The sequence below is a fragment of the Musca autumnalis genome, unplaced genomic scaffold (assembly GCF_047663935.1).
Source record: "Musca autumnalis isolate F117 unplaced genomic scaffold, ASM4766393v1 scaffold_3, whole genome shotgun sequence".
Classification (NCBI taxonomy): domain Eukaryota; kingdom Metazoa; phylum Arthropoda; class Insecta; order Diptera; family Muscidae; genus Musca; species Musca autumnalis.
Window position 1 is genome coordinate 57,293,450 of NW_027411866.1, and position 144,179 is coordinate 57,437,628.

The 144,179-nt window shown below is 35.2% G+C and overlaps 1 protein-coding gene and 5 long non-coding RNA genes across 12 annotated transcripts; 3 read left to right on the forward strand and 3 right to left on the reverse strand.

The window, feature by feature from the left end:
• Window positions 1–7,742: 7,742 nt before the first annotated feature.
• Window positions 7,743–84,330, forward strand: RhoGAPp190 (Rho GTPase-activating protein 190). Of its 7 annotated transcripts, XM_073978750.1 has the most exons (20): window positions 34,360–34,484; window positions 34,547–34,633; window positions 35,244–35,400; window positions 35,477–36,609; window positions 36,668–36,961; window positions 37,028–37,419; window positions 37,488–38,070; window positions 38,139–38,317; window positions 38,393–38,632; window positions 38,701–38,769; window positions 39,534–39,659; window positions 39,768–39,812; window positions 58,147–58,304; window positions 58,376–58,583; window positions 58,894–59,118; window positions 59,178–59,236; window positions 59,289–59,673; window positions 59,746–59,877; window positions 83,389–83,533; window positions 83,590–84,330. In XM_073978750.1, exons 3-20 carry the CDS (start codon window positions 35,251–35,253, stop codon window positions 83,786–83,788), a joined length of 4,722 nt encoding a protein of 1,573 aa, XP_073834851.1. In that variant the 5' UTR covers window positions 34,360–34,484; window positions 34,547–34,633; window positions 35,244–35,250; the 3' UTR covers window positions 83,789–84,330. The 7 variants fall into 7 exon arrangements, with proteins under 7 accessions (XP_073834850.1, XP_073834853.1, XP_073834854.1 ...); XM_073978749.1 differs by lacking the exons at window positions 34,360–34,484; window positions 34,547–34,633 and adding an exon at window positions 7,743–7,909; XM_073978751.1 differs by lacking the exons at window positions 34,360–34,484; window positions 34,547–34,633 and adding an exon at window positions 7,971–8,187.
• A 10,412-nt stretch (window positions 84,331–94,742) lies between these two features.
• LOC141399633 (uncharacterized) lies at window positions 94,743–99,939 on the reverse strand. Its single transcript, XR_012411885.1, has 3 exons — window positions 99,156–99,939; window positions 95,318–95,462; window positions 94,743–95,254 (listed from the first exon to the last, which is right to left on the reverse strand). It is a non-coding gene; the product is annotated as an uncharacterized lncRNA (long non-coding RNA).
• A 606-nt stretch (window positions 99,940–100,545) lies between these two features.
• Window positions 100,546–102,451, reverse strand: LOC141399634 (uncharacterized). The gene is made up of 2 exons (XR_012411886.1): window positions 102,380–102,451; window positions 100,546–101,916 (listed from the first exon to the last, which is right to left on the reverse strand). It is a non-coding gene; the product is annotated as an uncharacterized lncRNA (long non-coding RNA).
• A 449-nt stretch (window positions 102,452–102,900) lies between these two features.
• Window positions 102,901–103,656, forward strand: LOC141400119 (uncharacterized). The gene is made up of 3 exons (XR_012412084.1): window positions 102,901–103,062; window positions 103,141–103,228; window positions 103,301–103,656. It is a non-coding gene; the product is annotated as an uncharacterized lncRNA (long non-coding RNA).
• A 613-nt stretch (window positions 103,657–104,269) lies between these two features.
• Window positions 104,270–111,425, reverse strand: LOC141399635 (uncharacterized). The gene is made up of 3 exons (XR_012411887.1): window positions 110,491–111,425; window positions 104,994–105,323; window positions 104,270–104,840 (listed from the first exon to the last, which is right to left on the reverse strand). It is a non-coding gene; the product is annotated as an uncharacterized lncRNA (long non-coding RNA).
• A 1,653-nt stretch (window positions 111,426–113,078) lies between these two features.
• On the forward strand, window positions 113,079–114,365 carry LOC141398985 (uncharacterized). The gene is made up of 3 exons (XR_012411743.1): window positions 113,079–113,241; window positions 113,320–113,407; window positions 113,480–114,365. It is a non-coding gene; the product is annotated as an uncharacterized lncRNA (long non-coding RNA).
• Window positions 114,366–144,179: the final 29,814 nt, after the last annotated feature.

Genomic DNA, 144,179 nt, shown 5'->3' on the forward strand with positions numbered 1-144,179 from the left:
ATAAAAAAAATGTGTGAGGAAACAGTTATTACTTATACCATGATCAGATTTACATTAGGCAATTTTCCTTGACGGATTTTTTCGTCCCCTTTTAGGGCAAAACCTATACATGTATTTGTTGTTGTTTTCAATTTGAAATACATGTATTTTATTTTGAACGCAGACGCAACACGCAGAGCTATAGGTTTCGCCCTAATACAAACAATTCTGTTCGAACATTTTTTTATTTCAAAACATTTAAATAATCTCAATTACGAAAACTATAAAAGTCCCGGGCCACACTACAGTAATTTCACTGAAATTTTGATATGAAATTATGCGTCTCTAGATCGACGTCCATAGTAGAGTAAAATCATAAAATTGCTGTAGTGGGGAATTCGATTTAAGAACACCTAATTTCATGAAATTTTTTAATGGAATTCACGCTAGTGTGGACCGGGACAAAGAAATTAATTAGTCCCGGGCCACACTACAGTAATTTCACTGAAATTTTAATATGAAATTATGCGTCTCTAGATCGACGTCCATAGTAGAGTAAAATCATAAAATTGCTTTAGTGGGGAATTCGATTTAGGAACACCTAATTTCATGAAATTTTTTTATGAAATTCACGCTAGTGTGGACCGGGACTTAAAAAATCATAACATAAATAAATAAAAAATATTTCACGAACGAATTTAGCAAAAAAGTACTTTATGTACGTTTTCGTTCACTTACTTCCACATTTTGTCCCAATTTACATTAGGCGAGATTACTTGCGGCAATTGTCAGTTTGTGGGTGAGAGAGGGTGTTGAGAGGCAAAGGGATACCATATACCTCACCTCTCTCTCCATCAAACTGACAATTGCCGCAAGTAAACTCGCCTAATGTAAATTGGGACTTTGTTTCAACACTGACACAATTTACGAATGACAATCAAAACGGACAACACGTTTTTGAGCAGTCAAAATCTATCGTCTGAAAACGCTCTAACACATTCATAAATACCTTTCTTGAAAAATTTACGCCGGTAACGCAGGTATCATCTTGTTTTTAAAATTATTAAGGTCTGGGTACATAAGCTGCCTCGCCTGGTTTCCTACTTCATTTCTGACCTAATAAAAATAAAAGAATAAAGAAGGCCGGCCGAGCAAATTTCGGACACGGTTGCCCTTTTCTTTTATATTCTTTTATCAGAAGCAAGGTAAGCAGGCAAGGCAGCTTATGTACTCAGTCCTTTACGGTATTCTCTATTAACAATTTTAACCCATTCGTTTTACAAGAATTATGCTTTGTTTACATTTACGAAATCCACTCGATTTCAACTGTCAATTCCATCCCAGCAAAAAAATGTGGAGGTAGTGCGATGTAGTGTTATGATTTCAATACATCTTTCGATGCAGTCCACACGGAGTTATGAAAAACGCACTCGCTTAAAGATCCCTAGCCAAGCAAGCCAATTTTTTAATCCCTAGTCTTTTTTTCTGAACACAAGAAAGAGTGTCTAAATTTATAAGAATTTGTTTTAAAAAAAATAAAGAAATATAAACTAAAGTTACGAACATTGCTGCAATTCACGAGAAGCAAGCTATTTTTGAAGTGGAGTTGGAGTTTTTTTGAAAATCTGGGGCTCAATTCTCGTTCTATGAAAATTTTAAATGAAAAGTTTTATAAAGGAAATAAATGTCAAATGAAAAATTTTATAAGGCAAATATTTTTCATTTAAAATTTTCATAGAACAAGAATCCAGCCCCTGAACTGGAGTAGGAGGAAAAATAAAAAAAAAACCATTTGGATGATGAAGCAATATCAATTGCGGTGTCATAAAAATCAGAGCAGAGGAAGTAAACTCAGTTACGATCAAATTTAATGACGAGTTTTTTATAATTTGTGTTAATGTAATAAAAGCTGTGTTCCTTTACATACCTGAGATTATCATTTTAACCATGTGTTACCATTTTTAACCTGCAAAGCGTTCCTTAACCCCGAAAAGTGGCAAAACTGGAAGCAATTTTTAAGAGAGTGAGAGGGGAGAGAGCGAACATGGCTTTCTTTTCTACCACAGGCTACCAGCAAAATTTCTGCAGGTAGAAAACGGCAGAACTGATTTTTCAACTTTTGTTTGACGATTATTTCACAAAATGGACGAAAAACCGAAGAAAAAGTCGAACCCTGACAACACTAAATTAAAAACTGTGAAATAAAAGACGAAAATTGATTTTTTATGTTTTTTTCTGACATTGCTGCCGGATCTACCATTTTTCCGTTCCTTTACTTTTCTGGTAAAAATTTTCATGAGAGAGCAAATTTGACACTTTTCTCTTTTACCACTCTTACCATTAAAAAAGTAAAGGAACAAGCTGCGCGCTCTCTTGTAAAATTCATAGGTGAATTCATAGGAAAAGATGTACTCCAGCGGCAATTGTTCTAGTGATTTAACTGCATCCGCGGATGCAAACTTTTTGCTGGGATTGCTCAAACGTCAAATGAAATCCAATCGATTTCAGATGACTTTTCATTTGACGTATACGCAAAGGAATTGACAGTTGAAATCGAGTGGATTTCGTAAATGTAAACAAAGTATTACTCTATTTTATAATAGCTGCGTTCCCGTACTTTTTAATGGTAAAACTAGTAAAAGAGAGAACTGCAAAAAATTTGTTCTCACACACAAGTTTTTTGAAATAGTTCGGGAACGGAAAAATGGAAAATACGTCAAAAAACTGGAACAAATGTCAAAGTCGGCGTATCAGCCAATCAGACGCCGGTAACCATGTTACTATTTTTTAACTTGCCCAAATTTGTCGTGTAAAAAGTTTTTAAAGAGAGTGTCATTCAGCGCCATTTTTGTTTAAAGAGAAGTGAACATTTTACCACTTTTTTGTGTACGGGAACGTTTTTTCGAGTAAAATGTGTAAAAGTCGTAAAAATTGTAAAAACTTTTTAGTTCTGGAACACAGCTAATGTTTAAATACAATACGCACATGGTGGAATAAGAAGGTGTTACATCAAATCATACCAAACGTCAAATTTGATCACAATAATGCAGTGCTGTGAATTGATTGTTTACATTATGTATGAGATTTTATTCACAATAACGCATTTTGACAACTAGTCTGAAAATCAGCTGTTTATTGTACCTTCTTATTGTGCCATGAATACGCACATGAAAAGTTTAGGTACCTTTATGTAAAACCGTACTTCTTTTTGTACAAAAAGTACGCTTGTATAAAATGAATTCAAAAACGCAACACTGGATGTGAAAATTACGAATGACAATCAAAACGGGCAACGCGTTTTTGAGCAGTCAAAACCTATCGTCTGAAAACGCTCTTACAAATATGTCGATGCCACTACCTGGTAGTTCTGCCATGGGTTTACGACAATTATGCTTATGCTTGGTTTACATTTACGAAATCCACTCGATTTCAACTGTCAATTCCATAGGTTAAACGTCAAATGAAATCCAGATGAGATTTCATTTGACGTTTGAGCTATGGAATTGACAGTTGAAATCGAGTGGAGTTCGTAAATGTAAACTTATGTTTGGTTTACATTCGGCGTCGTTTCGTGATTTCGAGGGCGTTTCGTGATTTCGCGCGAAATCAAGCAAAATTTATCATGATTTTTCATACAAAAATGAAATCATCTCATTTCGTGATTTCAGCGAAATCAACATCGAAATCACAGTACACACGATATACAACCATGTTTTTGCCTAAAAAAGTACCAAAAGTTGCAACACTTTTCACGTATAAGAATAAACAAGGTAGATGGTCAATTGGTCTGTTCCTTTACTTTAAAAAATGGTAAGTGGCAAAAAATGGTAAAAGTGGTGAACTGGTCTCATATAAATGGTATGTTTGTTAAAGTAAAGGAACGCTTTGCAGGTTAAAAATAGTAAGAAATGGTAACCTCAGGCAGGTAAAGGAACAGAGCTAATTTTTGTGAAAAAATGTGAAAAAATATTAAATTACTTAGTTACAATGCTATTTTACATTGTGTTCCCGTATTTTTTTTTAATGGAAATGTTAGAAAAAAAGAGCGAATTGTCCAGCAGAAATATCAAAATTAACGTATCAGCTATCGTATTTAGATGCCAATGAACATGCTGCAAGTTTCTACTAGGCCAAAATTGTATGGCAGAAAACAGGAGCTATTTTTGTTTAAAGAAAAGTGCAAGCCCTCCTAGATTTCGGAGTACTGGAACGTATTTTTAGCACTAAACGGGAAAACTGCTGCACGTAGTAATATTTTACAAGTTCTGAACACAACTTTTATCTATCAAAATTTATTATTATGATGTCTCAACGATAAAATCATTTTTTATTTTTGCATTTGTTAGTACTATACACAATTAATACTACCCAGCAAAAAAAAAATGGAAGTGGTGCAAGTTGGAGTGAGGATTTCATTACATGCATGGATGCGCTTCCAGTGGACTAATGAAAAAGGCAATCCTTTTCCTCACATTTGGATTACATCCAACAAGCACTTTTATGTATAAACGATAAAAAATTCAATTTTCATTCAACAAATGAAATTAAAGTAATACGGCGTTTATATTATAGTTTTTTGCAGGGTTAACCTTCTTTATGAGGATTTGTTTGAAGTATATACAATGGAAATGACATTTGAAACCCAGACCCACTGGGTTAACCTTGTTATATATAAACGGCATATAAGAATAAAATTAAAATGTCTTATTAATGGCCTTTTCCCGTACTTTACAAAGTGGTAAAAGTCGTAAACGATTTTCATACAAATTTTGTGTACGGGAACGCAAAACTCGTAAAAGTGGTAAAAATTTTAAAAATGGAGTGCTTCCTAGCTGCGTGCTGCGGAAGCAAAATGGTGTGCTTCCTAACTGCGTGCTGCGGAAGCAAAATGAAGTGCTTCCTTTCTGCGCGCTCCCTTGTAAAATTCACTGAGGAATTCATAGAAAAAGAAGCACTTCGTGACACTTGCACCAGTGATTTAACTGCTTCCGTGGATGCAAACTTTTTGCTGGGTATATATACATAGATAATTTTACGATAATTTTCGAAATAAAGTTGTAAAGTTCTATATTGTCGTATATTTTTGATGACCAATTTACAACAACTTGTTTTGAAAATTCATGTTTGATCAGCTGCGCATATGCATCTACCGTGATTATTGTGATTTGTTTGAAATCAACAAAAAATAAGTGTAAACACCGGGGTGTATTTCAGGATTTCGTCAAATCCAGTTGATTTTACAGCGCAAGTGTAAACTTGGCATTAGCATTACTTTACATTCGGCGTCGTTTCGTGATTTCAAGCGGATTCAAGCAAAGTTTATCATGATTTCGCATACAAAAATGAAATCATCTCATTTCGTGATTTCAGCGAAATCAACATCGAAATCACAGTACACATGATATACAACCCTGTTTTTGCCTAAAAAGTACCAAAAGTTGCAACACTTTTCACGTATCACAATAATCAAGGTAGATGGTCAATTGCTGCAACAAAAAATTTTAGTAGCAAAATTTGTAAACAATGTGAAAAAAAAATATTAAATTCCTTTGTTACAATGCTATTTTTCATTGTGTTCCCATACTTTTTTAATGGTAATGTTAGAAAAAATACCGAATTGTCAAAAATTGCTTCCCCATACAAATTTCTTAAGAAATACGGGAACGGAAAAATGACGGAAAATGCAGAAACTCCTACATAAATGTCAAAATCAACGTATCAGCCATGGTAGAATAAAGTAAAGGTAGGCCACAGCTAACAGCTGATTACAATTTTTTTCTTTTTATGGCCTAATCTGTCAAAAGCCGTGTTGACATTTTGTACTGTTTTTGACATTATGCAATCATAAAGGTAGATGCATCGCTGAATTGTTTCAACAAAAAACTTCTGCTGTAACACTATATCTTAAGATTGAAAGCAAGGACAAAAAATGTGTATTCGCGTGGCAAAATAAAATTGTTGATTTTTTCAGCAAAACTTACGAATGAACGATGTATCAAATATTGATATTAATTTAAATTTGTTACAATTTGTACGGGAATGTAAAAATTAAAATTTTTGTATAAATTCTGCTGACATTTATCTGCAAATCGGATGCCAGCAATCACGATGTCAGATTAGCCAAACTTGTCAAGTAGAAAATAAGTGAATGTCATATATTTGGTGAGAACTTTTCCTATTTTTGAACACTTTTCCAACAAGAATATTCTGGAGCCCAGCTAAAGAATTTTTTTTACTCTATTTGGCACTTTTAACATATGAAAGTGAAGCTCTAAGTTCCATATGTTTTTCTAAAACGGGATAGCTATGCGGATACATCTACCATTATTATTGTACCATTCCATTTGACGTTTTAAGCCATGACTGCAGGGTAGCATCTTTCAGTGAATTTCATACCTGGCCTACCTCTACTTTATTGTATCATGGTATCAGCTATCATATAAAAGTAAGTTTACATTTACGAAATCCACTCGACTTCAACTGTCAATTTTTGCTTAAACGTCAAATGAAATCCAGTCGATTTCAGACGAGTTTTCATTTGACGTATACACAAAGGAATTGACAGATGAAATCGAGTGGATTTCGTAATGTAAACCAAGCATTAGATGCCAATGAAAATACTTGCTGCTAGTTTCTACTAGGCCAAAATTGTATGGCAGAAAAGAGGAGAAGAAGGTGTTATTCGGCGCTATTTTTGTTTGAAGAGAAGTGCAAGTCTTGCTAGATTTCGGAGTACGGGAGCGCATTTTTAGCACTAATCGGGAAAACTACTGCAAGTACTAATATTATGCAGGTTCTGAGCACAACTTTTATCTATTAAAATTTATTATTATGATGTCTCAACGATAAAATCATTTTTTTTAACCCTTTCGGCCCCGAACTTTTTTCCTCGCATTAGTAGTTACTTTAAGAACATAGAATTAAAGTATGAGTCAAAACTAATACATAACATAAATTAGTGGGCGTTACCCCACCTATTTTGGAAGATACAGTACATTTTATCTAAAATTTATTTGCTTGTAATTATAATTTATTTTGTGCAATTATGTAAATATAAATGTTATAATCGTATAGAAGTATACCTCTGACCTTATTTTTGAAGAATCAAAACTAAAGTTTAACATAAAGCTCATATATTTTAATTTAGAAACGATTTAAATAATTTGGACTGTACACATCGATTTTTGACATGGAGTGATTTTCCAGACTTCACACTGAATAATGCATCGTAGTTCTGTTGATCGGGATACAACTGGCACTTTTTATAATTTTTGCATTCTTAGGACTACAATTAGCCAAAGCAATGTGTTCTTTGAGGAAAAAATTCTGTTAGTTTTAAATAAAACGACGTTTAAATCGAAGTTGCTTATAATCAACGTTGGGGCCGAAAGGGTTAATTTGTTAGTACTATACACAATTAAAACGATATATAGAAAATTTTACGATAATTTTCCAAATAAAGTTGTTAAGTTCTATATTTTTATATTTTTGATGATTAATTCAATTTACAACAACTTGTGAAAATTCATGTTCGATCAGCTGCGCATATGCATCTACCTTGATCATTGTGATATGTTTGAAATCAACAAAAAATAAGTGTAAACACCAGGGTGTATTTCAGGATTCCGTGAAATCCAGTGGATTTTGGAGCGCTAGTGTAAACTTGGCATTACTGGATTAATCGATTCTTTCTCTTCATTTTCGCAGCTGGTTCTTTTGATTTCCTCAAGTTCTCTTTTCGTAGTAAGTACTCTTGATTCTCTGGGATTCTCACAATTTTCGTAGTGTTTTCGACTTATTTATCCCTAGTATTTGTTTTCTTTGGGCAGTAATGTCGAGCTCAATTATAAATTAACAAGTATTTTACGTATTTTAATAATAATAATAGTTAGAAAAGTGAAATAAACATTTCAGTGCTGTTTATAGCCTAGTAAGTGTTTTCTTAGCCGATAATATTTTCATAGTCAGAAATATGAATAAAATGCAAAAATAAAGATGAATTGAAGTTCTGTAATTTGTGTTTTGTCTAATCGTGGTTTGAGAGTCGAGTCGAGAGTAAAGTGGTTTTAGTTTGTCTGGTGCCCTCTGTTTTCCAAGTAAATTCATACACATCGCATACAAACAAACGAAATTAATAAAAGTGTCTGAAATTTCTCGGATTAATCATTAATCATTAATGAATTACTTAATTATTCGCAGTTGAAAAAGGTGATTTTTGTTCCTATTCTCAGACATAAATAAAAAACAACAATCAACCTTTCATGGTGTATGCATCTTTGTGTTAGTTAGTGCGCAAGCCAGGAGAAATGCTAGTAATTTCAATTTAAACTACGCCATTATCCATTCCGGATGAAGGAATGTTACAAGATCTGCATTTGTTTTAATGAGTAATGTAATGATTATGTGCTGTGTATTGGAATAGTAGTTTTTTGACTGAGCCTAAGTTGAAACCCGGATAATTTGTACATTCAGTTTTGTAAAAATAATAATGCTTTTAATATTTAATACACCCCAAGTAACCCAAGTTGAGTTGAGCAACAACAAACTATTTGTGTGAAGATACGAAGATACACATCTTTGAACTAAGGAGAAACCTTTTGCTCTCATTTGTGATTTGGTTGTCTCTTCTTCCGAATAATGAGGAACTGACTACAGGTTTGGGTTTTCAATGAAATAAAACAAAATACTTTCACGAACTATAATTGGTTTTCTGATGGAAGTATTAATTATATACCTTCCTGTACCTATATAGCATAGGTGGACAATAATTCCCTCATATAAAGAAGCTTTTCAGCTGTATTATATTTTCGAATGTGTACATAAAATAATTTATATGTAGGAGTTTTAATTGAATATTATTGGTAGTTTGCATTGTGAAGTTCCAAGGGTCGTATTACTTATGTACATAAATAGGTTGGATATCTAAAATTATGCGAAGTCTTACTTTTACTAAGCAAAAATTAATTTGTGCAAATTTCATCTTCAAGTAATTATATGAAAAGAAAGAAGCTGTTTCAAACTTTTGTTTTTGAAATCAAAAAAGCATACAGTGAGCGTCACAATAAAGTTTCCAACTCTTAACATTTTTTTGATTGCATTATTACACCGACATAGAGATATTATACGTATAACATATGTATAAATGTAACTTTTATAAGTATTTAGTTGTGAATTAAAATCCAGAAAATATTAGGCCCTTCCAACGTTTCATTAGGGAATAAATGAAAATAATAACCCAAAATTTGACGCGTCAAAATAAAAGTTACACTTTTGCCAAACTCAAGATTATTTTTTATTTTTCAACAAAATGAAGGGATATTTTGACTTTTGAATTTCTTTTTATTACATTCGAGCCTCCAAACAATAAATCCGGTGATATTTCCCCCTTTCATATTTCATATTTTCGGCAAGTACTCTATGGATTTGTAGTCTAGAGACTTCAATGAGTGATACGATATACATAGGAGTCAAATATAGTAGCATGTTATTCATAAATATGGGCGAATGTGAATAGTCGGCACTTTTAACGATTTGTCCAACTTCAATCATTCACCATTCCGAGTACATTTTTTCAATTGCTATGAACTAAAGCTTATTTGCTTCGAAATGTTGTTTACTTTTCGATGAAATAAAAAAAAATTTGAATTATTTCTTATAGTACCTTTTTGCTAGTAGTCGGCACCATTTCCCAATAGTCGGCATGAAATGTTCCAGTAGTCGGCATACCTATCGTATTTTAGTAAAGAAATGTTATAAGTTTATCATTTCTTTTATTTTAAACAACAAAAACACAAATAAGTCTTATTTTAATCCATATTGATTTTAAAAATTAAATAGTTTTAAGATTTTGTTAACATTTGGAAATCAGTAAAATTTTCTTTTTTAGGTGTTTAGAACATCAACAATAATTATTTGAAAGGCAATAGTTTTTTTTTTTGCATTTTTTGTTAACATTCCAATTTATTTTGCATAAAAAAGTAAGAAAATTTAAAAATGTTGCTTAAATAAATTAGTTATTGTCTATAGTCGGTAACTGTAACCTAATTGTGGAACAAATTGAATACTCTACCAGCTGACGGAAAAAATCTGATTTTTTTTTTAAATTGTAAGTTTTTTCTAAGTATCCGGCCTTCGGTCGGGGATTTAAGGCTTTCTCCTATGGACAGGAGCCAATTTAGGGCACGAAAACAACATTTTTTTAATTTAAGGGAATTTTCGGAACTTCAGGGGCCCATATCTCCGGAAGTATGGACTTCCCCCCGGAAAAGTTTATATATTTGTGATCAGGACAACAAGATCTACTCCCCAGGTGGGAGAGTATTCTATGTATGCCCTAGTTGTCTGTATGCCACAAACGGACGCACTTCAAACTAGGCCTAATATGAGCTAAAATCGGATAAATACTAATTTTTATTGAAGTTATTTTTATTAATTAGACCTTAAAGTATTTATTTAAGATATTTTTGCAATTTCGAGCTAAAAAATAATTGACAACGCACAATTTTTTCAACCCATGCCGACTTCTGGCAAACTTTACATTTTATTGTTCCTAAAGTCGGCATTAGCTAAAATGGCAGAATTTAAACAATTTTTTAATAATTTCTTTTTCTAATGTGTTCTTTTGAATACTATCTACCATCACAACAAAATTTTATTGACAATTTGCTCATTTTAATACAATTACAGACATTTTTATTTTGACGTCTCCACTATTTTTTTCTTAAGAGACATGCATTTTCGGTTGTGAAAAACGCTCACTAACAAAAAGTTAAATTCCGATATTAAAATTTTACACAAAGTTAGCTGAGAGTATTGTTGAAGCTTTTCTATTATTATTTTCACATTTTGTTACAGTAATTTTGAGTTATTTGAGTTCAAATACGATAGATGCCGACTACTGGTACATGCCAGAGTTAGGAGCATTTATCCTATGCTACGTAAACCTTTGTTATTAGCCCCATTCCTCTAAACTAGGGTCTGTAATACCCTAGACAGACGGCAGCGTTAATTTGCATTAACTGCCTTAATTCAAATTAATTCGTTCATTATCCACATTCTTAATGCACAAAATCAAAGGAAATTTAAACTGAATTTAGCAATTTCAATATGGCAATGCTGTTGAAAATCAATTGTCTTTTGTCAAATTTCCATGTTTAAGAAAATAAAAATGGAAAGCAAATCAGCAATTTTCGCATTTCTTCAAAATAAGTAGTGGTCTCTCGCGAGTAGAATAGCAGCTAATCGTGTTCCACGCCTTCTAACAAGTCTCTTTTTGAAATTTTTATTTTCACAAAAAATGTCATTACCCACCATACCAATTCTATCGAAAATTATATCTTCCTCAAATGTTTTTTAAAGTTTTGCAATATTTTTATAATATTAAAGACTCAAAAATATCGCGAATAAATTACATTTATTTTTGCTTCATCGTAGAAAGTGTATTTGTTTCGCATATTTTGGCGAACTTTTGTAAAGCTTTATGAAATGGTCTGCTGGGTACAAACAAACAACACAAACAGCTGTTTCAGAAATGCAGATACTATCGTCTGTCAGGGTGAAAAATTAATTCAAATTAGGACATTTTTAATGCAAATTAACTCTGCCGTCTGTCTAGGGTATAATATTGTTCTTATGTCCCTGAACTCATAAAAGCCATTTAACCGGAGCCCGTTACTGTCATGCACACCCTGAACATTTAGAAGACTTCATAATGTTTAAGTACAGTTAGACAAAAAATGTATTGCAAAGACCAACATTGTAAAAAATTTCATAATAATTGTTCGTTTATGCAAAAAATTATGTAAAAACTATACGTTTATTTGTGTAAATGTCTTGCTATTGGTGCTCAAAACAATATTCCGTCAAAATATACAAAGTTTTTTTTGCAATTTATAATAAATATGGCTAAACATTAGAATTACCTACTACTTTGAAGTGACAATAAATGTATTGCAAAAATTACCAAATCTATGGTTTCTTGGAGAATTACAAAAGTTGTGTTCCTTAATTATTTGTTTATCCACTTTGGACATTCATTGGAGCTTTAATGAGCTTAGTTAACCGAAAACTAAGGCTCGGCATGTTCCACTCTGAGGGTACTGTTTCCCCAATTTTTAGTAAATCTTGATCCTTCGTTGGAGGATCTTTTTCGAGTTTTTTTTCTTAAAACGGACCCAACAATTTTATAAGGGTTGATATCATGATTTTGGCCCGAGGTATTTATTAGTTTAGTTCTGTTTTATTACAACCGCAATTTACAAATATAAGACTAATATGTCAGGATCTAGCCTTTGGAATGCACTATGGTTTCAAGTAGAAATTTTTTGGCCAAAACAATTTTTTTGAAGTTTAAAAATTTTAAATTGTTTTTACGCAGAATAATAAAAAACACCTCAAGATTCCGAGGATTTGCGCAGTACCAAATTTGACACTTTTTATTGTAAAAATAAAACAGACTTTGTGATGTAAAATGTGTTGCCAATTCTATCGTGTTGGCATCCACGGACAACGAAAATACCTTTGATTCGTTTGGGTCACTTCATTTATTATTTTATTACGGTAAAAGTAGTGAAAATCTGGAAAATCTGAAAATCAAATTTAAACGGACATATCTTCTTTTTTCACTGCGGATTTCTATTGATCCTTTCTCCTCTTAAATGGGTGAATAATATCGTTCGAATAAGCTATAAGCTTTAAATCGGTTGATAAATGGCTAATTTATAATTTATATTTATAGTGATTCATACCAAAACAATTACTTTGTACTTTAACTGTTTTTTGTTTCGTTCAATATTAATTTTGAAAATTATGAGAAATTCAGTTTAAGATGGGCGTGAAGATAAAATCGATTTTAACTATCGGAGACAAAAACCGCATTGGTGGTATAACAGTATAACAGTTGTAAAAACGATTTTGAAAAACGATTTTCATGGATATATGGTAATATTCAAAAATGTTTTACAATCGTTATAGTTGAAGTTCACCATTTAATAAGTCGCGAACTGTCAATATATTTTATATATGTGAATATATTTATATTAATTGAAGAGTTTTAGCCGGGGTCTCATAATATAGACCATAATAAATAAATTACGTGGAAGCTGTGTTGGTGGTAATATAAAAAAAATGGGTAAAAATGTGTTGAAGTTAGCAAGTTTTTTTTGTGTTTTTTTTCTTGATTTCTGGTCAAACCAAGGAAAATTCAGACCTGAGCTCAAAGAAAGAATTGAAGAATTTCCCTTGGGCAACATGGTTCTAATGTATGACTTCTCGATATATACAGTTCACCCCCCTTAAATTGATGCTGACATTTTGAAGTTTTGAAATCTGGGTTTTTTGAATTTTTCTTATAATTGGAGGGCGCAACCAGATAATGACCTAAACTATTAATTGGATTGTAGAACTCGTGATTCCACGTCGTTTGATGTATATCTCATGAGAGTGCTCCGTACAGCTCCCTAGTAATAGGAGTCCAAAATCGAATTTTTGGTGCGTAAATTTTGTTTAAAAACCTATTTTTTTGGCTTCAAAATTTACAACTGTGACTCAGGTACCCTTGAACCCCGCGTGATTTTATTTTTTTTCCACGCCGGATTTAATGAGCCCTACCCCGATCGAATCCATCCACTAAAACCGCTGATATAGATACCCTGAAAATAGCACAATAAGCAAAATTTTATTTTGACTAATCCGCATACTAAACCGCGATTCCCTTAAAATTTTTTACATAAATGGAATCCTTTATACGCGATTATAATATTTGTCAAAAAGGTGTGTCATAAATTACAGAGATTCGGGAGTATTATTCGTATTTAACCAAACATGGAATCAGGTAGCACATCCGCGGTTCTTAACGAATCTGTATAAAATTTGTCTTATTTACGTATTTTTAACAGGGGGTCACTGGAATCGGATGCGCCTTATAATCATATGAACATCGTGTTATTTTTACCCACATGAAGCATTTTGGTGTAGTAAGATACAACTGATGGCACACTTTGGTCGCTGAATGAAACATGGAAAAATGCAAACATATTGATAGAGCTTCACTCGCTCTATGCGAAAAGCACATGCGCCTCAACTGATTTTAACTATTTCGCGCGTTATACGGTTTTTAACTTTTATGTTTTTTCTTTGATTGTAATATCAATATCACTCTTTATTTCCTAATTCTATTGCTTATCACACTAAGCAAATATACTTTCACGATGGTAAACTATTTTCCTTGAAGAGGTTTTAGCAAAATAATTTAGGTTTTGTTTGGACATTTAGCGAAATAGTAGAATAACTCCCAAAATATGTTCTCAAATTTTTCGTATTAAACCAAAAAATATATTCTTGAAATAATGTTCCAACAATAAACTTTTGTCTTTTGTTGTAGCTGCAATATGCAATTTAAAATCCTAATCTATAAAATTTTGGTCTCACATTTTTCTGGACATTGTCTAGATTCTGTACGTATTTTTAATTTATTTTTTTAGTGATTTTTATGGACTCTGAGTTAGAATAAGGGGTCGATCATCGATAACAATTATCGTTGAGTGGCGTTGCCAGTTGTCAAAATTGATCCACGTATGGCAACTCTCAACTGATGTTGCGAATCTCAGTTGACGAAGCGGCTGTTTTTCAGCAACCACCGATTTTCAGTTGCAGTGAACATTTTCGAAGAAACAAGAAGTAAAATAGAAGGAAAAATAAACATTTTGTTACCAATTATTGATTCTTTGCACCATTAATTAATTTTGTGTATCAATATGGTGAAAATGACGACAAAGCAGCAGTTCGAAATATTAATTGATAAACTGAGTGAAAATCCAAACTTAGCCCGAGAGTTCGGGAGTTTTGGTTAAACCAAAGCCACAGCGGATGAAGCGTGGAGGTCCATTTCGGACAGTTTAAACAGCCATGAACCTCCAATACGAACACCTGAAGAGTGACAGAGTCTGGATTCAATTTAAAGCAAAGTTGAAAAAGAAAATGCCTCAAAATAAAATAAACTTCAACGACACTGGTGATGGTCCATCACAATAAGTGAATTTATCGCCTTTGGAGCGGACAGCAGCAAATCTTTTGCAAATGAATTTGGTGACAAATACAGTAGGTTCAGTTTAAGTACAAATGACGAACATCCTCCATCTATATAGCCAACTTCACCAGGGAATTTCGTTTTTGAATAAAAATGGTTTTTATTTTGCCTTTTTTCCTCCTCTGTCAACTTCGAAACGATCCAATTTTGGCACAATTTGTCCTCTATCAAGTGGACAACTTCCTTCAATACTCTCGACAATGTAGATTGAGCCATGCAATTGTTGAAATCATTGCCATGGGACTTTTGGAAACTTCCGTCCTCCAAGAATCGCAACGCTGCGCACACTTTTAAAAGTGGGGGTATTGCTGTTGATCTGTAACTTACTTTGAAGTCATCCTTTAACGTTTCCACAACGTAAACTACGGCATCCTTTGGCAATCGGAAATACGCCTTAAACCTGAAATAATTTACTGATTATACAGATCTTTCCACATGATCATCATCTTACAGTGCAGATGGCAATTCCAATGGATTCGACTTGTCCCTCAAATTTCTTCTAATAGATGCAATGTCCTGTACATTTTCTTCATCATCAAAAAATAATTCCACCGAACTTATCATTTTTTGGGACAGCAAATAAAACTTGACGATCCGAAGATTCGATGGGCGGGTTATATTCCAATCTTGGGTTGTTTTCCAAATTTGCTCGAAAACTCAGCCAAAATGTTAAAATATTGTCCAGAATACACAAAAGAGTTATCCAAAGAGCAATTATTTTTAAAATGTTTTTTTTTTCGAATAGAGGTCACAAGTTTGAAAAAACACTGATCGATAACATGTTTATCGACCACCCAGTTGAGTTGACATTAATGGTACAACATTTCGTCTCAGTCGCGCAGACAACTGACAACGCAACTCAAGTTTAGTGGCAATACAAGATAGACCCATAAATAAAATTTACTCCAAGATTCCTTCATTATTTATCATCATGTATTGAAATAAATATAGTCTGAAAGTGCTCTCAATACCCTATTTAACGGTGCCCTTCATATATCCGCAGTGTTCATAAATTTTTCCTAGAGGGCCCCTCAATAGGTCCACCCCCAAATATAGTGTTTTGATAAACGGCCAATATTTCAAAATTTCTACAATCATCATGTATTGAAATAAATATGGTCTGAAAGTGCTCTCAATACCCTATTTAACGGTGCCCTTCATATATCCGCAGGGTTCATAAATTTTTCCTAGAGGGCCCCTCATTAGGTCCACCCCCAAATATAGAGTGTTTTCATAAATGGTAAATATTTCAAAATTTCTACAATCATCATGTATTGAAATAAATATAGTCTGAAAGTGCTCTCAATACCCTATTTAACGGTGCCCTTCATATATCCGCAGGGTTCATAAATTTTTCCTAGAGGGCCCCTCATTAGGTCCACCCCCAAATATAGAGTGTTTTCATAAACGGCCAATATTTCAAAATTTCTACAATCATCATGTATTGAAATATAGTCTGAAAGTGCTCTCAATACCCTATTTAACGGTGCCCTCCATATATCCGAGGGTTCATACATTTTTCCTAGAGGGCCCCTCAATAGGTCCACCCACAAATATAGAGTGTTTTCATAAATGGTCAATATATCAAAATTTCTACAATCATCATGTATTGAAATAAATATAGTCTGAAAGTGCTCTCAATACCCTATTTAACGGTGCCCTTCAAATATCCGCAGGGTTCATAAATTTTTCCTAGAGGGCCCCTCAATAGGTCCACCCCCAAATATAGAGTGTTTTCATAAACGGTCAATATTTCAAAATTTCTACAATCATCATGTATTGAAATAAATATAGTCTGAAAGTGCTCTCAATACCCTATTTAACGGTGCCCTCCATATATCCGCAGGGTTCATAAATTTTTCCTAGAGGGCCCCTCAATAGGTCCATCCCATACATGAAGGCATTTAATCATCGGTCCATTTAGTTTAATCTTCTCGTGTAATAATATTTTTTTTCAAAAATTTCCAATTTTCTCAAAATATCCACAATAAAATACTTAGTGCTATGCATGTGCTTATTTTTTGTATTCTGAGTAATCTTCTAAAACATACATATATCCATGAAAATCGTTTTTACAACTGTTATACTGTTATACCACCAATGTGGTTTTTGTCTCCGCTAGTAAAAATCGATTTTATCTTCACGCCCATAATTTCTCCTTAAATTACTAATTAACCAGTTTGGATGAGTCAGTCATTAGGCTTAATGTCCTATTTGAAGGATGAGTTATGAGGCATTTTTAAGGCAACAAAATATGGTTATCTGGTCGTTATGGCGACATAATGTAAAAAATATTTTGCCTCTACCTTTAAAATTGAGCAAAATTTAGATGAGGGATCATTTACACAATTTTTAAAAATGCTGAAAACACCCAACATTGATGGAAGTCCCAGGGATCCTTGTGTTAGCTTTTATATGGAACAAAGTACATTTTCACATCGAAACTAATCGATACTGCTCATTTTTGAGGGAAAAGAAGTATATATTGCTGGAAAAAATTTCCGGTGCATATAAACAAATAGTTGGTTTAATTGTATAGTTTTAAAATGGCACACACAAATTTTCCTCCATGCCGAAAAACTTCAGTTGTTGAAATAAGTGCAAAATATTTTTAACACATTATGTCAGCATGCTAATGATCAGATTACCATATATATTTTTTTATTTAAAAGATCGTCATATCTCACCCTTAAAATAGGATTTTCACCTTAGTAACTCATCCAAACTGGTTAATAAGTAATTTTAATAATTGGCAAAAATACAAACCTTTTTCACAAATACATTTATAATTTTTAAAATACCCCCCACACATACCAAGTGCGGAAATCGAAACTCCGCCAAAAATGGAAAATGGAATCGAATCGAAGGTTTTTCTGCCACAAACTGAGCGACGGATGAATCGTTTTTAATTCGTTCTAGAGTGTCGTTTTCGAACAAAATGTCCGCAAAACTATCGAAAAACATTCGAAAACGGATCGTTTGCGATAGCAATGGTATGGGGGGTATGTATAGAGAAAATTATGAATGTATTGGTGGAAATGGTTTGTAACTTTGCTATTGTCCTGCAATACTGTTTGTGTGTAAACGCCTAGTTAAGGATAAATTTATACCCAGTATGAATGATGTCTGGGGTTACAAGAAATATCATTTTTGTTTAAAGAGCCAAATAAATCTGCACATTCGTGGTGCATTAATGGAAAATAAGACCAAAAGCACATTATTATGGATTATAATAATACTTCGGTCCTTTAAAGGACTTACGATGGGGGTAAAGAATGAAATCAACTGAATACGCTATTAACTAAATAAATACAAACAATTTTGGTATAGAAGTGTGTTTCAATTAACGTTAAGTTGATTTTACTATTAATGTCTCTAATTAGCTGGCAAGGCTAATATGGACGATTTTTAGAAAAGTGGAATGTCCTTCCCCCACATATCGGGAATCTCAGAATGTTTTGGCGTCAATCGATAGTGCTTATACCAATACCTTATATATAAAATTTATTTCACAAAAATCTTCACATTTTTGAATGAAGTCGAGTATCTATTGAATTTATTGTTCCTAATTAGCTGGCTGCCACTGTATGTATAACATCGACATATGCATACAGCGCACACCAACCACTCAGTTCAGGAAAAAGGTCATTCATAAAAATGATGAAAACTAGTGGACCCAGGACAGAGCATTGGGGGACTCCATTCGAAACTGGCAACATGCTGCTGTGTCTGCAACCAACGCAAACAAAGCACTATCAGAGAAGTTATGGATGAAACCAATTTTACTTAACGACAATGCATGGTCTACTCTATGAATCGCCTAGAAGTAATGAGGTCATACTCCTATTTTTCCGAAAACCACATTGAGCATCACCCAACAACTTATTAGAATCCAAATGCAACAGATTCTGCATTTTTAACACATGCTCTACCACTTAAGATAGGATTGGAAGCATTGAAATAGGTCGGAAATCATTAGAGCAGGATCCTTTTATTGATTGGAACAATTCTCGATATCTTCCAATCATTTGGATAAACTGAAGTTATCAAAATTGTATTCACAATATGCAAAAATGGCTAGAGAGAAACGGGTAAACTTTTCTAAGAAATTTCAAAGAACACCCATCTAAACATTGGATTTAACCATAAAAAACGCTTTATCTAATTCCTCAATATCGATGCAACGAAACGAAAACCCTGTAGCTGATTACGAAAAAAAAACATTTGATTCAAATCATCGGCATTAAGGTCACAATGATGAGAATCAGTGCCCAACAATCCCTTAGATTTGACAATACCCCAAAAATCTCGAGAATTAGAAATATTTTTAAATATGTTAGAGTGGCCCTCTCTTACCTTTCTAATCATCGACTTTGCCCTATTTGTCGCCTTACAATAGTTTCTCCAGTTCAAGGCAGTCTTGTCCAGTAAATACGCTTTAAAAGCTAAATCTCCGAGGATCACTAAACCAGTCATCATTCTGATACCTCACCCTTCTCCTATTAATAGGAAAAATGGAATGCAAAGACGCGAGGCATTCTACAAAAAATCCCACTGAACATTTACATTTTTTGTTGAATATAACATTGAAAAATCACACGAAAGATCGGCATTACGTATATCCTCAGAACTCACAGATAAAATCCGTAAACTATAAATATTGGCCAACCGTATGTTGTTTTAAACTCAATGAAATAAAAATAACCGCATGGTCAGATATGCCAGGACAAAAAATTGCTTAGATAACTGTACATCACACATGTTAGAAACCAAAAAAATAGTCCAATAATGACGTTGAGCTGAAATGACCCATGATGATATCAGAATATTTAACTAGTAAATCAGAAATGTCGGCTTCGTAAGCAGATAAGTCTACGTGATGAAGGTAAACGATACCGACAAAGACATTACGAGAACCAAGTGGCAATTCCACGAAAAGACATTCTGCTGTGCTACACTCACCACTTTACACGACTTTAAAGCAATTGGTATAATTAACAAATCACAACGCAAAAAAATGCAAAAAAAACATGACTATACTACACACACTCCTGCGCAATCAAAACCTTAGATGGAGCATCTAACACGGCCTTGCTGGCGAAGTTTCCGATACCAATACACCATGTTAAATGTGTTAAATGATCATTCAGGTACAGGCGAGAATTAGTTTCACTGTTGAAGACTTCATGCAGAAATACGGAATTACGACGGGAATATTTTGCTATTAGCATGTCTCTAACATGTACAGAATTAAATTTAGCAAGGACAGATTTCCCATTGTTAATATAACAACAGTGGTGAACGTCCTTAAAATCAATGTTAACTCCACACACTCTGGCAATTTTAACGATTGGCTCTCGCAGGTTTTTTATAGCTCGAGGAAAGCCTTTAATAAGAATATCACTCGTATTAATCAACCTTGACCAAAACTCATGAAATTTTAAAATGTTGGGTAGGGTTACGTAACGCTGTTTTAAAGCTTATCAGTTGAGTTTTTATTCATTATTGAGACAAATTATATAAAATCAATAGAGAAAGAGTTCACAATATTTAAGAAACAATTTTGAAATTCGGTACAGAGTAATATATATGCATTACTTCTTGGATATTTTGAATTGAAAATGAAACATAAAAGACCACATTTGTTTTCGCTATATGAAGATTTTCAATAACCGAAGATCTTACCTTAATTTCTAAGAATATCGGCTGTTATGCGGATTTTGGGATTCCTTTGGTTGGAGAACCTCCATGCTGAAAGTGATTAAAATAGATCCACGTTTTAATGCTTATCGAGATACCGACCTTTAATTTCAGTCCCAGTTTCAAAAAATTTTTAGTTGGATAAATCTTTGACCTCCATAAATTACATCTTATAAACCTTTTAATTGGAATTTGGTATACTGTAATATAGCAAGGTATTTTATTATCTCTTTTAAATCATTTATCAGAAAACACACTAAACGACTTCTATGAATTAAATATCTTCAAAAAGAACAATAACTCGCATCGGCGAGTGCATATTGGAATTTTATCGAATAATTCCAATCGAATTCCAACCTGCTTCGATAATCTAAGAAAATATTTTGTATGTCAGAAAACGCAATAACTTTCCTTCTTTAACCGAAGTGATTAAGTCCGTGAAATCCAAAAACATTAAAAAAGTTGTTTGCAATTTTGGCCATTAAGAACCGTTTCTACAGAGTTCGTATATTGTAGGAAGTTGGTTATTGAGATCTAAGGTAAAATTTTGTAGTTAATTGTTTGCTTCAATTTTGATTGGTTTGATATCCAAAATCCGAGTAAAAATTATAACGGAAATTTGACCTTGACAATTTTGACCTTGAAGATGAGTTTGATGGATTTAATGTGTTCACAATTATTATTCTTTACTACGAGAGCTAAAACTTTGCTTCCACGAGTGAATCCAAATTCTTATCGGTTTAGTGGATATAGTCTTTGGAGGCCTATAACCGCGAAAGTTGATAAAATAGGGAAAACGGCGAGACACGTCAGAATATGGTTAATAAATTTCCTGTCGCATAGTGTTATATTTTGGAAAGGCAGTAAACCCTATCAGTCGGCTTTGCCGCCTCTGTGGATTTAGACGTTTATATATCGACAGATCGAAATTCGGCTTCACAGAAAATATATTTTTCCCCAAAATTTGTATTCTGGGAGTTTTCAGAAGTTTGTGGCCCTTTTTAACGATTGTGGACGTAATAAATAAATGCTTACGTTTTTCTAATAAAATTAATTTGGATTAAATCACAAAAGGGTTTAACTTTTGCGGAGAATGTTACTAAAGGAAAATGCCCAGTTAGTCCATTAAACAAGTAGATTTCATTATGAGAGTCATTCCTTCCAATTAATTCCGCCCACCAGTCATATTAGTTGGTCAACGTAGAAGATGGTCGTCTTTTACGTTTGATATTTGCGCATAATTTTAGCGAAAAATGTTTAGCTTTTGTGGTGGATGTACCCGATGGGGTGGACCAATATGGCTTATCCTAAGTTTGGAAAAATATTATGTCGTCAATTTGGACCAAATTGGTTAATCCGTTTGAGAGATGTCATGCACTCCAGCCAGAGAGGCAGACTGGGCTAAATGACTGCAGATTGTCTGACCCGGATTTCGTCCAAACATATGTGGACTCTAAAACCATTATTTCGATTAGGGACATTTGAGGGTAAAATTATACAAATACAATAGGAAAACGAGTGATCCAATGCTATAGTCGGGTCGGGGCCGACTATGTGATACCCTACAGCACTTCCCCTGTGTATAAGCTTTTGACTGGTAAAATAAAAATATTAAAATTGGGATAGCTTAGCGCCTTTGCTCTGAATGTCTTCATTAATACAGATCAATTTTATTGAAACGCATTTCAGTGCATCGTCAGAATAACTCAAATAAAAAAATGGAAAAGTGGGATGTACGCCAACCATCACATTCCGACCCCTGAATAATATCCGATCATTACCAAAATCAATAGGTTCTTTCCTCTGTGGGACCCATATTAACACCCAAAATTTCGTGACGATCTAATCAAAATTACGACGTGTAGCGTGATTACAACAAATTAAAAAATAGGATGTATTACCAACTCTTGCGATATATCCGTTATTTGGCCACATACGCCAACATGCTTTACATCATTGTAAAGATGGGATTTTCTACCTTCATAGTCGGACTTTGCTTTTGGAAGGTCCCCAACCAATGCTGTGCTGTTCGTCATTATTATTAAAATCGCAAAAATGAAAAGTTGTGTTTTATTAACGGCTATTGCGATATCTTCATTGTTTGACAACCTACGACAACCTGCTTTACATCCTAGCAAAGGTGATATTTTCTACTTTCATTAGCAGGTTTTGTTGTTGATATACCCCTTATAGAAGCGGAGATATTCGCTTTGAAATATAACGTTGACTTTTTCCCCAAATAAGTTTTTTGGCCATCCCGACCCCTGAATATTATCCGACCATCACCAAAATCAATAGGCTTCTTCCCCTCTGGGACCCTCAACACCCAAAATTTGGTGACGATCCGATCAAAATTGCGACCTGTAGCGTGATTACAAGGTTTAGATGGACAGACGGACGGACTGACGGACGGACACGCATAGCCAGATCGACTCAGCTCGTCGAGACATTCATTTTGGTATATATAAGTATGGGTCTACGACCATTATTTCGATGCGTTACAAACTTTTTGGCCAAAACCAACTTATAATACCCTCCCCACATAGTGGTGTAGGGTATAAAAATCAAGTGGGTATGCTACATATAGCAGATTTTAGAAGTTTTTGAAGCACATCAATTACTTTTTCTTCATAATTTTCAATCTGAGTTATTAAAGGGGCTTATAATAACGCATACAAGTAATTAAATCCATAACGATTTTTTTACGAAAAGTGAAAAATATGAGTCAATTAACAAATCAAATAGTGAGAAATTGCCAATGTCGACAGAAATAGAAAAGATACGTATTTTTTACGGAAGTTCATTGAAATAATTCATTAATCTGTTTTTGAAAGTCTGCTGAGAAACTGAATACGTTTTTATATTAGGCAACGAGTTCCACAATCTAGCAATTCGGTTGGAAAAGAATTTCTAGCAAATACTCGTGGTAGAGAGATTTATTTCTAGAAGACGATAAAAACTGGAATCAAATTAAAAAAGGAACAGAGGCATCGGATTTCAAGAAACCGATCAAATGAAAACCCTAAAAACTGAAGGGAAAACTGTGAATAATTATTTCTGCAACGTCTGCCATACAGAATTTTAATATTTTGGAAAGCAGGACATAGCTTTGTTTATATTATTCCCAATATCCTCAATACCGTAAATAATGTGAACATATATTCATTTCATATTTTGTTGATACAGGTTCCATAAACCTCGAAAATGACCTGTCAAATATGGTGTGTATTAATTACGGAAATCCGAGTTAGTTTTTTTTTCATACTGGAAAGATATGACATAGAGAAGTAATTCAGAAAAATTTAAAAATTTCAAACAAAAAAATTTAAACTATTTCTTACAAAACATGTAAATGAAGTACGTTTTTAGTACATAAATTTCAAAACTACATTTCATTTAATATCTACAAAAAATATTTATATTTACAAAAATGTAATAATTTGTTATATTAGCTCAGCAAATTTTGTTCGACCAAACCATTTCGCGGGGGGCCGGGTCCCCTGGGTCCCTCCTGCGTACGTCCCTGGCCTTAACCATATCCCCCAAAAAACATTTAAAAATCCGCCATAAAATTTTGCATATGTTCATCCACTAACTTTCTCATGGAAGCAGCAAGGTCATCAAACATCTTCGTATTCAACTCCTCAATAGACGAAGTAACCTTGGCAAAAAAAAACATCCAGAAAGAGGCACTGTAGTATCTTTTGTATTCACGTGCACCTCAGACGTTCTTAAAACAGGCGATGCTCTAGCCATTGCATATTGCAGCAAACCATTCCCACCAAAAACTGTGGTACTTGCAGACTTGTTGATACCCTCACTATTGGCCACTAACGAACTGGCACCGCTATCCAATGCATTTACACAAGAATTCACCACACTGCCACATTTACCATTAAAATCAGAGGAGGATCCGCTTATAGTAGACGGCAAAACACCATTATTCAAAACGACGTTCCCAACAGGTGTGTTGATAAGACTATGGCTTGGAACGACTTTAACACTGGAGCTCTTACGACTGTTAGTGGGCTTAGAAACAATTTGCTGATGATAAACTCCACACTACTCGGGTCCAAATTAATAATTTTAATTACTAAAAGTTCATGTTTTAATTTAATTTTTCGAGGAGCACAGTAAAATCTCAGATGCTCATCACGACGTTGCCAGATCCAAAATTCAAATCGAAAAATATGTCTACCAAGCCCAAGAATACACCCACAAAAAATTGCTACCAAGCCCACAGTGCAAAATTGTTTTATATTTTTTATTAGGTAGCTGATATAAAAAAGCAAAAAAAACGGGTTGGGCCAATATTAAATAAGTTATAGGTGTATCTTTGCACATAGCTTTGAGATGTATGTACTGAAATATTTTCCCTTGGTTTTTGATTGAGAAAATACTCCTGCTACATTCCTAACAAATCAAAGAATTTATATGAAAAATAATTTTCTAGTTTTAAGTGCATTTATAAATTAAACACTGTAACTTAATTGCTTTAATTATTTTTTATTTAAAAAATCGATCGATGAAAGACTAAACCTTTATGTTCTTATTTATTTTATATATGAATGATCTGCCATCTTACATCGATTCACCTGCGTGTTCCACGTTATTGTTTGCAGACGATATATTTCTGCTTTTTAATGGTAGCCGTGATGACCCATGTTTGCTTGAAACGGTTATAAACTCTAAATTACATTCATTTATTAATTGGGCCTCTAGGAATTCATTACATGTCAATCCATCAAAGACTAAGGCACTAATGTTTAATAGTGGCAACCGAACTTTGCCAACTTTTGACATATTCTTGGGCCAAGATAAAATTGATTTTGTGTCACAACACAAATGCTTAGGCTTAATTATTGACAATGAACTTTCTTTTAAAAGTCACATCGATGTTTTGACAGGCAAAGTCTGGGGTACTTTGCGAAGAATCTATGGGTCTAATTTATACTTTCCTCAACGTGTTAAACTAATTTTAGCTAATTCACTCTTATTGTCAAATGTATTATATGGTCTTGAGGTGTATTCGGGTACAATTGGCATTCATTTTGACAGACTTAAGAGAGTTGTCAATACCATTACGCGCTTCGTTTTCAATATCCCTCGAGTTAATCACATTTCTTCTCACGTTATTCGCTTTCTTGGATGTTCTTTCGAGATGTTTGTTAAATTTCGCTGTATTCTTCTTTTCTATAACTTGATTAGGAGTAACAGACCTCCTGCTTTGAGACAAATGTTTGTTTTTTCACACTTCTCCAGAAATCCTCAGATTTTTATTCCTATGATTCGGAAAGAAATATACGCGAGGTCATTTTTAGTGCGTGTGGCGAGGTGTTGGAATTTCTTGCCATTTGAATTGCGTATCTTTTCACATAGTAATAATGTATTTCGCTTGAAAGCTAAGAGCTATTTTCTTAATATTTCTTGAACATTTCCTGTACTTTGATTTTGATTTTGATTGGGGTACTATTCACAGGACATTTGTATATAGTTTAATATGTATTTTAAATGTCTATTTTGACGGCTGGGGAGCCAACAACAGATTTGATTTTCATAAATATTTCAAATATTGTAACATTTTTCATGTTTTTTTATTAATTTTTTTTTTATTTTAGTTTTAATTTTTTACGAATTTTAAAGAATATATATATTTATATATATTATATCTCTCAGGTATATCATAGTCGAAAAATACTTTCAATGGCCGTATTGGCTTTGTATTATAAATGGAATTTGAAATAAATAAATAAATAAATAAATAAATAAATAAATAAATAAATAAATAAATAAATAAATAAATAAATAAATAAATAAATAAATAAATAAATAAATAAATAAACATATTGTTACGAATGTAACTGATAGGTTTAAGTTAATTTAGTTTAATTTCCGTTAATTTAATAATTTGAATTGTAACGTAAAGTTTTTATTACGCAGTTACTTTGTTTAAGCAACAACAACTACCATGTAGAATTCTCTTCATCATTCTAGTTCTTACTTTTCCTTTCATTAATGTGCTTTTGTTTGTTTTGCCATAATCATGTAATTATCGTTTAGTTTGCTACTTCTTTATTTCTTTCATTTGTTTGTTGTTGTAATTACGTCATTAGTGTGCTTGTCCACTTGTATTGATCTTCGCCCATGTATGTGAGTCTGGTTGTTCGCTTAGTGCGAATGTGCGTCTGTGTGTTCGTTGCACAGATTCGAGGTGTTGCCAGACGTGTTTTAGAGGATTCTTGAACGAGGGAATTTTTAGAAAATACAGGTGGAACCAGCAACGACGAGTTAGTTGTGTTTTAAGTGTTGAACTGAACAGATCGGTTAAAGAATAGCGGCGTGCTAACTAGAGACAAGCTGTGTGCTTAGTAATTATAAGTCGGTTCGAATAAGTGTAATAAAGTAAATAAAGCATTGTAGAAACGTAATCTGAAACGAACCCTGTTTTATTTGGTACAAATCGTACTGAGGAATAAAACAACGTCTACACGGAGATTAGTTAAATCTAATTCCGTAACAATATAAAAATATGTTAAGATCGGTTTATTAGTTTTCGAGCTAGAGTTGGCACCGCGAAACCAGTCAATTGCCAGAAAACTACTTAATATTTTTCAACAAGAAAAATTCAGGAAGTAAACTAGGATGTGCTTTTCAGATGAAAAAAAAAATCTACTAAAAAACTACATACAAACTTCATTAAAAATGGCTTGAATTTGGCTTACAAGTGGGGTCTATGTTAAGCGTCGTGATCATATTTCTCCCTATGTTAAAGAATTCCTTGGTTGTACGTTTGATAACACTGGTAAACACGACTTTTGTTTTGAAATTTTTGTTGTTTCTAAATGAATTCGACGAGTTATTTTCAAATCCGGTCACGGATTTTCTCCATCAGCACTTGTTCTTGAGATATAGCTCGAAATCTGTTTTTACGAGTTTTACCCAGAATTTCGTTATTTCCGGATACAAACAAATATTTTTTTGTGGGGTTTTCGACACTAATATGTTAAGCAGATGTTGTAAGTTCGATACAAAAAGTTTTTGAAATAATTACATTGAATATACATATAACGAAAAATATAGAAAACATATTTTGCGCACTTTAAGATGTAATTACGTCATCGGGGGAAGTCATAGGATCTTTATATGGCAATGCGGATATGCTTAGGGTGTCTACTATATAGTCCAGTATTCAAATATATAATATAAAGTTCATATCACCCATGATTTGGCCATAACCTAAAAATCGCCATGAACAAACATTTTGGTTGAAACATTCAACTTTTTCAATTTTGTTGAGCAGTGTAATTGATTGAGTTTAATGTCAATGTTGTTTTTTATAAGGTGCTTAAGTTGCAGACCCCTTCCTCTGTGCTGGGTCTATTTACGTTTTCTCTATCTGTGAGGAGCACACAGATACTTGTTCCGCAAATTACTCCTTTGTTGGAAAAGTTGTTCTATGTAAGAATTTCCCGCATTTATAACAATTTGCCGCCATGTCTTAAGATATTTAATTCCTCCCTAAAAGGTTACAAGCGTAATTTATATGCTCATTCAATCTTAATAGAGTACCTATAACATTTACTATTTTTGTCATCATTTGTAAAGATTCAATAAATTATTATGAAGTTATTTCGTTTTTATGCTATTCATTTAATTGTCAGTTCGTGTTAATTTCATATCTTTTATTTTTATTTAAGGTAAGCAAAGAAATATTGTTAGATACTGAGATTAGTTAATATATGGATGTTTTTGGAACCGCTCATGGCTCTATGGGCTAGGTTACTGTTATAAATAAATTGAAATGAAATTAAAAATGCAATACGGTTAAAAAATTTCAAAAATATTTATTTTTTAGTACAGATTTTCCACGTTAAATATTGTATTGAATAAGTCGAGTTGGAAACTAGAGTTTTTGTACGGGAATTCCCATATTTCCCGCTCATTTTTTAATCTCGCAATTAAAAATTTATCAGAAATCAGGTTTTGTATAGCCCATAGTGTCAGTAAACTTTAAAGTAGTACAATTCTACTCAATGAATTTTCAAGAATTTCAACTTCGAAGTATCTGAAGTTATTACAAGTTTGAAATTATTGAAACATTCATACTTTAATCTAAGGTCTACACTAGGTAGGTCAGTTAGACTACTTTGGGAATAAACATGATAGATTTTACATTATAAATAATATAATGTTCCGGTGGGGTTACTGTCCGACTATATATAGACATTGCTTTCAACATTACTAGGGCATTTCGAAACCGGAGTAGATGCAACCCAGACACATACAATTTTTTCTTCTTTTTTACATTAGTCCTTACTAGAGGTTTCTTTGAACACTTTTGACGCGAACACTTTTGACATTTTGTGTATAAATTAATAATTAATATCCATCAAAAAATGAAAGTGGAAGACAAATATACAGTTTGAAGCAGGGCTTTGGAGTCGAGGTAAAAATTGACCGACTCTGACTCCAGGCCACGTTTTTTCACGACTCCGACTCAGACTCCGGAGTCGACTCCGAAAAAGACAATAATTGCAGTAAAAGGATTTCTGAATATGGGATCCCTCTCGATCTGTTAAAGGATTATTTATAGGCAAATAAATGTTTTTACTCTGTGGTTCGTAAACCCATAATGTGTGTTTTGTATTTGTTTAGATTTCTCTACTTGTCTCCTTCAGTACATGTAAACTGTTTACAGAGAGATATGTATGTATGCCAATATAAGGCAGGGCCTCCCTTGTGCTCTTTATTCACGCTCACAACCTATACATTGATGTATGCACTTAACTAGAAGAGTTACCACTGATCTATCAAATAAAAAGGTAAATTTTGCCCAACATTTTGTTCTGCATCAACATATCAAAAAAAAAAAAAAAGATTAGAGATAATTATCTCAAAAATAGGCAATGCATTCGGAGTCGAGCTTTTTTTACGACTCCGACTCCAACTCCGACTCCAGCAAAATTTGCTAGACTCCGACTCCAAAGCCCTGCTCATAAACGACTGCCTTTATTGCTTAAGTTTTTTTTTGGTGAAAGACTAAAAGACAGAAATGACTTAAGTAAGAATGTCATGCCCTTATGTACCGACTACTTTAGTTCAAAACAAATAACAAATTTTAAAACACAAAGGGGTTAAGTATGGCTGACTTCCTTATCGTCAGATGCTTGGCAAAGGCCTGTAAATATCTGAGGTATTGTGTTTCATAACGCCGTAATACTTAACAAATGCGATGCTATGTGTTTCAAAACGTCACAATTGCGCATTTTTAACGGAGGTAAAAAGCAAACATGTATCATTTTTTATTTCTGATGCATTAGATGCATTTTCGAGGAACAATGCATGAGTGTGCCACAGAAATATTTTAACGAAGTTTAAACTACAAAGAACCTGACGATACGGAAGTCAGCTTATTTTTCCTTTGTTTTTATTATCTTCTCGACATTGTGATATTCGACGGACCGATGGTTTAAAATGTATTTAAATGAATTGCCTATTTGCTCAGGAGTTCCACAATAGTTGTTATTATTTGTAAAAACTCGAAAAATTATTAGAAAGGAATCCATTTTTTAATTTGATAGAAGTGAGTTGTAGTATACCCATGGCTCAAATACCTTACCTTAAAAGAATAATAAAATAAACAAAAAGTAAAGAAGGCGATTTTTGACTAGTTCCAAACATGCTGAAGATAATGTGTTTATAAAACACAAGGTTCATTTTGAAAGGATACCCAGAAGGAGAATTCTGTGCTATGCTTCGCCAAGCATAAATAAGGATGTTGTACACGTGAATTCATAACTTTTTTCAAGGAAACTATTCATATTTTTAAGTAGACCTTTTTTTATCTAAAAGAGCGCATCTTAAACTATTTCTCGAAATTGTTGTTGAAATATGTATATTGCATGGTTTTGTGGTAAGTGACTGCCTGTTCAACCTTTTTTTTAAATCGGGTGAATTTTGTAAAAAAAAAATCGAGGAAAAAGTTAAAATGTCTCGTTTAAAGACAAGATGTATTTTGTGCATTTAATAAGCTCTCCAAAATACATATGTACATATATGAAAATCGGTCCATTCGTTTTCGAGCTATCATTGGCAACGACATCCAAGGTAGTGTTATCGTAAAATTTTGAATATGTAATGTCAAAATTTTCTTTATGTTGTTAGGGAAATTACAACATTAATAATTTTTTTAGTCTTATGCCAGACTATGAAAATTTTCATTAAAAATTCTTTGTTATTCTCTATTAAATTTTCATTGACGTCCACACACATACACTGCACCCCGCTTATTTACCTCTCTGCTTAACTCCCTTTCCCGTTTAATTGCCTCACAATCTGAATCCCCAAAGGTTTTTCATATAAATGAGTTCAAACTATCCCGCTTAACTACTTTTCTATAAGTACCCAATTCGGATATTTGCCCGTCAAATATTTCCCCAAAAAGAATAATGTTTTTCTCGGATTATTACCCGCACTGGTGTATTTATGAGAAAATCAATTGCGACGACTGCGTGAATTGTGATGAAGATGTCCAGTGTTATGTTATGGTGTTATGCTCACTGATGACTAAATTTCTTATTGATTAAATAATATAACTTATATATTTTTAGACTTTTTTTACTATAGACCGTTTTGTTTTTTGGCGATTATGTTCTAATTGATGTCATTTTTTGTAAGGCTGAGATGAGATTTTTGTATGCGGGAAAGGCAGTTACGAAAATCCCGCATAACTACCTCAATTTTTTAGGAATTTTATGAAAGGTGGTTAACAGGGGTGCAGTGCATGGTAGAACAAATACAAGGTAAAGTTAATACTACAACAAATACAACTCGAACAACAACCACAAAGGAATTTGTTTTTGTTTGTAAACCTTAGTGTCAACGTAAATGTAAACAAAACAAGGAAATGTCTATAAATTATTGGAATTTAAAAAACTAATAATTTTTCACATTTGATTGAATATTTTGGAAAACATGAATGAAAACTCGTTAGATTTTCAATTTGAATGTTTCCATATCATTCCACTAAATGCATAATTTCTCGCAGAAAGTAGAATACTTGCAAAAATGTTTCGGGTCGCTGGTAATTCATTGAAAAAAGAGAAGATGTTTCAATCATTTGCTTTTGAAAACAAAAAAGCACATGTTTATTAGGGCTTTATTCTTTTCAAGTTTAAGAAAATACCACACATATTAACAAATATTGTACCGCCTCTATAAGCGGTGTTTTAGTGTGCGGCATGTCGTTCGGACCTGGAGGAGGTTACATGTCAATGATATGAAGCCGTCTTTATGGGAAATAGTTTTTTTTTCTGATGAATAAATTTGTTCTTCAAAAATATATATCCCTAATATACATCGAACATAGAAATAAATACATAAAATGTCGAATGGAATTTGACACTAACACTACAACCCAGTTCAGTCAGCTGGGTATTGCTGCTACCTTTTCTTGTTCTACCATGGGTGCAGTGTATATGAAATCATATGAAAATTTTGATATTTTCATTGCTTTGAGAGTTACGAATTTAAACACAAAGAATAATTTTAGACTACAGAACCTTGTGTACATAGTTTCACCCCCTTCACACCTCTTGCCTATAAACTCTTTTTCACGTACATGAAAATTTTCATAGTCTGGCATACTTGACCAAAAATCAACTTGACCAAAAATCATGAACATATAAAATGTTGGGTAGCGTTATTTAAAGCTACTTTAAGGTGTAGTTAATTGATTTTATATGAATTATTGATACAACATATAAATTCAATAGAGACAAAGTTCACAATATTTAAGATAAAATTTTGAAACTCCCCATACAAAAAGTTCCGCCCGTTTTTCGGTATTTTGAAATCTTTAACCATATATGTTCTCGGCTAGGTACATACATATATCCAAACATTTTTTAACCAAATTCGCTCTTAATAGGCATTTTATGTTCTAATTCCCGCAGATAATTGTCATTGTTTTCGCTATAACAAGATTTTGAGAATTTCGAAGATCTTAAGATATTTTTAAGAACATCGACTATATTATGGATTTTGGGATTCCATTCGGTTTGCAGAGTATAAATGCAATCCCGATATAACGAACATGTCGAATAGAGTTACAAAGGGGATTAATGTCATAGAGGTTATATAAATTTGGGGTTTTCTTCTTTAAAGTTCATATCCAGGTATCACACTCTAACTTCAGTCCCTTATTTCAAAAAGTTTTTAATTAAACAAATCTTCAACATATCAACATTATTACAATCTTATAAACCGTTTATAGGTATTTGGTATACAGTAATCCGACATGGTATTTTATTAACTCAGTATTTTTCTCTCTATAAACTACTTTTATAATATTTATCTGAATTGTTAATTCATGCATGCGTACAACCTAAATGACTCCCTTGAATTAGGTACCTCCAAAAATATGAATAATTCGAATCCGCGAATACAGATTGGACTTGTATCGAAAATTTCCAATTCGGCTATTGTGTTGATAACATAAGAAAATAATACTCTTTTACGTCATCAAAACTCCAAGACATTGCCATTTTACCAGAATTGAAAAGAGTCCGTGCAAGCCAACTAAAAAAAATCAGAAATTTACATTGTAAAATGGGAAAGTGTTTATGCAAGGAGTCGGGAGATACAGACTGCGGTTCATAGACTCCGAATTCTACTCGCAGCACTGTTTGAGACTACGAAACTCGTGTTTGACTTTTGCCAAAAATATTGCTATGTCCTGACAAAATGCTACAACATACAAAACTCCATGATTTTATTCAGACAGCATTCTCTACTTTTGATATTATGTTACAGAAAAAGAGTTATTAATTTCGTAATTGTACGACTTTTTGGAATCGGTGACATTAAGAACGTTACCGCTTTTCTGGTATTTTGACTTTTAAGCTACATTTTCTGGCCAAATTATCTATAATTTGGAATTTGGGAGTTCCCGGGGTGCCGGGTCCCCTGGTCAAAAGTTGAATCACAAAAATATCTATTCAAAATTCAGGACACATTTGTCTCCTATTACCTATTTGAAATAAAATATTTAGAAACATATGGTGGGACAAATGAAAATTGTCCATTGTATGAATAGTATTTAATGACCGGCATTCCCCGGTAAAACTCTCAATCTATGTGTTGTACAAACACTCATTGTAACACATGCTCCTCGACCTAAAAACAACAAAAATTGTCAAGATGAATACAATATTGGAGCGGAGACATATTGTGATAGACATCAAGTAAATCAGAATTGGTGTGCTTTTGTGTGTCGGTGGTATTGTTCAGACAAAGTCCGTCGTCGTCGGTAAATAATATTGCTGCTTTACAATTTCCTTTTTGCCAACAAACACCATGTAACATCGACGTGTCTATCTATCTAATGTAGGTTTAAGGTAACATCTTCTCAGTCCGGGGTCTCCGGGTGGGTGGGTTGTGTGTATGTGTGACGTACAAAATAATAAGTGAATTGGCATAGCATTTAACAACCAATTTCCTCGCGTATCCTTTTGCCGTTTTTACATGGCATGTCACACACAAACATCTCAATACTCATCCGTTCTCTTTATCCTATCGCTCTATTGCTCTCCAAGCTGCTCTCTCTCTCTCTCTGCACTCTTTCACCCAACAACCAACTTACTGCCTGCTGCTGTCAGTCATGCTCAAAGGAAGTATTTTTTTGTCGTTGCAAGTGGACTGTTCGAGGACAGAAGGCAAGGCAAGGAACAACTTTTTCTGTATGTGTATAATATTTTTATCAAAAAATTATGTTTCATTCAGTTTTTCCAAAGAAAAATGTCCAGAACTGTTGAATGTTAAAAACGAGAAGAAAACATTTAAACAAATGAAATTAATAATAACAGCAAAGTAAGTTTTAATATGGCTTCGTTGCATTTAATTGTGTGTCGTGTACGGTGTGTGAAATTGTTCGTTTTGTGAGTGTTCTTCACTATATCAAGGGTGCAAACTCGTCTGGATGGCTACAAATGTCACATTCGCATATTACATGCAAAAATCAAATTGTTTTTTCCTCGGTTAATATATCCCACACAATATTGTGTGGTACATACATATTTTAGTGTTTTTTCGATATTTACTTGAGAATTACTTGAAGCAAAGTGTTTATGTTTATGATTTAAATGCAGCTGGTGGGCCAGTCAGCCCTTTTCAGAGCATAAAATGAAAATCGACTAGATTTTACCACGGTGGTACATTGTTAACACACCCGCCAGTGTTTTTTCTTTTTGATTCCCACAATGAATCTCTCACACATAAACATATAGCGAACCGGCCTTTGGTCTTCCATGTAGAAAAATTATAGTTTTATTGAATCTGTCCAATGTGTCGTTATGGACAATTGCACTCTTTGTCATTTGTACTGTTACCTATGTAGTCGCATCACATCGACCACAATAATTATCCGTAATTATGTCAATGTAAATTAATTATGAGTGTTGTGTTCTTGTTATGATTGCAGATAAAATATGAAAACGTTTAATATATCGGTCATCGGTCTCTCGGGGACTGAGAAGGACCGTGGACAAGTTGGTGTTGGCAAATCATGCTTATGTAACAGATTTATAAGGCCTATGGCCGATGATTACTTCATAGATCACATATCAGTTTTAAGTCAGGTAAGCATGTCAAAATACCAAAAATTGAAAAGTGTTCCAAATACTGGTGATCACAATTATTTGTTTTTTATTACAGAGTGACTTCAGTGGGCGAGTTGTTAACAATGATCACTTTCTGTATTGGGGAGATGTGCTTAAGACGACCGATGATGGTTCCGAATACTCTTTTCACATAATCGAACAGACGGAATTTATGGATGATTCCACATTCCAGCCCTTCAAGGTGGGAAAGATGGAGACCTACTTGAAGAGATGCACCAGCACAAAAGTATTTTCGGCCGAGAAACTTATGTACATTTGCAAGAATCAATTGGGCATAGAAAAGGAATACGAACAGAAAATTTTGCCTGATGGAAGACTAGCAATAGATGGGTTTATTGTAGTATTTGATGTGAGCCCAGTGCCAAACCGAAATATCGAAAAACAGGTGGAATTTGTACAAAATGCAATTACTTTAATACTCAAAAATAAGAAGCCTTTAGTGCTGGTGACCACCAAAAATGATGATTCCTGTGATTTGTATGTACGAGAAGCGGAGAAAATATGCCAACGCAAGGAGTACAAGGGCATGATACAAATGGTTGAGACGTCGGCGCATGAATCCATAAATACTGACCTGCCATTCCTGATGCTTGCTCAAATGATTGACAAAGTAAAAAACCGCATAAAAATCATACCATATCAAGAGGCAGCTAGGTCTCGTAAGGAATTGTTGGAAAGCCGCTCGGAAGCAGTTACACGTCTCATACGCAATCAGATAACCGATTATCATGTGCTATGGACACATGGCTCAAAAATGCTTGCTCAATTCCGCGAGTGGACAGAGTTTTTGAATATATTTGGTCATGATGCTGGACAGAAGCTGTTCCGGAGGCACATGAAGAAATTGCGCGATGATTATATGAATCAGCGTTTACATCAATATTTAGATAAGTTTGCCCGCACACTAGAGTATATGTTACCGGACATTAATGCTCTTTCCACGAGTGATGACGACATTTGGGAATGTGCCAAGAGCTACATGAGAAGTCATTTAGAATTTGATCAATACTTTTTTGAATGCCCTCAGGCGTCTTGGCAAGAATTGGTTGACATGGATGAGACAGAGGATGAAGCACGCATACCTTTTGATGTTTTAGAAACATCGGAGGCCGAGACAGTATTTCGCAACTTTTTGAATTCTGTTCAACAGGATAAGAAGAAAATTGGGTATGTATATTTAGGAGAGAATATTGCTCATTTTGCTCAACAATTGTGTCGATTGCAGGTGGAAACAACAATTTAAAATGCTGTTGGAAGAATCAGGCTTTGTTACTCCAGGCAAACAGTTATCGGAAGTTAGGGTTCTATTTATGGGCCGGGAGTGTTTTGAAGCACTTTCCGAACATGACTGTCAGCAAATCTATGATATACACCAGGACGAGATAATTGAGAAGAGTAAACAGAATTTCATTGAATTGCTCTTGGAACATGCTCAGTTTTTTCAACAATTCAAAAATGTTGATATCATAACCCAAGAGGATGTACGCCAAATTACCGATATACTGCAGGATGACTCCAGGTAGTGTAGCTAAAACAATACCCCTAACATCTTTATTCTACTCTAATAACTGTTGAATTTTATCAGGTACAAAATAATGGATCGACTGGATCAGGAGAGACGCGTTATTCTATTTCAGCATTTAGGTTTTATGCATTGCCCCATACGTGATCATTGTCCATTTTATCATAATTGCATTGACAATTTCATTGAAGAGATTTTGGCAGATAAGTCCGGTGGTAGTCACAAAACACTGGGTAGTGGTGGGAGCGGTAGTTGGAAATCTCAGGGATCTGATAAAACTCTGAATTTACTTATTGTGGGATCCGAACACTTGGCAAGCGATTTACTCAACGATATACGCATGTGCACCGGATCAAAAGGCGAATATATTTACGAAAATCAAACATACTACCTTAATTATCGTATAGCGAATGGTGATATGGAAGCATTCAAGGCCATTGATGTTTACTCCAGTGGTAAGCGGAAAGAAATTTGTTGGTCAAGTACAACTAACAAAAAATATATGTTAATTTTTTTACAATAGGTTTGATTTGTGTGTACTCAAATCTACAGTCCTTTGAAACTTTAAAAGACAATCTAGAACGTACGTTACTTTGTAATTTAGAGCTTGAGGACAAATTTGAAAATCTTCCAATTGTGCTGGTGTATCAGCCACATGATTTAAAAGAAAACGAGGTTGAATACTTACGCAATGAGGGTTTGCGCTTGGCCGAAATGCTTCACTGTGATTTTATTGATCACCAGCAAAGTCATCAAAAGTATGTCTATGAAATTCTAAATATTGTCATAGATTCGTTGAGAGTAGCCGAAATGAAAACCCTTGAAACATTTCCACCGAATCAAACTGATCTACGTATATTGGTCTGCATGTTTTGCGGTGATCAGTATGACATTGAAAACATCATTAACCCATTAATAGATGAATCGACATTTTGTAAAGCACTTGAACATTCCGTTGTGGTGGACGTTTTTATCGGAGACTCTAAGAAGAGAGTAGAATTTATACTATCATCGTACCATGGAATAAATCAATATCGCGATGAATTGATACATGGATTTATATTTGTATATTCCACCAAGCGACGTTCTTCGTTGGCTAATCTAAGGTAGGGTTCAAGGACAATTTAAATTTGACTAGTTACTTCATTGTCTTTGTATTGTTATTGTTTTACAGCGTCTTGGTTTCGCAAAACGCTAACATACCTTTGCAGATTATAGCTATAACGGAAAGCGGCGGTGCAAATGCATTTTTCAGTAGTGAACTATGTCAATTTCTTATTACAGAAGGGAATTCTTTAGCTGATCGTTATAAAGCCAGCTTCATGACATTTTCAGCAGATCAATATGTAAAATGTAAGAATTGAAGAATACTATTTATATCTAAAGCAACGATTAAATGCGAATTTTTATTTGTTTTGGCACTTTCAGTTGCTTTTTATAGTCCATTTTTAAAGAATGCTTGGGATAACAAGTACGATGTAGAAAATCTACACGTTGAAGAGTCAATTACTTTGGATTCAGGAGAAGGAACTCTTGAAAATTCAGTCAAATTGCCAAGACCTCCACCGCGTCACGAAAGCTATATGCTATCAAGTACCCTAGGTACTGATGGCTCTGGCAGTGAAAATTACGAAATGCTTCCTACTCGTTCTCTAAACTCATTAAATGGTAAGTCTGATTTTATCGACAATACATATGTTGTTTAATTATTGTTTTTATTATTATTATCTTTTCAGAAGAAAGAGACATATCTTTAGATGAAATCTACGAAGAAAGCAACGAAAAACCAAAAATGATCCATCAGAGTAAGTGTACTAAGTCTGACCATTTCATAAGAAATTCGATGAAACTAAAATTTTAAATTGTTTTTCTTAAATTTTAACAAATTGTTGTTTAAGGGCTATTTGTACCAATTCATAGAGTTCTATTTCATGTTATTACATTCCTAATTAATATAGCTAGTCCGAGTACATTGAATTTTGTAAAAACTTTTAATGAGGGTATAAAATTGAAATTGGTTTTTAATATAAACTGGGTAGGTCACTTTTATTTCGTAACTGCTGCTACTTTTTATAGAGGTTTGATGTCTTTCAAATAGTATATTATTGGTCAGAGGTTTTACGGGAATTGTCCAAGTTCATATACAAAATTCTGTATGATTAAATTCAATGAAAACAGATGGACTTACATTTAAATAACTGTTTTTTTTTAATTATATGTATTTCTTAAATGGGTTATAAAATTGATTTAAATGGTTTGTTTATAGGTGTTTAAAGCTAATTTTTATATATTCTTATGAAATGGTTATATATGTATATTTAATAGTTGTTGTAAGTATTTTGTAAAAATCTCTTAAAAATATTAGTTATTTCCTAATCCCTTCATCCAGAATGTTGGGTTTTTGTTTAATTTGACCATGTTTTCTTATTTTTTTGTTTTTATTAAAATATTTATTAGTTTCTATACGCTCACTATCTCACATGTAGCTAGCCAAATACTAATAGATGATCTTTAGGCAATAATATATGTATAACCATCTACGTAACTAATTTGTATAATTATCATAAAGGATTCCAGATCTTTCCACCTCCAACAACTCCTCCAGAGCCAGCTCCTCCAGATCATCAGCTCATTACATGCTCATATAAGAGTCAATTTGTGTCAGCTTCCGAGTCTAGTTTGGAAGAAATTACATGTAATATTTTGTTTAATTAAATGATTTTTAGCAAAATTTGTCACATTATATAATTTGTTCATTTCTTTGTTCATTTCTATTTTTCAAACGAATAATTTTCATAAGCAGCGGATGTAAGCGGGTCAAAGGATTCATTGGCTACCCATGATGCAGGTTACTAATTGTCATTTTTAGAATATTTTCAATGCCATTCAATTTGTTCATTTGATTTTGTGTTCATATTTTCTTGAGTTGAATCCCTTATCGCACGTTTCATAAATCTTCCCATATCCCCAATGAAAAAAGTATACATTTTTGGTTTTTATGTTATGCACTTTATTTTAAATAGCACTAGATCCTCAAAATTTGCAAAATTACTGCTTTAAATAATAGTTATTACGCAACAGACGAAATACATTGAGATTTTTCTAAAAAAGTAATACTGAATATTATAAGCTAGTTAGCTATATTGTTAGTAAAATAATATCCTATGATATAAATATTTAGAATCGAAATTAATTTCACTTCATTTCTTCTGCTTAAAATTCTATAATTCCTGAAAATCTAATAGAAGATGTGTATCTCCTCTGTTTATGTTTTAATTTTAACTTATAATTTGTATTTTTTCTATGTCTATCAGACTGATTCCGATTTGCATCGCTCATATTGACTATTTGAAATGAAAATGAATGAATGAAGTCATTGATTTCAGGGTATATGTGAAGATGAAAAGTATAGACCCCACAAGTAAATTAAAACAAGAAAGGGCTATAGGCGAACGGAACCGACCATGTGATACCCTAAACCACCATCCCTGGTTTCTACCTTTGGGCGGAATTTCTGTATACATTACTTCTGATCGTAACCAAAAAGTTCTCTATCATGAAAGAGACATTTTGTAGTGAAAGGAAAATGTTGTTCTTTAAGCACAAACAGAAAATAATAAAACCCATTTATATATTACACAGAACTTCCGTTAACTGCATTTTTGTAATGTGCATCAAGAAAAAACCAAGCATTTTTTATCCATATACATAAAATTTACTTTGGCGACATATGTCCTTCCAGAATTGGAAATGTCAAGTGTTCCTCAAATACAACAGAACAAACTGAAAATAATAAAACCTATTTATATATTACACAGAACTTCCGTTAACTGCATTTTTGTAATGTGCATCAAGAAAAAACCAAGCATTTTTTATCCAAATACATAAAATTTACTTTGGCGACATATGTCCTTCCAGAATTGGAAATGTCAAGTGTCCCTCAAATATAACCTACGTGGGTGGAACATGTCTTCCAAAAATAAAGGTATAAGATGTATATTTAAAATTTTACCAATTTTCACACAAAAGTTTTGGTCTATTTCACCCCCTAAGTATTATCAGATCATCTTCTTGTCGAAACCTCAACCTTTATTTAAAATTTCCTACAGATCAGCTACCCTAAATATTTCACGATCATCAACAAAAAATCACCAAATCATTTATATTCTCGTCGTATCCTGATCTCCATACAAAATTTCGTGACGATTGGTCCATAATTGATTCCTGTAGTTTGATTATAATTATTAATGGACTGACATACGTAAACACATCGCTTAATCTCGAGATATGAAAAATGGTATATCACACGAAATATTTCGCGGTGTTACATGAATTTTGGGCAAACAAACTTGGACAATTTTATTTGCAGGTATTAAGGGATAGGAATTATTGCTAGATTTGCACTAATCTGAAATAACAGAAATTAACTGAATTATAAAAAAATAATACAACTTACATAGAAATTCCTATTATTGGTGCTAAATAATTGCTCTGTTCCTTTACGTACCTGAGGTTACCATTTTTAACCTGCAAAGCGTTCCTTTACTTTAAAAAGCACACAATTTATATGGGAGCAGTTCACCACTTTTACCATTTTTTGCCACTGTTACCATTTTTAAAAGTAAAGGAACAGACCAAATATTAAATTGTCGAACTTTAAACCCAGATGACTAAACATTTGCGTTGACTAGTTTACAACGGATGTGACTTTGTATGTCATTATGCTTCTTAACACATTTCATGATATCTTCTGGTGCTATATTCGGATTTTATTGGGAGTAACACCTAATTCGTTAACAGAATTGTTCCTAAAACAATATATATATATATATATATATATATATATATATATATATATATATATATATATATATATATATATATAATATATATAAAAGGCAATGTGTGTATGTTAGTATGTTTGTATGTTCCGAATAGACTCAAAAACGGCTGAATAGATTTTCTTGAAAATTTCAGATAATGTACTGGGAACACCGGTGATGAAAATAGGCTATATATTTTTTTGAATGGTCGTTGCGGAAGTGAAATATCGCGGTCATCCCAAAGTATTCAAAAATGTATTATTTCAGATAACATTCCTAATTTTAGTAAGCGTGACTACAAAACCGCTACAACACTGGCTTCAATATGTGGGATAACGCGGTCAACGCCATAGTTTGGAATACAGTAAAATCCCGATAACATGAGATATCACTATATAGAAATTCTGAAAAATCAATTGGGAAATCTTATGAAATTTTGTATGTGGAGTTTTTAGGTCTGAGAATAGGTCGTAATCAATTTTTTTATCCCGCTAAGTGTAGTGACCGGTGGTCCTCCCCACAAATTGTTTAAGAAAACCGCGAAATTCAAGATACTTTTTAATATATTGTTTACAAATTGTTTGCATTGCTATGGTGATTACTGTCTTGACCCTGAATGGTCGTTGCGGAAGTGAAATATCGCGTTCATCCCAAAAATTTCAAAAATGTTTTATTTCAGTTAATTAGAACTGTCGTAAGCTGTTTTACTGCTAAGAATAGTGACCGGTGGTCCTCCCTACAATGTTTTTAAGAAAATCAGAAATCTTTACATTTTTGTTTACAGATTTTACGTATTGATCTTTACGTATTGTTTACAGATTGTTTTCCCTGAATGATCGCGGTCATCACAAAGTTTTCAAAAATGTATTATTTCAATTAATATACATAATTTTAGTAAGCGTGACACAAAAATTATGTGCGCGGTCGTGAGCTATTTTAATATGGCTAAGTGTAGTGACCGGAGGTTCTCCTTCAATTTTTTTTTAAAGTCCATGATATTTTTGAACGTAGTATTTACAGATTGTTTGCTATACTTCTGTAATTACCGTCTTGACCCTGAATGGTCTTCGCGGAAGTGAAATATCGCGGTCATCACAAAATGTTCAAACATTTATTATTTCAGATAATATACATAATTTTGCGTGCCTAAAAAATGCTATAAACGCTGAACACTAAACAATAATTGGGATAGCGCGATCAACTCCACATTTTGGAATACAGTAAAATCCCGATAACTTGAGATGTCACTATCCAGAGGTTAAATCCACCAAAAATAGCGAAAATCAGGCGCCACCCTTCTATGGGAACTATATCAAAACGAGGACGTATACTGAAAATTCTCTCCAAGACTGTTTACGACTCCCAAAAGTGACTATATCTCCAAACTATCGAAAATCGGGAGGTACTGCTTTATGGGAGCTATATCAAAACGTGAACCTATAACTGTTGCATACCGAGCGCAAATAAAAAGGCGTGTCTTTCGGTCGATACGAATATTTATGCTCTCCTCTTTAAATTACATTAAAACCAAATTTTAGCCATTTCGGTGTGATAATGATGTTAAATCCTCAAAAATAGGGAAAAATCAGCCGGTACCGTTCTATGGGAGCTATATCAAAACGTGGACCTATACTGACAATTCTCTGCAGTAATAATCCAATATATAGCAATGTTAACTGACGTGCACCGATCATTATATGTGGGTCACGAAGTGCTTTAAACTGTCAATTTATGGTGAAGGGTATAATAAAAGAGATTTTATATCTTAAATTTGGGGGATACCATTACATGGAATTTATGTCAAAACATTGATTTATATTATGAAGTTTCTAGAGGGATGCCTAATTATGGCTGTATCAATGCTGGATAGATAACTAAAGTTTACACGGAGAACCCAAACAACGGGCCAGCAACGCGGACCGGGTCAGCTAGTATATATATATATATATATATATATATATATATATATATATATATACGTTTACGCCCCTTTTCTTTTATAAGAGCAATGCTAAACAAGAGTAATAGTTTAGCATTGCTCTTACCTATTTCTTGTCATTATAATGATCAAATCCCAGACAACTCGATTTATTAGGAAACTATTATTTAAGAAGAACCTATCGGAATGTTACCCACCTTAAGTATTTATACACAATTCCAATTTTTAATATTTCAAAAGCATATGCAAGTGAAGTTTATTTATTTTTCCCTTTTATAGTATGTCATGGAACAGAACTTAATAAAAAGTCTTTAAGCGATTAAACATACATATTAATAGAGTAATGATATACAATAATATTGTAAATTCTACTAGTTCAAGCAGTGATATCCACACATTATAGAGATCAAAATCATTGATTCAAAATATGACATAACTCAAGAAACGCAATGTTCGAGTTAACTATATAAATTTTTATTCATATATTTAGTTTGAGTTTACAAACCACTATGGAGCATACAACTTGTATGCTGTATCTTCCATCCATTCCATTATTACTGATATTGGCCAGCTCTTGAGCAAAGTAAGGAGTATACAATTACTTTATTTTTTGTACAATAAACTATTTAAATTTGGAAGACGAAAAGGGTGCATTTTTTGAGTTATTAGACTTCTTTACTAAATGAATATAAAAAACGAATTTATGTTTTTATTTATGCCTAAATACGTACGTATTCCCAAAGCGTTTGTGGTGAAAAAAATAGAATACATGTATTCTAAAGCATAGTACACACGGTCCAACAAAACTGACAGTCAACGTACTTTTACGGCAATTTTCTGGCAAATAAAAACTTTTTGTTAGCTAAAAATGATTGAAATACAACATTTAAGGTATAATTTAGTGATTAGGAAAGTAATTATTCAGCTAGACTTTGATATTAACGAAATAGACCTCGATGACTGTCAGTTTTGTTGGACCGTGTGTACTATGCTTTATGAATACTATCGAAATACATGGTAGAACAATATAAGGTAACAGCAATACCCAGCTGATTGAACTGGGCTGTAATGTTAGTGTCAAATTCCGTACGACATTTTATATATTTATTTCAATTTTCGATGTACATTAGGAATATAATTTTTTGAGAAAAAAAATATATCATTCCGAAAAAAAAACTATTTCCCATGAAGGCTTCTTCGTATCAACGACATGTAACCTCCTCCAAATCCGAACCACGTGCCGCACACTAAAACACCGCTTATAGAGGCAGTACAACATTTGTAAATATGTGTGGTATTTTGTTACATAAAAAATAAAGCCCTAATAAACATGTGCTTTTTCGATTTCAAAAGCAAAAGGTTAAAACAGCTTCACCTTTTTCAATGAATTTTCAGCGACTCTAAACATTTTTGCATGAATTGTACATTCTGCAAAAAATTACGCATTTAGTGGAATGACATGGAAACATTCAAATTGAAAATTTAATGACTTTTCATTCATGTTTTTTCCAAATATTCAAACAAAAGCGAAAAATATTAGTTTTATAAATTCCAATAATTTATAGACATTTCCTTGTTTTGTTTACATTTTCCGGTGACACTAACAACAAACAAAAACAAATTTCTACGTGGTTGTTGTTGAGTTGTATTTGTTGTAGTATTTACTTTACCTTCTTTGTTCTACCATGACCGAAATACGTCGAGCGTATTTTATTTAAAGTTGAAAAAATTCAACTCTGACTGAACGTATAATATGTTTTGTATATACAGTGACACAGAAAAGTATACATACACCCTACAAAAATGCAGTTTTGGCTAAATCGTTGGGTTTTTTACAGCAACAACTGCACTGTGTGGCTCCTTGGTGACAAAATAACCATAATTACACAAATTTATTTTAATCTAATACGTATATTAATTACAGTTAAAGAAATTCAATTTTCACAACACAGAAAAGTATACATACACCCCAAGGAAATACGAATATTATCGTAAAATTTATGGAATTATTAGCAAAATTTATACATTTTTTAGTTTTGGCGAATGTCTCTGGTATCTGAGATATATTTTAGAGAAAAGAAAATAATTTTTGGGGTCAAATTCCGTTATTTAGGGTCAAATTTCTAATATACCACGTTAAAGCTGATTCTTGCTTAATTTTTTGCGTTTTTAGGTATTGTACTTTATAAAAAGCACAATATTAGTTTCAGATTGGAAATCTTGAGACCCAAGAAAGCTTTGGAGTTGTTATTGAGCAAAATATTCCTTCCTGGACGTCGATTAATGCACGTTTTTCCTCAAATTTCTCAGGAAGTTAATATATTCTGCGGAATTCTTGGCGCAAATTACATACAAAATGCATTGAATTGCCTTGTAATATGGTCTGATAGAATCCTTGGGCCTTAATTGAATCAGAAATGTGAAATATTTTGTTACAAACCTGTTCCCAAAGCTTCTAAAGCAACAAAATATAATTACTACCAAAAAAGCATGAAATTTGTACTGTGAACAACGTTGTAACGAACCACCTCACGCGGGCCCTACTTCCTCCGGAAGTGGCTACCTCCTTGCCCCGGCCGTGCTCAGTCTTGGGGCAGTTCTTTTCCTTCAGAAGTAGGCTCGGTTTCGTTATCATAAAAGTAAAATAAGGTAGCTCTTATAGAAGAAGGAATAGATATGGAAATGATAGTGGAAACTGGGAAAAGTTAAGTGGGAATAAAAGAAAACGATGATGATGCTACTTTAGATGCAGTGACAGTTGTTATTCCACCGCTTCAGCATACCCACCCTACCGTGCTGAAATATATGTTCTCAGCCCTAAAATACCTCTTTACTTAAACACCTTTACCTTTCGCAAATGAAGAATGACCACTTAACAGTTCATAGTGTTTATATTTAAAACTCGAGTAAACTATAGCGAATATTAAAAGTAGATTTCATATAAAATTGAGAAATTATGTGATAAAAGTACAAAAGTGTATCCTTGCAAAGGATCAATGTATTGGTTATTATCTCTATATATATGAAATATGTGATTGATGTATGATAATTAATGTCAAGAGAAAATTGTATTATTTAAATTTAAGTGATGAGAGCTAAGTCAAACATAAAGTAAAATAGTTAAAACTCACCAATAAAACTCGCGTTGTCATCAGGCCTGTTGACTTAGTTGATTCATGCTGAATCTGCGGCTGTTTTTTTTTTATACAAAAGATTTACGTTTGCTTAGCTCACAATTTAATGGAAACTGAAATGTGTGAAAACTAATTTAAGTACTAAATTCACAACAGGAATTCCAAGGTCCTGCAGATCAATTTGATAGGATACATGGTATAAGTAAAGAGGTAGATTTAAATGAAAAAAATCTATAGAACCCTTGTTTTTCTTGAATTCCTAAAACTTCAAAATAAAAGCAACAAGTGGGTTTGTTTACAATGCATTTTTTGAGCATTTTATAAAAAACGCGAAAAATGAATGAAGAGATAAGTTTTCTCCACATAATCGAGTTGTGAATATGATAAACTGATTTTTTCAATGCAAATCTCACCAATTTCTTCCATACAAATGGTCTAAAAACAATTTTAAAAATCATTGAATTCGATTGTTTTTAAAATTGTTTGGCATATTATTCAAACACCACACACACATACACAGTTTGTTTATATTGTTTTGAAGTTTTAGGCATACTCGAATGAAAAAATTTAAATTGACATAAAGCTTTGGCTAACCTTTCTTATTAAACCATGATAGGATATTGAGTTTTGGAGCCTTTGATTTCATAATAAATCTTGGTAATGGTTAGTTATATGGGGAGAACATTCGAATTTCAATATGGTTTCAAAGAATGTTCTCCATCTTGAGTCACTATTTGGGAAAGTTTGGTTCCCGCTTCAGCGGGAATCGCCTTAATAGATTAATTCCTCTTGTTGCCTCTGGTTCTATTCACTAATTATAAATCTTGATTCACTAATTATATCGTTAAATCCGTATTTTATATTTGATATTTGATGTTATATCTTCCAAATTTTTGTAGACTTAAAATTGGCGTAAATCAGGGCGTCAAGGATACTTTCGTAGCAGAACAGAACTTGGAGGATTTGATATATTTGTTGGTCCTTTTATACGCCGATTCCCCCAAGAATCGGCAGTCTAATAATAACAAATATTTAGGTATATGAAATGCGCGAATATATTTCATACCAGCAAAAGTCCTTACCCAAACTGTGAATATAAGTCCTTATTCCACGAAATAATTAAATATCCTTGGATATCCTTCGTATTCAAAAGGAAAGGATATAATAGTTTTTTTTTAATCCCTTTTTCAAATATTCTGGCACGTCTTGACTGTGTAACTTTTCGAATTGAAATGATTTTCAATATTTTCTGTACAATATCGTTTGAATAAAAGTATTGAAATTTTCTAGTTTAAATTTCAAAGCCTACAATTTTATATTTTTTACAGTAAATTTTTTTTGTTTAACCTTCGGTTACAAACTATACCACGCTTACAAAAAAAAAAAAAATCAAAAAAAAAATGTTTTACTACGTCCAAATGTCTTTCAAGTGGTAAACCGCAATCTTACCACTTTCACAATCTTGTAACTCGTAATTTACTTTCCCTATTTTTCGCAGAACTTTAGCTTTAATGCCAATGGGTGCTAATTTTGCACTAAAATAATTCAAATGTGAACTTTGTACGAAATTGCGTCGTATGACCTCTTGTCCAACTTTTACTTCTCTATTCCTTGCTCTGGCATTATATATTTTCATATTCTTTTCGTATGCAACCTTCATCTTCTCCTGTATCTTATCCCGCAATACAGTAAATTTATCTTCTCGTTGAAGTTCTATGTCGTTTTCTTCCAGCGCTTGTAGTTTCCTCAATAGTTTAAAGTCTTGGCCATGTGTAATCATTTGCTGTCCAAACACAATTTGATATGGCGTTTTTCCCGTTGCCTGGTGTATGGTGTTCCTAAGGGCACAATTAATACTTGGAAGATATATATCCCATTGTCTGTGGTCCTCCTTTACGTATGATCGAAGAGCAGCGTTCACACTTCTATTCACACGTTCGCTTGCGTTAGCCTGAGGACTGTGAACGGCCGTATACATATGCTGCACACCAAATTCGGACAGAAATTTGTCGAATTCCTTACTTTTAAATTTAGTGCCGTTGTCGGAAACGAGAACCTCTGGTACCCCATAGCATGTGAATATTTCCTCTTTTAAATATGTAATAATGGGCTTTGCTACCAACTTCTTCAAAGGTTTCAGAAACGTAAATTTTGAGAAATGGTCTAGAATGATCAAAATACCTATATAACCACCTCGTGTACGAGGGAATGGACCAATAATGTCGACATAGAGTCTTTGGAATGGTCTCTGCGTTATTACCATGTTACCCATTGGAGGTCGTAATGTCATAGCAGGAGCTTTTGATGTTTTGCATACATCACATTTATTTATATATTTCTTTACATCGGTCACTAGCTTAGGCCAATAGAAATACCTCCTAATTACCTCAATTGTCTTGGTAATACCACAATGCGAAGAGTTTGGCATATCATGAGCAGAATAAATAATATCAGCCCGTAATTTTGATGGCACCACCAACTTCCAAGGGCTCTGATCATCTTCATCCGTACTAGAAAACTTCGTCCTTCTATAAATCAATTTGCCTTCAACCCTAAAATCAGGATGACCAGAATTCTCCACATCTACCCTCAATTTGGAATATTCTTCTTCATTGAAAGCATCTGAATCTAGATTTATTTTAGATTTAACTTCGATTTCGGAAACATGGCCTTCTACTTCAAAGCTTCGAGACAAAGCGTCGGGTACCACGTTGTCCTTTCCCCGTCTGTGTTCGATTGTGAAATTGAAACTTTGTAATTTCAACGCCCATCTGGCTAATCTACCCGATAAATCACTTTGCTTCATAAGCCATTTGAGACTGGCATGGTCTGTGACTACCTTAAATTCATGGCCCTCTATATAAGCTCTGAACTTTTTAATTGCTAGAACTACGGCTAAACACTCTAGCTCTGTTGTTGTGTAGTTCCTTTGCGCTTTATTGAGTTTTTGCGACATATAAGCTATAGGCCTTTCGTTACCATAGCAGTCCTCCTGAGCCAACACTGCTCCAACGCCAACGGTACTTGCGTCACATTGCAATATGAACGGCTTACTAAAGTTGGGATGGATCAAGACTGGAGCCTGGCACAGCTTGGATTTTAGATCATCGAACGATTTCTGCGCATTATCGCTCCACTGGAAAGGTCTCTTCTTTGACAGCAACTCCGTTAAGGGAAATGTTAGCGTTGAAAAGTCGGCAATGAAACGCCGGTACCAACCGATCATTCCTAAAAATTGACGTAATACACGAACTGAAGTTGGAGTTGGAAAGTCAACAATCGCTTTCACCTTATCCGAATCTACACTCAAAGAGCCTTCTCCTACAATGTATCCTAAATACTTTACATGTTTCAAAGCGAAACTACTTTTCTTCACATTAATAGTGAGTCCCGCCTTTCGGAACTGCTTAGCTACTTCTTGAAGGTGCTGTAAATGCTCGTCAAAACTTTCCGACATTATCAGTAAATCGTCAAGATAAACGAAGATGTGTGTTTTCATGTTATATGGAATTACTTGATCCATAAGCCGACACAATGTTTGTGGTGCATTGCACAACCCGAATGGCATTCTTGTAAATTGATATAGTGGCCTGTTGGGAATAGTGAATGCTGTTTTTGGTTTGTATGACTCATCTAATTTGATTTGCCAAAATGCATCTTTAAGATCCACTTTGGAAATAAATTTCACAGATGGCAATCTTGACAAAATACCCTCTATATTTGGGATTGGATATGAGTCCTTAATGCTGACCGCGTTGAGTTTCCGGCTATCTACACAGAATCGAACTTTGTCGGGTTTAACTATTAAAACTCCCGGTGACGACCATGGTGACTGGGGACACTCTTCAATCACTCCGAGAGACAACATCCTGTCGATCTCTTCACATAGGATCTTTTCCTTTGCAGGAGAAATCGGGTAATATCTCTGCTTAATCGGCTTTGAATCCCCTGTATCGATTGAATGTTCAACCAAGTAGGTACACCCCAAGCCTTCACGCTCTGAACTTGGGAACAATTCGACAACCATGTCCAATTTCCGTTTCTGTTCTGGGGACAACTCTATAAATTCCTCACTAGAACTAGTCTTAACCACCTCGCCAATTTCACCATACATGGATATCGAAATATTAAATTTCTTCCAAAAATCGATTCCACGTATTATGTCTTGTTTTATAGACGGGATAACTAAGAATTCAAAATTATACTCTCGATCGTGATATGCAAATTTAATCTTAGCTATGCCCGATATTTTCTGTGTCTGACCATCGGCCGTCCTAACGTTTCCATAACATTTCCTAAACTCTGGTAACTGTTGAATTTTATTACTTAGTTCTCCTCCGATAACGCTTTTGTTAGCCCCACTATCTAGTAAAGCAAAATATAATTTGTCATATACGGTAATCGGGATATATGGTCTAGTATCGTTATTCTTTGTAATTATGGAGGCTATCGTGTATTTTCTAAACAATTTCAATCTTTTCTAAAAATTTTGTATTCGCAAAGAACTACGTCTTTGTTTCGAATTTTTAAATGAATGAGTAAGACCGTTTGTTGTACTACTTGATGAGATGTTTATAATCCGATCTGAATTTTGAGTTAGTAATTTATCGGATTGACTAGGTAATAATATTACTTCATCGAGTGTGTCTTTGGATGTCCACTCTTCTTTTGAGGGACACCCCTTTTTACGTTTCCCGGATTTTTGCATTTTGGGCAAGTAGGCCGATAAGTATTAGCCTGCCCACAACCATAACAGAATATAGTTCGGTCTTTTAAACAATTCTTATACGTGTGTCCATTCTCACGACAATTCCAACATAAAACATCTAAGTGAATCTCCATCACATCTGTGTCTTCTGGTTCGCTATTAATTTCATTATCATCTACTTCGGCCACTTGAACCTTGTCTCGATTTTATTTTATGCGTAGTTTGCAGCTCCTTAACAAACTTTTCGTGTCTCCTCACAGTTTTCCGAAGTTGTGCAACGCTTGTTATTTCTAAATGTAACAACTCGTGCCTTATTTCCGTTCTGAGATTGCGAATCATGGTTTCGCATAATTCCTCATCTGTCATAGGCACTCGAAGCCGATCAGCTAATGTCATTATGGAATCATGAAATTCGTCGAAAGTCTCCCCATTTCGCTGCTTCCTACGACGAATATCATCCTTTAAGTCATAATCATTGAAACATTCTTTATACTGGATCTTTAATGAAGCACATAGTCCGGCCCATTCTACCGCCTCATTTTGACGATGGTATCTCCAATTTCATTCAAGTGCTTTGCCTTCAAACAGTATATGTATATATCTGCATAACAATTCAAAATTGCCAGCAAGGGTATTGGTGGTCATAATATTCACTCTGTAAATAAATTCCTCTACTGGAATGTCCTTATTATAACCCGAGAAAGACAATTTCCAATTACGAATTGTATTCATTACTTTATCGGGATTATTTTGTAAAATATCCGCATTTCGGTCCGATCCAGAACTATTTACTGGAGTTATAATTTCTCTTTGTTCGGAAGCATTACTATTCACATGGATCCCCTGTACTAATCTCCCTACTTCATTTGCAATTGTGGATGTTATTTCGTTTCGCATTTCAGAAACAGATTCTGAGACTATCAACCGAATTCTTCGTTCATCCACCCTATTTGTACTTTCAATACTGGTAGAAAGGTTCCTAGACCGATCTAATTCTAAATTTCTCCTCCTAGACCTATTTCTGTGTGACATCCCAGGTGAACTAGTATCATCTTCTAATACAAAAGATGCATTTGCTGGCACATCATTATTTGCATTTCTGTTGGCACTACGAGTAACCGGCATTATGTATATGTATGTATATACGTGACTATATAAAATTCGGATTCAATATACAATTATAATCAAACTAAACAACACCAGGGCAAAAACAGAAATTATATAGAAAGTTGATATAATACTCAATAATGTTCAGTTGCTACTCGGATAAAAGTATTTTAGTAGAGGTGTTATTCTTCAGTAACATCATCAAGTCAAGAATTGAATTGTGCTTCAGATCATAGGGTATATCCCAGGATCAGACCCCAAGAACATAAATCCACTATAATCTAGAGCACACTGATACTGCAATGGTAATGAAACAACATACAGTATGCAAAATTCATATTCGTACACCCCTAAAAAATGAATAAAATCGTTATTAATTCCATATTTTATGTGCAAATATGAAATAATTGATGGGAATTACCATAACGAAGAAAGATTTAAGAATAACAAAACAAATTTTTAATTTATTCCGTCATTTAGGTGTAGATGGCGTCTGTGTGGGTGGCAAAGTTCGTATTCGTACACCTATAAGCAATATATATTTGGAGTTTTTAAGGAGTTTAAAAGCAAAATCCCGCAGATTTTTGTTCTTTTCTTCTTTTGGAATGCCTCTGCTATAGAAATATGTACAAATAACGGTAATTTTATTAAAAAATTTTGCATAAATAAAAAGTCGGACGAATATTTGAAATAATTAAGAAAAATGTGCTAGATATGATTAACTATTGCAATTTATTCCCAAATTTTGGACGAAAATAGCTAATAGCAGTCCTTCTGTACCAATATTCGAAGTCTAATATGAAAATAAATGTTGTCAGCGTTTGGAAATGCAAAGAAACATAATGCGGGCTTAGGTAAAGTAAACGTGAAAATCACATGTTTAGTTTTATATTTGACATTAAATGTATTGAAGTTTTAGAATACGGTTTCGAACATCATTTTATGTCAAGACATATCGGAAATTACGAGGAATAATAAGATTTTAAGGGTGAACATTTCCACGAAAATAATGCATTTCTTCAAAAGGTTACCCCACGTTCTTTCCTAGACAATTTACTTAATTGTTTTGACATTTTTGTACTCATTTTGAATTCTTGGGTAAAGAAATATAATTTTCAAGAAGTAAAAACCATTATTTTCCCAATTTTGGCAGCCATAACCCTCGTTCATAGTAAGCGTAGAATTTCAGTCGTACGCGGACAGCGTGAAAACTTGTACAGTTTAATTTTCCTTCATAATTTCTCACAGTTTGTGACATAAAATGATTTTCGAGACCGTATTCTAAAACTTCAATACATTTAATGTCAAATATAAAACGAAACTTGCGATTTTCCCCAAGTAAAAACCAAAAATGTGTTTACTTTACCTAAGCCCGGGTTACGTTTCTTTGCATTTCCAAACGCTGACAACATTTATTTTAATATTAGACCTCGAATATTGTTACAGAAGGACTGCTATTAGCTATTTTCGTCCAAAATTCGGGAATAAATTGCAATAGTTAATTATATCTAGCAAATTGTTCTTAATTATTTCAAATATTCGTCCGACTTTTTATTCATGCAAAATTTTTAATAAAATTACCGTTATTTTTACATATTTCTATAGCAGAGGCATTCCAAAAGAAGGAAAGAACAAAAATCTGCGGTATTTTGTTTTGAAAATCCTTAAAAACTCCAAATATATACTGTTTATAGGTGTACGAATACGAACTTTGCCACCCACACAGACGCCATCTACACCTAAATAGCGGAATAAATTAAAAATTAGTTTTGTTATTCTTAAATCTTTCTTCGTTATGGTAATTCCTATCAATTATTTCATATTTGCACATAAAATATGGAATTAATAACGATTTTATTAATTTTTTAGGGGTGTACGAATATGAACTTTGCATACTGTATAATCATTTCGAAAAGTCCTATTTGCGATAGTTCAAAGATGGAAAAACAGAAAAGAGGGAGAAAGAAAGAAAGAGACAAAGAGAGAGAGAGAGAGAAGGAAATGACCCCTCAAACTATTGCAGCGGTAATTAAACGATTTAAACCAAATAATTAAATCCTTTCTACACTAGTTTAAAGAAGTTAAAAAAAAAGTAGAAAATCTTCCAAAAGGAATTTGGTACGAAATTCGCAATGGCTAAGATCGTAAGTCCGAAACTCGTTTAAAAGATTTTTTAACTGTTAATATGGGACCAGCATTAAGGTGTTAAATTACTGTTCAATTAATTTCGCCGGATAACGGCTAGTTGCTGGCCCCACGTTGGGCGCCATTTAATTTATGTAACGAACCACCTCACGCGGGCCCTACTTCCTCCGGAAGTGGCTACCTCCTTGCCCCGGCCGTGCTCAGTCTTGGGGCAGTTCTTTTCCTTCAGAAGTAGGCTCGGTTTCGTTATCATAAAAGTAAAATAAGGTAGCTCTTATAGAAGAAGGAATAGATATGGAAATGATAGTGGAAACTGGGAAAAGTTAAGTGGGAATAAAAGAAAACGATGATGATGCTACTTTAGATGCAGTGACAGTTGTTATTCCACCGCTTCAGCATACCCACCCTACCGTGCTGAAATATATGTTCTCAGCCCTAAAATACCTCTTTACTTAAACACCTTTACCTTTCGCAAATGAAGAATGACCACTTAACAGTTCATAGTGTTTATATTTAAAACTCGAGTAAACTATAGCGAATATTAAAAGTAGATTTCATATAAAATTGAGAAATTATGTGATAAAAGTACAAAAGTGTATCCTTGCAAAGGATCAATGTATTGGTTATTATCTCTATATATATGAAATATGTGATTGATGTATGATAATTAATGTCAAGAGAAAATTGTATTATTTAAATTTAAGTGATGAGAGCTAAGTCAAACATAAAGTAAAATAGTTAAAACTCACCAATAAAACTCGCGTTGTCATCAGGCCTGTTGACTTAGTTGATTCATGCTGAATCTGCGGCTGTTTTTTTTTATACAAAAGATTTACGTTTGCTTAGCTCACAATTAAATGGAAACTGAAATGTGTGAAAACTAATTTAAGTACTAAATTCACAACAGGAATTCCAAGGTCCTGCAGATCAATTTGATAGGATATTGAGTTTTGGAGCCTTTGATTTCATAATAAATCTTGGTAATGGTTAGTTATATGGGGAGAACATTCGAATTTCAATATGGTTTCAAAGAATGTTCTCCATCTTGAGTCACTATTTGGGAAAGTTTGGTTCCCGCTTCAGCGGGAATCGCCTTAATAGATTAATTCCTCTTGTTGCCTCTGGTTCTATTCACTAATTATAAATCTTGATTCACTAATTATATCGTTAATCCGTATTTTATATTTGATATTTGATGTTATATCTTCCAAATTTTTGTAGACTTAAAATTGGCGTAAATCAGGGCGTCAAGGATACTTTCGTAGCAGAACAGAACTTGGAGGATTTGATATATTTGTTGGTCCTTTTATACGCCGATTCCCCCAAGAATCGGCAGTCTAATAATAACAAATATTTAGGTATATGAAATGCGCGAATATATTTCATACCAGCAAAAGTCCTTACCCAAACTGTGAATATAAGTCCTTATTCCACGAAATAATTAAATATCCTTGGATATCCTTCGTATTCAAAAGGAAAGGATATAATAGTTTTTTTTTTTAATCCCTTTTTCAAATATTCTGGCACGTCTTGACTGTGTAACTTTTCGAATTGAAATGATTTTCAATATTTTCTGTACAATATCGTTTGAATAAAAGTATTGAAATTTTCTAGTTTAAATTTCAAAGCCTACAATTTTATATTTTTTACAGTAAATTTTTTTTTGTTTAACCTTCGGTTACAACGTCGTTTTCGTATTATGATCATTACCGATACTATAGGCGCGAAACGTTTCGTATAATTGTACATTTCTGAGTCAATTGATGCCCAAGGATTGTATCCGACAATATTACAAGGCAATTCAAGGCCATCTATATGTAATTTGCACCAAGAATTCCGCGGAATCTATTCACTTCCTGAGAAATCTGAGGGAAAACGTGCATTTATCGACGTTCAGTGAGGTATATTATGCACAAAAACAACTTCAAAGCTTTCTAGGGTCTCAAGATTTGCCATCTGATACGAATTTTGTGCTTTTTATAAAGTACAATACCTAAAAACGCAAAAAATTAAGCAAGGGTCAGCTTCAACGAGGTATATAAGAAATTTTACCCTAAATAACGGCATTTGACCCCCAAAAATGATTTTCTTTTCTCTAAAATATATCTCAGACACCCAGAGACATTCGCCAAACCTAAAAAATTTATAAATTTTGCTACTAATTCCATAAATTTTACGATAATACTCGTATTTCCTTGGGGTGTATGTATACTTTTCTGTGTTGTGAAAATTGAATTTCTTTAATTGTATTAAATATACGTATTAGATTAAAATAAATTTGTGTAATCATGGTTATTTTGTCACCAAGGAGCCACACAGTGCAGTTGTTGCTGTAAAAAACTCAACGATTTAGCCAAAACTGCATTTTTGTAGGGTGTATGTATACTTTTCTGTGTCACTGTATGTATGTGTGTGTTTTGTATTTTGAAAACAAAAGCAAAACAAATCATGAAAATCAATTTATTGTAAAGGAAAATTATTTGTGTCTACGAATGAGAAAAGGTTTAATATGTTTTAATCGCGGTTTTGTAATCGGTCATAACGTATTTGGGTAATACGGGCGCCCCAAGACCGCTTTTGTTGTAGGATGGTGAATTATTATAGTACGTCGCGTTTAATATTAGGTATGGGCGTAAGAATTAGGACTTAAAATTTTTTTACATCACCATGCCCAAACTGTTCACAGACCATATTTATATTAGGCAATTGTCCTTGCGGCAGTTGTCAGTTTGTAGGAGAGAAAGTGGGGCATATGGTAACCCTTTGCCTCTCAACACCCTTTCTCACCGACAAACTGACAATTGCCGCAAGGAAAATTGCCTAATGTAAATAAGAACATACAACCATTTTACAGCAATTCTAATTTCAGTTGGAATAAAAAACATATTACTAAGATTTGTTCAAACAGTACTAAATTAATACTTAGGGTGATTTTTCATTGCTTTGCTCATCAATTCATTCCATTTGCTAGCAAATTTTAAATGCATTTTCTTAATAGATTTTTTATTTATATTTTTTCTATGTATATTTTTTGCTATATATTTGTTTGTACAAAAATTTTGCTAAAAAATGAAACTATAGTTTATAGATGAGCGAGAGTTCTGCATGCAATGTGTATGGCATCAGCGAAACTTCAAGTCAAACCTATTATTTATTTACTAGTAAAAAAAAAACAAAAATGTGTTTTGTACATAACATGTTCGTTCTGGATGTAGGGTAGCGTTACATTGTAATGAGAATAACGATTGTTTTTTATCTCAATTTTTTGTGTGTATTTATTTTGTAAGGAAATTGAATTAAATTAAAATTTTTGTTTGCATTTTTAGAATGGTTAGATGATAAGACAGATGCGCGGCGTAATGCCAATAAAAATTCAATTTGGAATAATTTTGGTGGCTCAACCCACGCCTACACAACTGGTCGTAGACATATAGATTCTAATTTGAATAAAATTCGTCCAAAAGGTCCAAGTCAGACCCTAAAGGTAATACCAGTTTTCACAGTATTGAGTATGAAATGCAGCACATTGAAACTTGTATTTTTATTTCCATTTAGCAACCAGGAAAATTAAATATGAAAAATTTTCAATTAGTTAGTGATGCAGTAGCAAAAATGAATTTTGGAGGCGACTCTTATCTGCCAATTTGTGAGAGTGGCGATAAGGACTCTAAACGTTATACCCAATTTGATCATTCTCAGCTGGATGGTGATGAAGATGACTCTGAAGAGTTAGCTGAGTATGAACAAATCTATGAAAATGAAGGTAGGTAAATTAGTAGTGCGATTTTCTAACTCATTTTTTGAGTTACCGACAAAAATCGGTAGAATTAAAACGCAATGTTATGAATGAAAAGTTCAAATAAAAGTTGACGACACTCTTGTTATCGGTAGAACTTTACTATTGCATTTAATTCGTCGCTAACTTACCGAAAAACATCGGTAACTACCGAAATTATAAGCATTTTAATTTTACCGACAATTGTCGGTATCTTAAAAAATGAGAAAATTCGCACTACAGAGACATGAAAACCCATTATATTCAAAATATTTATTTTTCTTGTACTACTATTTAGACTGTACTGAATCCGATAGTTGTGCTAGTTCTATAGAGCGAAAAAACCGTCAGCAAAATGCCTACTATAAACAAATAAATAAGAAACCACCCGTCAATAAAAAGACAAAAAAGAAGAAAGTTGCTATTCCGGTACAAACTCCAAGAGTACCCACCATGTTTGGCTCATACGTAAGCCCACCAGAAATACCATTACATTATCAAAGAATGGTTACTGCCGAAAAAAGTACGTTTTTGTATTCTAATTTTGGAACTAAAACTTTAATGAAAAATGTTTTTTTTTAGAAAAAATTAGTGATCCTTCTTTAATAAATGACATGATAAAACCCGATAAATCTCCTGAGGTGAGTGTTTGTCATTTAAAAAAGAAACCTAATTAACAAATATTTTTTTCAGTACACCATGGTACCAGACAATCCCGGCCTCTTTGGAGCTCCAGAAAATCTCAATGAATACAATATGAATGCTAAATGTTTAAAGGAATTTGAAAAATCCGAGAAGCGTCGCCTAAAGGAGGAAAGTACAAGATTGCGAAAACTACAGGAGAAGGAAAAGGAGCAAGAAAAGAAACTTAAACGTAAATTAAAACAAAATTCCAAGGGTTTCCCCGATACCGAATCTCAATTTGAAAAACTAATGATCTCCGACAAGGTGGAAATTCCTATATTTTTAATAAAGTGCATAGAGTATATCGAAAAAGAAGGTTTAGATTCGGAGGGCATTTACAGAGTACCGGGGAGTCGAGCTCATGTAGATTTATTGTTCCAGAAGTTTGAAGAAGGTAAGACAAACATACAAAATTAATAAAAAAAAGTATGTAATCATTTTCTTTTGAAATATTTTATTTACATAGACTCGAATACTGTAATTGAACTTTTGGATATTCCCGTAAATGCTGTAGCAACTGCTTTAAAGGATTTTTTCTCAAAACGCTTACCACCATTATTTAGTAAGGATATAATAAATGAGCTGGAAGAAGTCGCAGGTATGTAAAATATTTTAAATAAACATTTTTATCTCAGTTTACATACTGGATCTAGTTCACTCTGTAGTTCCAACTGGTTGTTGTTGTTGTTGTTGTAGCAGCATGCATATAATGCTGGGTTGGCTGGCAGCCGCTGGCCGAAACACTTTTGGTTTCGGGTCAATCCGGTACGTAAGAACCAAACCAAAATTGAGTAAGAGAATCGCACAACAGTAACTAGATTGCCCAACTCTAGAAATAATTGAATTAACGATTAGAATGGCTCATCTAAACCAGGCATGACCAAAAGGTTAGGTCAGGGGATGTGCAGCCACTAACTTGTGACTGTGTCACTGGGAGACCTTCCGGTCCATTGCGATCATCCAGTAGAAATAAGGGGAAAATGCTGCAAAGAAAAGAGTTGATGGAAAAGAGAGGATAGGGGGAAGAAATAAAAGGAGGAAGTTGTTAAAAAAGTAAAGAACGAATAAATTACAAGAAATTTAAGAGGGGAGGAATAGTGTTAGAGAAGAAAAAAAGTTTTATTTTTAATGGTAGGCAGAATATTTGAAACATAATTTACGCGTTCAGGTTGCGCTGTCCCAGCCACTTCAGATGTTGTAGATCACAGCAGGTTCTACAGTTGAATAGAAAGTTAGAAACGGTGGAAAGTGAACACCTACTAACCTATGTATGCCGTCTACGAGCCAGGGCTGGACAACAACACAGGATGTGCTTGATCGTCTCTAACTCCTCCTCATCCTCACAGAGTCTGCAGTAGTCAGTAACATCCTCATCCCATTTCCGGTAATGACTCCCGTCGTTACTCTAACTTCAGCTTTACTCCGGTTCAACAGAGAGTTCGTTTCTTTGACTGACAGAGACGGCCATATGGATCTTGCCACAATGCATCTAGGTTCATTATGCCACAATTCACTGCCTCTTTCGTCAGAGAACGTTTCAATTTTTTGGAAGAAATGACAAATGGGTGGTTTGATAGAGTCAGCGATAGCTAGATCTGTAGACTGCGATCCTCGTCTAGCTAATTCATCTGCTCTTTCATTACCCAGATTGTCGCGGTGTCCTGGTACCCAGCATAGCCGGAAGCCGTTAGTTAGCGTTCCCAAGGCTGATCTACACTTAAGGACGACATCGGATTTGATGTTGCAGGATTTGATGGCTTTAAGTGTCGCTTGACTATCCACAAAGATAGTCACCGGTTCAAAGATTTCTGCTTCCAAACTTTTTATCAATTCCGCTGCCTTCCAAATCGCGAAGATTTCAGCCTGGAAGACACTAGCCCCGGTACCTTCCTCCATCTTGGAACCGTCTGTATAAAAAGCCAGACCGTCCAGAGGGGGGTTACTGCGGTTCCAGTCGTCTCTACTAGGTATAACAACGTGTATATCGTCAAATCTCAGGACTGGTGATATATAGTCGCTCAGTTTTCCGCGTTGGTTCACATTTATACCTGATGCGTTCAGGATATATCCATGCCTATTAGGGTTAGTCATTTTTTCATTTTTTTTCGAATATCAAAAATCTGTGGAAATGGCATGTAGGGCAGGCAAAAATAATAAGAATTGCGTTTTTACTTTTTCGAAATTGTAAAAAAACCTTCCGCACAAAATGCAATTACTTTAGCTAAAAACAAACTTTTATAGTTTACTTTTTTTAAATTTTTAAATTTGAGAAATTTTTTTCTGCAATAGTTGTTCTTGGAAATAATTTTTTTAGTTGGTTTTAGTGCATCAATTTCAAATATGCAATTTGATCAAAAATCTGTCATTTAGTTTTTAAGCTACATCGATTTTAAAATTTGCAACTCGGTTTCATTTCCCAGTTTTAAAAATTGTAAACGAGTTGCTCTAATAAAAGTTTGACAGTACAGAAGTAATGTCATAATACATAATTTATATAGTTTTTAGTTTTAAATTATATTTTCATAGTTTGTGTTCACATCGTTTAAAAAAGTTGCAAAAATGTCCAAAAAACAGTGATAACTGGGTCAAAAATTTTAAAGCAAAAAGACCCAATGAAATAAAAAAAAGCTGTTTTGCCGTTTTGTTTTGATCAAATTGCATATTTGAAATCGACGCACTAAGACCAACTAAAAAAAATTATTTCCAAGAACAACTATTGCAGAAAAAAATTTCTCAAATTTAAAAATTTAAAAAAAAGTAAACTAAAAAAGTTGGTTTTGAGCTAAAGTAATTGCATTTTGTGCGGAACGTTTTTTTACAATTTTAAAAAAGTAAAAACGCAATTCTGCTTGTTTTTGCCTGCCCTATATGCTATTTCCACAGATTTTGAATCTAAAAAAAAATGACTAACCCTAATGCCCATAGGCACAACCGCGTCGAAGATCCTGTTCATGCAGCCGTAGGGCACTGCGAGTTGCCTGACACTTAATGCTGAGACTCAGTGGTTTTAAGTTCAGCATTGCGTTCAGGCTGCGGTGTGCTCCTGGTGGCTCCAGTTATGAGAATCGCGGCAGCTCTTTGTACCTTGTCAAGCCTACCGGATGTCGATTTTTGGCGCAGTGAGTGCCACCAAACAAGAGAACCATAGGATAAGATGGGTCTAACCACGGTGTTATACAAGCACTGTATAATCGATGGGTTTAGACCCCAACTTTTCCCAATAGAATTCTTACATGAATAAAGTGCAATCAATCCTCTCTTCGCCCTTTCCTCTGCATTCCTGTTCCATCGCAATTGACAGTCCAGGATTGTGCCAAGGTACTTTGCCTCGGGCGAGAGCTGAAGCTGCACTCCATCCTGTTTTGGTGGTACAAATACGCCGAGCTTACGCTTTCTCGTGAACATTACCAGTTCTGTCTTGGTTGGGTTTACTCCAAGGCCATTGGCCTTAGCCCAGCGCGACAGCGTCGATAATGCTCCTTGCATAAGCTCCGAAATGGTTGACGGAAACTTACCGGAAATCAGTAGTACAACGTCGTCCGCATAGGCAACAACTTTTATATCTTGATTGTCCAGATCAGTCAAAATATTGTTTATAACAAGTAGCCACAGTAACGGTGAGAGCACCCCTCCTTGGGGGGTGCCTCTAGTTACTGTTTTCCTAATTTTTGTCTCCCCAATGCTGCAGTTTATAATTCTGCTTTCTAGCATATTATTTATCCAGCAAGTTAGAGTTTCAGGTGTGTTAACTTTCTTAAGTGAGAGTTTTATGGACTCAAGTTCTACGTTGTTAAAAGCTCCTTCTATGTCCAGAAAGGCAGCCAAGGTAAAGTTTGAGTTTTCCATATTCCTCTCAATGAAGCCAACCACCTCATGCAAGGCAGACTCCACAGATTTTCCTTTGATATAGGCGTGTTGTGAGTTGCTTATAGAGGCGGTGTCTACATGGCTCCTTATCTCCAGATCGATCAGTCTTTCGAGAGTCTTAAGGAGAAAGGATGATAAACTGATGGGTCCTTTGGTGCAGAGTGACTAGGTTTTCCCGCTTTGGGAATGTATGTAACTCTTACTTCTTTCCACAGACCCGGTACATATGAGAGAGTCAAACACGCCCTATAGATCTCCTCCAGGATTTGATATAAACGTGGCGATGCAAATCGAAGCATCGCCGGCGTTATACCATCCGGTCCAGGTGACATATATGGCTTAAAAGTGTTGACAGCCCATTTAATCTTATTTCTGTTAACCACCTTATCAATGAGATCCGAATCCATAGGCTCTTGAATTTGGAAGTCGTCACATTCATTATTGACGGTGTCCGCATCCTTACAGCCTGGGGTTAAGAGTCTCAGTAGCAGAGTCTGTCCACGCACCATCTTGCTTCTTGATACTTCCGATGGATTTAGGGTCCTTGGAAAGTAATCTTCGAAACTTAGCTGCGTCGTTGTTGTTGTTGTAACAGTGTTTTAGTTATGCTTATTTGTTCGTTCCTATGTTCAATCTGGCTCTGGGTCTTTCTCCAGTTCCAGAAAAGTGGCTGCTTCGATGGGATGTAGCCACGGATCCACTGGAGTTAGATGGGTAGGTTTGGCGGGGCAGTTAAAAAGGTGTTGTGTGTCGTGCGGGCCCATGCCGCATACTGGGCAGATGTCTTGCACGGCGCGATCGATTTCCGCCCAATAAGAATTTAGGCGACTGCAATATCCCGAGCGTAGTTGAGCCAAAACTACTCTAGTTTGTCGTGGCAGCTGACGCTCCTCAGCTGCGATAGATGGAGGATGTACTCCGAGTACTTTATTCACACTATAATTGCTTAAGGCCTTGGCGACTGCGTCCGTGTGAATGCTATTCAATCCTGCTTGATATGCTTGTTGATCTAGGGGTTCTCTCCTGTATCGTTGGACCTCTCCCTCTAGAGCATGGATATCCTTCCTGATCTCCCTGAATGGGCCGGGCCTACCCACAAGATGGTGATTGGGATGGCTCACACGATCACATCCAAGCAGGTACTGCAACGAAAGCATCTCATTGTGTTGCTTTACAGGAAGAATTTTTGCCTCCTCATGTAGATGGCCCACTGAAGATTTGAGGAGGCACCCTGTCGCTGTTCTCAGGGCGGCATTCTGGCAAGTTTGAATCTTTTTCCAGTTCGAATCACACAATCTCGGGGACCAGACTGGAGCCGCATAGCTTACCACAGACCGACCTATCGCGTTATATGTGGTCAACAAGGTTTCTTTATCTACACTCCAAGTGCTGCCGGCCAGGGACTTGAGGACCTTGTTCCTACTTTTCAACTTGTCGCAGATAGCTGTGGCGTGTGCGCACGACGTGAATGTGACCCCTAAAATTTTAGGGCAGTTTGTGGTCGGAATTCTGCTACCGTCGACCACGACATTCAACTCACGTCCAAACTGCGCTGTCCATGTGGTGAACAGAGTGGCTGTAGATTTTGTGGGGGAAATCTGCATATTCCTCGAATGGAAAAAGGTGGTAAGATCAGTTAAATAGTTGTTCAGTCTCTCACAGATGTCATCAGGATAGGTACCCGACGCCAAGATCGTGCAATCATCCGCTTACGTCACGATCTCAATGCCGTCTGGAGGGGGTGGAATACGGGAGAGGTAGAGGTTAAACAGTTCCGGAGATATCACCCCACCTTGGGGAACTCCCTGTTTCACTCTACGGGGTTTGGACTTCTTATTCCTGAATTCCACGTACGACTGGCGTCCACACATATAGTTGACTATCCAACGTTTCAAGCTTGGCCGGAGGGTTGTCTGCTCAATGTCCTCAAACAGCATGGAGTGCCTGACTGTATCAAAGGCTTTTGATAAGTCAAGAGCCAGCATCACTGTTCTATCGCACGGCCGTCTCTGGTTGAGTCCTTTACAGATATATGTGGTAATGGCGTGCAGCGCTGTTGTCGTGCTGTGCTGCTTACGGAATCCATGTTGATGATCGGCAACTTGATAGCTATTTCTGATACTGGGGAGGATCAAGGCCTCAAGTGTCTTTGCTACGGGCGACAAAAGCGAAATCGGTCTGTACGATTCACTTTTGCTGGCATCCTTGCCTAGCTTCCGTAGTGGGACCACCCTGCCCATTTTCCAGACTTCGAGAACAACGAGGGTGGCTAGCGACAAGTTGAAGACTTTGGTGAGATACTCGACTCCCGGTTCATCCAGCTGCTTCAACATTACCATGTAGATTCCATCAGGGCCCAACGCTTTGGATGATTTAGCTTTCCTGATGGCATTGGCAATATCATCCATTGTAAATTGTGGTGGTTCATCCTCGGCAGGAAGAGATCTGATGCGACGTAATACTCTTCTCTTCGCCCTGTCACTCTCGGGATGCTCGACAAACTGTCGATTGAAATTACTTGCGCACCTCTTCGGGTCAGTCAACGTAACGTCGCCAAACGTGACTGAGGTCCTATCTTCCCTTCTTCCAGGGTTCGAGAGTGACTTAACCGTTGCCCACAATTCACCTATACCGGCTCCAATGTTGCAGCTCTTCAGATGATTTAACCATTTGTTCCGCTTATGCTCGCCGACCAGCCTGTTAACTTCCAGTGTCAGCTCCCTGACTCTGGGGTCATTGGGGTTGATACGACGAAGCTGCGTCGTTGGCTCCTTCTACTGACTTACAGAAAATAACCCAAGATTTTTTCTTAGCTGGCTTGATCTCACTCTTGTATTTATTGAAACTCACCTTGTAGGAGTCCCAATCAATGTCGAGTTTAGTCTCATGCGCCTGTTATACAGTCGCCTGGTGGTTTTTCTAAGCTCGCCAAGTTCCTTGTTCCACCGCATGGGCTGAGATTTCTTCCCAGGATAGGTTAGTGGACAGGATTCCTTATGGCAACGGAGAAGAACGTCTGTAAGATTTTTTACGGTCCCATTAAGATGCTCAACTGTTTCTAAATTAATATTAAGAGTCAGTTGAGGACTCGTTACTTCCGTGTACTTATCCCAGTTTGTTCTTCGCGGGTTCCTATAAGGAATTTGGCGACCTCCGCCCAAAAAGACATCAAAGAATATCTTCATATGATCCGAGAAGGAACATTCTTTAGATACCCTCCAATTCCTTAGGACGGAGTCATCTAGATTGGTGTCCTTGCTGCCCCATTGGAAATGGTGAGCGTTTGCGTCGCATCCCAGGTTCACGTTGCAGGTACCCATCATATCGCCGAGCAACCGTCGGACATCCAGGTTTGGTGAGTCTGGGGCCTCAAAAGTCATGTATACGGATGACAGCAGCGTGGCCATCCCCGTACCATGCTCCAGTCTAACCGTGCACATGTCACCGTTGCTGTAATTAGATAGAAAGATTCGATTTAAGTTCTTTTTACCTACTATACAAGTCCTCACCTTGTCCCCCTCGGACGCGGCGAAGATGTCGAAATTGGCATTGCTTAGTCCAGAAACCTTATTCTTATAGATATAAGGCTCCTGGACTAAGACAATGTCCACTTCAGAGGTCGTGAGGGACAAGAGTAGTTCAGCGGCGGCGGCTTTGCAATGATGCAGATTAATCTGCAAGATGCGCAGCCTTTGCCGCTTCCCTACCCTTACTGAGTTTCGTGGAGTGGACTCATCCTGAACCGAAATTCAGTTTTCCCTCACGTTCTCTAAGATATAACTCCCCAGGGGGGGTCAACCGCCACTCTTGCAACCAAACCACCATCCTCGTTACAGGGTGCTAGACTTATTACAGTCCAGCCCGATGTAGTGAGGTTGGGATTTTGCAATCTCAGCATTTTCAGTAGGAGCTCATTGTCCACAGTAGGTGGGCGAATCCACGCTGAAAGAATCTTCCTGGACGGAATATCGGATAGGGAGACCGCCGCAAGATCAGCTCTTTCCCCCAGGCGCCTGGTAGGAGAATGGCAAACTCCCCCAGGAGGCATGACCAAAAAGAGAACGGAGAAAATGTGAATGTATTTAAAATATTGGCAACTTAAAACAGTGTGTTAGTAAGTTTGTATTCACGCAAGCTATAAAACAGTAAAAAAACAAAACATTTGTTCTCTTTTGTACGCTCTTTCTGTGGATTCGGGTCGTGTGCGTGTAAATTGCCGAAAATCATCGGCACCACCGTGCCAAATGTGACCATGCTTGCTCTAAACGAATTGGCATGGCATCAGCCTGCACTTCCAAACTATCCTTATATTAATTGACGGTAATTTTAAGGATTGTACATGAGGGAACGATCCCAATATTTGGAGGGTAGAAAACGATGTGACAAAAATCAATACAAATAAATAAAATTTGACATCATATTTTTTGGACAGTAATCGAACTTCCACTATCAGAAGAATGGTGATCCTTCGGATTCTAATGCAGTAGGTCACGTTGGTTAATCGGATACCAGCTTCCCATAACAGAAAACACGGAAACAGAAAACAATTAGACATGTATTCAGAACATGTAAACAAATAGACATTAACAATGTTAAAACAATCGGGCATGTTCTGGAATTCACCGTGCATCCATTTCACATCACACTTGCACTTCACCTGTGAAAGCAATTGCGTTTCTGTATTTCACGTGGAAAGAGCTTTCATATTTCACGAAAGAACTTTGGAAAGCTTTATTAGAGCTTTCAAATTTTATCATTAACAATGAAAAAATATCGGTCTGTGTTGGCGCATCAAGGAATACACATGCGTGTGGGGGTATGTACGCTTTGTTCGTTTAATTGTTTACGAAACAGACGTACACAAAGAAACGAACTTCTACATGTTGAATTTGGTACTTTAAGAACAAATACATTTTTAAATCATATTTTGTTAAGAAAATAAATTTTTAAATGCTCATAGATAACACATTAAATTTTATTCCTATGCAGGTTTTTGTAGAAATATTCAATTAGTTTCTTTAAAAAATAAGGATACACTCAGCTCTCGCTATCAAAATTACAGTGTGAGGAATACACCCCAACTATGTGTAATGTGTGTTGCAGAACAGCTTTAGGTGTGTTCGATACACGTGAGGTGCAAAGGTGAATGCCAGAACATGCTCGAATATCATATAACTCACGACACCTGGTTGAGGCTTTTAACTGAAACGCATAATAATATGAGTGATTTATCGTCGAACTGCACCAAATTATGAATGACCGCCATTTGTACGGAGCACAATGTCATCCATTAGAATAGCTAGTTAAAATGAAGAGAGAAAAAGGTAAAGGGCCAAATTGGGGAAGGGAATTGGAGAATATAAATGAATACTCATGTTCTTTTTTGTAAAATTAAATATTCTAATATCACAGATTAAATATATCACAGAATGGTTTGCACATAAGATTGCAATTTTATGTTCGCCTCATTAATAAACCTAAGGAGAAGACCATACATATTCACATCTCTGTGTTGGAGGAGGGTTGTCAATTCATGGTGCCGTGAAAAAAGTTTGATATAGTTGGCTCTAATGTGCCCAAATCTCAGACAGACAAAAATACTGTTTTGAGCACTATCTGGTACTCCGCACTCATCGCATAAATTCGATTCGCAGGCGCTAATGCGGTGTAAAACACTTTGTCATAAGGCTGACCAAACATGAGCCGGTTAATAAGTTTCGTGTATAATGGGGATAAACTTGTCCGTGTAAACCACGGTTTGTCACGTACATTATTCTTAATTTCAAAGAAATGTTTGCCTTTGGATAATGACAATTCTCTGAATTCTTCATTCCACCTCTCACATCATAAATTGGGTTGTTATATATAATACGTCAGGCATTCTGCACCAGTACACGACGGGGCCAATGACATGTTTTTGAGGCAAAAAGTCATTTTTTCAAGTCAGTGATTGAAATCAAATAAGAACGGAATTATATTCTTAACACTTTCAAACCTCCAAAACCAAAAAATTACACTCTGGCAACGGCCCACGGCGACATGCCAATCTGTCATAATTATATCCTCCACCACCTTGTGGTAAGGGGCATTATATCTTTGTGCATTAGTTTGTAACATGCAAAAGGAAACGAGATAGACCCATAGTTCCTTTTACTTTTACTCACTTTCTGAGTCGATTTACGCATGTCCGTCTGTCCATGTATTTTTGTAAACAAAGTACAGGTCGCATTTATTGTCCGATTCGCATGAAAATTGGGGAAGATAGTTTTTTTTTTGGCGAAAGGACGAACGCTTTTTTTTTTGGTAAAAATCGTTTCAAATTATATCGAAATCGGTTCAGATTTGGATATAGCTCTCATATATATTATAGGCAGAATACACGTATTTGATGCACGAAACACGCTATATTTGTCCGATTTCAATGAAATTTGGAATGTGTGACGGTGGTTAGTCTAGAAATAACTGTGCCAAATCATATCGAAATCGGTTCAGATTTGGATATAGCTCCTGATGAGACCGACTCCTAATCTCATCACTAAATTTAACCTAGGGAACCGAACAAAAGAAAACGCGCGCGAACCATTTTGTTCGCTTCGTTGTTTAAGAGAGACTCATTCTTTTATTACAAGATATTTAACTCTAGACACATTAGAAATGCACGCTGTACCGAGAAATGCATTATGCACACAGAAGGCATAATGCTTCGTGGGTAATAAAACTACACAATTTATTGCTGCCAGTCTTATCTTTAAATAGACGTAGACCCTAATCACAAAATGACCTCATGCGTCGCTGAATAGAAAACTACCAAGACGACAGATATATGTCCAATTTTGATGAAATTTTGACTATGTGACGGAATTTGGTCTACAAATAAATTTAAAAAAATATATCGAAATCTGTTCTGATTTGGATTTAGCTCCCATATATATTTTACATATTCACGTTGGTGTAGGGTATTATATAGTCGGCCCCGCCCCGCCCTTTCCTTACTGGTTTTTATTCCGTTTATTTCTAGCTTTCAGTCGTAATTAAATAATTTAGGTATTTTGGCGCCAAAACCTGATCTGTTGATATTATGTAATTTTAAAAAACTGGAAAATACGGGTAATGCTATGTAAATTAAGATTACTATTAAAAATGTAAATCTAATATTAGATCTGGTCAATAATTTATTGTGTCAGTAAGTGATGTTTTTTGATGTAGTCTGCGGTATCATCCATGTGTTCTTTGGAGTAGAACTTTCGGTATCGGGGCGTATTCTCGTAAATATATACAGTTGAACCTCGATTATCCGTGAATCGATTATCCGGGAACCTCCATTATCCGTGATAGAAAAGAAATGGTGGACTTTTTTGCATTTCTTCTATTTTTCGTTATAAACTTCATTACCACGGAGTTAAAACACACTTTCCAATTAATTTGACTAAGCAAATAAAAGGTAAACAAACGAAAACTGGAAATTCTCCCGTATTACACAATTTGTGTATTTATGGTATCACAAAAACCATAGGACAAAGTCAATTCAGATGAATCTGATGATGATGATATTATGTATCCTTCAAAAGTTTTGGTGGATTACCGTAACAAATTTGATAAACATTGCATTGCATTTTCATATTATTGTACAATATTATGCCATTTTTACCTAAAAATATGTTCAAAAACTGCATAAAAGCATTGCCTCCATTATCCGGGAAAATCGATTATCCGTAAAGCCTCCGGTCCCGACCATCGCGGATAATCGAGGTCCGACTGTATTTGGTGGAAGGTAACGATATCAGCTAACGGATTTTGAAAAGAAATTTTGCGTATACTTGCGAATTAAAAAGAAATCAGTTTCCAGATTTCATAAAACTTTAAAATTTGGATATTTTTAATTTTTGGTTGGAAAGCCTAAACATGTTATAGACTGGATTTCTGTGAAATTTAACAGATGTGTCAAAGACAACTAAATGACGGGAGTTAAACAACAAATTAATAACATCTGTGCAAGCCTTAACCAAATAAAAAAAACTTCTGTTAACTCTGAACTGAATATAACAAAAATTGGCCGACCAACTTTACTCTTGGCTGATTTCGGCCGGAAGTACCGAATTTAATCCCGATCGGACTTACTTTACGAATTTAGTGTACAATAAACCTCGAATCGGATGAAAAATGTACAATATGGGAGATATATTCGCATCTGAACCGATTTAGATATAACTTGGCAAACTTATTTATTGTCCGAATTCCGCGACATTTTCCAATTTGCATCAAATTAGACAGAATTTGCGTATTTGGTGCACCGAATACCTCAAATCGGGCGAATATATATATATATATATATATATATATATATATATATATATATATGGGAGCAATATTCAAATCTAAACCGATTTCATTATAATTTGGCAAACTTTTTTCTAGTGCAAATTCCGTCATACATTCCAAATTTCATCAAAATTGAACCGACATAGCGTGATTGGTGCACCAAATACCTAAAAGCAAACATATATATGGGACCTGTATCCAATTCTGAACAGATTTTAATATAACTTGGTATATATAGTCAGAATTCGGTAGCATTTTCCAGATTTCATCAGAATTGGACAGAATTTGCGTGTTTGGTCGTTGAATTATTTGAAATCGGGCGAACATATATGTATATGAGAGCTATATCTAGATATGAACCGATTATAAATATCTGCACGAAATTTTGAAGGCCTCTGACTTTTTGCCTCAAAACCCGAACTTTCGCCCCACAGTGCAGTATAGGAATTCTGTAACTTTTATGGATTCAAAAGTTGTTGAAATTTCTTTTTTTATTGTAACAACTACAAAATAAATGAAATTGTTGTAATATAAACAATGAGTAAGTAAGGTTGTAAAAAACTGTTGGTGGTGCACATGTAAGCGTTCGTTAGCGTAGCACAGTGTGTAGTACGTTCCGCAACAAATCAGAAATTCGCATGATTAAATCCAGCAGAGAGGAAAATAAAATAATAAAATAAAAAAATATGTTTGTTAAATTGAAAGCAAATTCCATCTCAACTGTTCTAAAAATATAACTATTTTTTACTATAGATATTTTCTTTCTATTCTTTTTTTGGCACTGTTTTGGCCATCTATGACTGACTTCGTACATATTATTTATATCTTCCTTCTGATTCGGATCGTCCTCACAAATTTGATTGAGATGTCGATATGTGCACGTTAGATATGCAAAAATGGAAAACTCTATGAACTCTCTATGAACGGATTTGTTCGCTAAACGTTTTTCGCTGGTACATCTAAAAGTTTTTGCAGGTTTTTGGCGTTCTTCCGATTGCCAATAAAATCCACCACCACATTATACGTACATTGATGTAATTTCATGTACATTGATGCAATTCCGCTTCAAACTATTAGCCATATTATTAGCTGATTATATGTTCAAATCAGTTCTATTCAGTAAACGACCAGGTATTGGCGAATTCCTCAGATCCATATAATTCCTAATTTTTCAATGTACCTCTTAGGTCATAGCAGCTCAACTCGAAAGAGATTTATTTAAAATTTGTATTACGTAAAGCGATCGAAAATAATCGCCGATGTCGTGTTATGTAGCGGAGCGTTTTTTTGTTTTTTTTTTTATTTAAATAAATTAGAAAAAATATCAGAACAAATTGTAAACAAGTGAGGCGTGGGAACGTTCGAACAAAAAAAGGAACTATTTTTTGATGACAGATGAGATATACTTAACGTAGCATCTATAAGAAGACATTTAAGAGAAAAATCGAATCCTTAAGAACTGTATCAATATTGTGGGTAGATGTTTTGTTTTCAACATTCATCAGAATAATTGCTTATTTATTAGGTTTAAATCCTATTTTCGGCTTCCAGAAGAAGTTGTTCTTTATATAGAAGAGACATTAAAAATGTCTTTAAAAAGTCCGTAGGTCAACAGCCACTCATTAAAGTGTGTGCTGCTTTACGTGTTTTTTTTTTTTTTTTTTGTTTGTTGAAGGAATTTTTCAAAGTTCCCATGGCAATGAATTTTACCTCGGTATGGCTCAATCCACATTGTCAGTGGTATTGAGTGAAGTGTTGCACTTAATAGAGGAAAATTGTGTAAAAGTTGGTGTAGTTGTGGTGTTCTTATTATTAGCTAATTTTCTCTTTATTTTGGCTTTAAAATGAATCCACACTCTGTGCCACACTCTGATGTACGGTATGGTGGACCACAACTATTTAATTACTCTGCAACATCCTTCCATACCTATTTAAAAGTGGCCTTAGTTTCGCCAAAAAGTCTGACTCCACGAGCTACGTTTGGGCTTCCATTTTTTCAACCAGCATTTAAAATTGCTGTTTCGTACTAATTTTTGCCATTATAAGTACTCAAACGCCAAAAACGTATATACAGTGTTGTGCATATCAAAAGCAACAAATCCAGTATTCTGAATTAAACCAATTTTTGGATCCGTTACAATTTTTTAAATTGTAATATTTTGTGTCCAGCTGTTTTTTGTTACGTGCAGAGAGGGTGCCACCGTGGTGCAATGGTATGCACGCCCGGCTTGCACGCAGAAGGACAGGGATTCGATTCCCCGGCCAGGCAACATCAAACATTTTTCAACGGTGGCAAAATACCCCTCAGTAATGTTGGCGACATTTCCTGACTCGGACTCGGCGATAAACAGTAGGTCCCATATCATTGAGCTAAATATGAATCGGGGTGCACTCATTGATATGAGAGAAGTCTCCCTTGTCCCGTATGGGATGTTGTGGAACAATGTTTGTTATGTTTTGTTACAGAGAGCATTCAACAAGTTGTTACTGTACTTTGTAGCTGGATGGGATAACAACAACAACAATATTGACTGATCCTCGAGAATGGGGATTGCAAAACAAAAGCAACAATAGAATATTATTAAAAACGATTATGCTATTTGTTTCTATAAGATGTACTTTTGACTTAAATTTATCTTTTGGGGCATAGTAGTGTCATTTTAGCCCTTTCGGCCCCGAACTTTTTTCCTCGCATTAGTAGTTACTTTAAAAACATAGAATTAAAGTATAAGTCATTACTAAGACATAACATAAATTGGTGGGCGTTACCCCGCCTATTTCGGAAGATACAGTACATTTTATCTAAAATTTATTTGCTCATTATTTTGTGCAATTATGTAAATATAAATGTTATAATCGTATAGAAGTATACCTCTGACCTTACTTTTAAAGAATCAAAACTAAAGTTCAACATAAAGCTCATACATTTTGATTTAGAAACGATTTAAATAATTTGGACTGTACACATCGATTTTTGACATGCCGTGATTTTCCAGACTTCACACTGAATAATGCATCGTAGTTCTGTTGATCGGGATACAACTGGCAATTTTTTTTATAATTTTTGCATTCTTAGGACTACAATTAGCCAAAGCAATGTGTTCTTTGAGGAAAAAATTCCGTTAGTTTTAAATAAAACGACGTTAAAGTCGAAGTTGCTTATAAGCAACGTTGGGGCCGAAAGGGTTAGAAAGAATTTGCATTTGTTATCCTAACAGGGTTGCCACTTACTACCACTTTTCCCATGGTCTGGAGAAAATATCATAATACCCTCAAATCACAATTTTTCCCCTCATATAACAATTTAAATTTTAAAATATTCATTCGGAAAGTGGATTAATATCAACCGTTCTTTTGTTTGCCGTATAATAAAAAAGTTAAACAACCGAATATTGGCAAACACATACATCCTGGTGTAAACCCCTTGAGGCCATCGGCACATTATGGCTAAAAACGTCGAGGAAACTTTAAAATTAGTGCGAATACGAACTTCCAAGAATTAGTTGGGACCTCTTATTTCCAATATATGGCCTGTAGTACTTCGCAGAAGAAGCTTTGAAAACAATTGGACACAAAATATTACATTTTAAAAAATTGAAACGGATCCAAAAATTGATTTAATGCAGAATGCTTGATTTATTGCTTTTGATATGCACAGCACAGTAATATTAGACAAATTCATTTAAAATAAATAAAAATGTTAGTTATGTTTCAATTTCTCGTTTTTATACACTTGTAAATATGCACGGCGACAGCTAATTTGAAAGTTTACTCTATGGCGACAGAATTTGACGGCATCAGGCGATTGTTGCCATCCGTAACGCTTGTCGCAATACGGAATAGACCCATTAATTCAAATATCACTATAAAACGACCTTGCGGAATATGAATTGTCGCGGAATTCTTGCGGAATGCAGTTCTCGCGGAATAGATTTTTCTCGAGAGAACATTCCTCCTATCATGAATAATGTGAGAAAAATAGTCATTGAATTTGGCAGCACTGAAGGGGCTTTTTATAACTTGTGTACCCTAAAAGCTGTTCTACACGGTATGTTTTTTTTGTACACATGGTGTGAACCATACAGAAATTTCAATGCATGAAAGTGTTATGTGCATACATATGTATATTTTTCGAATAGAACACGCTCTATTCTCGTCTGTACAACCAAAGATAAACAGCTGTTTTGTTTGTACGCGGAATAAATAAATAAAACTACAGAAAAGGAATGAAAAATAAAATTTTGCCGTGCAGAAGGAATCACATATGGGCGAAAAAAAGTGACAGTTGCTATGCATGAATATGTAAAAAACATACCGTGTAGAAACCCCATAATTGTTGTGAAAACAAAGAGGAAGTGTTAAGTGTTTGTGTTTTTAGACAAAATAAACAAATTTAATCAAACAAATTACACTTTTACACATCAAAGATATTCAGAATATGTTACTTATTACGAAAATCATCAAATAAGATTGGAAAATTCCAAGGAAACAGTGCATTGTGCTATGGAACTGCCACTATCACGAATGTATTAAAAACTACTGTTTTTAATAAAAAGATGGCAAAATTTTAAAAAATATGAATTTTGGAATAAAAACAATAACGAATCGGTATTTTGTATGTGCAAAATTCTGAGTTTGTAAACTAATGTTGTGTTCAGTTTTTAATAAATTTCCAACGGCGAATTGAAGATTTTAGTATAAAAACCCAACAAAACTATTTATTTTGCATTTTTGTACAAAATTTTTGGGAAATACCAACTTTTTTTGTAATCTCCCTTCAGTTTTGCAAGGGAGATTTTTTGGAAGATACCTACTTTTTCCCCATCGGAATTTTTTCCTTGCGGATTTTTTGTTTGTGATAGGAGAGAAGAGAAAAGAGAGAAATTCCGCACGGAATTTTCATTCGTGATTGGGATGATACAAATTAATTTTTGTTCCAAAACTCTTCAATGTCCTCTTTTGTCTACATAAGTTAAACCTGTAGTTTTCCATAATTATGTTAGGTATTTGATTGAAATGCTCACTCAGAAATTTTTTATTTCCTCTGCACACTAAAAATATTTAGTGCTGTCTCAAAACATCGTACTCACATTTACTTGGCTTAAAGTTAGATCCCAACATCTGAATTTTTGTTTCAATCTCTCTTGACATAATTGATTTATTTTTGCAAAATGCTGTAAATGATCTAATCTGAGTTAAATTAGCTCTTACTCGTCACCAAATGTTCGATTAAAACTCGGGATCTTCTTTAAAATTACTCCCTATTGTAATGAGTATGTGAAATTGTAGTTTATACGTTACATTTAATGATAAGTAGTATGTTATCGATAACAATATGACATACCCAGCGAAACTTACCCATCTATACATTATTTTGTAATGACATGTCCGGGGCATCCACAGCGGTTGACTGTGACCAAGTGAGACATTTATAATTATTAAAGAAGTTTGAAGTCCGAAACTTCAGTTGCTTTGCAAATGTCTTAAGTATTGTATTTCACAACGTCGTAAAAGTCAACAACTGCGAAGCTATGTACTTCCAAACGTCACAGTTGCGCATTTTTAAAACAGTTAAAAAGCAAACATGTAGCATTTTTATTTCTTATTCATTCGCAGTTGCAACATTGCTTTAGTGTGCAACTAAAATATTTTTACGAAATCTAAAAATTGCAATGTGTTGTTGGAAATCAGGCAGTTTGCATAAAGAAGATTTTCCTTGAAATTTCCATTTGCATATTAATTTACTCAAGTTGAAAGAATAAATAAAAAACAAGTAAAAAAGTATCAGTCGGCATTGCCGACAGAGATATACCCTCAGCCTGCGTGGATTGAAATACTTTTTCCCAAAAAAAAAAAACAACATGTATTTAGGGGGCGTATGAACCGACAAAAGTATGGATAGGATTAAACCTAAAAAAATTGCGGTGATAACGATAGATAGTGCTTATTTATCACACTAGCCTACGAAAAACATAATATCGCTGTAAACAGGGCTACTAGGAAAACCTTCGGTAAAAATGTCCAAAGGTTCCTCGAACAGACCCTTAACCAAATATGAACATAAACTAAGTTTCGACAATATTTAGAGATCCAAAGTTTGGACCAAATCAGTTGCTAGGTCTATGAGAAATCGCGCGTACCGTTTTAGCGAATATTTTCGAACGTTTGTGGTGGAGGTACCGGAAGGAGTGGACCTATAAGCACCACCTTTGAATTTCATCTAATATTCGAAGAAATATTATACGGGCATGTTCTGGCATTCACCTCTGCACCTAGCGTATATCGAACACACCTAAAGCTGTTGTGCTACACACATTACACCTAGTTGGGGTGTATTCCTCACACTGTAATTTTGATGGCGAGAGCCGAGTAAATCCTTATTTTTTAAAGAAACTAATTGAAAATTTCCGCAAAAAACTGCATAATACTAAAATTTAATCGGACATGTTCTGGCATTCACCTCTGCACCTCACGTGTATCGAACACACCTTAAGCTGTTCTGCAACACACTTTACACCGGATATCGGCAGCTACTTTATTCGCGAGCAAGCAAAGAGAGTTTCTCTTTCCACTCACACAATTTAACTCATTGAAAAATCATGCACTCACACAATGACAACTGTGTTTGCTCAAATTTTTGTTGTTGTATGCCGATTGCTGCTTTACACCCAATTTTGGTGAGTTCGACACACTGTTATTTTCTTGGTGAGAGGCGTGTGTATTCTTGATTTTTAAGTATAGTACACATTGACAAGCAAAACTGACAGTCATCGAAGTCTATTTCGTGAATATCAAAGCCTAACTGAAAAATTTCTTTTGTAATCTCTAAATAATACCGTATATATTGTATTTCAAAAGTTGTTAGCTAAATAAAAGTTGTTATTTGCCGGAAAATTGTCCTAAAAGTACGTTGACTGTCAATTTTGAATGATAATGTGTACTCCCCTTTATACAAAAGAAAATTCAATCCACAAAAATAACAAATTCGCGTAAAATAATCAATTTTTCTTGAAAAGTTACAATCCAACTTTAAATTTGTAGACACAAGTTTTGTTTACGTTTGTATACACACAAAACAAACACAAAGAAATTTGATAGTTTTACACACGTGAAAGTCACTTGGAAAATAAACAAAATTCATCGGATTGAAAGGGGTTCATTTACAAAATCAAAACTATTTTGATTTCAATCCTGCTTAAAATACTCACACATACATTGACAAAAACTTCCCAGTTGTTCGGGTAACTAGGGAATAACTAGTAATTTTGCTGGCTACTGGTAAACACCCCTAGTGACCCAATGATTACACATGCAAGTAACTTGCAGACAGTTGTTTATACATATTATAGTCGAAACTTCAATTTTTTCGAACTGACACTTGCATGTGTAAACGTTCGGAAAAAATTGAAGTTACTTTCAAAGCACTTACATTGATTACTGACAAGGAAATTTTATCGGCAGTGAGGTTGTTAGTTGGTGTGGCAGTGAATATGTATGAGTGTATTGGTATTTTTCGAACTGTCATTTGCATGTGTAAACGGGGGGTTACAACCCAATCAACTCGCAATGTTATTGACTGGTGAATTTAACATGGGGATGTCATAGGAAGGGGTCTATTGTCCCCTCACTGCATTACCAGTAACCACCCAATTCGACAGTCATGTGAAAGGCAATTGTCCCCTCACTGCATTACCAGTAACCACCCAATTCGATAGTCGTGTGAAAGGCAATTGTCTCCTCAGTGCATTACGAGTAACCAGTCAATTCGGTAGTCAGAAATGATAGCCAAAAATACTAGTAACTTGAAGTCAGATAAATGGGTTAATGCATATATGCCTTAGCCACACTTTATTTTAATACATGGAGTGCAAATATCTTACAAAGGACAATATAATATTGTATACATATAGACCTTGATCCTTGATACTGGAACTAATGTATGACTACTTAATACAGCGACTGATGTTTATTTGGTCCTTGGAACGTTTTTCTCGTCGGTCATTCAGATCATTCGAAAGTTCCTGAAATAAAATGTATAGAAGTTTTATGAAATGTCGCGATAATGAATTGTGACAAGATATGTATCAATACTTACCACATACATATATATATTATAAATATTCTTCTTAAATTGTTCATCCTTCTTATGATTCAGCTGGTAAAACGTTTTTTTTTTGCATCTTAAATTTTTTCCCAACAAACGCGTCAACAAGTTTTTTAATTATGAATAAACAAACAAAATGACAGAATATTTGTTCTATTTTGTTAAAAAAAAAGAAATAATGTTGAAAAGAGATTACAAGAGAGAAACATTGTCTATTACACTATCCATTGGTAGTCTATAAAATAGTCAATATATTACACGCCGCATTACCTGTAACTAGTGAATTGACATGATAGGCAAGGAAGCCCATTTCCAGTGACAAAAGTGGCCTATAGGCTATTTTGTGTGCCATTTTTTGGGTGTAAAGTAACTAGGATCAATGAGTAACTAGTTACATGCCTATGTCAAAGTAGACAATTGCTATTTCTTCAACAACTGGGTTCAAAATTTACCAATACTATTACAAATGCTGTCGTGCATGCCCACAGTGTATGGGATACTGAAGACTGATGAAAATCAAAATAATTTTGATTTCAAAATAAACCCCCATCAGTCTGGGTGAATTGTGTTTATTTTCAAATTGTCAATACACAATTTTCAAAAACAAAAAATAATGTTTGCGAAGGAACAAAGAAAAAATTAAAATTAATTCATTTTTTAAAGATTTCGAGAATTGACTGAAGGCTCGGCTACATGTCATGCACACACGTACAAAAAGGGTTCATCGGACCGACATGATGACTGATAGGTGAGTGCCCAGCTTTAAAGCAAACCCGTTCGTGGGTATTGATTTGGTTACGAAGTTTTTCAGCAAATCACACACACGCGACCCGAACGCAAAGTAAGAGAGCAAATGTTTTGATTTTTTTACTTCAGTCTTGTACTGAATTTCATGCAAGCAGGTTGATGCCGCTTTATTTGTTTATTTTTGGGTACACAGAAAAGATTTTGCAGTTGTACAGCAAATATGTGGAGGGAAGAATTTGAAAATGATTTTTGTTTTGTATTAATATTTTTAATGACGCAGAATGCCTCGTCTGCAATGCAACAATAAAAAATGTATGTATGCTTAGAAAGTCTTAAAAAATCATTTTTATATACAATTTGTTTTTTCTCTCAAAAAAATAACATATGAAGAAAAATACTTTTCAAATTATGAAGTTATTTATATTATTTTTAATTTAAGTCATACAAAGCGAACGCGCCAACAATATATTTTTCATTTCACACTCTATATGAAAATCATCACCCTGTTCTGTCAGTGTAATTTTACCCACACATAAACAATTTAAGCGCTCGCTCTTCTTGGTCGGCTATGCTTTAAAGCAGTGTTCACCAGCGAGCTGCTACTGAGAGCAAATTATCGTAACTTTCAATGCAAAACACACGGTAATGTATGTTCAGTTGCTCTCAGTACGGGCTCGCTGGTGAACACTGCTTTAAAGCAGAGTGAGGCAGAGAACATTTTTGGGTCTCTCTTGTGCTCTCAATGAGCGTAAATTTGTTGTTGTTCACAACGTGTTAGCATCTACACAGGCTGTGAGCGATAACAAATTTACGCTCACTTAGAGCAAATGGGCTCTCTTGTGAGTCACAATGCCTCCTCCTGCTTTAAAGTACCATATTCAACATGTGCGCTCTTCGTTCGAAGTTCGTTTGTTTCTATACGTCTGTTTCGTATTCAATCAAACGAATAAAGCGTACATACCCACACACGCATGTGTATTCGTTGATGCGCCAACGCAGACTGATATGTTTTCATTGTAAATGATAAAGTTTGAAAGCTCCAATAAAGCTTTCGAAAGTTATTTCGTGAGATATGAAAGCTCTTTTCACGTAAAATACAGAAACGCAATTGCTTTCACATGTGAAGTGCATGTGTGATGTGAAATGGTACACGGTGAATTTCAGAACATGCTCGATAATAATTAAAGTGTGGACGAAAGCAGTATTGGGTTCGAGCTCTCCAGCCACTTCATATGGTGCGATAGGGGTTTTTTTTTACAACTTTCGGGCTGTTTTCTCAAGAAGTATGGACTTGCCCTTGAAAAAAACTTTTACTGTCGTAATTGAGGCAGCGAATGCAAGTTGCTTCAACAAAAATCAAAGTGATTCGAGAGCAGGTCTTAAAGTGATTTTATCCAAAATTGTGGGAGGTACCCGCAGGAGTATCTGGTGATCAATATCTGGTAGATACAGTGGTGGCCAATACATTTTCAACAAAATTGCACGTTTAAGAAAAATGTCTCTAAAATATCATTTCATATGTTGAAATATTGTCTTTTATTGGGAAGCGTCTGCTTTTCCCGGAAGTGTCTATATACTAAATGTGTGTGGCAAATTATCATCTGATGAACATTCTAAATCTATTCAAGTTTATAGATTCCCGAATTTCCAATGATACCGCCCGTTTTAACGTCAATAGATTAGTATTACTCACCCTGACAAGGGTCCAACAATCCCTACGCTCCTATGTTTTTCGAGACCCAGATTTCGGACTTTTACTAATTAATGATATAACTGCAATCTAGAGTCTGAATTTTATTAAGTCGAAAACTGAAATGTGAAGAAATTTCCATTATTTCCGAAGTTCCTGACTCTTGCACCCATGTTTAGGCTTCTCCCCTAGTAACCGCCACACCACCGGTGAAGTACGTATGACTGATATCAGTTTAAAAATGTTATTCACTTTTAGAGTTCCCAAAAACAAAAGGAAATGATTTAAATCATATACAAAATGATATTTTACAAAATATTGAAGATTTTTGCATGCGATTTGGTTCAGTTGCATATGTTTTGACCATTAAATTTTAAGGCGTGTTGTCTATTTTCTTTTTATTTTCTTATTTTTGAAGCATTAAACTATAAATTATTGCAAAAAATACTTAATTTCACTTTCAAAAAATATATTTTAGAGACATTAATCTAAAACGTGCAATTTTGTTGCAAATGTATTGACCACCACTGTATACTAGGATGTGTAAAGTATGGATCAAATCGTCCACCCCCTTCAAGAGTTATCGTGCGAACAATTTTTCCGAACATTTTTGAACTTTGGTGGGGAGGTACCTGGAGGAGTGGAACGATATGGCTTATCTTCGAACTTGAATTTTGTTTCGACAAATTATTACGAAGGCCACATTTTGGACCGAATCGGCAGATCCGTTCGAGAGTTATCTTGCGCTCCAACCACTACACACGGTGTCATAGGGTTTTGTTGTACCTTTCAGGCTATTTTCTCAGGAAGTATGTACTTGCCCCTCATGAAACTTAAAGCGTCGTATGGGGGACAGTGAATACAAGTTGCTACTTCAAAAATCAAAGCGATTCGAGAGCAGGTCCTAAACTGAACTTTTCCGAAATTTTGTGTGGGAGGTACCCGAAGGAGTGGACCTATTGAGTCCATATTGGAACCTTATCTAAGTCCGGTAAAAATTTCACGATGTGCAAAGTATGGACCAAATCGGTTACTGCCTTTAAGAGTTATCGTGCGCACAAATTTTCCGAACATTTCCGAACTTTTGTGGGGGAGGTAGCGGAAGGAGTGGGCCGATATAACCCATCTTCTAACTTAAACTAAGTTTGGACAAAATATTACGAAAGCCAAATTTTAGACCGAATCGGTTGATCAGTTCAACTCCAAATTCTCTGAAACACATTTCGTCCAAACAAACTTGGGGTCTAAAACCATTATTTCAATGAGGCACATTTTGCTCGTATAAAAGTGTATATACCCTCGTTAGCATAAATGCTGAGGGTATAAACATTAAAATTGTAGTTAAAATTATATTAATAATTGTATTGTTTTGGTAATTTCAGGTTCCCGCACTGTATGTGGTTCCAAAGTGAATGTTGAAGTTAAAACTGATAGAAGTTGTCGTCTAATGGCTTTAAAAACACTGCTGGAAAAATTGCCACCTGTTAACTTTGCTATTTTGAAATACATATTCCAACATTTTGTACAGTAAGTATACCGCTTTGTGACAAAAATATCCTTATAATAAATGTCTTCATCTACAGTGTATCCGATAACTCAAAACTCAATAGCATGGACAGTAAGAATTTGGCCATATGTTGGTGGCCAACATTGATTCCTATTGACTTTACGGATATGGGTCACTTTGAGCAGTTGCGTCCCTATTTAGAAGATATTGTACAAACGATGATAGATCAATATCCATATCTATTTTGTGGTGAAGATGCATTTGTCATGGTATAAACATCAGTATTTCGATTTATTTTTTTGTTTTCCGTAAATATTTATATGTGCGTGTGTTTATGTGTTATTAAGTTGTATAACAACAACAGCAAAATTAAGAAAAAAATCTCGTAAAGAAGAAAATACTTTTTATAGTATAAATAATTTGGAAATAAGAAAAGAACCGCAAATTATGCTCACCTTAAGAATGAACATGTGTATTCAGTTTTTGAGTGCGTGTAAATCATTGTTTTAGTTGATAGTTGATTTTTAAATTATTATACAAATATATATTTCATTAGTTAATTGTATGTATATTAATGTCTTTGTGTGTATGTGAGTGCAAATTTAGTTTTAGTAAACAGAAGTGAGATTAAAAGGATCATTCGCAGTCCAAGAAAGAAAATAAAAAGTAAACGAACAAATGATTATACAAAACTATGCTTAACAATTTCATTGGCAAACCAAAAGATAAGCGAATAAACAAACATTATGATAGCAGCAGACAGTAAACATAGATAGAAATAAACGAAGCCAATATCAACAATATATAAAAAAGCCAATTAATTTTTATCTTATGTGTGTTATTTACCAACTGCCTAAGTTCCCTTAGCTATGTGCCAGTCTCTCCAAGTCCCCGTAAAACCCGATGTTTGTGCTTAAATACGGAATAGCTTGTTGTGTATAACATTGTCAATTTGTATATTTCGTTTGTCCCCATCCATACTCAGAGTTAATTTCAAGTTATATCTAACTCAAACATATTCTCAGAGTTTGTATAAATTCTTAATTTAAAGAAAATCCTTTTTACGAGTATAAAATATAAACGAACATATCTTCTTTAACAAATCCACATTATCCATAATACGATAAAAAAAAAACTAAAATATTTCACATAAAGGTTGAACTATTTATTCCATTCTTCAAATTACAAATTCTGTTTGATTCCTTCAATACTCTAATCTTCACTATACTACTCTCCCTCTCTACATCTTTCACAACAACTCTATACTCATTCCTATCTCACTCTCCTAGTGCATATTTCTCACAATGGAAATAAGGAAATACTTATTGAATTTTATGTTGTTGTAATTTACAAAGAAAAGAAATGTTATGATTTTGGTTTTGTGTAAAAGACTATTGTGTTATTAATACAAATGTTTCTATTCTAAAACTAATAAAATATTGTAATAATTTTTTTTGCTAAAAATTTAAACAATACATCGGTGATTATGAATTGCTAATTATGACGAACAGTATTAAATGACTTTAGCATTTGCATTTATCAAGATTTTTCAAAGAATACAGGGTGTGATGTGGCAAATGTAAATAAATCCAATATATTGCAATATCTCTTAATGTCGCGTTGCTATATTTTATCAAAAATTCCAGAAAATCAGTCACAGATGGTCCCTCAGAAGTAACGCCATAAATTCAAAAAGTATTTTCACTTTTTCCCCTCAAATGTATTATTTTTTAAGCAATTTAAAGAATAGTAAATCGAGTTTTACAAACTGCTATAGTTTTAAGCGTGTAACAAATATAAAGCGAACAAGTAAGACAAACACAAAACAACCATATAATTGTAATGGGTGTTATTACTAACAAGCAAACAAAAACAAAAAAAAACCTAAAACATTAATAAATGTATTAACAACTGATTGCATTATTTATATAAACTTCTCTATGTGTGTAATATGTCTAAAACGCACCGTAATCTTCCTGATTTAATATATAATAATAATTATATTAATTAATAATGATAGTAAGTAAAAGAAACAAGAAAAAAGAACAAGAAAAACAAGTGAAATAGGTATTACAAAATAATGAGATATTTTATAAAATGATAAAACCAACAACAAAACTTTAGTGTAATTTGTATGTATAATGTCTGTGTCTATGTGTCTATTGCATAAACAACCAATTATTAAATAACTAATACTAATTAAAAAATATATATATTTACTACTGATTAACGTGATGTGGTGTATTGATATTTTTAAAACCGAAAAAAGTAACAACAGAAAACGAAATAAAACATGAAAAACAAACAAATTGATATTAACGGTCATTTCAGCTATATAAATAAACCAACACATACGCTTGCAAGCGTACTTTTATATATACATACATAATACATTGTACGTTTGCAGTGGTGTATGTGTTTGTGTGCAAAAGACGAAATAGGCAGTCATACTTAATGAGAAAAAATCAAGGAAAGTAATGAAATAAAATAATTTTGAAATAACTGTGCAAAACAACGTCTTTTAGTCCTAACCTAAAATAAAACGGGGAAATTACCTGTATATTTTTAGTTATTTCTTGTATATGCAACAAAAATAAACAGCTTTTGATGGAATAATCGAAAAATACTTGAAATTATTTAATAATCCTATCTGAAGAACCATTGTACAAAAGAACGCGTGAAATCGATTTTAAATAGGTATAGAATAAAGATGATACATACCTATAAAACATGGTGAGAATTAGGGGATTTATCACGTTTTGTGGAGTAAATTATAATACTGATGACAGCTAGCTGTCAACTGAGTCTTTTTTGTTAAATGTTTGTTGCTAAATTGTTGTAAACCTCGCTTAAAATCGCAAAAACTATAATTAAAACGTCTAAGAGAATATTTCATTTTTTTTATAATTTAGCATTTTTGAAGAACTCGAAGCTAATGGGTCTACGGCGTATTGCGACAATCGTCGAGTTGATTTGCCAGTTGCAATTGTTACATTACGGATGGCAACGGTTGCCTGACGCTGTCAAATTCTGTTGCCATAACGTTCATTTTTGGACAACCACAAATTAGCAGTCGCCGTGTAGTGCATTTTTTCAAGTGAATAAAAACAAGAATTTTTTTGTGCTCTAAAACGATCCTCTCTTCATCGAGAGAGATAACTGTGGCGATCCTCAGAACATCTGTTAAATAATAAACAACGAGAAATTGAAACGTAACACTTTCATTTATTTTAAGTTACTTTGTGTAATATTGTATACGTTTTTTGGTGTTTCAGTATAGTATAATGGTAAAAATGTAATGTACAAGGCTATTTCAATTCGTGGTGTGTCGCCCACGAAAGGCGTGTTAACCATACTCAAACACTTAAGTAGAGGAGAGGAACCTGATGTTAAGTTTATAGCCTCTGTTGAGTACGAAGTAAGAGAAGGGAGCCTTCTGAGTCCTACTTCGTTTCCTCAATCTACCAATGGGACATAAATTGACATATAACAGACTCCCTATTTGTATATATCTGACAAAGTGAAATTTATATAATATCAAAACAAATAATTTACAATCGACCCCAATTATTAGGTTAAGTGTGAAAGAAACAAAACAATATGTATAAAAGCTTAGATCTTCCATATGATAGTGGATTTACAGATGTTATGGAAACCTTCACCTATTAACCCAGATCCCACGGTTTTAGTGGCGAGTATGTTGGCTAAAATCCCTCAACACCTACTTTACCTTCAAGTCACCTCGTAAGAAAAACAATATCGATTTAGCATTTCATTTCCATAAGTTTAGATATATTTTAAGATTAATTCAGATCATACTAACTATAAAAAAATGTAAGTAGTCTCACAAAGAGTTTTAGTGCAACGATATGTTGTCAGCTATACATAAGTTTAAATAGTAGAATTAACCGGGAAAAGCAAAATTTACAGATCTAAAGATTTTCTTAGTAAAGAGGTCTAGAAAAATTAGATTTTACAGATTCTGATAATTTTTTTTTTCGAACGTTCCCAACGCCACACTTTCCCACCCCTTCCGAACCGTGGGGGCGACCTCCCCATTACGTAGGGATCGCGTACACGTCATGATCCGGAGCATGACGGGATAAAAAGTTGGCATTGAATACCAGCTACAGAATATTCTTTAACAGCTAGTATATTTTATAATGTTAGGTATATTCTAAGTATTAAGATATGAAATTATTCTAGACTTGATAATATCTACAATAAAATATAAAGAATTAAATTCATCACACATTCTGCAGACAGGTTCGCTTAGTGCATAATTAGTGCGATGAGAATCAATGTTACAGAAACGATAATATCTACTGAATCTGATAGGAACATTTATTTTGATTGAAGAAATAATTTTATAGCCTAATTTATAGGATCTTTTTTTACTTCTTCTCTAGATTAAACATCCTGTTGGACCGATTATTTTAAATGACTTTTTTCAGATCTAATTCTTCTTTGATAAATATGCACAATTCTATTTACCTTTGTCCACACACATTATTTAGTATATACTCACTCACTTACTTACGAATCCTTGAAGATGCGGAGGAGGATGATGACTGATGGTGTTTCCGAGGCCTCAGGATTGATCATTCATAATCCCCCCTTTCGTAGGGACTTGTGCAAGGATTTGGAAGTCTGTTGACGGTGAGGGTGGTGGTAGTAGATGACGTAGGTTGATGATGATTAATTTTGCTAAGGACGATTAATTTAGTAGAAAGGTTGATTTAGAAATTTTGCATATTTTTAGGAGGAAGAAGAATTACAATTTTTCCCTGTTATACGTAATTATTTGTTTTAACTAATTTTACTTATCTATTTGTCCTGGTTGGTTGGTTTACAATATTGTAGCTTTTATACTCCTCGCTCTGTTCTTTAACAATTTCCGGTGGCAGTTTATGGTCTGGTAAATTTACTTTGCAATAAAGTGTTAAAATTCCCTGTTTCAAAGAATGAACTGCTGCTGCTGGCAGACGGAGTTGAACCTTCCCTATAATCAGTAGCGCTTAGCCAACTGAGCTACCGTTGATGTTGAATAATTTTGGATTAAAGGTGAATGATATCGATGGATCTCGCTGGTAAATGCTGGTTGATGAACAAGAATAGGAGATATGTGAAGTGTGTCTATAAATAGCTCTGTACTCCAGTTGGTCGACACAATTAAGGGGAAACTAAACTTCCTATTATTCTGCTTCTATACTGAACAGTTTTTGCATAAGATAATTCCGTACCGATGGCATCAGATGTGATCGCCAGTGAGACAAAATTTGGAAAGAACGAACATAATTTCATAAAGGTATACTATTCCCAGAAGCATTGGTTGAATTGTTGTGGTGGAGCTTTTAGTGAGAGGTAACATTTGACATTTTGGTGGAGGAGAGTGATTCTGGTTGGCCACTGGCATTCAGCCCTGTAATGTATAACAGTCGCAGATTGTATGTGTGTAGGATGTAAGACGACAGCGTCTTACATCCAATCGAATGCATGGATTTGTTCAAATGTTCATTTCAAAAAAGGGTAATAATTCCAAATGTTAGATGGAATGTTCAAAACAAAGATTTCGAAGTAATGGGTACTTTACACCATATGTTTTTTACATATGGGTTCTCACTTTTTATATACAAAATGTATATGCAAAGTGACAGCACATATGTAAAATAACATATCGTGTAAAGTACCCATAAGTTGGGAACAGTGTATCCCAGTGAACATCCTGGCAGTTTTGTTTGCAGAACAAAGTTCACCACAAAAATTACTGCAAAACAGCAATTTAAAATGCTGAAATTGAAATACATGTATTTTGTTTTGCGCACGCACGCTGTAATTTATTTTTATTTAGGAGGGTTGGCGTTTTTTTGTTTGGGATGACGACTTCTATTTTGTTTTTCAAAATAGTCAGGCTTAATCCCATAGTCGTTGTTTTAATATTTTTTTAAAACAACTTTAATTTATTAGTGGGAAAAAATTGGCGATGTTTACCAAGGGGTAAGGCAGGGAATACTATAGTTTCAGATCTCGCCACAGATCTTCATCAGTTCCCTTATTTCTTGTTTTTTAACAAGAAACTTTTTATACCCAAGTGTCAATTGCTAGCTCAAATAGATACGTGCGCAAAGAAACACTCTGATCGAGAATTTCTTTGGCACTACCTAAACTCTAGCAACTTCACTTGCAAACAAATCCAAATTTTTATTTTTATTTATTTTGTTATAATATTAACACTGTTAATAACAAAGGAAATAGCATTGGCTACAATGACCATCAGCTAAAATTGGTAACAACATTTAAAACTTAAATTTATGTTATTAAGTCATTTTGGCTTGCTTTATGTAGTTATATATTTTATTGATGTTTGCTGCTGTGGGGTATTTAAGGGTATTCAGTCCATCGTTGTTGAGGTAGGCGAACTGTATGTTGAACTGTGCAGATATTACAATTTGGACATTTGTTGTCTACATTTTTGTTTAATGTGTGTTGATGTGTAGCTATACTATGTCCAATCTGAAGACGTGAAAATATGCGTATGTAATTTTTATACACTCCACCATAGGATGGGGGTATATTAAGTTTGTCACTACGTTTGTAACTACTCGAAATAATCATTGTAGACCCCACAAACTATATATGTATATTCTTGATCAGCGTGCAATTATACATCGATATAGCTATGTCCGTCCGTCTGTCCGTCTGTGGAAATCACTCTAGCGTCCGAACGGATTGACGTAGGTTGATGAAATTTTGGGAAAATTGGGACTTTTGGTATTGAAAGCGGGCTATGTAGGTCCATGCTTTCGTATAGCCCCCATACAAAATGACGCGTGACGCGTCGTCGTTTTAAGGAATTTTTAAGATATTTGTCCCATTTTACCACCGAATTGCTTGTAATTTGGTATTTTGTGTCTCCAGAAGCCAAAAAACATTCCTACCAAAGTTGGTTTATATAGGTCCATGTTTTGGTATAGCCCTCATATAAAGTACGCGTCATTTTAATATATTTTGAATGTATTAGTCCCATTTGACAACAGAATCGGTTGTAACTTAGTATTTTGTGTTTCCGGAGACTAAGAAATATTTCTTCCATAAAATGTTTATATGGGTCCACGTTTTGATATAGCCCCCATAGGACGATATCTCCCGATTTTCGGTATTTTGAAGGTTTTGGCCTCATTATCACACCTAGATGGCTGAAATTTGTTATTTAGTCTTCGTTGGGGGTATAAAACTTTCCCCAGAAATTTGTAGGTATAGGTCCAAGCCATCATATAGAACGGTACCTTCCGATTTTCGGTATTTTGAAGGTTGTGGCCACATTAATCCACCGATATGGCTGAAATTTGTGGTGGAGGGTATAAAAAGTTAGGCCCGACCTTAACCCGAACTTAACGCTTTTCCTACTTGTTATGAACGTTGGAAGGGTACATGGTTTAATAAGAAAGGTTAGCTAAAGCTTCCTGTCAATTTAATTGTTTTCTTTCGACTGTTCCTAAAACGTCAACACAATATACACAATCTTTGTATGTGTGTGTACTGTTTGAATAATATCCCAGCTAGCATTTTGATGATTACTTTTTCAAAAATCACATTGCGGAGTCTTTTTAGTGACCTTTTTGTGATCAGAAACTGATTAAGTCACTTGTATGATCAGAAAGGGACTCCCTGTAATGATTAAAAAGAGTTTAATTTAAAATACAACAACAAATGCGTAGCAATCACAAATAAATCATTGAGGCGTTTGAAATGTGACTACTTTTTCGTTGTTTATTGTCACATTTGGATCTTCATGAAGATTAAAAATGCTTAATCAAAAAAGGGTCATGCAGGTGTTTGAAAAGTGATTATAATTATGTATCTTCTGATCATATTTTGAACAGTTAGGTGATTAAAAACTGATTGTTTTGTTTTACTTTTGTTTGGCTGTAAATAATTCTCATATACACTTTCTACAAAACTTTGATATAAATGTAACGTATAATATTAAGAGTAAAGACAAACATAACACATGTTCAGGTTTTGCCAAGTGAAATGAAGAAGTAGTATACTAACCACCGCGCAACATAAAGGATAATTGAAAGAAATAACAAAGCAGAAAATACAACAAAACAAAGGAAAGACACAAAAAAGAAAAAAGAAAGAAAATTCTTTTAATTTATTTCGTCTAATAAAAAGGCTCATAAATGACTCCCTAAAGACTCATAAACGATTACAAACTTGACTCTAAAAAGAGTCCCAAATTAATCAAGAAATCACCAATAAATGATTGAAATAAGACTCGAAAAATACTTTACATACCATCAGAAAATGGGCAAAAATGACTCGAAACTAATGCAGAGGAAGACTCATTTGTGATTTGTTTAGAAGAGTCGCCTGAGGTTACGTTTTCCTCCCGACAAAGGAGTCATTTATGATCAGAAAATGAGCTCATATTCCAGCTTTTTAAACGTGCAGTCGGATCAAAAAAGACTCGAATTTGATTAAAATTTTCAAAAAATGCTCGCTTTGATGCCAAACAATTTTAAAAGCAATCGAATTCAATGGTTTTTAAGCCTTTACCTAATTAACTGCGTGTTGCGTGTGCGTTCAAAAATACAAAAACAAAATACATGTATTTCAAATTGAAAACAAAAACAAATACATGTATTTTGGTTTTGTATTTTTGAACGCACACGCAACACGCAGTTAATTAGGTAAAGGCTTTAGAATAGTTTTTAGAACATTTGTATGGAAGAAATTTGTCAGCTTTTCATTGAAACAAGCATTTTATCATATCCACAACTCGATTATGTGGAGAAACCTTGGCCCTTCATTCATTTTTCGTGTTTTTTATAAAATGCTCAACATTGGTATTGTAAACAAACCCACTTGTTGCTTTTGTGTTTACGAATTTTGATGTTTTAGGAATTCAGGAAAAACAAGGGTTCTATAGATTTTTTCCATTTAAATCTACCTCTTTACTTATACCATGGGTAGGGTATATAGATTGTATATTGTTGGGATTGACTTTTTTTATTATTTCTTAAGTCTATAGATTCTTATAATCCTTACAGACTAAAATATATTAAAATACATATGTACAGTGTTTTTATATAAATAGATTAACTGTTTAGGGAAAGTATAATTTTTCTCTTTACCGATTCTCGACTTTCAGAGACATCAATCATGTTACTAAATTTGTTAAATTCCAAGAGTAGACGGCGTAGTGGGGGCGAACAAATGATATATACAGTTGTTTTGTTACCAACGGGTCTGTGAATTCTTTACTCCATCTCTTGATAAATCCCAGGTTTTTATAAGCTTTATTTGTAATTATAGATATGTGTTGTTTGAAATTGAGACGATTATCTAAAAGGATTCCCAAATCATTAATAGAGTCAACATGTTCAACATTCTGCTCATTTAAATAATAACGAGTGTAAATTTTCCTTAGTCTATAGAATGACATGTGTTTGCATTTAAGGACATTTAGCTCTAACAAATTTGTATTGCACCAACGGCAAAAACGGTCTAAATCAGATTGAAGAAGATATTGACTCGATGCATCACTAAAAGAACTGAATATTTTGACATCGTCGGCAAACATAAGAACATTAGAGTTTTGTATAACATTTGGCAGGTCATTTATAAACAATGTAAATAATACCGGTCCAAGATGGCTCCCTTGTGGAACCCCAGATGTGACATTTATTTTATTGGAGATTGCAGCACCAAATTTAACCATTTGCTCTCTATCACATAGATAAGATTTAATCCATTTCAATAATGAATTTGAAAACCCAATAGATTTTAATTTGATTAAGAGTATTTCATGATTTACTTTGTCAAAAGCCTTACTAAAATCAGTGTAAATACAATCTGTTTGGCAACTATTTCTGAAGGCCTCATTTACAATTGAAGTAAGTTCAAGCAAATTTGTTATGGTAGACCGACTTTTCCGGAAACCTTCCGGAAATCCGGAAGACTTGATTGTAGTGGATATGATTAACTGTTGATCGTGTTTGGCATTTTCCTTAAGTTCATATTTGATATAAGTTTTCAAATCATTTTTGCATATTTATATGTATTTTCAGCATATTTGTTTCCTTTAATACCGACGTGGCCGGGTATCCATTAAAGCCTTATATGCTGTTTATATTAGAGATTTTTGCAGGGTTAAACTTCTTTATGAGGATTTGTTTGAAATATAAGCAATGCAATTGACATTTAAAACCCAATCGGTTTGTTAAATCCGGTTATATATAAACGGTGTATTATATTCAGCACTATTCTGAACATTCCCATGGAAATCCTTCCGTGTCCGTCTGGAGAACGTCTCTATTAGCATTTTCGTTCCCAAAGCTAACTGCCTTCGGAGGTACACTATTAGTCCCTGCAGTCAAACTTTGTACCGTCTTCACCCAAGGCGAATTTAACAAGGTGATCCAATAGTTGACGTTAGGTTGTAGTCTTCATTTGCTGTCAATTTTTTTTTTTGCGCGAAATATCCACAAAAATTAGAAGAAAACGTTAAAATATTATTCGCGAAGCTTAAACAAAGATGTTGTACACAGATATTTTTTATAGAAGCGAAATATTTGTTATTTATTTTTGATTAAAAATATGTTTTGACAGCAAATGAAGACATAGGTTGCTATTATTGTATCACCTTCTTTCTTACACCATGGTCATGGTACAATTATTACAGATAAAAGCAAGTGTTGTTGTACAACAATCGATACAACAACCACATAGAAATTTGTTGTTGTACGTAGTACTAGTGTCAACTGCTTTGAAGTCTCATAAATATTGGTTTAATGAAGTACAAATAATATATGTAAATTTAATAAATGAATTAAAAACTATTTAAACTAACATCAATAATAATTCCGCGTGTTACTTTTCTTCAAAAATGTTGACTGTGGTAAGTATCACTGCATCTAAATATCCAGAATTACTAATAATTCATGGTTAATTTCAGATGGGGCACATTGAATCACAATTTTCAATTAACCAAATCCAAACATATTATATGCGAAGAAAAGATGAAATCCACGATTCAGAATAAAATTTATCAACATTAATGAATAAACACTGCTAGAAACAAATGAAGAAAGCCGATGGTGACGCAGTACGGCAGAAAACTACATACCTGCTGTAATAGGAAATGCAGCCGATGTTGCCAGGATAAGCAAACATCTCTATTTCTGACTCCCTTATATGGCATAAACAAATGAAACATCTCAATTCGATATATAAAATATATTTTGTTCTATGTATGTACACATGTATGTTTTAAATAAAATCAGTGTGTTTGGACATTATCCCCAAAAATTGTTGGCTGAAGTTCATAGATGCAAAATGGGTTCACTATTTTCATCCTACACGTGTAACGAAAGGAGAGTTTCAACGTGCCTTATAGTAAGTTCTGATTTACGAAATCTGAACGTGGGTTTATGTTCTGTTTAATCCATCGCTTGACGTTTTGTGTAGCTAAAAACAAGAACCACATAGGACTGGTTTCGTGATACCAACCACAGCAACACTTGAGACGAAACTGCTGTTCTGATAACTCTTCCTTAGCAAGAGGGGCCTACTAGGGATATTTTGAACAAATCTGCTTCTTCATAACCAAAAAACACGACTGAGGTTCCATAATAGAAGTTTAACCATACTCTGCAATTGTCTTATTCCGTATAATTCAGGGTGCATCCAATATATTGAGATTTCATTCATAATGTTATCCATCAGATCCTTGTCTGCAATGAGATATTTTTAAGTGCATAAATACCCACTTGACCCTAAATAAATATAGCACTAACCTGTATCCGCCAATGCCTGACACTCCATTTTACACGGCCTTTTGTTCTCTTACACCATCCTTACAGATTGCTAAACTATTCGAAAGTTGCATCCTCCTGTGGATCTATTTATTCGAAGTTCCCACGAACACATTACTCGTGAAGTCTATAATTTCAAAAATATGTGTTTGTTTATCAGAAAGTAAAAAATATAAATATTAATTGACATTTAACGAAAAGAACAACTTCATAAACTTCATATTGTATTTGACACTAGTATTCCGGGTGAACCTAATCAGCTGGGACTTGCTTTTACCTGTATTATTGTACCATGCACCATGGTCTTCACCAAGGCATATTTACATAAGGTAAATGCATGAATTACAACAACTAACAAATTTACGAAAACAACATTGTTGTTATAGAAAATTTAATGTCAAAGAAAATATTGAATAATGGGGTCGTTCTAAAAATGTTCTCAGGAAAAACATAAATACATTTTGAAAATCCTCTAAAATAGAACAAATTTGAACCAAAATGTAAATATATAGCATTCAGAACTGTCGTTGGTCATTTTTATTACACGTTCACGATGGAAAAAAGTATTTTATGGTAGCAAATTTCGAAGTTGCAAATTTCATGAGTAGACATTTTGAAAACCAAATTTACAAAAAAAAGTAAAATACAGCTGATTGTCACTTCTACCTTATATAAATATGCCTTGTTTTCACTAACAATTTCAGAGTAACTTTCATTTCTCGGACTTCAGTACCAACTATTCCTTTGATTTTCTCTTCTAAGTCCCTGTCCGATAGCTGATTCACTGGACCGGGGGTAGAGAATCTTTCTGCTCCACTCTCAGCTCCTGTTTCAGTAGCCGGAGGGATATTAGGCGTACCTTCTTGACCTGGACGTCGAATAATCATTTCCGATAAATCTCTTATTTGCCCATTTACATTAATTTCGGAATCTAATTCAGTCATCTTTTTCTCTTTAGACTCAATTCTGAGCTGTCCGGTAACTGTATCGAAATTTGATGGCCAATTTCGCTGGTACGCTGACCTAGTTAAGCCCTAAGCACATCCAACGTCATTTCTGATAGAAGAATAAAGGAAAATCCAATCTATGTTGCCCTTGCTCTTTTATTGGATGTGTTTAGGGCTTTATCTTTCCCTATGTCAACTATAATCCTGATAAGTGCTACCACTTATGGACGAATGTTAAGTTTGAAGGCGTTTACTATGTATCGGGTATGTTCTGAGACACACTTCACCTCTCACTTCACGCCTCTTGCCAGATTCTTACGGTTTCCTCTACTTAGAATTAGCTGAGGAAAAAGCAGAGCGGTGGGTTGACACACAGCCCTCCACCCTTAGGTCCGAGGATTGGGAGCCTCGCCTTGTCAGTTCATCAACTATCTCATTACCCTAAACATCGCAGTGTCCTGGTACCCAGCAAAAATTGACGTCTATGTTACTATCTTTTAGGATATACCTACAATTTTGAACAATCTTAGATTTAATGGTATAAGATCCAAGCGCCTTCAAACAGCCTGGCTATCCACGTAAATAGTCGCTGTCATACCTGCGTTGTCTGTAGTTTCTTCTAGTAGCTCTAAGGCTTTTAAAACAGCAAAAACCTATGCCTGGAAAACACTACAGTTGTCGCTAAGTTTGTACGAGCGCCTGATATTCAGCTCTGTACAGTACACACCTCCATTTTTGAACGATCGGTAAAAATGGGTAGACTGTCAGGAAGTGCTCTGCCTGCTCCCAAGCACTTCTACCAGGGATCAACACATTTGCTATGTTAAAGTCCAGTAGTGCGATTCTGTAACTCATTTGTTGAGTTACCGACAAAAATCGGTAAGATTAAAACGCAAAATTATGAATGACAAGTTCAAATAAAACAACACTCTTGCTATTGGTAGAACTTTTCGACTACTTTATATTGGTTGCTAACTTACCAAAAACGTCGTTAATTACCGAAATTACAAGCATTTTAATTTTACCGACATTTGGAATGGTGAAATATAATCAGTATCACCCCCTCTGTCACTTAGTCCAATCTAACTGCTTTTCCGCTGTAGAATACTAGCATTTCCAAGCATAGAACAACGCCACAGGTTAATCTCCTTAAGCCTCAAGGTGCTCCGGGATGCTTGGTATTGTGCCAGAATATCCAGAGTTTGGAAATTTAATGCAGTATTCAGGGCCGCCTGAGGGGTGCTTTTTGCTGCTCCAGTGATAAGAACTGATGCAGTCCGTTGCACTGCAGATAACCTGGACAAGTTGGTGCTAATGTTCAGGGCTTTCCACCAGACAAGACAACCAATAGATCAGAATGGGTCAGACCACTGTCCTATACAGCCAGTGTATTACATGTGGTCTTGAGTCCCAGCTCTTACCTATGGTATTCTTACAAGAATAAAGTGCAATTAGGCCCCTCTTAGTGCGCTCCTCCGTGTTCCTTTTCCATCTTAGCCTATGGTCGAGGACCACTCCCAGGCATTTCGCCTCAATAGAGAGAGTCAATTGCACCCCAGCCAACGTGGGCGGTGTGAATTCAATTTCATTTCCTTGGTGAAGAGTACCAACTCCGTCTTTGCCGGGTTAACGCCAAGGGCATTGTTGTGAGCCCGGCGTGAGGGTTTTACCAGTGCAGCTTGCATTAGATCAGACAGCGTAGATAGATATTGTACCCTAGTCTATCAAATTCCTTCAGTATTCCATTTACCACCAGAAGCCAGAGTAGGGGAGATAAAACTCCCCCCAGTGGAGTGGCTCTGGTGACAGTTTTCCTAACGGAACTCTTCCCAATGCTTGAAATAATTAGCCTACTTTTCATCATACTATCAATCCAATCGGTTAGGATAGTAACTCTAGAGCAGAATGAATGGATTCGAGTACCACATTATTAAAATCACCCTCTATATCCAAGAAGGCAGCTAGGGTGGAACTCGAACCATCCATATTCTTTTCTATATAACTCACAACGTCATGCAGCGCTATTTCTGTCGATTTCCTTTTGGTATAAGCATGTTGTGAACTACTTATGAGGTCATTATTAATGTACGATCTAATTTCCAAATCTAGTAACCTTTCAAAAGTTTTTAGAAGAAAGGAGGAAAGACTGATCGGCCTATAGTTATTAGGTAACGAGTGGCTTGTTTTCCCAGCTTTGGGAATGAAGGTCACAGTTACCTCCTTCCATAATGCCGGTATGTGCGACAATAGAATACAGGCCCTAAAGATACTTTGCAGAATGGTAACCAAACCAGTCTGTGCATTCTGAAGCATCGCTGGAATTATAGCATCAGGTCCAGGAGACTTGTAGGGCTGAAAAGTACTAATCGCCTATGAAACTCTGTGATCACTTATTAGCTCGTCAACAAGGACCGCCTCCTCCGAGGTGTAGGTCCTGCTCAAAACCACCCTGGATTGGCATCCTCACACCCTCGAAAATGGATCCCTGCCAACAGGTCAAGAGTTTCCGATGCAATCCCGAAGAACACCTGTGAGACTTTCAACCTTTCTATCAATTTCCTCTGTTGTGTGAAGCTCTGCAGTTTCACGCAACCTCGAGGAAACGAGAGAGTTGTAGTTTTCCCTGTTGGCTCTTCTCGGATTACGATGAGGCGGTTGCCTTTTACTACTATAACAGACTCGAAAGTGTATCGATCTATGATCCGAAAAGGAAAACTCCTCCGATACTCTCCAGTCTGCTATAGACGTATCCTCCATATTTGTAAGGATGAGATCAATAACTTCCCCCCTTACCCTATTCTGGAAGGTGGCAGTATTTTCCCTATTACATACTCGTAAATTATTAGCTAAAATAAAGTCGAATACGGACTCACCTCGCACATTGGTGTCACTGCTTCCCCCCAGTGGAAGTGATGAGCATTTCCATCACAGCCCATTACCAATTTACAAGTGCCCATCGTCTCCTCCATCAGTTTGTGCACCAATCTGTTTGGCGGGTTGGGTGCCTCATACGGAATGTAGACCGTTCTTACATTCTTAACTTCTCCTCATTGGATGCAAAGAATAAAGAGTAACGACCATTGCTTAGTCCAGAGACCCTATTTTTGTATAAATAGGGTTCCTGGACTAAGGCGATGTCTATTTCGGTTTCTGTGAGGGAGAGAAGAAGTTCGGCAGCCGCGGCCCTGCAATGATGCAAATTGATTTGCTGCGGAATCCGGAACCGAAGTCCACCAGACCCGAAGTACAGCACTCCCTCCCAGCCCCTATATGTTTCCCGCTCTTATTATCCATCGCGAATTTCATCACCGTTCCTCCACCATTCTTGAAGGAGTTAACCAGCCTCCAGCTGTCAGTCAGAAGACCCCTGTTTCGCTTCCGGATCATCTTCAGTACATCCGCCAAGTCTGAGTCCGCAGGTGGCACCCATGCTTTGGCTGCCATCCTTCGAGGAATCTCGTCGACAGGAACCGCGGCTAGCCTACAGCCGTCCCTACCGCCGTCCCACAGTGCACCAGAGCCCTCAATCGTTTGGATGAGGAAATCCTTGGATTCCACATCCTGGCAATTGAGGACCTTGACGCCCATGTGAACGACTGCCCTGCCAAAGCCGGTCTTCCTGCATCTACCTCGTCTGAGGTTATGGCCTTCCTCAACAGATGGATAAGGTTTCCATCCCTAAATGACGGCGTACGGAAGAGTGGCAAATATGTCGTTAGCTACAAAATGGCCCATCATTCAGGGATGGTAACCTTATTCATTCAGACGTACCCTGTCCCATGGCGGAATAAGAAGGTGTTACATCGATAACAATAATCGGGCGATTTATCACACCAAACGTCAACATTTTTTCACAATATTGCATTACTCCCAGGGCTGCCAGATTATTTTTATGGAAAATCGTCAAAATGACGATTTTTATTTTAGAAATCGTCAAATCTATTTTATAAAATCGTCAAAAATTAATGGGCCGATTCCGTACAGCGAGGCGAGTCGTGTCGCCAGTTGCAATTTTTCCATTACGTATGGCAAAAGTCGCACGACGACGTCAAATTTTGTGGCCGTAATGTTCATTTTTTGGCGACAACAAATTAGCTGTCGCCGTTCATTTTTAACTTACGAATAAAAATAAAATAAAAATAACTTGTTATCGACGATTATTTTCTGTCGCTGTACGTAGTGCATTTTTTAAATTTTGTCGCAGAGACGATAGACGACGCGACATGACTCGCCTCGCTGTACGGAATCGGCCCATAAAATACGCACTTTTAGATATCTTTATTAAAAGAAACATAAAATGAATATTCCGGTTATTAAACATGTTTTTACTTCAATCAGTAAATTGAAGCGATTTATTTTTTTATAAATAAGAATGTGAATAAACATTTCGTCATTAATAGCCTGTTTCACTAAGACGATTCATTTTTAAGAGATCGGGCTTAATAAATATGTCATAACAATATGTTTTGTTAAGTTTTAAATCATCTTTGGTATAAAGTATACCCTCCATTGAAGAGAATTTAGAGATTTTATTTTATTAAGATTTCCTTGGCTGAGAACACATTCAACATTTGCTGACGAATGAGGTAATACCTATTATTACCTCCCAGCAAAATTACCCCTTACTAACCCTTTATTTTAACAAGGGCCTGTCGCGCTAAATAAGTAGTTATTATTTGGTCATTGAAAAAAAGTCGTTAAAATGTGGTCTCTTAAAGTCGTGACTACTTATTAACTACTTATTTTAGTGGACAAAAATAACCATTAATTTCGCGCGACATGCCCTTCTTACAATAAAGGGTTAGTAAGGAGTTTTGTAAGGGGTATTTTTTGGTGGGTTTCTTTACAAATTTTGTTCTTATAGAAAAGCGAAATAAATCCGTTTCCATTATTTTAAAACATTTCCTTAATATCGAAAAATCTTAGTTCACGAAATTTTGAATCCATTTTTTGTTTATCCTCGATGTTTACGAAATGTGAAAATTCTTTAAAGATGTCGAAAAACTAAAAAAATTGCTTTCACAATCAAATATTTCAATTTTAAAACTTTCAGTTAATTGCTCTCTTCCTTGTTGCGGTGCCTCGCAGAAACCAAGTCCCAAATCTGAGGGCGAAAAAAAAATTTTGCGTGGAGGGGCCTTAGGATGTAGCCTTTACGCCTGCATGGCGGCTACGAGCCATGAGATTCCACCAGCTCCCATTATGCGGTAGAGTTGGGGGAGCCAGTGGTAACTACAGTGAACACTCCCGGGATGGCAGGCCACTGTAATGCCTTTCATGACCTGCCGTGTCCACAATCATATTGTTGTTTGATAATATGGGGCCCCCACCCCATGAGTGTTATGCCATTTGGGGGTGGTAAATTTGCCGGAAATTTTGTTGAAGATTTTGGTATGTCGTTGGGGTGTCCTTAATAGGGATACACCCATTTCTGTTAAACTTAAGGGCAACTGGATTATCATGCTATTAATCCGTTACCCATATTGAACCAAGCCGCCACATGTGGAATCCAGAAAACACAATTATCAACCACTGATATGGCAAAATAACCCAAGAATATAATTGCCATTCCAGAGGAAGATTGTGAATGTTTCCTGTAGTCCATCATGGGGGGCAACACCTGAAAAAGAAATGCTGAAAAAAATAAAAGAGAGAATTAATTAATTATATGAAAATAATAGAAAAAATTGGAACCATGGTATAAGTAAAGAGGTAGATTTAAATGAAAAAAAATCTGTAGAACCCCTGTTTTTCTTGAATTCCTAAAACTTCAAAATAAAAGCAACAAGTGGGTTTGTTTACAAGGCATTTTTTGAGCATTTTATAAAAAACGCGAAAAATGAATGAAGAGTTAAGTTTTCTCCACATAATCGAGTTGTGAATATGATAAACTGATTGTTTCAATGCAAATCTCACCAACTTCTTCCATACAAATGGTCTAAAAACAATTTTAAAAATCATTGAATTCGATTGTTTTTAAAATTGTTTGGCATATTATTCAAACACCACACACACATACACAGTTTGTTTATATTGTTTTGAAGTTTTAGGCATACTCGAATGAAAAAATTTAAATTGACATAAGGCTTTGGCTAACCTTTCTTATTAAACTATGATTGGAACGATACCTGAAAATGCAGCTTGTTGTGCGTTTATTTTGTTTTGTTTTGACATTTGTTCTTCTGGAGAATGTAAAGTCTCCAAAAATTTGGGAAGTGTTCGGACCACTGAATGAATCCGAGTTGCCAACTAATGTAAGTCCATATTTATATTAGGCAATTTTCCTTGGGGCAATTGTCAGTTTGCTGGAGAGAGAGGTGAGGCATATGGTAACCCTTTGCCTCTCAACACCCTCTCTCACCTACAAACTGACAATTGCCGCAAGGAAAATTGCCTAATGTAAATATGGACATACATGGAATTTGAAATTAACGCTATTCCGGTATAGAGGGCGGACAGGGTAATCTAAAATCAGGTTCATATATAGGGTTCGGCGAAAATCATGAGGTCAAATGTTGCAAAGGTTTGTTGCAGATAAGCTGAGATTGGGACGGCTGGTCATGGAAAAAGGGACAAATCTAGTGGTTTGCAAGATGGCGGGGAATGGAAATCTGCCATTTCTTGCGACCGAACCTATAAAAGAGAGTGTTTGCAGAAAAAGGTTGAGTTATTTTAGTGGTGCTGAGTGTGTAAACTTTGTTTGAGAAATTGAGAGTATTTCCATAAGCGTGAATGTTTTTTTAAGCCATTTTCATACAGACAATTTTAAATAAAACAAAGGTAAAGAAAATAAAAGCGAGATTACTTGAAAATCGAAAAGAAATAAAATCTAAATAACCTAATATTGTGTGGAAATAGGTGACGTGAGGAGATTTAAGATATAACGATTGTGACGTTGTGTTTGAACCGAAATAACCTACATAACTATTCCGACAAACAAAAAAAGGTATGATCAGAAAGGTTGAAACGTTAAGTTTAACATTAGTTAATTTAAATTTTTTGTTTGTGGATTCATCAGGTCGGATTCAGGTTTGGGACATACAGCGTTATCTTGTGGATGAGAGTGCTATTAAAGCTGCCACTGATACAATCTCCGGAATTTAAGGTATGAATACAGTACTACACCAAAAACGTCTAGTGCCATCTATGGGCTAATTCCGGAAGGAAATTAGATCTCCCCGTCAAAAGCGAAGCTCAGCACCCAGCTTTTTTTTTGAGACACTAAATACGTTCTTATACACTGAAGTCTCCAACTCCTTTATTAACAACACAGTGGTCTGAAATCAACACAAAACAAGTAAGAATATAAATATCAAATAGCCAAGAAAAGTTTGTTCCAAGTGACGGTTGGTCACTAAGGCGTAAAGAGAAGACCGCTGGTATGAGAATTTTATGACCCCAGTTAGTTATTGGTGACCGCTGAAGGGCCTAAAAAAAATAATAGATAAAACAAAAAAAAAAATATTTTCCATCATAACATCTTTATTTGACGTTGATTTTTTTACTACTTATTTTTGCATGATTATTCTATTATTATTATTAGTATTATTTAATATTTTATTATTTTTTGTATTTTTATTTATTTATGTCATTGATTTTCCGATTTTTGTTAGGGCATCAAATTAATGTTTCTGTAAGTCCTATTTTTAATTTGTTTATCAACATTCTCGGTAACGAGTCTGTGGGTCCTGATCTTTAGATCCATTCTGTGCCCTTTAGTAGAAAAAGAGCTCTTTTTTTGTGACATTAGGGTGGCATTTTATTGTCAGAAATATAAATCTCGTGAAATCGAGGAGTTTGATTGATTTTGAAGATCCATATTGGATGTATAATTTGTGTTGGTCCAAAGGACTGTTCAAGAGAACATTAGCTTGATTTTGTTTTTGTTCATGTGTTTAATTGGTCAAAAGACCGTTCGTTTAAATATTAATTTTGATGAAGTCATATAACTATTTAACTAATCCATTGGTAAAAAAAAGACATTAGATTTAAATTGGTATTCCGTTTTAATTTTTTGTTATTTTTAATTCATTTTTATTTCTGTTTATTCAAACTTCAAGGAAATTGTTTAACGTAAATTTCTATATATTAGTTTTAAAATTTAGTACAATAAAAAAATAATGACTTGATGTATGTTTAGAAGAAAAATGATGTTTTAAGCTAATTTGTGGAGGATGAAAATAAGGTGAGGTAAGTGGTGTGGGTGTGTGCGGAATTAGGGGTCATCTGGAGAAGAAAGGGAAAAGATGATCTAGGTCGGGAGGGCGGCTAAACTGGCCTGTAGACCAGTAGTGGGGGGTATGGATAGTGATGGTGTGATGTTAATGTTAGTTTCTGTTGATTAATTTTGTTCCCGAGTAGAGTTATTGTTGATGTTCCTGGGCCGGATGTCGGGATGGGACTCACCCCAAGGGAGTCGGCAGAGCTGGTCGGCGCTATCAAGGCATCATTCGGGCTGCATAAAGGGACACATAACAGTATGGCGCCCAATCCAAAGAAACCTTAGTGTTTGTAGACGTTAGGAAGTGTACACCATCGAAACACTTGAAAATAGACCACTAAAAAAAAAATAGACCAACATTACAACTTTGAGTTTGATACAAACAATTCAGCCGTTTTTGTAGCCATTCTGGACAGGTGCCAGAATATGATGTACGAAAACTGCTGACAATGATTGTTTTAGACGAAAGGAAGTGATGAAAAGTACATACCAGGATTGGATGTGACCCGCAGATCTGGTGGTTAACCGGTCTTGCACAGACAATTCTGGGTAATAAAGTAAATGAAATTCCGATTGAGATTTAATGGTGATCCAGCTTCATAGATTAGGGTATCCGCTCTGGATAAACTAGAGGTCAGTTGTATCCGAATAGATGATCTGAAAAGTGGTGGCGTCGTTGGCCAAAGGCCCATCAGTGCACTTATTAAATCTTTTAAGTCAACTTTTTGTTTTGTTGTTTGAATGATCCATCGATATCCAAAGCCTCCAATATAGCCTGAAAAAACCGCACACACTACTCCTCACCCGAAAAAAAATCCTCCTAAAAAGATATAAGAAGACATTTAGATTCGATTTTCGTTTATAGTATATAGTTAAAAAAAAGACCTATTGATTTGAAAATTTGATTTTAAGAATCGTGGTAATAAGTTTTGTTTTAAAACTAGATCTGTTAAGACCCTGTAGGAAATTCTCTGACAAAACCTTTTGACAAGTAATGAGTAGGGAGACTAGGTCCCAAACAAGAGGCAAAAAGAGAGATAGACCTATTTTATTTGACTTAAACAGAACTATAGATAATTCGGAAGGGAAGAAAAAGAAGGAAGATTCCGAAATGACGGAAGCGACTCCAACAAATGGCTCACACTTCAGGGATTTATCCGACACAATCATCGCCAGAACCCCACTTAATAGTACCCCGCATCCTGCATTGTTACAGGCTGCAGCCGACCAGTTACGCAATGCCCCGAACACTGATCAAATCAGGGCTTTAGAGACCTCTGTCCATTCCGTTCAATCGGAGATGGCTGAGATTAGGAAAGCATTAGGAGAGTTATCAATCACGATGCAAAAGATAGCCCAGGGCAACGTCGATCGAGAAAATACCACCAAACAGGTTCCGAACACTACCTCAGCTCAAAATGCGCAAAATCAAAACGGCAACAACATTCCGAATCCAGTTCCGGCCAATATAGGGACCAATCAGGACCCACCAACTACTTCTACCAATTCCCAACAAACAAACAATGCTTTTCAGGACAGACCACTCCCTATCGAACAAACAAAAGGGGTGAATATAATTAGAATAAATAAACTAGGACTAAATTTTGATGGGAGTCCTAATGGTATTGGGGTTGAAGACTTTGTCTTTAGATTGGAGTACTTCCAAAAGCAATATAGGATACCATGAACAGAGATTATTCGTGATTTCCCTCTCTTAGTTTCCGGTAGAGCCGAATCGTGGTTCTGGTTATTCCAGAAGACTAATCAATTTCACGATTGGGAAGATTTGAAATTCTGCCTATTAAGTCAATACCAATCATCCCGATCGAATTTTGAAATTGTCACGGATCTAGCTCAAAGAAAGCAACAGCCAAACGAATCGGTAGACAATTTCTTTCAAACAATGGCTAAAATCAGAACCAAGTTGGTTCAACCAATTCCTGAAATCGATATGATAAAGATTATGAAAAAGAATATAAGAGAGAGCATAGGAAGAATTGTTTACCCGATACCGGTTTCCTCAGTTGAGCAACTCCGAATAGAGTGCAATGAGGCTGAGAAGCATTTTTTGAGACGGGAAAACAAACCAACCTTCACAACAGCACGCCCAATCAGACAGGTCAATGAAATTTATGAAGAAATGGACATGAGAGGAAACCAGTCCTATGGGAATGAAGATTTTGAGGTGTCGGCTATTCAATTTAACCGAAACCCAAATCCTCAGCTAATTTGCTGGAATTGTAGGAAGACTGGGCATGGGTTTAGGGAATGCGAAGAAACCACCAGGTCTCTATTCTGCTACAAGTGTGACAAACCTGGAACTACAACTCCAAAATGTAGCGTTTGTCAGCAGGGAAACTGCAAGAAGGGCGTCGAGAGAGAAGGGGGCTCACGTCCGAGTTACAACCCCGGAAACTAATGATATCCCATGATAATGATAAACATCATATCAATAACAATAGTGAGATTACACAAACCACGAATGAATCTTCATACGCCCAAGAAAGGCATCTAAAATCGCTTGAGGAGCGTCAGAAAAATTATGACCAAATTAGGGAAAGAATCTTCGGGGAAGTTGAGGTCCCACTGTGCAACAAAAAGGTCCCCAAAGTTCGTCAAAAGTTTGCAGATAAGAGGAAAAAGTTCAAAATGATTATCGAAGCCATAAACAGAACAATTCAAGTTAATGACCCTAGACCGACGTAGAGATCGAAGGGATCCAATTAAAAGGATTACTGGACTCTGGGGCTTCAGTGAGTCTAATGGGAAAGGGCTGTAGGGAAATTGTAGAGAAGTTAGAAAAAGAAATAAAACCCATCTTCTCCCATGTTAAAACGGCTGCTGGTAGTCAGCACCGGATAATAGGAAAAGTATTTTTAAACATCTCATACAAAGGCGTGGAAAAAGAAATCGAGTTGTATCTCTGCCCTGACTTAGAGCAGGAGATCTACTTGGGGATAAATTTTTGGAAACTATATAATATTGCCCCGGAAGTAGTTAAAGCCGATGAAATGAATGTAGAACAGATACATAATGAAATGGTAGATGGGGAGAACTACAAATTAAACCCCCATGATTTAACTCCAGAACAACAACAAAAGCTAGATAAGGTAATCAAAAATTTTAACACATTTGAAGAAAAAGGATTGGGAAAGACTTCCTTAGAGAAGCATTCCATAAAATTAGTTGATGGCGCTGAACCTGTGAAGGATCGATATTACCCCATATACCCCGCAGTTCAGGCTATCGTATATGATGAAGTGGACAACATGCTTCGGTTAAATGTCATAGAGGAAAGTGAAAGTCCCTGGTCCAACAGAACAACTATAGTCAAAAAACCAGGTAAAAATCGTTTCGGCTTAGATGCCCGAAAACTTAATAAATTAACAATAAAGGACGCGTATCCGCTCCAAAATATAGACGGCATCTTAAGCAGAATCGACGAAACCTATTATATCAGCAGTGTTGATCTAAAATTTGCATTTTGGCAAATTGAATTAGATGATGAAAGCAAAGCATACACAGCGTTTACTGTCCCCGGCCGCCCTTTATATCAATTTAGGGTAATGCCATTCGGCCTTTGTAATGCGGCCCAACGCTTGTGTAGGCTGATGGACAAAGTTATACCATCACACTTGAAATAGAATGTTTTCATTTATCTGGACGACCTGCTGGTTATATCCAGTGACTTTGACGATCACCTACGTCTTTTAAACGAAGTAGCAGAGTGCCTGAAGAAAGCCAATCTTACTATAGGGCTTAAGAAATCTCAGTTCTGCTTCCGCGAATTGAGGTATTTGGGATTTATAATTGGCGATGGGAAGCTAAAGACAGACCCCGACAAAGTGAAAGCTATTAAGAATATTAAACTACCACAAAGCGCCAGGGAAGTTAGAAGCTTTTTAGGGACAGCGGGATGGTATAGGCGTTTCATTAAAGATTTTGCTACCATCTCCGCACCGCTTACGGATACACTAAAGAAAAGTAAAAAGTTTGTAATATCTGAAGCAGCTATTAAAGCATTCGAAGCATTGAAAAAGGCTTTAACATCCGCTCCAGTTCTTCGCCATCCTGATTTTTCTAAACACTTTTACATCCAATGTGATGCATCAGAATATGGCATTGGAGCGGTGTTATACCAATTAAACGATAAGGGGGAGGAACATCCCATAGCGTTCTATTCCCAAAAATTGAATTCCTGTCAACGCAATTATAGCGTGACAGAAAAAGAATGTCTAGCAGCTGTGATGGCTATCAAAAAGTATCGACCATATGTAGAACTGATGCCATTCACAGTGATTACAGACCACGCTTCACTAAAATGGTTGATGTCCCTAAAGGATCTAACCGGAAGATTAGCTAGGTGGTCACTGCAACTGCAGGCCTTCAACTTTAATATAGAGCATCGGAAAGGAACCGATAATGTCGTAGCCGATATGCTGTCGAGGGCCCCAGTTGTAGATGTTAGCGAAATCACTAAAGAGGACTTTCTAGATTTTGAGACCCTAGAGTTCGAGAGCGAGGAATATTTAGACCTGATCAAGACGATTAACGAGAATAAAGATAAATTGCCCGATTTAAAGGTAGAAAACGGGTATGTTTTTAAAAAGTCACTACCCCATGTTACCGAAAATGAGGAGCTCATGTGGAGGTTATGGATTCCTTCCAATCTAACCCAAGAAATAATAAGGAAAGCCCATGATTCCCTCACATCGGCACATGGTGGTATTGTAAAGACCCTAGAACGAGTCAGAAGATTCTTCTATTGGCTCGGATGACTGTTCAAGTGCGAGAATATGTTAGGAACTGTCAGCTGTGCAAGGAAACCAAAGCCAGCAATCAGCATATGATGCCGAGTATAGGAAAAGAGGTGGTAACTGATAGGCCGTTCCAAAAGCTGTACATTGACTTCCTAGGGAAATATCCTAGGTCAAAGAAGGGTAACACATACATCTTCATCGTTGTGGATCACTTCACCAAATTCACCTTCCTCAAAGCTATGAGAGAGGCAAACGTAGGAAACGTGGTGAGATTCCTCGTCGATGAAATTTTTCATAAATTTGGTGTTCCTGAAGTGATCCACAGCGATAATGGTGCACAATTTACCTCCAAAACCTTTAAAGAATTGATGGACACTTATCAGATAAACCACATGAAAACGGCCATATATTCACCACAGTCAAACGCGTCGGAACGTGTTAACCAGTCGGTGACAAATGCCATTCGGACATATCTCGATAAAGACCACCGAGATTGGGATATGTATTTATCCGAAATAGAATGTGCATTAAGAAATTCTATACATACTTCGACTGGTGTGACACCGTTCTTCGCGTTGTTTGGCTTTCATATGTATTCAAATGGATGTGATTATAACCTGGCAAGAAAGCTAAAATCATTAACCGACCACGAACTCAACGATTTAGATAGACCAAGCAAACTAGAACTTATAAGATATAAGATTAAAGACCATTTACACCAAACGTACAAAAAAAGTTCCGAGAAGTATAATAAACGGGCACGGGTGGTAAATTTTCGACCTGGACAGGAAGTGTACAGGCGAAATACAGTCCTATCTGACTTTTCAAAGAACAAAAATTAAAAATTCTGCAAGAAATTTTTGAAGGCTCGAATCGTGAAACCCGTTGGACAAAACATGTACGAGTTGGAGAATTTGCAAGGGAAATCTATCGGTATATACCATGTCAAAGACATAAAGTATTAATGCAATATAGAAACAAGATCTGTGATAGACAAGTGCAATATTAGATTTAAGTTAGCTTTAATTATATGTCGTACTTGTCCCATTCATAGATTTACATCTATAGTGCAATACAATACCACGTCTGTGATATATGCCAATGTACTTGATTTTAAGTTTAAATCAGTAATCATTTCTCTTAATTTATACCACACCTCGTAATTATACCTCTACTCCTGAATTATACTAGATTTTTGATTATACCAATTTTCAATTAGAAACTTACTTGATCTTCCACTTCCATATACCTCTCATCCCAGAAAATCAAATAGTTTCCTACCATATCCCAATAGGATGACCTAGAATTATACACAAAGTAAGGACTTATATGAAAGACTCTAAAACTATACTTCCCTAATTCCCAATGTAAATCCTGAGCCCGGCTTAATCTCAGGGCGTGAGAGTTCCCCACGTTGGGTCTGATCAACGACATCACATAACCCATAGTCCCCGCACACCAGTCCTGACTGCATGCTTGGTCAGCCCTGGAGTTTTGTTGCGGTGCCTCGCAGAAACCAAGTCCCAAATCTGAGGGCGAAAAAAAATTTTGCGTGGAGGGGCCTTAGGATGTAGCCTTTACGCCTGCATGGCGGCTACGAGCCATGAGATTCCACCAGCTCCCATTATGCGGTAGAGTTGGGGGAGCCAGTGGTAACTACAGTGAACACTCCCGGGATGGCAGGCCACTGTAATGCCTTTCATGACCTGCCGTGTCCACAATCATATTGTTGTTTGATAATATGGGGCCCCCACCCCATGAGTGTTATGCCATTTGGGGGTGGTAAATTTGCCGGAAATTTTGTTGAAGATTTTGGTATGTCGTTGGGGTGTCCTTAATAGGGATACACCCATTTCTGTTAAACTTAAGGGCAACTGGATTATCATGCTATTAATCCGTTACCCATATTGAACCAAGCCGCCACATGTGGAATCCAGAAAACACAATTATCAACCACTGATATGGCAAAATAACCCAAGAATATAATTGCCATTCCAGAGGAAGATTGTGAATGTTTCCTGTAGTCCATCATGGGGGGCAACACCTGAAAAAGAAATGCTGAAAAAAATAAAAGAGAGAATTAATTAATTATATGAAAATAATAGAAAAAATTGGAACGATACCTGAAAATGCAGCTTGTTGTGCGTTTATTTTGTTTTGACATTTGTTCTTCTGGAGAATGTAAAGTCTCCAAAAATTTGGGAAGTGTTCGGACCTTTGAAGTGAACAATTTTAAGAAAATAATAACGGATTTCGATTGACAACACTCTGAATCACTAAAAATAAAAAAATAAATCAATCTGGTAACATCACAGAGCGACATACTGATCTGGCAATGGTGACATATTTTCTTATGCATCATTTTCCGACATTCATTATAAATAAGTAGTGAAAGCATTTTAGGCGCCAAAAAGAACATTTCAACATTTTTATATTTTTTAAACATGGAAAGCTCTTCAATAGTTATGTAAAATAAGATAGTGTTAACAAATAATAAAAATGTTATGTGTGGTAAATGTATTTTTGAGTTAAGATGTTATGTCTTTTTTGGAGTATTTTGCTTTGTTATCCATGTGTTCTCTGGAGTATAACTTTTGAGATCTAGGTAGATCTAGGATATTATATATATGTGGTGAAAGGTATTAATGTGTACTATCATTTTGTGAAAAAAATAGATGCGCCTATCTGCGCCTTTTCATAAAAATCTGATTTTAGATGTAGTAATACTTAAAAATATGGACATTTTTATGTTTTGGTTGGCGAATAATCGGAAACCCATTAATGTTACCAATTGGATTTCAGAAAAATTTAACAGACGTATATAATAATAATAATAATATATAATTTCAAAGATATCGCAAACTTTGGCATTTGTGGCGGAATCTTAGCCGATTTTTACTAAATTTGGAACCTTTTTTTATTAACTTATAACAAACCACAGACAAAACCATGAAATTTGAACATATGTATATAGGGGAGCTATTTCTATATCTGAACCGATTTCAATATAACTTGACAAACTTATTTGTAGTCCGAATTCCGTAACATTTTCCAAATTTTATTATAATTTGATGGAATTTGCATGCTTGGTCAATCATTTTCCTGAAATCGGGCGAAAATATATATATGGGAGCTATATCCAATTCTGAACCGATTTCAATATGATTTGCCAACAATTTTTCTAAACCAAAATCCGTCACACATTTCAAATTTCATCAAGATTGGACATGTATAGCGGGATTGGTGCACCAAATACCTAAAATCGGGCGAAAATATATATGGGAGCAATATCAAAATCTGAACCGATTTCAATATAACTTGGCAAACTTATTTGTAGTCCTAATTCCGTGGTATTTTCCAAATCGCATAAAAATTGGGCAGAATTTGCGTGTTTGGTCCATCAATTGCTTGAAATCGGGCGAACATATATACGGCAGCTATATGTATATATAAACCGATGTGAACCAAATTTGGCATATTAGTTTCTAAGCCCATTATAAACATCTGTACAAAATTTGGAAGGTCTAGCTTGCCCCAGTGATTTGTTGCCTCGAAAACCTGTCATTGGCCCCATCGTGCACTGAATGAATCCGAGTTGCCAACTAATGATACATGGAATTTGAAATTAACGCTATTCCGGTATAGAGGGCGGACAGGGTAATCTAAAATCAGGTTCATATATAGGGTTCGGCGAAAATCATGAGGTCAAATGTTGCAAAGGTTTGTTGCAGATAAGCTGAGAGGGGGACGGCTGGTCATGGAAAAAGGGACAAATCTAGTGGTTTGCAAGATGGCGGGGAATGGAAATCTGCCATTTCTTGCGACCGAACCTATAAAAGAGAGTGTTTGCAGAAAAAGGTTGAGTTATTTTAGTGGTGCTGAGTGTGTAAACTTTGTTTGAGAAATTGAGAGTATTTCCATAAGCGTGAATGTTTTTTTTAAGCCATTTTCATACAGACAATTTTAAATAAAACAAAGGTAAAGAAAATAAAAGCGAGATTACTTAAAAATCGAAAAGAAATAAAATCTAAATAACCTAATATTGTGTGGAAATAGGTGACGTGAGGAGATTTAAGATATAACGATTGTGACGTTGTGTTTGAACCGAAATAACCTACATAACTATTCCGACAAACAAAAAAAGGTATGATCAGAAAGGTTGAAACGTTAAGTTTAACATTAGTTAATTTAAATTTTTTGTTTGTGGATTCATCAGGTCGGATTCAGGTTTGGGACATACAGCGTTATCTTGTGGATGAGAGTGCTATTAAAGCTGCCACTGATACAATCTCCGGAATTTAAGGTATGAATACAGTACTACACCAAAAACGTCTAGTGCCATCTATGGGCTAATTCCGGAAGGAAATTAGATCTCCCCGTCAAAAGCGAAGCTCAGCACCCAGCTTTTTTTTGGAGACACCAAATACGTTCTTATACACTGAAGTCTCCAACTCCTTTATTAACAACACAGTGGTCTGAAATCAACACAAAACAAGTAAGAATATAAATATCAAATAGCCAAGAAAAGTTTGTTCCAAGTGACGGTTGGTCACTAAGGCGTAAAGAGAAGACCGCTGGTATGAGAATTTTATGACCCCAGTTAGTTATTGGTGACCGCTGAAGGGCCCAAAAAAAATAATAGATAAAACAAAAAAAAATATTTTCCATCATAACATCTTTATTTGACGTTGATTTTTTTTTACTACTTATTTTTGCATGATTATTCTATTATTATTATTAGTATTATTTAATATTTTATTATTTTTTGTATTTTTATTTATTTATGTCATTGATTTTCCGATTTTTGTTAGGGCATCAAATTAATGTTTCTGTAAGTCCTATTTTTAATTTGTTTATCAACATTCTCGGTAACGAGTCTGTGGGTCCTGATCTTTAGATCCATTCTGTGTCCTTTAGTAGAAAAAGAGCTCTTTTTTTGTGACATTAGGGTGGCATTTTATTGTCAGAAACATAAATCTCGTGAAATCGAGGAGTTTGATTGATTTTGAAGATCCATATTGGATGTATAATTTGTGTTGGTCCAAAGGACTGTTCAAGAGAACATTAGCTTGATTTTGTTTTTGTTCATGTGTTTAATTGGTCAAAAGACCGTTCGTTTAAATATTAATTTTGATGAAGTCATATAACTATTTAACTAATCCATTGGTAAAAAAAGACATTAGATTTAAATTGGTATTCCGTTTTATTTTTTTTTTATTTTTAATTCATTTTTATTTCTGTTTATTCAAACTTCAAGGAAATTGTTTAACGTAAATTTCTATATATTAGTTTTAAAATTTAGTACAATAAAAAAATAATGACTTGATGTATGTTTAGAAGAAAAATGATGTTTTAAGCTAATTTGTGGAGGATGAAAATAAGGTGAGGTAAGTGGTGTGGGTGTGTGCGGAATTAGGGGTCATCTGGAGAAGAAAGGGAAAAGATGATCTAGGTCGGGAGGGCGGCTAAACTGGCCTGTAGACCAGTAGTGGGGGGTATGGATAGTGATGGTGTGATGTTAATGTTAGTTTCTGTTGATTAATGTTGTTCCCCAGTAGAGTTATTGTTGATGTTCCTGTGCCGGATGTCGGGATGGGACTCACCCCAAGGGAGTCGGCAGAGCTGGTCGGCGCTATCAAGGCATCATTCGGGCTGCATAAAGGGACACATAACATCCTAAAATAGATTTTTGCAGGCTCTGAAGACTAGCAATTGTATATTTTGCTTGTTTCACTTGAATCCTGTTTTGTTTTTCGTTAACAATTCCTTTGTGTATACACATAAATATATTTATTGTCTAAAAATTAATTAGAAGTCGTATTTTACAAAATTAATTATGACTTAATTAGCAAAATAACCAAAAATCGTCATTTTTTAGGCAAAAATCGTCAAATCGTCATTTATCAATTTTTTACCAAAAAATCGTCAAAATGACGATAAATCGTCAAATCTGGCAGCTATGATTAATCCAGACCATTGTGGGATAATAAGGTGTAACGCCAAAAACAGCTCTGTATTGCGATGCGAAAGCAAATGCGATGCGAAAGTTAAATGCGTTAAGAGTACAATTTGGTACTCTGTATCACAAACGCAAACGCTTTCGCAAAATAAACTGAAAATATGGCAACGCTTCGCAAAATAAACCAAAAATATGGCAACGATGGCTGCACAATGTAAACAATAACGAAGAATGAGAAAAAGAAATGTCAAAAAATTTTAAATAAAAACATTTAAAAAAATTTTTGTTCGGCACGTGCGTTTTTAAAACAACTAATGTATTGCAAAAACCAAAATTTGAACATTTTTATTTTAATTGTTCGTTTATAGCAACAAATTATGTAAAAGCTATACGGTTTCTTGTGCAACTCTCTTGCTATTGGTCCTCAAAACAATATTCCATTTAACTATACAAAGTGTTTTTACGATTTATAAAAAATACAGTGAAAAATAAGCATTGCCTACTACTTTGGGTGACAAATAAAGGCAAAATTTTCAAATAGACAAATAAAGAATTTGGAACAAGTGTCGTTTAGAAGCACCTCTCGGATGGGTCTGAAATTTTTACCATAGATAGCCCTTGGTACCCTGATTATAACGATATGTAATTTTTCAGAGCTTAGTCTATACTTCCCGAGATATGGGTCTAAATTTTTTTACTTGTATCACCATTATTACTAAAACCTATGAAATATGAGACTCGACGAAGAGTACTTTCCAATGCCGCAAATAATTAAAAATTGTAATTTGATTTTTTTAATAATAATTTATTAACCCGGATATGCCGACGGGCAAACTAATGGAGCAATTTTCGTGATTTTCCAAAAGAGCGTTATTATGACTGATAATATTACAAAACTGAACAGAAAATAGAAAAAAATATTTTCTAACTTGTATTTTAAGGCCGTACTATATGTAGTACACTCGGCATATGTGAAAAAAAAACAAATATGGTTTTATTATGTTTGGAGGCCTAGTCGTTGGAGAATTGAGTAATAACTTACACCAAATCACCATCAAAACTTTTTTAAAACACTTCGAGGGCTTTGTGTACAATTTCCTACTCACATGCTGCAATAATAGCATCGGTGTCTTCCAGATCTTGCGTTGCTCTGATACATTTACCTGTTACGCAAGTGCAATATCATCATCGCTATCTGAAACAGTGAAATAACAATTTCGAAAATAACTCAGCTTCAACATTTAATAATGGAGGCGATAAATTTTTAAAATTCGCTTTATCTTCTCCAGGATCTTCACCTATAATGTAATTAGGAGGGCTTCTATAAAAGTTTCTGGCCTAATAATGAAAACTCGAATATTTATCATCAAAAATAGTTTTGTTTTACCACTCCAGATGAGTCGAAAAATTGTTTTTGAACTCTTCAACAGCACCATCTGGCGACGAAAATCGTTGACGTGTTGACATTCTCATGGTGCAATTCCACATTTCTTGTTTGTTTTTTTCCACACAAGTGCCGAACGTACTACATGTAGTACGCTAGGAAATATACACTTTTGCTACGTATTGATTTTTACAACTGTATTAGAAAAGTATAGAAAACCAAAACAAAAAATAAAATATGCATATAAAACTTTTTCACACAGATTGCGTGGCATCTTCACACTTTTCAAAATTTCACAAAAAAAAAATTCAGTAAAGCATCAGTATCTGGAGTAGATTTCAAACGGAGGGCTGCGATTCGTGATCGGTCCGACCACTTCCTCCATGTCAATTGTACCCAGCAAAAATCCCATAACAAAATAATAACTCCTCGTAATTTTATTCACTTTTTTGTTGGAAACGCAATAGTTTATAATGGGTAAAATAAGTACTTCTTGTTGAGGAGAATTTATTTTAAATTTCACAACACTCCACATTTTGTAAACCTTATTTTTTACTAACAAGAAGATTGTTCGCCCACAACTCTCGGTTTTGTGAAGGGTTATTTATTTATTTATTGACATTGTATTCACACACCACAAGATGTAATAATCTAATATTAAGGCATTTGATAATATAATGGCAATTTTACATATTTGGCGTAAGCAAAAGAAGTAAAATAGAAACATTAACAAGTTAATTTGGTTTCGGTGTTAGTTGAGCAGCTCGTATCGTGGAATGGCTTCGCTCTCCTAGAACTTTTCGTTTTTCAAATACAAATGTGTTTTTATACATTAACGGATATTTGGTCGTTGAAATGTATTTCTTCATGATTAACGGTATTTTGCGCTGCCTTTGAAGTTATGAATTTATTTTTTGAAATTTTGCCTGTGAGGGCGAAGATCATTTTCAATGATTTTTATTAATTCTCTCGTTTAGAGTTTCAGCAAGTTTTGAAACGTTACTCCATATAGTAATTTTGAGTATGCTGAACAGCTTTGGTACCTCTTGATTCCATAGACGTATCTTATTATTGCATTATATGCTACTTGTAATCTTGTTTCACTTCTGCTATCACAGCTTGCAAATAGTTCGCATCCACATAGTAAAGTAGACATCAAATACGTTTTTGCGAGTAGTATTCGAAGTGCGTAGCATACCAAAAGTTTTACCGGTTGTACTGTTAGCATGATCACTCCATGTAAGGCGACCGTTGAAAATGATGCCAAGATTTTTTGCTTTATCAACTATCTCTATGTGTTGATTGCCAATTACAAGCGGTCACCAGCTTTAAAGGTTTATGGATTTTCTGGTGATAATAATACACGTTGATTTGTTTGGGGTTAGGTGTAGTTTGTTAGCCAACGTCCATCTGTATATTCTCTACAAGTCGTTATTCAGCATGCAAATACCATCAGATAATGATTGGATAGTACAATCGTGGTAAATCTGAACATCGCCAGCGTACATATGGATGCTAGAATGTTGTAGTTGTAGCGGGATGTGTATTCTCATGTGGTTCCCAAATTTTCCCTGGGTTAAAAAGAAGTTATCCTCCCGCAAACGAAAATATTTGACAATTGACAATGGCAATTTCACTCTACAAAATGCTTTATGCTTGGTTTACATTTACGAAATCCACTCGTTTTCAACTGTCAAATCCATAGGTTAAACGTCAAATGAAATCCAGATGAGATTTCATTTGACGTTTGATCTATGGAATTGACAGTTGAAATCGAGTGGATTTCGTAAATGTTAGCTTAGCATTACACTTCCCAGAAAAACATTTTCTCGAAATAGGAAGCAGTAAATGATTGACAATTTTAATAGCTTTCTTATGATACACATATACGGTTAATCGGTTCATAAAACCCGGATAAAAATTAGGTTTTTTTAACCGGTTCCATAAATGGGATATCCGGATCTTTATTCCAAAAAATAATGAAATTAACGTGCTCAGCAAAACGAGATACAACTGTTTTAATGACTCCGAGAATTCTAGGTCATCAATAGGTTAAAAATAATACATATATTGAAATAAATAGATATAGGGCTGTCTGAACAAGATTCGGGTAAAAGTGAAAAACTACCGCTTAAACAAGATTATATCGACTTTATGTCTTTGGGAACCGTACCTGAAATCTTTCGAGCGACATTTTTGTAGAACATTCCGAAGCTGAAAAATGTCATCTTGTGCCACTTTTATTGCGGTTCTTGAAAAAAGGATGAAAAGGACATTGAAGGAAGCGAGTTAGAAGGTCGAAATGTTCTACGAAAAAAATCCTTATTTGATTTGACTGAATTCACATCATCTTAAATATACCAGATGGCTTTTAGGGTCTCCAGCAAAAAATTCATCACGCCATATCGCGAAAGTTCGACTCACGGCGAATCTGTCCTTCGGGGTTCTGTATATACTCACAAAGGGCTTTCATCTCCAATAGGAATTTTCCACCCCCAGACTTTGAGCTCAATTTTGTTGAAAACACACGCTGTACTACCAACAATCTTTACAAAATTTTAAAATACAAATGTGAACAATAATACAGTACCAAACATTCAATTTGATGACACTATCCCAACTAACAAAATATCTTTATGCAATGAACTTATGTAAATAAATTAATAAATAAATAACAACAATCAAAATTAAGCTTTCCAAACAAAAATGACGCGATAGTTTGTCCTACAGCTGAAGTTAATAAACGTAGAAGTAATTCAACTAGTAAACATTATACTTATAATTTTGTTTTTAATTTTCTATATCTCGTTTTTCTGCATTTACAGCAAAACCAGCAAACCAAAATCTAAAGATTTTTGAACTACTATCAGAGGTCTACATAGTATTGAAGAGGAACATACACCCAAGCCATGAAAAGATGACATATAATTAATGTTATAATATACCTACTTGGTGGGGCAGGAAACGTTTGCTAAATTACGAAAGTTGTATGCGAGCTATATACCCTAAGTTCAGTAGACTTCTATTTGAATAAAATTATATTTATATTCTCCTCTCTTTTTATGGATGCTGTGGGTTCGAAATTCGCCAATAAATGGCCTGTTCCCGTACTTTATAAAGTGGTAAAAGTCGTAAAAGTTGTAAAAGTCGTAAAAGATTTTCATATAAATTTTGTGTACGGGAACGCAAAATGTGTAAAAGTGGTAAAAATTGTAAAAACTTTTTAGTTCTGGAACAGAGCTAAAAATGACTTTTATAAACTCTTAAGCAAGACCATTCGACTCGTAAAAAATTATTATCATAAAAATATTGCAATGCAATAAGAAGGCAAAAGTTAAGGCGGACGACGAATAATTAGTATTTATTATTAGTATTTTAAAACATGACCCTATCATATTGATATGCCTTATTAAATTAATGATATAGTTTCTAAAAATTAATAATTATGTATGCATATTTTTGTTCTTTTTGTATTGAAATAAATAAATTTTTTTGTTTTAAATTCTGACAATATTAGGGGTGTTATGGGTGCCCTTCGGGACCGTTCCTTCTTATGTGCTTTAGATACGCTTTCTTTCAGCGATTTCGATGCGCCTCCTTTCTGCGGTTTCGACACGTTTTCTTTCAGTGCTTTCAAGGATAACTAAAGGATGCGCATTTTAGTGGGACATTTCTTTATATTTTCCGCGCGGAATTCGTAGCTCTAGCTAGCGCTGCCAAGTCAAACTCTCATACAATAGTGAGGAATTTTCTTCAGGTTTTCTGCTGGGTTTAGGAAGAAAAGTTAAATCTTTGTGATCAGGACCACATAAACTATCTGACATGCAAAATTCAAATTCAAAATTCAGTTCAAAGTGAGTGTTCGGACTGAATCGATTTCATAACATACCATCACATGTACACATAGAGAAGAGGTATTGTTGGAATACTCATATTCTAAGAACAAAATTGTGTATTTTAAAAATCTGAAAATATATATTGTTGTTTCAATCATATATTTTTTATTAGGAAACATGATGCCACAAAATATATTGTTGCGCCAACAATACATATTTTAAGAATTTTAAAATACACTATTTTGTTCTTAGAATATGATTGTTCCAACAATATTTTTCTCTGCGTGTATGGAAAACTTATATACATTTTGGAGCACGGGTTATAGATCCTACACTATAATGTGGATGTTAAAAATATGCAACACAATTGTTAAAATAGTAGCCTTTGCATAAAAGAATGACTCAATAATAAGTTTCTGTTGCATTATTGAATTGTACGAAGTAGGCCTTGGCTAATACATGTTTGTTTTGGTTTCTGTTCGTCATGTAAACACTGTTTTGATTTTAGAGTCTTTAAAATTGTCTTGCTGTTAACATCTAATAAATATTCAATCGGAACTTTGTCTGTGTGTTTTATTCCTATCCGTCGTTCCTGGATTTCTAAAAGGTTATGGGCCCCTTCCACGCCCCAGACAGACCATAAGATAAGGAATTCTGTGGGAATCTATAATAAATTAGAGAGGAAAGGAAAAAAAATTGTGTAAATTGTCATGGAAAAAAATAATTTTGACAATGAATTTGCAAATCGAGAAATTGGACGACGGAAATTACGCCACATGGAGCGTTCTAATTCATTGGGATTTATGGGGAATAACATGCGGCAGAGAAGTAAAGCCTGAAGGCAATGTAGCAACAGTTTTTGAAACAAAGGATGAAAAGGCTCTGGCATTGATATTGCTCTACGTGAAGGCAAATCAGATTAATCATGTGAAAGCGTGTACATCGGCGGCTCAAGCATGGGTAAAACTAAAAGAAATGCATCAGCCGAGAGGACCGGCACGCAAGATAATGCTGTTCAAGAAATTGTTGCAAATAAAATTGCGAGATGGAGGTAAGATAGTGGATCATCTTAATGAATTCAGCAATATTTTGGAAAGTCTGAATGAAGTGGACGTGCAATTGGGTGAAGAAATTTTGGTGATAATTTTATTATCAAGCTTGCCGAAGAGTTACGAAAACTTTGTGGTTGCGATAGAGACTCGCGATGACCTACCTTCTTTCAGCACATTGAAGGTGAAATTATTGGAAGAAGGAGCAAGATTATATGAATCCGGGATTGAGGCAAATGTTAGCTAGCTGGAGAAACGCTCATGCAAACAAAGGGAAAGCCGTATAAAAAACCAAAAGAACGACGCCCAGATAAAAGCAAATGGAAAAATCAAAACGGTAAGAAATGTTATAACTGTGGTCAACCAGGACATTTTGCAGCTAAATGCCCGCAACAAAAGAGAGTTGAGAGTAGTTCCAGTCTTATGACACAGTTACTGGGAGCTAATAACACAGAAGATTTAAATGAATGGAATTGGTGCATTGATAGTGGAGCGACTAGTCATTTTTGTTGTGTGCGTGAATTATTCAAAACATATCGGGAATGTCAAGAGGTAGTTTTATTGCCAAACAATACAAATATTAAAGCTATCGGTCGCGGAGATGTTTATCTTGAAGAACTAAATTTGACTTTGAAAAACGTGTTCCATGTAACGTCCATTCCGCATAATTTAATTTCGGTATCAAAAGCTACAGACAATGGGGCAAGAGTGATTTTTAAAAGCAATACGGTAAAAATATGGGATGATCGAAATAAGTGTGTAATAACAGCTTATGAAAAGAACGGTTTGTACATATATGAAGGTGTTAAAAAAACCCCATAATAAGTGTTACAACGTGTCGCGATTTAATGAAGAGGCCTTAAAATGGCACAATAGATTCGGACATGTGAATTTCAATTGCTTGAAAGAAATGATAAAGGAAAAGACAGTGCGCGGTATAAACATCAAAGGAATGAGTGACTCGATAGAGTGTGTTACGTGCGCGAAGGGAAAAATCTAAGTGAAAACGTTCCCTCAAATGTCTGAAAATCGTGCTAAAGAACCGCTAGAAATAATTCACAGTGATCTTTGTGGTTCCATGAATGTATGCTCAAAAGTGTTCGGTGCATTCAAGAATTTCAAGGCGGAAATTGAAAAGCAAACCGGTAAACGTATTAATTGCTTGAGAACAGACAATGGTCGTGAGTACGTCAGTAAAGAGTTTGATAAATTTTTACAAGAAAATGGTATTAAGAGGCAGTTGACGGTTCCTTATACGCCACAACAAAACGGTGTCGCCGAAAGAGCTAATCGGACTTTGGTCGAAATGGCAAGGACAATGGTAATACATGCAGGTATATCAGAATCGTTTTGGGCAGAAGCGGTAAGAACAGCTGCATATATAAGAAATCGGACAGCAACTAAAATTTTGAAAAATAAAACGCCATATGAGATGCTGAAAGGGTATAAGCCAGCTGTAGGGCATTTAAAATTTTTCGGATCAAAGGCGGTAGTACTCAATAAGAACAAATCAGCAGGTAAATTTGCACCAAAAGGAATCGAATGTATAATGATTGGTTACAGCGATGAAAGTAAAGCCTATAGATTATACAATCCAAAAAATAACAAGGTTATCGTCGGAAGAGACGTTGTATTTTTTGAGAATTCAATGGATGAAAGTAAATACTGCAGTAATGAAACTTTTGGTTATGGAGGTGCAAATTTAGGGGAGCCAAGTGATTGTCAAGAAGGAGAAAATGAAGTTTCATTTCAAAATTTTGATAGAATTCAAATTGACCCAAGAAATATTTCTCAACAAGAAGATGAAAATGTATTAAACGAAGAAATGCAATTAGGTGGTGCAGAAGTTCGTCAGCCGCAAAATGAACCTATTGAGAATAATCAAGCGGAGATTATAAGAGAAGCTGAACCAATGAGGAGAGGTCCAGGAAGACCACGAATAGTGCGTGATGGTAGACCAGGAAGGCCAAGAAAGGCATATAATGAATTGAATGCAGTGGGTAAGTGTGATATTGAAACCCCAGAAAATGCGGAGCAGGCATTGAATGGTCCCTACGCCGATGAATGGATAGAATCCATGAAGGCAGAATATGATTCTTTGATTAAAAATAATACTTGGGACTTGGTGGATTTGCCCAAAGGTTAGAAGGCTATAGGTTGCAAGTGGGTCTATTCTGTCAAAAGGAACAAGGATGGTGATGTTGAAAAATTGAAATCTAGATTGTTGGCAAAAGGCTGCAGCCAGAAATGTGGACTAAATTATAAGGAAACATTCTCACCAGTGGTTCGATATGCTAATATCAGATTGGTAGTTGGTTTAGCTGTTGAGCACGGAATGTATTTGCACCAGTTAGATGTGAAGTCTGCATATCTCAATGGAGAGTTACATGATGCAGTATTTTTGAAACAACCACCCTGTTTCGAGAATGAAAAGTACCCCAACAAAGTTCTAAAGCTAAGGAAGTCGTTATATGGGTTGAAGCAGAGTGGCCGTGAATGGAATGCCAAATTTGATAATGTTTTGAAAAAGTATGGATTTATACCCTGCGTAACTGAACCATGTATCTACACAAAGCAACAAAACGGTGTTTAAATTATAATTGTCGTCTACGTTGATGATTTAATTGTTGGAATTACATCGTTGACGGAATTGAACAAGACAAAGAAAATGCTAGCTAATGAATTCGAAATTGTTGATGGAGGTGAACTTTCATATTTCCTAGGCATGGAGTTTAACCGAGAGGGTGATCATGGTCTAATAACAATATACCAGAAACAGTATATATTGGATATACTTGAACAATATGGTTTGTTGGACTGCAAAGAGGCGAAATTGCGAAAATGAATCATGTAAACGAGTTGAAAAAACAGATTATCAGTCAGCAATTGGAACCCTTATGTATTTGGCATTATCTACTCGTCCGGATATACTGCTGTCAGCTGTGAAGTTGTCTCAAATGAACTGCGACCCACATTCGGAGCATGAAACTGCTTATAAACATATACTCAGGTATTTAAAAAAGACAATAAATTACAAACTTTGCTACGAGAGAACAGGAAAACCTATTGAATGTTACGTAGATGCTGATTGGGCAGGTGATGCGGTCGATCGAAAATCTTTTTCAGGCTATGTTGTTGTTATAGCAGGTTGTGTATTCGCTTGGAGCGCGAAAAAGCAAAACGTGGTATCATTGAGCACAACAAAAGCCGAATATATTGCAATATCTGGAGCTACAACCGATGCTGTGTATATTCAGAAGATGCTATCTGAATTACAATTTTCAAAAGAAGGTCCTATAGTAATGTACAACGACAATCAAAGCGCATAACGTCTTGTAAAAAATCGTACATATCATGCTAAGAGCAAGCACATTGCAATCAAATATCATCAAGTCCGGGACATGGTATCTAAAGGAGAAGTCGAAGTCAAGTATATGCCAACCAATGAAATGATGGCAGATATTCTTACTATAAATTTATGTAAAGTAAAACATTTTAAATTTGTAAATTCTATGGGATTGTTTGAAATTGTTTAATGTTTGTATTTGTTAATTTTTTGTGAAAGTAGAATTGTGTTGAGAAGGAGTGTTAAAAATATGCAACACAATTGTTAAAATAGTAGCCTTTGCATAAAAGAATGACGCAACAATAAGTTTCTGTTGCATTATTGAATTGTACGAAGTAGGCCTTGGCTAATACATTTTTGTTTTGGTTTCTGTTCGTCATGTAAACATTGTTTTGATTTTATGCTTAGTTTACATTCGGCGTCGTTTCGTGATTTCGAAGGCGTTTCGTGATTTCGCGCGGAATCATGCAAAATTTATCATGATTTAGCATACAAAAATGAAATCATCTCATTTCGTGATTTCAGCGAAATCAACATCGAAATCACAGTACACATGATATACAACCCTGTTTTTGCCTTAAAAAGTACCAAAAGTTGCAACACTTTTCACGTATTACAATTGCTGCAACAAAAATTTTTAGTATAAAAATTTGTAAACAATGTGAAAAAATATTAAATTACTTTGCTATAATTTTATTTTTCATTGCATTCAGGTACTTTTTTATTGGTAATGTTAGAAAAAAGAGCGAATTGTCAAAAATTGCTTCCCCATACAAATTTCTTAAAAAATACGGGAACGGAAAAATGACGGAAATTGCAAAAACTCCAGCATAAATGTCAAAATCAACGTATCAGCTATCATATTAGATGCCAATGATCATGTTTGCTGCTAGTTTTTACTAGGCCAAAATTGTATGGCAGAAAACAGGAGAAGAGAGTGTTATTCGGCGCTATTTTTGTTTAAAGAGAAGTGCAAGTCTTGCTAAATTTCGGAGTACGGGAACGCATTTTTAGCACTAAACGGGAACACTACTGCAAGTACTAATATTGTGCAGTTTCTAAGCACAACTTTTATCTATCAAAATTTATTTTTATGATGTCTCAACGATAAAATCATTTTTTTTATTTTTTCATTTGTTAGTACTATACACAATTACTACGATATATAGATAAATTTACGATAATTTTCCAAATAAAGTTTTAAAGTTCTATATTGTCGTACATTTTTTATGATTAATTCAATTTCCAACAACTTCTTTTGAAAATTCATGTTCGATCAGCTGCGCATATGCATCTACCTTGATTATTGTGACATGTTTGAAATCAACAAAAAATAAGTGTAAACACCGGGGTGTATCAGGATTTCGTGAAATCCAGTGGATTTTGGAGCGCAAGTATAAACTTGGCATTAGAGTCTTTAAAATTGTCTTGCTTGAAGTTTGTCTGTGCGTTTTATTCCTATCCGTCGTTCCTGGATTTCTAATAGTGGAAAGTGTATTACAAAATTGTTTTGACTAAAATTCATGTATCACTGCGAAATATTCCTCCTAGACCCCCGTATGGTATACCAACATATCGCCAAAATGAAACGTCCATCCATTAATATTTTACAGCCTTATTCTCAATATTCGTCAATGAAAAATTTCACTAGTGAAAAATTTTTCGCTTTCACTTACTCGCCTTATTCTAATGGAAGAAGGAAAAGCAAAAAATGCGAGATTTTTTTCGAATTTTCGTAAATAGAAATTAAATGGTGCCATATTGCAATTTAGGTAATTTAGTTATATTGTGTGGCAACATATACGACATGTGAAACAGCTGTTTACGTTCAGCAAGTGTTTATTTTGGTGCCAAAATAAAAAATTTAATATCGATCGATGGTACCCATGTCCGCATTATTGCCCCATCTATGAATAGTCACGTATACTACAATAGAAAAGGATATTACAGCTTGGACGTAATGTTGGTAAGACTAAGACTAAAAGCCCCCAAAATTATCGTAATGGAATATTGATTACCCTTTATAGGTCTGCGATCACGATTTAAAAATTCTATACACATAGCCCAGAAAGTCTGCGTTCACCTTACTACTTTTCAAAAATGATGCTAAAACTTTAATAAATAGGTAAATGAGATCAGTTTTTCTTTCATAAATATGTTATTGGCACTCTTTAGTACCAGAATAAAAAGAAAAATTCCAGAAAATATATTATTATTGCGAAGATAACGGTAGAAAAGTGTTACAACTGCTAAATTAAAGCCCCAAAAAGTCTGCGTTCACTTTGTATGTTGCAATAATACCGTTAGTTTTTTTTGAATTTTTTTGAAGTTTTCTCCCATTTTTAATCAATATTGTCACAACTGGTCATTCTATGAGGTCGCTTGCATACTTAACTTAAAAAAGCAAGTTATTTCAAGAATGGAAAACAAGGGCAAAGAAATTGGCATCGATAAAAGGAAAATTCTAGATAAATTATGGAAAAAGCTATCGAAATATTGGCGAAACTGTAGGTAGAACATATTAGTCCATATATAGAGTTATAATTAACTATAAACAAACCAGAATTTTTAAGTCAAAACCCAGATCTGGGCATTATATAGGAGCCAAAACCTTACAGTCTCAGCAGTATGCTTTGAAACGTTATGTTGTTGCAACCAAAATTTCGTAGTTCTTCTGCTTTTTGGTTCAAATTGCCCTTCATGATGTTTAGGTAACCATACTTGTCCATTGTTGATTCAATAAATACAAGCTGGCCCACTCCAGAAGCTGCTACACACCCCAAACCAAAACAGCACCCTCGCCAGTTTTTACAGTGTAAAACAAGATTTTGTTTTTTCAAGCGCTGTTCGAGCTTTCTCCAAACAGGTTGATGTCCTTTCATTGCAAACATATAGAACATGCTTTCGGCCGAAAATATGACTTGATTCCGGAATACTTGGAGGCTTGTTTATGTATTCATTAGCAAATTCAATATGCTTCTGCCTGTTCACTAGTGATATGTACGGCTTTCGCCGTGCGACTATACCATGATATCCAGCTTTATGCAGTATTTTTCTGGCGGTTTGTGCACAAATACTTTTTTTGGATGCCATTTTCACATTTTCAACAATTTTTGAAGTAATTATCGGACTGTTTGTTTTAACTATATTAGTTATGTTACGCTCCTCCCGTTCTGATAATATTTTTGACCGTACAAAACTGAGCTTTGACCGTCCAGATCTGGGCATTGACTTCAAAATTCCGATTTTTTATAGTTAATTGTCACTCTATGTATAGACTAATATATTCTACCTTCAGTTTCGCCAATATTTCGATAGCTTTTTCCATTATTTACCTAGAATTTTCCTTTTATCGATGCCAATATCTTTGTCCTTGTTTTCTATTCTTGCAATATTTTACTTTTTTAATTTAAGTGTGTAAACGACCTCACAGAATGACCAGTTGTGACAATATTGATTAAAAATGGGAGAAAACTGCAAAAAAATTCAAAAAAATTAACGGTATTATTGCAACATACAAAGTGAACGCAGACTTTTTGGGGCTCTAATTTAGCAGTTGTAACACTTTTTTACCGTTATCTTCGTAATAATAATATATTTTCTGGAATTTTTCTTTTTATTATGGTAGTAAAGAGTGCCAATAACATATTTATGAAAGAAAAACTGATCTCATTTACCTATATATTAAAGTTTTAGCATCGTTTTTGAAAAGTAGTAAGGTGAACGCAAACTTTCTGGGCTATGTGTATGTCGATGCCTCCCATCCTGGTGCATGTCACGATTCTTTTATATGGAGATCTAGTGAATTACGTGCTCATTTAGAGGAAGAATATTTGAGAGGTGAAAGGAATTTTTGGCTTCTTGGTAAATATACATATATATCAACTTAACAATAACTGAATATAGAACTAAATCTATATAATTACAGGAGATGCTGGATATCCTCTGGAGCCCTGGCTGATGACACCTCACAGATGTCCAGAAGAAGGATCTGTAAATATGAAATTCAATGAAATACATTCCAAGTGCAGAAATGTTATCGAACGTACTAATGGTGTTTTAAAAAACCGATGGAGGTGTCTTCTAGAAGCAAGAGAATTGCATTACAACCCAAAAAAGGCTGCTAAAATTACAAATGTTTGTTGTGCTTTGCACAACATTTGCTTGCATTTCAAATGTAACACAGCAGTGGAAAATTTAGTTATTTCAAATAACACAAATAATCAAGAGGACAATTTCCAGACGATAGTCACATCCCAATAATTATCTGTTGCCCAAAATATTAGGAATAATATAGGAAATAACCTATAAGAACATTGTCTTGATTTAATTTTTAATTTACATTTTATTTCATTTTTCACTTCACATATTACATCCAATATAAATAAGCCAATATGGCAAATACTTATAACATACTTTAATATCACTAAATTTATTAAAAAACATAAAAAATTCACAGTCCATTATTTCATTACACTTTGCTTCATAAAAATTTTTCTATTTTCCATATTTTAACTCCCCCAATTCCAAAAGTCGTCGATTCTTCTCTATTTTATCTTCTACTTCCCTTATCCGAAGTTGCTCCATCGCGATATTATGACGCTTCTGCTCCTTTAACTCGTCCTTCTTTAAACTGTTGTTGATCTTCCATAATTTTCAACATATTTTTTTGAAGAGAGAGACCCTCGCTCAATATGTCTGTGTGTGATGTTAATGATGCCGGGCTTTTGGTTGATGGTTTCATTTTCTTTGGCGTAGGTTCTTGAACAACTTCTTCCTGGTCAATCTCATCAAAGTAGTTCTCAATGTTTATATCCGCCAACTCAGGAGGTTCCCAATCCGAAACTGTTGGCCACACCTTCAACAGACTCCTTCATGGCTATTAAGTTATAAATCTCCTCTTCACTTGCGGAAAATCTATATTCTTGACGGGGCCCACCTCCCGTTCCATTCGCCATCGTGCTGCTTTTTGTCGCACATATCTTTTTTGATCGTTCCACACCTTTTTCCACTCAGCAATATTTTTAGTCGGTGGACCTGCTGAATTTAATTCCAGCTCCAAATTGCGCCAAACACGGTTTAAATCATCTTTACTGCCGTTGTACATACCACGGGCAATACCTGGGTGAGCCTGCATCGTTGACAACAGGATTTCCAGTTGTTTTTTATTTGTTATTTTTTTTTTTTTTTGACCTGAAAATGCAAACAAACATTAATAATTTAATATGCAAACAAACATTAATAGTCGTATTTTTTATATAAATATTTTTCTTACATACATTTTTTGATCAACTCCCTTTCAAATTACTGGCGAAAATTTTCTCACAAATTGTTTCACAATCTCCCTCTTCCTCTTCATTCAGAATATTCACTGTTGTCGAATTTTTCCACATTCGAACATCAATCAGAATAACGTGAAAGAGGGAATGCGAAAAAATTCACTGTGAAATGTTGTCCGGAATAAGTCGAAAGGGGAAAGCGAAAAATTTTACAGCGAATTTACGTTCAGAATAAGGGTGTTAATCTAAATTAAAGATCTATCGTCACGAAATTTTGTAATGAAATCTCAAGTGTGTTACTATTGCACATCACTTAGGACGACTTTTGGTTAGAAAACTTGAGTATTATTCATTTGGCATCGATTTTAAGATATAAGTTGCATATTAGAAGTAACAGTGTGCCAATGTTCTTGCTATAGTTGTTAATGGCTTTTATTAAAGGAAGAAAACACTGTCGGCCTAATTTTTTGATCTTTACTGAAGTTAGGTGGTTGAAAACGTTACATAATATTTTAGCCACATGACTGAGAAATCCTGATAGATGAAGTCAACTATATAAGAGGGATTTGATCAAATTGTAGTCCTTACTTAAAAATATAAATTATTTAAAATGTATTTATATACTTTTTACTTGTTTTGACTCATTTGTTTCTTATAGATGTATTGCTGGTCTTCTCATATTATCTTCTATGAGAGGGCCTAATGGACTGCCAAAAAAGACCTTGTGATCTTCTATGAGAAATTCTACTGATCATCAACATGAAAACCAATATGTTTTCTACATATTCCTAAGATCTTCTGTGAGAAAACATACAGGACTTCAATGAACAAATCAGAACAATTTTTATGAAAAATCACACTTGTATGTCAATAGCTGACTGGTGTTCACGATAAATCTGGAATATTTTGATAAACAATTTCTATTCCACTCTTTCCACAATTCCACAAAAGTTTAAAATGTGTGGGCTTATGTTAAGTACTACAAACTTTTGGATTGGATCCAGTTTCAGACTTGGTCTTGAATTGCTTACCCCATGTAAATTTACAAGTTTTATCATTAACATTAAACAACCCCAAGAAGATTTTTTTCTCATATGAGGCGCTCAGCGACAAAACGGCCTAACCCATATGCCCAAAAAATCATATTCAGGTATGTGATGAATTTCGAATCGATTTGCAATGAAAACGACTTGCCCAAAACGAGTGAATTGTTTTTAGATGTGATGGGATCCGTATCGAATTTCAATTCCACGTTGTTTCAATTTCATTAAATTCCCACAAACAAAAAACGGACTGGTGATCCCTAATCTGCAGTTGAAAGAAGAAAAAGAGAAATAAAAACACTTTTTTAGTCTTGGCAAAGGCAAAAGCCGAAAAAATGTAATAACAAATAAAATAAATTTGTGTTCTTGTTTAAATTGGCCTATATGGATGTTTAGTGTGGAAATTCTTGTCCAATTACATGAGGAGAACTTTACAAACAGTGCAAACAACATATTAAGCGGATGTCTTCACTAATCTAGAGGAAAGAAACATGTTCAAATTAGATTTTTTGATCCGTGTTTTTTTATCGAAATATCAAATATTTTCTTAACAAAATATACTTAATATAAGGCAAATAAATGTAAATTAATCTAATCTAATCTATATCCGTGTTTAAATTTCAAGCTTTTTTTCCTAAAAAAATACATCGTTTATAAATCGACCACCAAAATATGACCGTTTTCAAAACGAGAAAAATAAATGATTGTCAAATTGCATCACACGTCTTTTTGATAATTTTTTCCATAGAACAAAATGGAATATGAAACCCATATCGAAAACAATTCGATGTCGGAAAATGTACATGCATCACACCTACAGTCGTTTTTGACTCGTTTTGGTCTCGAAATCGATTTCCATCACATACGTGGTGCCTAATTACATGCTTCAATTCTATCGATTATTTGCTCGTGAAAAAGATTTTGACACGTTAAAGTAACAATTTGTACAAATTTTGAGTAAACGAACACACATTATGAAGGTAGATGTAAAAAATGGTGTTTGTTTGAAAGCAAGAACTAAAAAAAAAACACAAAATTATGAATGAAAAATGTAAATATTTGTGGAATTTGTTGAACAATACATTAAATAATAATTTCGGAATGAAATTGTGCTAAGAAAAAAAGAAAATTATTAATTCTTGTAAAATCTTTTTGACATTGTTGTAACAGATTGCTAATACATCTACCTTAATAATCCTCCCTCAAAATAAATGAGAGAGAGTTTGGTGGGTGTTTTGCATTAGCCTCTCTGAGAGAATATTTCCTTTGGTAAGCAACAGGGGATGAAATGTTTAAAATGTACTTCACTTATAAAATAATAGGTGTGTACGAACTTTCCCAAAAATAATTACTCAGTCAGTTCCTGCCATGGCCCAATAAGGTCCTCCAAAAACATCAGATGATTTCGATTTTAGCTGTCAAAATACATATTTGACATTTGAATTCGCTTTGAGGTATAGAAATGTCAAACTGTACAGAAACAGGTAGATGTATCTCTAGAAACGAAAATAAATAAACTTATAGCCTGTTCCCGTACTTTATAAAGTGGTAAAAGTCGTAAAAGTTGTAAAAATCGTAAACGATTTTCATATAAATTTTGTGTACGGGAACGCAAAATGCGTAAAAGTGGTAAAAGTTGTAAAAACTTTTTAGTTCTGGAACAGAGCTTTAATGTTGTAGACGTAAAATGTCAACATTTGTCGTGTTTTGTATGAGAATTTAATTTACAATAACTTATTTTAGCAGTTCAATTTCGATCAGCTGGTATATTCGGTTTCGTCAAACCAAAATATGTAACCCTTTTTCAACTTTTTCTCGGAAAATGTTTTGTATGTATCTACCTGAATTGGCAGAAAAGAAATTCGCCTCAAAAATTTTTTCGCTTCCGTTTATGAATTTTGACGTTTAAAATCTTTGTTTTTCTTTGAATTCGCTTGCTGGAGGATCCATTATGGCCATGGTTCCCAGGGGTGCCAACTTGTTGGCATCCCTGATGGTTCCTGCAACCTCTCTCAGTGAATTTTACTCTCTTATGCTTGGTTTACATTTACGAAATCCACTCGATTTCAACTGTCAAATCCATAGGTTAAACGTCAAATGAAATCCAGATGAGATTTCATTTGACGTTTGAGCTATGGAATTGACAGTTGAAATCGAGTGGATTTCGTAAATGTAAACTTAGCATTAAGCAAGAAAAATTGCAGATAGTTATCGAACAGCATTTGCAAGAAAGTCAGCTGTTTCCAAAAATGTATGAAATTTGTTTTTGTTTCTTTTGATATTTTAAACCAAACGGAACAAAAACATAAATTTTAAAATTGCAGTTAACTTTAATGCTTTAATCCTATACACAACGCTTTAGAATCTAAAAAATGTGCAATTGTGAACTTTTCTTGGTCAAAAATCATGGTAGAACAAATACAAGGTAATGCCATGTTCAGACTAGCGGTAATTCGCTCTCTATTCGTTGTTCGACCCCAAATTACGATACAATTACTTCATTTCCCATACAAAATTTTGAGAACGAACAACGATTTTTGTACATTGTTCAATTTAAATTACTCTCAGAACGACGATAAAATATGTCCCATCTCTAACAAATGAGAGAATTTATCGAAATAAATTAATTATGACAGGAAAAATAAAAAATTAAAAATGTATTAAAAATCCAAAACTTTTTAGAAAAACTGCAAAATATGAATGAGAAGTAAACAGTTTAACGACTAGCATACATTCAAATCATAGCAAATTTTGTTTTCTCTTCCATTGCAGTTGCATTTCTTGTCCATCGTTTCATATTCGCGTACAAATTTAGAAACAAATATCAAATGCCTGCCGGAATGTCTGTATACCAAAAAGATATGTTGGCAGGTCTCTCTCTCGTTAATTATTGAAATAGAAAAATTTGAAAATATACTGAAAGCACCAAAATTGTGAGAAAAAATGGAAAACATGAATGAAAATAATAGAATTTAATATTAAATTGATATCTGAAAGAAGGATAAATATTTTTTCAGTTCATATAAAATAATTTTACCCGTATTTTGGTTGAAACTTTCTTTAAAATCAGTATACAAAAACCATGAAAATATGAATCATGTTGCTATGAATTGTGTACCATGTCGTATGAACCCAGCAAAAATTTGGTAGGTACATGTCATTACTTTCTGCATTACCAGGTAATGAGTACTCATTACCCTCCGCATTATCACACAGTACATATATAACAGTTAACACATAACTAGTTACATCCTTACATACTACTTACTTACTAAGTAATGAGTATGTTGGCACAGAGCTAGTGTGTCCGACTACAAATTCTAGAGTTGTGTGTTCAAAGCTCAGCGTCGGCATGTGTGTTTTTTGTTTACAAAATTACAAAAACATGTTGATGTACATGGATGAGTTTAACCAACCCTTGCTGTTCGAGCGAGTGGCCTAGTGTGTAGTGTGTTTGACTACAAATCAGAAGTTCGTGTGTTCAAAACTAGCATGTATCGAATGAAAAAGAAAAAAACAAAAAATGTGTAGTGTTGAATTTTAATATAATTTCACCTCAATTTTTTCTAAAAATAGAACTATGCTTTTTAGCTTCTTTTCGACTGCCGGTATGTGGTTAAGTATGTACTTAAAAAACATATTTAAGGAAGTACTTCCTCCCTATGACATCCCCATGTAAAAATAATGACTTTTACGGTATATTTGTAAGTAGTTACTGCCAAATTTTACTGAATAAAGTCATTACTTAGTAATGACTTTTTTTGCTGGGAACGGGTTAATTCGTGTACGTAATTATGAGAACGAACGACGTGATTCAAATGCTGGTATGAACATGACATAAAGTTAATACTACAACAAATACAACTCGAACAACAACCACAAAGCAATTTGTTTTTGTTTGTAAACCTTAGTGTCAACGTAAATGTAAACAAAACAAGGAAATGTCTATAAATTATTGGAATTTAAAAAACTAATAATTTTTCACATTTGATTGAATATTTTAGAAAACATGAATGAAAACTCGTTAGATTTTCAATTTGAATGTTTCCATATCATTCCACTAAATGCATAATTTCTCGCAGAAAGTAGAATACTTGCAAAAATGTTTCGGGTCGCTGGTAATTCATTGAAAAAAGAGAAGATGTTTCAATCATTTGCTTTTGAAAACAAAAAAGCACATGTTTATTAGGGCTTTATTCTTTTCAAGTTTAAGAAAATACCACACATATTAACAAATATTGTACCGCCTCTATAAGCGGTGTTTTAGTGTGCGGCATGTCGTTCGGACCTGGAGGAGGTTACATGTCAATGATATGAAGCCGTCTTTATGGGAAATAGTTTTTTTTTCTGATGAATAAATTTGTTCTTCAAAAATATATATCCCTAATATACATCGAACATAGAAATAAATACATAAAAGCTTCGTTCCAGAACTAAAAAATTTTTACAAATTTAACACATTTTGAACATTTTTCCCCGAAATGCGTTCCCGTACACCAAAAAAGTTGCAAAATGTTCACTTCTCTTTGAACAAAAATGGCGCTGAATGGCTTTCTCTTTAGAAACTTTTTACACGACAAATTTGAGCGAGCAAAAATGTGCAACATGTTTGCCGGCTTCCGATTCGCTGACACACCGACTTTGACATTTGTTCCAGATTTTTTTACGTTTCTGCCATTTTTCCGTTCCCGTACATTTTGAAAAATGTGTGCGTTGAACTCATTTTTGACTGTTTTCTCTTTTGAACATTTTACCATTAAAAAAGTACAGGAACGAAGCTAAAATGTCGAATGGAATTTGACACTAACACTACAACCCAGTTCAGTCAGCTGGGTATTGCTGCTACCTTTTCTTGTTCTACCATGGTCAAAAATGTTAACATTTCGAGTTGTTTACATTGAACAGGTGATTAAAACTGCACGTTGTCGTAACCAGTGCGGCCATTTTAGCATTTTGACAGCTAAATTTAGCATTATTTTTTTGTATTTATCCGCAAAATTTCCCATTTAGCATTTAGCATTTTTCAATTATAAATTTAGCATTATTCAATTCACAAAATCTCAAGTATGTACAGTATGCAAAGTTCATATTCGTACACCTCTAGAAAATTAATAAAATCGTTATTAATTCCATATTTTATGTGCAAATGTGAAATAATTGATAGGAATTACCATAAAGAAGAGAGATATAAGAATAACAAAACAAATTGTTCATTTATTCCGTCATTTAGTTATAGATGGCGCCTGTGTGGTTGGCAAAGTTCGTATTCGTAATTAATTTAAAAGTCAGATGATCAGCAAGTTCTCAGTCACAAAACTCTCCAAAAATCTCTCCGATTTTGTTATCGAGCAGCAATCAGTTAAAAATTGTACTTTGTATTAATATTAAATGCTTATTTTTCAACTTATTTTTTAACTATTTTTTGGTTAATGATTCTAAATTTATCAATTCTAAATTTATCACAATTTCTAAACACGACTACAAAGGACTTTTCCCAATTTCTCTTGTTATATTATGTAAAAAATCCTGTCAATTATTTACTAACATCGTTTTTTTCTAAAAAACGACAACAAACAATCAGCCCTATTCTGAACGCATGGGAGTTGGGAATTTTTTCCCATTCCCACATTTTCGTATTCTGAATAAAATTTTGTGGGAGTTTTTTCCCATTTCCCATCTCCCCTCATTCTGAATGAAGTTCGAATTGGGAATTTGTTCCCATGGGAAAAAAGTATACATTCTCTATCTTGAATTGTGGGAGAATTTTGTGTCTTTTTGTGGGAAAAATCTCCCCAGCAAACAGTGTGGGAGTTTGAAAAAAATTTTCAAGAAATTTCATATTTTTATGAAATTTCATATTTTAAGACATCTACACGACAAAATTATTGCAAATATTTATAATCGCCATGTGTTTGCTTAATAAAAGCATACAAAATGTACTGTAAAATATGCCATTAGTAGACTTCGGATTTTGCATATTCTTATATGATACAAAAACCTGCAAGAATCTAACATGTTTTACACCGATAAAAAATTTTCCTTTATGTTATCGAACAAAACAAAAAAAAATGTAGTAAAAATTAGTAGATTTTTGCAGTTCTGGAACAGACCATATGTATTGAAATACGAGAAAAAGAGTCATGGTTGATTCTGTTAACGCAGCACAGCAAGTAAAAACAAATCAATTTCAAAAGAATTTTTGGCAATAATTATTAAAATATATTGGAAAATAACCATAATACATACAATCTTTACAACTTGTATTCATTTTCGTAATATAATCTTCCGGTTTCTTAAATCAGACGACTAACGTTCTATTGAAAACGTATTAGTCTCCTCAACGACACGACAACTATCACACAAACGTACATACATATATGCTAAATTATTGCAATGCTATTCCATTTTCCGAAATGCCTTTTCTTGAATAGGATCGTTATTTTTGAACGTAGAAGCTTGAAATTTTGCAAGGGCATGTGTTTTAGTTTTAGATTCAATCAAAAACGTATTTTATTTATTTATTTTTTTGAGATACGTTTTCTGAAATATGTAATAATCGAGAAAAATATCCGAATTTTTCTTTTTGAATTTTTTTTAAAATATGCAAAATACGAGTTCTAGCGATCATTAGGAATAAGTAAAACTAGCGATATACTGCTACCAGTGCAGAATATACAACCCGAAATATTGTTGACGAACCGGATTTTCAAAAGGATAATACTTTAGCCAAAACTGGTGTTAATCAGTCCACGGCTGACAGGACCGAAGTTTTGGGCGGGGACGACCTACACCTCAAAGTGATTGGGGACAGTCTAGAGAGACAGAGTAGGGAACTCCTTGACCAACTGGAGAGACTTGTTCCGCCCATACCACCAGAGGACATGCTCAACAATCTCACCCTCACTGACGACGAACTGGACATTACGGTGATCCCAGCTGAGTCAACAAGAAGGTCTCATGACGACATGTCCACTGACGGTGATGTGGTCGAAGAGGTGAACCTAGGTTCGCAACCACAGACAAGTCGCAACCAGTCTGGTCCTGTATCGGCACCAGACGATACTAAGCTTCAAAGACAGATTGCCACGGAGTCAATGGATGTTGATGGAGAATCTAAAGATGATCCATCAACAGCCACTGACTCTGAGTCTCCGGCCTGCGTTGGGGAATCCAAGGAAACCTCATCGATGGACACCGACGCAGTCGCAATTTCCGCCAAAGAGGCTTCAGATACGAGGCACTACAAACGTGCGGCTTCGTATCTGCGCAAGTTCGTGGGAAGGGACGCGAGCTCGCATACTAAGAGAGAGATTATGTTCATCAAGAGCAAGCTCAAGTACATACGGAAGTTCGAAAGAATCTATCCAAATGCACCCAGATGCGAGCTCTTGGTGGACAAAATCTTTCTCCCGAACCCTGCTTCAGCCAAAGACTCAATAGAGGCTGCGGCGGCAAGCAAAAAGGTGGAGGTGAAGCCTGCTGCTTCTGGCAGCAAGGTGGAACCTAAAGCAGTTCCGAAGCCGAACCCGAGCCAGAAAGGACTGGAAAAGGATACGGGGCATAATCCGACAACAAATGATTCTCGTAAGAGTAGTCAACTGGAGAAGGTGACTGTCCCAAATCCGGATCCTACCCCAACTGATGAGGGTAAAGCGGACGAACAGAAGGTGTCTAAGACCTGCGCAAGCCACTCGGGAGTAACGACGGGTGGATCGACTGGGACACCATCGACTTCGGAGAAGACGAACAAGTCCTCGCAGTCAAAGACTGTGAAGCGGGTTCGCTCTTCAGAAGGCCCACAGCCTTCGCCAAAGAAGACGATGATCTCTCAGACGGTCAACACGGCGAACTCCTATGCTGGTGTCCTTGCTCACAAAGCCAAGGGAAGCAGCACCAGTACTGAGAAGGCGTCCACCTCCTCAGGAAAAGCTGTTACCAAGTCACGTGATCGAGGACGTAGGAAACCCTACGCCAAAACGGCCACGGTGGCAAACGATGACGAGCTCCTAGTTGCAATCATCGACCGAGCTGACCCCTTCGGGAAAATCCGCGAAAGTCACTGGTTGCTCTTCGAGACTCGGCTTCGTTTAGCCATTGTGTCCACTGAGGCGAACCAGGGTGACCGCCAGTCCTTCACAAGGGAGTTAAAGTCATTAAATGTCTCAACAGGAGCTCGCAAGAGTACCTTAAGAAGACCGTTAATGGCTTTGATGAACTTTGGGAGGGGGCAAAAATTGCTGCGGTGTCTATAACGGAGATTCCGTCCAGGAAGGTATTCCATGGGTTCCCCCACCTACCGTGGATAAGGAACTTCTGCTGAGGATGCTGGAGCTCCAGAACCCAGGTCTCCTTACTAAGGACTGGACTGTAATGAGTCTCACCCCTTGTAAGGAGAATGGAGGGATGGACATCAAGATGGCGGTAGACTCCTCAGGAGAGGAGTACCTTAAGGTTCGTGAGAGAAAACTGAACTTCGGTTCAGGATGGGTTCGGTTCCGACTGATTCCACCTCGCGAAAATCAGTAGGAGTAGGTAGGCGGCAGGTGCTACGCATTTTGCAGATTAATCTGCATCATTGTAAAGCAGCTGCCGCCGAACTACTCCTGTCCCTCACGAACTCAGAGGTAGACATTGTTCTAGTCCAGGAACCTTATATATATAAAAATAAGGTCTCTGGACTGAACAATGCCAACTTCGAGGTCTTCGCATCGTCCGAAGGGGACAAGGTGAGGACCTGTGTGGTAGGTAGGAAGAACCTCAATCTAATCTTTCTATCTAATTACAGTAATGGAGACATGTGCACGGTGCGACTGGAGAACGGCAGGGAGAAGGCTACTCTCCTGTCCTCAATCTACATGCCGTATGAGGACCCTGATCCACCAAATCAAGGGGTACACAGGCTGCTAAAGGAGAACCTGGGCGTTTGTAACGTTATCCTCGGATGTGACGCCAACGCCCACCGTTTTCACTGGGGCAGCAAAGACAAAAACACTAGAGGTGAGTCGATTTTCAATTTTATATTATCTTACAATCTAAGAATATGTAATATAGGAAACGATCCCACCTTTAAAATTAGAGACAGGGAGGAGGTCATTGATCTAACCCTGTCTAATTTAGATGATTCTGTCGTCAAGAACTGGAGGGTATCCAACAAATGCTCCTTTTCGGATCATATGAGGATATACTTTGAAATCTCTCTCGACGGAGTCCGCCAAAATCCTTATAGGAACCCGAGAAGGACGGACTGGGGAAGGTTCACTGATCTGACGAACCATCAACTGACACTCCCCGGAAGGATAGAAACAGTTGCTGAGCTTAACAGTAAGGTGTCCAACCTAACAGAAATCCTTCTTCGCTGCCATAAGGATGCCTGTCCATTAACTTATCCCGGGAAGAAATCCCAACCGGTGTGGTGGAACAAGGATCTTGGCGAACTGCGGAAAAACACCAAAAAGTTGTACAACAAGGCGCACTCGACGAAACTTGACAGTGACTGGGAATCGTATAAATCGTACAAAAACCGGACGGCACGTGGACAGACTCAGGTCTTGAGACTCTAAACCTTCTAGCTGAGACCCACTTCCCTGACTGCACGGATGCCAGTAACCTTCACATTGAATGTGACAACTTCCAAGTCCAAGAGTCAGTGGACGAGAGCCTCATTGATAAGGTTGTAAGCAGAAACAAAATAAAGTGGGCAGTAAGTACATTAAAACCCTATAAGTCATCTGGTCCAGATGGAGTAATTCCTGCGATGCTTCATTTTGCTGCACCGCAGATATACCAAATTCTGGAGGAGATCTTTAGGGCCTGTTTGTTTCTTTCCTGCGTACCAGATCTGTGGAAAGAGGTAAAGGTAACTTACATCCCCAAAGCGGGGAAAGCCAGTCACTCTGCACCGAAAGACTACAGACCTATTAGTCTATCCTCCTTTCTCCTCAAGACACTCGAACGACTGATCGATCTGGAGATTAGGAGCTTTGTAGACACTGCCTCGCTGAGCAACTCGCAGCATGCCTACATGAAAGGTAAATCTGTCGAAACTGCTCTTCATGAGGTCGTGGGTTTCATTGAGAGAAATATGGAGAATTCAAACTTTACCTTGGCGGCTTTCCTGGATATAGAAGGAGCCTTTAACAACGTAAAACTTGAATCCATTCATCTCTCGCTTAGATCGGTCAACACGCCGGAAACCCTGATCTGCTGAATAAAGAGAATGCTGGAGAGCAGGATCATAAATTGGGGAGTTGACAACAAGGAAGACAGTAACTAGAGGTACTCCCCAGGGAGGTGTACTCTCACCGCTGCTGTGGCTACTTGTGATAAACAATATTTTGGCGGAATTCGACAATCAGGGCATCAAGGTTGTCGCATACGCGGATGATGTAGTTTTACTAATAACTGGCAAATTCTTGTCCACAATTTCGGGGCTTATGCAAGGAGCCTTATCAAAGCTGTCTCGTTGGGCCACCATAAATGGCCTTGGTGTAAATCCAACGAAAACAGAACTGGTATTGTTCACCAGAAAGCGTAAGCTCGGCGACTTCATACCACCAACATTGGATGGAGTGCAGTTGCATCTATCTCCTGAGGCCAAATACCTAGGTACAATCCTGGATTCTCAACTGAGATGGAAAAGGAACGTCGAGGAACGGACGAAGAGAGGTATGATCGCACTCTATTCATGTAAGAATTCGATTGGGAAAAGTTGGGGTTTAAATCCAGCTATTATACACTGGTTGTATAATACTGTGGTGAGACCCATCCTATCCTATGTATGTCTTGTCTGGTGGCATGCGCTTCGACATAAATCGAACTCGGGCAGCATAGACAAGGTGCAAAGGGCAGCCTCGATCCTGATAACTGGAGCTTTTAGAAGTACACCACAAGCAGCTCTAAACGCGATGCTAAACCTCTTGCCCACGAGACTTAGCATCAAAGGTCAAGCAGCACGTAGTGCCCTAAGGCTACATGAATTGAATCGTTGGCGTAACAGCACCTATGGTCATGCATGCATTCTTCGAGAGCTAGGGCCAAACCTTAGCTTAAATCAGCAGGGGAAATTCAGCGACTACTTATCACCAATCCATAGATTTGATGATTTTGAGGTCGTTATCCCTAGTAGAGATGACTGGATCCGTAGTAACCCTCCTCTGGACGGTCTGGCTTTCTATACAGACGGTTCCAAGATGGAAGAAGGTACCGGAGCTGGCGTCTACTGCGAAAAGCTTTGCCTCGAATACTCATATAGGTTGAACAGCGACTGTAGCGTTTTCCAAGCAGAAATCTTCGCGATAAAAATGGCCGCAGAGTTGATAAAAAGTTTGGATGCTGAAATCTTTGAACCGGTGACTATCTTCGTTGATAGTCAACCGGCTCTTAAAGCCATCAAATCCCCCAATATCAAGTCTGAGGCCGTTCTTGAGTGTAGAACTGCCTTGGCGAACCTAACTAACGCTGTCCGACTCTGCTGGGTACCGGGACACTGTGACATTGTGGGAAACGAGAAGGCAGATGAACTGGCAAGACACGGATCTCAATCAACATGTCAAGCTATCACTGTTTCTATTAAACCACCCATATGTCACGTTTTTCGGAAGGTGGAGACGTTCTTTGAAGAACAAGCCAAGGAACTATGGCATAATGAACCAAGGTGCAACGTGTCAAGGGCCATTTGGCCGAATCTTTCAACAAGGAGAACAACTTCGCTTTTAAGTTTGAGTAAGTCAGAAATCAGGGTATTGACGGGAGTCATTACCGGCCATTGCAACATCCGAGCTTTTATCGGCAAATGGCAGGATGATGGCGTGGACTATTGTAGGCTCTGTGAAGATGAGGAGGAAACGGAGACGATCGAGCATATTTTATGTCGTTGCCCGATGTTAACTCGAAAACGGTATAGATTAGCAGGAATACGCTTTCCTCCAAGCTTAACCTTCTACTCAAACATGGAACCAACAATCATAAACAACATCATCAAAAATCTAAAGTGGCTGGGACGGCGCGACCCATAAGCGTAACTACTTCTCTGACAGTTTTTTCCACCATCGCCAAATAAACCACCCTCTCTGTCTTTATTATATCTTCATTCTTTCTTATTAATAATTCATTTATTACTACTCTCTAAACCACACCCCCCCCTTTTTTCTTTATTCTTCTTTCTTTTCTCTTCTCTTTTCAGGTAATTCTGAACCTCCTTTTTTCTTTATGGATGATCACAATGGACCGAAAGGTCTCCGAGTGGCGTAGTCAATATACATATATATTGACTACACATCCCCAAACCTAACCTAACCTAGCGATATACGCGTTAAACCCCTAACTAAAATTATTCCGAATCAACATACAATTTTTAAATTAGTTGCAAACTTAAAAAGTTCCTATTACTTTATACACAAAACTTATGTTTGCCTACTAATTAAAAAAATGCTTACACCAATTCGCAAATTCTGAAGAAAATGTGCTTATTAGAACAACACCACACATCGTTGACTCCATTCACTTAAAAAATCCATAAATCAATGCACGGTTGTTGAATTAAGTGAGTTGTGCTTTGCTAATCTAATTCAAAAACCGCGAATTCAATGCAAATAGGCATTTTGTATTACAAAACAAAATTACATCCCCCCAAAAGTATGCTATAATAATTTGGTGTAACTGATTTCGAATTTCGAAATTCCAGCTCCCATCATTTGCTGTTCCCACGTCGTTGAGAATATGGAAAACGTGGGAATGGGAAATTTCGCTCCCATGGGAAACAGTTCCCATGGGAATGTTCAGAATAGGGCTGAATAATTTTTACATTTTAAACAAAAAGACAATAAGAAATCTTTCATTTTATTTGTTTACGATAGGAAATTTGGCCTCTAGAAATTACTCACAAATTTATGCTCAATCCAATCCCCAACTTTGAGTACTCAGGTCGAAACAACTCGATATCGAATCAGGCCCCTGATTGATTATAAAGATCTAGCCGGAACCTTTTGAAATAACTACTCAAAAAACTCCATATTGTATTGT

What these genes read in the sequence shown, in the direction of transcription:
- RhoGAPp190 (XM_073978749.1), top strand. Translation starts at nt 35,251, where the DNA reads ATGAAAACGTTTAATATATCGGTCATCGGTCTCTCGGGGACTGAGAAG. An exon ending in TCTTCGTTGGCTAATCTAAG is followed by an intron (nt 38,071 to 38,138) that starts GTAGGGTTCAAG and finishes ATTGTTTTACAG; the next exon opens with CGTCTTGGTTTCGCAAAACG. An exon ending in TGAGCTGGAAGAAGTCGCAG is followed by an intron (nt 59,878 to 83,388) that starts GTATGTAAAATA and finishes TGGTAATTTCAG; the next exon opens with GTTCCCGCACTGTATGTGGT.